At 35.8% G+C, this 132,627-nt stretch overlaps 2 protein-coding genes and 2 long non-coding RNA genes across 49 annotated transcripts; 1 reads left to right on the forward strand and 3 right to left on the reverse strand.

Annotated features, from left to right (window-relative positions):
- The first annotated feature begins 48,738 nt into the window (after window positions 1-48,738).
- LOC141397335 (uncharacterized) lies at window positions 48,739-54,735 on the forward strand. The gene is made up of 2 exons (XR_012411381.1): window positions 48,739-48,951; window positions 49,008-54,735. It is a non-coding gene; the product is annotated as an uncharacterized lncRNA (long non-coding RNA).
- Window positions 54,736-54,829: 94 nt separating this feature from the next.
- Window positions 54,830-120,223, reverse strand: LOC141394956 (F-BAR domain only protein 2). 46 transcript variants are annotated; one of them, XM_073971970.1, is made up of 16 exons: window positions 120,083-120,223; window positions 62,236-62,395; window positions 61,607-62,173; window positions 61,450-61,548; window positions 61,288-61,384; window positions 59,929-60,231; window positions 59,059-59,280; window positions 57,720-57,825; window positions 57,325-57,659; window positions 57,082-57,251; window positions 56,868-57,010; window positions 56,450-56,812; window positions 56,209-56,382; window positions 55,812-56,147; window positions 55,528-55,757; window positions 54,830-55,469 (listed from the first exon to the last, which is right to left on the reverse strand). In XM_073971970.1, exons 2-16 carry the CDS (start codon window positions 62,263-62,265, stop codon window positions 55,372-55,374), a joined length of 3,273 nt encoding a protein of 1,090 aa, XP_073828071.1. In that variant the 5' UTR covers window positions 62,266-62,395; window positions 120,083-120,223; the 3' UTR covers window positions 54,830-55,371. The 46 variants fall into 46 exon arrangements, with proteins under 46 accessions (XP_073828071.1, XP_073827913.1, XP_073827779.1 ...); XM_073971812.1 differs by having other exon boundaries at window positions 56,868-57,013; XM_073971678.1 differs by having other exon boundaries at window positions 57,082-57,254.
- Window positions 104,387-120,246, reverse strand: Kdm3 (Lysine demethylase 3). Its single transcript, XM_073973403.1, has 2 exons — window positions 120,083-120,246; window positions 104,387-107,627 (listed from the first exon to the last, which is right to left on the reverse strand). The coding sequence occupies exon 2, from the start codon at window positions 107,609-107,611 to the stop codon at window positions 104,540-104,542; it is 3,072 nt and encodes a 1,023-aa protein (XP_073829504.1). The 5' UTR covers window positions 107,612-107,627; window positions 120,083-120,246; the 3' UTR covers window positions 104,387-104,539.
- Window positions 120,247-129,182: 8,936 nt separating this feature from the next.
- LOC141390284 (uncharacterized) lies at window positions 129,183-130,847 on the reverse strand. Its single transcript, XR_012409315.1, has 2 exons — window positions 130,146-130,847; window positions 129,183-130,068 (listed from the first exon to the last, which is right to left on the reverse strand). It is a non-coding gene; the product is annotated as an uncharacterized lncRNA (long non-coding RNA).
- Between the last annotated feature and the right edge of the window lie 1,780 nt (window positions 130,848-132,627).

Consider the following 132,627-nt stretch of genomic DNA (forward strand, 5'->3'; position numbering starts at 1 on the left):
GACGACTTTTATAAAAAATTTTTTAAAAAAATTTTATTTTCCAATTTTTTAAAAATTTTTTTGTGCAATGTTGTTAGTTTTTTTAATAGAAATGTTTTTCATTTAATGTGTTTTTGGTCTATCTTTTCTCGTTAAGAAGATATGACGACTTTTATAAAAACCATTTTTTATAAAAAATTTTATTTTTCACTTTTTTTAAAATTTTTTTTGGGGGATGGTTAGATCCTTTCTAAAGAAAACTGGTTTATTTTCTATTCAATTTCTTTGTATTTTTGCTCTATCTCTTCGCGTTTAGGAGATATGATGACTTTTATAAAAAATTTTTTTTAAAAAAATTTATTTTCCAATTTTTTAAATTTTTTTTTGTGCAATGTTGTTAGTTTTTTTATTAGAAATGTTTTTCATTTAATGTGTTTTTGGTCTATCTCTTCTCGTTAAGAAGATATGACGACTTTTATAAAAACCATTTTTTATAAAAAATTTTATTTTTCACTTTTTTTAAAATTTTTTTTGGGGGATGGTTAGATCCTTTCTAAAGAAAACTGGTTTATTTTCTATTCAATTTCTTTGTATTTTTGCTCTATCTCTTCTCGTTTAGGAGATATGACGATTTTTATAAAAAAATTTTTTTAAAAAAATGTTTATTTTGCAATTCTTTAAAATATTTTTTGCAAAGCTGTTTGCTTTTTTTATTATAATTGTTTTACATTATTTGCGGTTTTGATCTATCTCTTCTCGTTTAGGAGATATGACGACTTTTATAAAATTTTTGTAAAAACTTTGTTATAAATGCAACATCCAAAAACTGAAGGTAGTGTTGATGAACAGATCGATTTGTAGTTGGATGTAAGGTTGTTTTGTCTTAGTTCTTGGGTTATTGTTCGTCGCAGGCGTTTCTTGGTCGACCTCTATTTCTTGATCCTTGGGGATTCCATTCAAGCGCCATCCTGGTTATGCTATGAAGATTTTTTTTTAAGGTGTGACCAATCTCACCTCCATTTAATAGGTCTAATCTGGTTTGGTGTGGCTACCTGGTTTGTTACGTTCCATAGTTGTAAGTTACATATGAATGCATATGATCCTGCTGCATTTCATTATGAATACCTGTAGCTTTTGGGTGATGGTGTTGGAAGCCTGGTTTTACTGGATATATGTGTGCTTCTCCATACAACTTGCAGTCGTCCAAATGCTGCTCTCGCTTTATTTAGCCTATTGATTACGTCCGTTTCTGTAGCAGCATTCATTGTTGCAGTGCTTCCTAGATATCAGAAGCGATCGACGATTCAATTGCTTGGCCTTGTAGCATGATGTTTTCTGTACACTGGTGTTGTTAATTGTCATGGCCTTTGTGTTTTCCTGACGTCAATTTCATGTCCAACATTGCGAGCAAGTCCCTCCAGGTCTTGTAGTTTTGATTGGATGTCGGATATCTTGTGAGTGAGGAGACAGATATCATCCGCATAGTCTAAGTCTTCGAGTTGTCGTGAGAGACCCCATATCATGCCTCTGAGAGCAGACTTGATTCATTATTTGATCCAGTACTATTGTGAACAGAGGGTATCCTTGCTTCTATTTGGTCTGATGATGCCAGCTTGTTCATCTCTCAGAATGTTTTCTACTTGGCTTTGAATTGTTTCTTGTATTATGACTGCTAGTGTCTTTGTATATGGTGTTGAGAGTAGGGGTTATTGTGAGGCCTCTTCTAAGTAACTCAGCCGCTGTTATGGCGTCGATCTGTAGAGCTTCTGCCGGTAAACCATCATCTCCTGGTGATTTGTTACTCTTTAGTAGTTCTATTGCCTATTTTATTTCGTTCAAGTGTTACAGGGTATATTGAAAGTACTTTCTGCTGTTGTACATTTCGTTATTCTCAATGGCGTTATTACTCCTTCGAATGTTCTCTCCATCTTTGGTATTTGTTCATCATTGTTCGTTAGTAGTCTACCATTACCATATTTTACTGCTTGGTTCCTGGTACACTTTCGATTTGTGATACTATATATTGTATTTTGTAGCATTCTCGTTTGGTTCTGGCTTGCTGCTTCCTCTACTGCCTTTGCCAGGTGTTGTAGGATGTTTCTTTTGTCTCTTCTAGCAGCTTTCTTCACTTGTTTTGGTAGTTGTTGATACTGCTCTCTTGTGATATTGTTGTTTTTCAGCTGCATCTTATGTTCAAATCTTTGAGAAATTAGGTACATTTTTCTCTGTTTTTGGACTATTCCCAGTGTATGTTGATGTAATTTCCTCTCAGGTGTGGTGTTGGTTTGTTGGTATCTTTTCGCGTATTGCCGTGGCTAGGGTGTTTGACACAGTTCTATCAGACGTTTTCAACTCCACATCCATGCTTTCCCATTGCTGATTGGGCGTTGGTGTTTTCGCTCCCTATTTTGCTTTGAATCGCTCTTGAATCGGTCCATTATCTTTAGTTTTTCTTTGAAATTTGATTCCAACTGCGCTTTCTGTGGTAACTCTTCATCGCGCTTATATTCCAGTAGCCTACGATTTTACTGCTTGATTCCTGTTGCTGCTGGCTGGTACACCTTCGATTTGTGGGACTATCTTCTATTATGGTCGGTGGTCGGCTTGTCTGGTGTAGCTTTCTCATGTTGTTCTGGCTTGCTCCTGCTGTTTTCCTCTGCTGTTCGTTGTCGTCTTTGCCGATATCTTCGCTTTTATTCCTGTAGTCTACAATTTTACTCCGTGGTTTTTGCTGGGTACACCTTCGATTTGTGGGACAATCTTCTCCTATTGTCGTCTGTCTGGTGTAACCTTCTATTGTTTGACTATCTTTCTATTGTCGTCTGTCTGGTGTAGCTTTCTCATGTTGTCCTGGCTTGCTGCTTTCCTCTGCTCTGGTGTTGTCGTCGTACATGGTTTTCCGCTTTCTGTGCTAGTTACCTCATCACTTTTATTCCTGTAGTCTACGATTTTACTTCCTGGGTTACCACCACCAGCAGGAACCATCTTCGCTTTTTTTATTGTAGTCTACGATCTTGGTTCCTGCTGGTACATCTTCTATTTGTTGGCCTATCTTCTTCTATTGTCGCTTGCTACTTTCCTCTGCTCTGTCTGGTGTTGTCTGTCTAATTCCTTTGCGCAATGCGCGTCCACTTCTTGGTTACCAGCAGGAACCATCTTCGCTTTTATTCCTGTAGTCTACGATCTTGGTTCCTGCTGGTACACCACCTTCTATTTGTTGGCCTATCTTCTTCTATTGCAGTCTTCTATTGTACCAGCAGGAACCATGTTCGCTTTTATTCCAGTTGGTTCCTGCTGGTACACCTTCTATTTGTTGGTCCGTCTTCTTCTATTGTCGTCTTCTATTGTCGCTTGCTACTTTCCTCTACTCTGGTGTTGTCCGTCTAATTCTATTTCCTGTGCCTGATATGTCTAATTCTATTTCCTGTGCCTGATGTCTAATTCTATTTCCTGTGCCTGATATGTCTAATTCAATTTCCTGTGCCTGATGTCTAATTCTATTTCCTGTGCCTGATGTCTAATTCTATTTCCTGAAATTTCAGTTATTGCTAATTTTGTGTTGCCATTTTTCCACTGTGGAGGCGCTATTTCCTACCATGCATATTATGATGTATGCAATTTCTAATAATTATTCGAAAACTACTTTGAAAGACTTTTCCTCCACCAGGATTCGAACCTGGCATCCTTCGACTGGCAGTCTGGCACACTATCTACTGATCTACGCTGCCCCCCAAAGAACGAGCAACTATTCGTCGATATAAAGGTAGCAGTGAATGAAAAGTGTTTTTTGGTATCTAGAGAGATCAATAAATCGAAAAATGATTACCCAGATGGATTTGTAAATCGAAAAATGACCAATTGTTGGTTTCGTTGCTTATACTTCGCATTCGCTTTTTCTAAAAAACTTTGATATAAATGCAACATCCAACAAACAGTTCACAAGGTAGTTCACATCAATAGATCAGTTTTCCTGTAATAAATCAGGTTCACATCAAGAGATTAGTTTGACTGTAATAAATCACGTGAATTTTTTTCAACTTTTCTATTTTTCACTTTTTTTAAAATTTTTTTTGGGGGATGGTTAGATCTTTTTTAGATAAGATTGGTTTATTTTCTATTCAATTTCTTTGTATTTTTGCTCTATCTCTTCGCGTTTAGGAGATATGACGACTTTTATAAAAAATTTTTTAAAAAAATTTTATTTTCCAATTTTTTAAAAATTTTTTTGTGCAATGTTGTTAGTTTTTTTAATAGAAATGTTTTTCATTTAATGTGTTTTTGGTCTATCTTTTCTCGTTAAGAAGATATGACGACTTTTATAAAAACCATTTTTTATAAAAAATTTTATTTTTCACTTTTTTTAAAATTTTTTTTGGGGGATGGTTAGATCCTTTCTAAAGAAAACTGGTTTATTTTCTATTCAATTTCTTTGTATTTTTGCTCTATCTCTTCGCGTTTAGGAGATATGATGACTTTTATAAAAAATTTTTTTTAAAAAAATTTATTTTCCAATTTTTTAAATTTTTTTTTGTGCAATGTTGTTAGTTTTTTTATTAGAAATGTTTTTCATTTAATGTGTTTTTGGTCTATCTCTTCTCGTTAAGAAGATATGACGACTTTTATAAAAACCATTTTTTATAAAAAATTTTATTTTTCACTTTTTTTAAAATTTTTTTTGGGGGATGGTTAGATCCTTTCTAAAGAAAACTGGTTTATTTTCTATTCAATTTCTTTGTATTTTTGCTCTATCTCTTCTCGTTTAGGAGATATGACGATTTTTATAAAAAAATTTTTTTAAAAAAATGTTTATTTTGCAATTCTTTAAAATATTTTTTGCAAAGCTGTTTGCTTTTTTTATTATAATTGTTTTACATTATTTGCGGTTTTGATCTATCTCTTCTCGTTTAGGAGATATGACGACTTTTATAAAATTTTTGTAAAAACTTTGTTATAAATGCAACATCCAAAAACTGAAGGTAGTGTTGATGAACAGATCGATTTGTAGTTGGATGTAAGGTTGTTTTGTCTTAGTTCTTGGGTTATTGTTCGTCGCAGGCGTTTCTTGGTCGACCTCTATTTCTTGATCCTTGGGGATTCCATTCAAGCGCCATCCTGGTTATGCTATGAAGATTTTTTTTTAAGGTGTGACCAATCTCACCTCCATTTAATAGGTCTAATCTGGTTTGGTGTGGCTACCTGGTTTGTTACGTTCCATAGTTGTAAGTTACATATGAATGCATATGATCCTGCTGCATTTCATTATGAATACCTGTAGCTTTTGGGTGATGGTGTTGGAAGCCTGGTTTTACTGGATATATGTGTGCTTCTCCATACAACTTGCAGTCGTCCAAATGCTGCTCTCGCTTTATTTAGCCTATTGATTACGTCCGTTTCTGTAGCAGCATTCATTGTTGCAGTGCTTCCTAGATATCAGAAGCGATCGACGATTCAATTGCTTGGCCTTGTAGCATGATGTTTTCTGTACACTGGTGTTGTTAATTGTCATGGCCTTTGTGTTTTCCTGACGTCAATTTCATGTCCAACATTGCGAGCAAGTCCCTCCAGGTCTTGTAGTTTTGATTGGATGTCGGATATCTTGTGAGTGAGGAGACAGATATCATCCGCATAGTCTAAGTCTTCGAGTTGTCGTGAGAGACCCCATATCATGCCTCTGAGAGCAGACTTGATTCATTATTTGATCCAGTACTATTGTGAACAGAGGGTATCCTTGCTTCTATTTGGTCTGATGATGCCAGCTTGTTCATCTCTCAGAATGTTTTCTACTTGGCTTTGAATTGTTTCTTGTATTATGACTGCTAGTGTCTTTGTATATGGTGTTGAGAGTAGGGGTTATTGTGAGGCCTCTTCTAAGTAACTCAGCCGCTGTTATGGCGTCGATCTGTAGAGCTTCTGCCGGTAAACCATCATCTCCTGGTGATTTGTTACTCTTTAGTAGTTCTATTGCCTATTTTATTTCGTTCAAGTGTTACAGGGTATATTGAAAGTACTTTCTGCTGTTGTACATTTCGTTATTCTCAATGGCGTTATTACTCCTTCGAATGTTCTCTCCATCTTTGGTATTTGTTCATCATTGTTCGTTAGTAGTCTACCATTACCATATTTTACTGCTTGGTTCCTGGTACACTTTCGATTTGTGATACTATATATTGTATTTTGTAGCATTCTCGTTTGGTTCTGGCTTGCTGCTTCCTCTACTGCCTTTGCCAGGTGTTGTAGGATGTTTCTTTTGTCTCTTCTAGCAGCTTTCTTCACTTGTTTTGGTAGTTGTTGATACTGCTCTCTTGTGATATTGTTGTTTTTCAGCTGCATCTTATGTTCAAATCTTTGAGAAATTAGGTACATTTTTCTCTGTTTTTGGACTATTCCCAGTGTATGTTGATGTAATTTCCTCTCAGGTGTGGTGTTGGTTTGTTGGTATCTTTTCGCGTATTGCCGTGGCTAGGGTGTTTGACACAGTTCTATCAGACGTTTTCAACTCCACATCCATGCTTTCCCATTGCTGATTGGGCGTTGGTGTTTTCGCTCCCTATTTTGCTTTGAATCGCTCTTGAATCGGTCCATTATCTTTAGTTTTTCTTTGAAATTTGATTCCAACTGCGCTTTCTGTGGTAACTCTTCATCGCGCTTATATTCCAGTAGCCTACGATTTTACTGCTTGATTCCTGTTGCTGCTGGCTGGTACACCTTCGATTTGTGGGACTATCTTCTATTATGGTCGGTGGTCGGCTTGTCTGGTGTAGCTTTCTCATGTTGTTCTGGCTTGCTCCTGCTGTTTTCCTCTGCTGTTCGTTGTCGTCTTTGCCGATATCTTCGCTTTTATTCCTGTAGTCTACAATTTTACTCCGTGGTTTTTGCTGGGTACACCTTCGATTTGTGGGACAATCTTCTCCTATTGTCGTCTGTCTGGTGTAACCTTCTATTGTTTGACTATCTTTCTATTGTCGTCTGTCTGGTGTAGCTTTCTCATGTTGTCCTGGCTTGCTGCTTTCCTCTGCTCTGGTGTTGTCGTCGTACATGGTTTTCCGCTTTCTGTGCTAGTTACCTCATCACTTTTATTCCTGTAGTCTACGATTTTACTTCCTGGGTTACCACCACCAGCAGGAACCATCTTCGCTTTTTTTATTGTAGTCTACGATCTTGGTTCCTGCTGGTACATCTTCTATTTGTTGGCCTATCTTCTTCTATTGTCGCTTGCTACTTTCCTCTGCTCTGTCTGGTGTTGTCTGTCTAATTCCTTTGCGCAATGCGCGTCCACTTCTTGGTTACCAGCAGGAACCATCTTCGCTTTTATTCCTGTAGTCTACGATCTTGGTTCCTGCTGGTACACCACCTTCTATTTGTTGGCCTATCTTCTTCTATTGCAGTCTTCTATTGTACCAGCAGGAACCATGTTCGCTTTTATTCCAGTTGGTTCCTGCTGGTACACCTTCTATTTGTTGGTCCGTCTTCTTCTATTGTCGTCTTCTATTGTCGCTTGCTACTTTCCTCTACTCTGGTGTTGTCCGTCTAATTCTATTTCCTGTGCCTGATATGTCTAATTCTATTTCCTGTGCCTGATGTCTAATTCTATTTCCTGTGCCTGATATGTCTAATTCAATTTCCTGTGCCTGATGTCTAATTCTATTTCCTGTGCCTGATGTCTAATTCTATTTCCTGAAATTTCAGTTATTGCTAATTTTGTGTTGCCATTTTTCCACTGTGGAGGCGCTATTTCCTACCATGCATATTATGATGTATGCAATTTCTAATAATTATTCGAAAACTACTTTGAAAGACTTTTCCTCCACCAGGATTCGAACCTGGCATCCTTCGACTGGCAGTCTGGCACACTATCTACTGATCTACGCTGCCCCCCAAAGAACGAGCAACTATTCGTCGATATAAAGGTAGCAGTGAATGAAAAGTGTTTTTTGGTATCTAGAGAGATCAATAAATCGAAAAATGATTACCCAGATGGATTTGTAAATCGAAAAATGACCAATTGTTGGTTTCGTTGCTTATACTTCGCATTCGCTTTTTCTAAAAAACTTTGATATAAATGCAACATCCAACAAACAGTTCACAAGGTAGTTCACATCAATAGATCAGTTTTCCTGTAATAAATCAGGTTCACATCAAGAGATTAGTTTGACTGTAATAAATCACGTGAATTTTTTTCAACTTTTCTATTTTTCACTTTTTTTAAAATTTTTTTTGGGGGATGGTTAGATCTTTTTTAGATAAGATTGGTTTATTTTCTATTCAATTTCTTTGTATTTTTGCTCTATCTCTTCGCGTTTAGGAGATATGACGACTTTTATAAAAAATTTTTTAAAAAAATTTTATTTTCCAATTTTTTAAAAATTTTTTTGTGCAATGTTGTTAGTTTTTTTAATAGAAATGTTTTTCATTTAATGTGTTTTTGGTCTATCTTTTCTCGTTAAGAAGATATGACGACTTTTATAAAAACCATTTTTTATAAAAAATTTTATTTTTCACTTTTTTTTAAATTTTTTTTGGGGGATGGTTAGATCCTTTCTAAAGAAAACTGGTTTATTTTCTATTCAATTTCTTTGTATTTTTGCTCTATCTCTTCGCGTTTAGGAGATATGATGACTTTTATAAAAAATTTTTTTTAAAAAAATTTATTTTCCAATTTTTTAAATTTTTTTTTGTGCAATGTTGTTAGTTTTTTTATTAGAAATGTTTTTCATTTAATGTGTTTTTGGTCTATCTCTTCTCGTTAAGAAGATATGACGACTTTTATAAAAACCATTTTTTATAAAAAATTTTATTTTTCACTTTTTTTAAAATTTTTTTTGGGGGATGGTTAGATCCTTTCTAAAGAAAACTGGTTTATTTTCTATTCAATTTCTTTGTATTTTTGCTCTATCTCTTCTCGTTTAGGAGATATGACGATTTTTATAAAAAAATTTTTTTAAAAAAATGTTTATTTTGCAATTCTTTAAAATATTTTTTGCAAAGCTGTTTGCTTTTTTTATTATAATTGTTTTACATTATTTGCGGTTTTGATCTATCTCTTCTCGTTTAGGAGATATGACGACTTTTATAAAATTTTTGTAAAAACTTTGTTATAAATGCAACATCCAAAAACTGAAGGTAGTGTTGATGAACAGATCGATTTGTAGTTGGATGTAAGGTTGTTTTGTCTTAGTTCTTGGGTTATTGTTCGTCGCAGGCGTTTCTTGGTCGACCTCTATTTCTTGATCCTTGGGGATTCCATTCAAGCGCCATCCTGGTTATGCTATGAAGATTTTTTTTTAAGGTGTGACCAATCTCACCTCCATTTAATAGGTCTAATCTGGTTTGGTGTGGCTACCTGGTTTGTTACGTTCCATAGTTGTAAGTTACATATGAATGCATATGATCCTGCTGCATTTCATTATGAATACCTGTAGCTTTTGGGTGATGGTGTTGGAAGCCTGGTTTTACTGGATATATGTGTGCTTCTCCATACAACTTGCAGTCGTCCAAATGCTGCTCTCGCTTTATTTAGCCTATTGATTACGTCCGTTTCTGTAGCAGCATTCATTGTTGCAGTGCTTCCTAGATATCAGAAGCGATCGACGATTCAATTGCTTGGCCTTGTAGCATGATGTTTTCTGTACACTGGTGTTGTTAATTGTCATGGCCTTTGTGTTTTCCTGACGTCAATTTCATGTCCAACATTGCGAGCAAGTCCCTCCAGGTCTTGTAGTTTTGATTGGATGTCGGATATCTTGTGAGTGAGGAGACAGATATCATCCGCATAGTCTAAGTCTTCGAGTTGTCGTGAGAGACCCCATATCATGCCTCTGAGAGCAGACTTGATTCATTATTTGATCCAGTACTATTGTGAACAGAGGGTATCCTTGCTTCTATTTGGTCTGATGATGCCAGCTTGTTCATCTCTCAGAATGTTTTCTACTTGGCTTTGAATTGTTTCTTGTATTATGACTGCTAGTGTCTTTGTATATGGTGTTGAGAGTAGGGGTTATTGTGAGGCCTCTTCTAAGTAACTCAGCCGCTGTTATGGCGTCGATCTGTAGAGCTTCTGCCGGTAAACCATCATCTCCTGGTGATTTGTTACTCTTTAGTAGTTCTATTGCCTATTTTATTTCGTTCAAGTGTTACAGGGTATATTGAAAGTACTTTCTGCTGTTGTACATTTCGTTATTCTCAATGGCGTTATTACTCCTTCGAATGTTCTCTCCATCTTTGGTATTTGTTCATCATTGTTCGTTAGTAGTCTACCATTACCATATTTTACTGCTTGGTTCCTGGTACACTTTCGATTTGTGATACTATATATTGTATTTTGTAGCATTCTCGTTTGGTTCTGGCTTGCTGCTTCCTCTACTGCCTTTGCCAGGTGTTGTAGGATGTTTCTTTTGTCTCTTCTAGCAGCTTTCTTCACTTGTTTTGGTAGTTGTTGATACTGCTCTCTTGTGATATTGTTGTTTTTCAGCTGCATCTTATGTTCAAATCTTTGAGAAATTAGGTACATTTTTCTCTGTTTTTGGACTATTCCCAGTGTATGTTGATGTAATTTCCTCTCAGGTGTGGTGTTGGTTTGTTGGTATCTTTTCGCGTATTGCCGTGGCTAGGGTGTTTGACACAGTTCTATCAGACGTTTTCAACTCCACATCCATGCTTTCCCATTGCTGATTGGGCGTTGGTGTTTTCGCTCCCTATTTTGCTTTGAATCGCTCTTGAATCGGTCCATTATCTTTAGTTTTTCTTTGAAATTTGATTCCAACTGCGCTTTCTGTGGTAACTCTTCATCGCGCTTATATTCCAGTAGCCTACGATTTTACTGCTTGATTCCTGTTGCTGCTGGCTGGTACACCTTCGATTTGTGGGACTATCTTCTATTATGGTCGGTGGTCGGCTTGTCTGGTGTAGCTTTCTCATGTTGTTCTGGCTTGCTCCTGCTGTTTTCCTCTGCTGTTCGTTGTCGTCTTTGCCGATATCTTCGCTTTTATTCCTGTAGTCTACAATTTTACTCCGTGGTTTTTGCTGGGTACACCTTCGATTTGTGGGACAATCTTCTCCTATTGTCGTCTGTCTGGTGTAACCTTCTATTGTTTGACTATCTTTCTATTGTCGTCTGTCTGGTGTAGCTTTCTCATGTTGTCCTGGCTTGCTGCTTTCCTCTGCTCTGGTGTTGTCGTCGTACATGGTTTTCCGCTTTCTGTGCTAGTTACCTCATCACTTTTATTCCTGTAGTCTACGATTTTACTTCCTGGGTTACCACCACCAGCAGGAACCATCTTCGCTTTTTTTATTGTAGTCTACGATCTTGGTTCCTGCTGGTACATCTTCTATTTGTTGGCCTATCTTCTTCTATTGTCGCTTGCTACTTTCCTCTGCTCTGTCTGGTGTTGTCTGTCTAATTCCTTTGCGCAATGCGCGTCCACTTCTTGGTTACCAGCAGGAACCATCTTCGCTTTTATTCCTGTAGTCTACGATCTTGGTTCCTGCTGGTACACCACCTTCTATTTGTTGGCCTATCTTCTTCTATTGCAGTCTTCTATTGTACCAGCAGGAACCATGTTCGCTTTTATTCCAGTTGGTTCCTGCTGGTACACCTTCTATTTGTTGGTCCGTCTTCTTCTATTGTCGTCTTCTATTGTCGCTTGCTACTTTCCTCTACTCTGGTGTTGTCCGTCTAATTCTATTTCCTGTGCCTGATATGTCTAATTCTATTTCCTGTGCCTGATGTCTAATTCTATTTCCTGTGCCTGATATGTCTAATTCAATTTCCTGTGCCTGATGTCTAATTCTATTTCCTGTGCCTGATGTCTAATTCTATTTCCTGAAATTTCAGTTATTGCTAATTTTGTGTTGCCATTTTTCCACTGTGGAGGCGCTATTTCCTACCATGCATATTATGATGTATGCAATTTCTAATAATTATTCGAAAACTACTTTGAAAGACTTTTCCTCCACCAGGATTCGAACCTGGCATCCTTCGACTGGCAGTCTGGCACACTATCTACTGATCTACGCTGCCCCCCAAAGAACGAGCAACTATTCGTCGATATAAAGGTAGCAGTGAATGAAAAGTGTTTTTTGGTATCTAGAGAGATCAATAAATCGAAAAATGATTACCCAGATGGATTTGTAAATCGAAAAATGACCAATTGTTGGTTTCGTTGCTTATACTTCGCATTCGCTTTTTCTAAAAAACTTTGATATAAATGCAACATCCAACAAACAGTTCACAAGGTAGTTCACATCAATAGATCAGTTTTCCTGTAATAAATCAGGTTCACATCAAGAGATTAGTTTGACTGTAATAAATCACGTGAATTTTTTTCAACTTTTCTATTTTTCACTTTTTTTAAAATTTTTTTTGGGGGATGGTTAGATCTTTTTTAGATAAGATTGGTTTATTTTCTATTCAATTTCTTTGTATTTTTGCTCTATCTCTTCGCGTTTAGGAGATATGACGACTTTTATAAAAAATTTTTTAAAAAAATTTTATTTTCCAATTTTTTAAAAATTTTTTTGTGCAATGTTGTTAGTTTTTTTAATAGAAATGTTTTTCATTTAATGTGTTTTTGGTCTATCTTTTCTCGTTAAGAAGATATGACGACTTTTATAAAAACCATTTTTTATAAAAAATTTTATTTTTCACTTTTTTTAAAATTTTTTTTGGGGGATGGTTAGATCCTTTCTAAAGAAAACTGGTTTATTTTCTATTCAATTTCTTTGTATTTTTGCTCTATCTCTTCGCGTTTAGGAGATATGATGACTTTTATAAAAAATTTTTTTTAAAAAAATTTATTTTCCAATTTTTTAAATTTTTTTTTGTGCAATGTTGTTAGTTTTTTTATTAGAAATGTTTTTCATTTAATGTGTTTTTGGTCTATCTCTTCTCGTTAAGAAGATATGACGACTTTTATAAAAACCATTTTTTATAAAAAATTTTATTTTTCACTTTTTTTAAAATTTTTTTTGGGGGATGGTTAGATCCTTTCTAAAGAAAACTGGTTTATTTTCTATTCAATTTCTTTGTATTTTTGCTCTATCTCTTCTCGTTTAGGAGATATGACGATTTTTATAAAAAAATTTTTTTAAAAAAATGTTTATTTTGCAATTCTTTAAAATATTTTTTGCAAAGCTGTTTGCTTTTTTTATTATAATTGTTTTACATTATTTGCGGTTTTGATCTATCTCTTCTCGTTTAGGAGATATGACGACTTTTATAAAATTTTTGTAAAAACTTTGTTATAAATGCAACATCCAAAAACTGAAGGTAGTGTTGATGAACAGATCGATTTGTAGTTGGATGTAAGGTTGTTTTGTCTTAGTTCTTGGGTTATTGTTCGTCGCAGGCGTTTCTTGGTCGACCTCTATTTCTTGATCCTTGGGGATTCCATTCAAGCGCCATCCTGGTTATGCTATGAAGATTTTTTTTTAAGGTGTGACCAATCTCACCTCCATTTAATAGGTCTAATCTGGTTTGGTGTGGCTACCTGGTTTGTTACGTTCCATAGTTGTAAGTTACATATGAATGCATATGATCCTGCTGCATTTCATTATGAATACCTGTAGCTTTTGGGTGATGGTGTTGGAAGCCTGGTTTTACTGGATATATGTGTGCTTCTCCATACAACTTGCAGTCGTCCAAATGCTGCTCTCGCTTTATTTAGCCTATTGATTACGTCCGTTTCTGTAGCAGCATTCATTGTTGCAGTGCTTCCTAGATATCAGAAGCGATCGACGATTCAATTGCTTGGCCTTGTAGCATGATGTTTTCTGTACACTGGTGTTGTTAATTGTCATGGCCTTTGTGTTTTCCTGACGTCAATTTCATGTCCAACATTGCGAGCAAGTCCCTCCAGGTCTTGTAGTTTTGATTGGATGTCGGATATCTTGTGAGTGAGGAGACAGATATCATCCGCATAGTCTAAGTCTTCGAGTTGTCGTGAGAGACCCCATATCATGCCTCTGAGAGCAGACTTGATTCATTATTTGATCCAGTACTATTGTGAACAGAGGGTATCCTTGCTTCTATTTGGTCTGATGATGCCAGCTTGTTCATCTCTCAGAATGTTTTCTACTTGGCTTTGAATTGTTTCTTGTATTATGACTGCTAGTGTCTTTGTATATGGTGTTGAGAGTAGGGGTTATTGTGAGGCCTCTTCTAAGTAACTCAGCCGCTGTTATGGCGTCGATCTGTAGAGCTTCTGCCGGTAAACCATCATCTCCTGGTGATTTGTTACTCTTTAGTAGTTCTATTGCCTATTTTATTTCGTTCAAGTGTTACAGGGTATATTGAAAGTACTTTCTGCTGTTGTACATTTCGTTATTCTCAATGGCGTTATTACTCCTTCGAATGTTCTCTCCATCTTTGGTATTTGTTCATCATTGTTCGTTAGTAGTCTACCATTACCATATTTTACTGCTTGGTTCCTGGTACACTTTCGATTTGTGATACTATATATTGTATTTTGTAGCATTCTCGTTTGGTTCTGGCTTGCTGCTTCCTCTACTGCCTTTGCCAGGTGTTGTAGGATGTTTCTTTTGTCTCTTCTAGCAGCTTTCTTCACTTGTTTTGGTAGTTGTTGATACTGCTCTCTTGTGATATTGTTGTTTTTCAGCTGCATCTTATGTTCAAATCTTTGAGAAATTAGGTACATTTTTCTCTGTTTTTGGACTATTCCCAGTGTATGTTGATGTAATTTCCTCTCAGGTGTGGTGTTGGTTTGTTGGTATCTTTTCGCGTATTGCCGTGGCTAGGGTGTTTGACACAGTTCTATCAGACGTTTTCAACTCCACATCCATGCTTTCCCATTGCTGATTGGGCGTTGGTGTTTTCGCTCCCTATTTTGCTTTGAATCGCTCTTGAATCGGTCCATTATCTTTAGTTTTTCTTTGAAATTTGATTCCAACTGCGCTTTCTGTGGTAACTCTTCATCGCGCTTATATTCCAGTAGCCTACGATTTTACTGCTTGATTCCTGTTGCTGCTGGCTGGTACACCTTCGATTTGTGGGACTATCTTCTATTATGGTCGGTGGTCGGCTTGTCTGGTGTAGCTTTCTCATGTTGTTCTGGCTTGCTCCTGCTGTTTTCCTCTGCTGTTCGTTGTCGTCTTTGCCGATATCTTCGCTTTTATTCCTGTAGTCTACAATTTTACTCCGTGGTTTTTGCTGGGTACACCTTCGATTTGTGGGACAATCTTCTCCTATTGTCGTCTGTCTGGTGTAACCTTCTATTGTTTGACTATCTTTCTATTGTCGTCTGTCTGGTGTAGCTTTCTCATGTTGTCCTGGCTTGCTGCTTTCCTCTGCTCTGGTGTTGTCGTCGTACATGGTTTTCCGCTTTCTGTGCTAGTTACCTCATCACTTTTATTCCTGTAGTCTACGATTTTACTTCCTGGGTTACCACCACCAGCAGGAACCATCTTCGCTTTTTTTATTGTAGTCTACGATCTTGGTTCCTGCTGGTACATCTTCTATTTGTTGGCCTATCTTCTTCTATTGTCGCTTGCTACTTTCCTCTGCTCTGTCTGGTGTTGTCTGTCTAATTCCTTTGCGCAATGCGCGTCCACTTCTTGGTTACCAGCAGGAACCATCTTCGCTTTTATTCCTGTAGTCTACGATCTTGGTTCCTGCTGGTACACCACCTTCTATTTGTTGGCCTATCTTCTTCTATTGCAGTCTTCTATTGTACCAGCAGGAACCATGTTCGCTTTTATTCCAGTTGGTTCCTGCTGGTACACCTTCTATTTGTTGGTCCGTCTTCTTCTATTGTCGTCTTCTATTGTCGCTTGCTACTTTCCTCTACTCTGGTGTTGTCCGTCTAATTCTATTTCCTGTGCCTGATATGTCTAATTCTATTTCCTGTGCCTGATGTCTAATTCTATTTCCTGTGCCTGATATGTCTAATTCTATTTCCTGTGCCTGATGTCTAATTCTATTTCCTGTGCCTGATGTCTAATTCTATTTCCTGAAATTTCAGTTATTGCTAATTTTGTGTTGCCATTTTTCCACTGTGGAGGCGCTATTTCCTACCATGCATATTATGATGTATGCAATTTCTAATAATTATTCGAAAACTACTTTGAAAGACTTTTCCTCCACCAGGATTCGAACCTGGCATCCTTCGACTGGCAGTCTGGCACACTATCTACTGATCTACGCTGCCCCCCAAAGAACGAGCAACTATTCGTCGATATAAAGGTAGCAGTGAATGAAAAGTGTTTTTTGGTATCTAGAGAGATCAATAAATCGAAAAATGATTACCCAGATGGATTTGTAAATCGAAAAATGACCAATTGTTGGTTTCGTTGCTTATACTTCGCATTCGCTTTTTCTAAAAAACTTTGATATAAATGCAACATCCAACAAACAGTTCACAAGGTAGTTCACATCAATAGATCAGTTTTCCTGTAATAAATCAGGTTCACATCAAGAGATTAGTTTGACTGTAATAAATCACGTGAATTTTTTTCAACTTTTCTATTTTTCACTTTTTTTAAAATTTTTTTTGGGGGATGGTTAGATCTTTTTTAGATAAGATTGGTTTATTTTCTATTCAATTTCTTTGTATTTTTGCTCTATCTCTTCGCGTTTAGGAGATATGACGACTTTTATAAAAAATTTTTTAAAAAAATTTTATTTTCCAATTTTTTAAAAATTTTTTTGTGCAATGTTGTTAGTTTTTTTAATAGAAATGTTTTTCATTTAATGTGTTTTTGGTCTATCTTTTCTCGTTAAGAAGATATGACGACTTTTATAAAAACCATTTTTTATAAAAAATTTTATTTTTCACTTTTTTTAAAATTTTTTTTGGGGGATGGTTAGATCCTTTCTAAAGAAAACTGGTTTATTTTCTATTCAATTTCTTTGTATTTTTGCTCTATCTCTTCGCGTTTAGGAGATATGATGACTTTTATAAAAAATTTTTTTTAAAAAAATTTATTTTCCAATTTTTTAAATTTTTTTTTGTGCAATGTTGTTAGTTTTTTTATTAGAAATGTTTTTCATTTAATGTGTTTTTGGTCTATCTCTTCTCGTTAAGAAGATATGACGACTTTTATAAAAACCATTTTTTATAAAAAATTTTATTTTTCACTTTTTTTAAAATTTTTTTTGGGGGATGGTTAGATCCTTTCTAAAGAAAACTGGTTTATTTTCTATTCAATTTCTTTGTATTTTTGCTCTATCTCTTCTCGTTTAGGAGATATGACGATTTTTATAAAAAAATTTTTTTAAAAAAATGTTTATTTTGCAATTCTTTAAAATATTTTTTGCAAAGCTGTTTGCTTTTTTTATTATAATTGTTTTACATTATTTGCGGTTTTGATCTATCTCTTCTCGTTTAGGAGATATGACGACTTTTATAAAATTTTTGTAAAAACTTTGTTATAAATGCAACATCCAAAAACTGAAGGTAGTGTTGATGAACAGATCGATTTGTAGTTGGATGTAAGGTTGTTTTGTCTTAGTTCTTGGGTTATTGTTCGTCGCAGGCGTTTCTTGGTCGACCTCTATTTCTTGATCCTTGGGGATTCCATTCAAGCGCCATCCTGGTTATGCTATGAAGATTTTTTTTTAAGGTGTGACCAATCTCACCTCCATTTAATAGGTCTAATCTGGTTTGGTGTGGCTACCTGGTTTGTTACGTTCCATAGTTGTAAGTTACATATGAATGCATATGATCCTGCTGCATTTCATTATGAATACCTGTAGCTTTTGGGTGATGGTGTTGGAAGCCTGGTTTTACTGGATATATGTGTGCTTCTCCATACAACTTGCAGTCGTCCAAATGCTGCTCTCGCTTTATTTAGCCTATTGATTACGTCCGTTTCTGTAGCAGCATTCATTGTTGCAGTGCTTCCTAGATATCAGAAGCGATCGACGATTCAATTGCTTGGCCTTGTAGCATGATGTTTTCTGTACACTGGTGTTGTTAATTGTCATGGCCTTTGTGTTTTCCTGACGTCAATTTCATGTCCAACATTGCGAGCAAGTCCCTCCAGGTCTTGTAGTTTTGATTGGATGTCGGATATCTTGTGAGTGAGGAGACAGATATCATCCGCATAGTCTAAGTCTTCGAGTTGTCGTGAGAGACCCCATATCATGCCTCTGAGAGCAGACTTGATTCATTATTTGATCCAGTACTATTGTGAACAGAGGGTATCCTTGCTTCTATTTGGTCTGATGATGCCAGCTTGTTCATCTCTCAGAATGTTTTCTACTTGGCTTTGAATTGTTTCTTGTATTATGACTGCTAGTGTCTTTGTATATGGTGTTGAGAGTAGGGGTTATTGTGAGGCCTCTTCTAAGTAACTCAGCCGCTGTTATGGCGTCGATCTGTAGAGCTTCTGCCGGTAAACCATCATCTCCTGGTGATTTGTTACTCTTTAGTAGTTCTATTGCCTATTTTATTTCGTTCAAGTGTTACAGGGTATATTGAAAGTACTTTCTGCTGTTGTACATTTCGTTATTCTCAATGGCGTTATTACTCCTTCGAATGTTCTCTCCATCTTTGGTATTTGTTCATCATTGTTCGTTAGTAGTCTACCATTACCATATTTTACTGCTTGGTTCCTGGTACACTTTCGATTTGTGATACTATATATTGTATTTTGTAGCATTCTCGTTTGGTTCTGGCTTGCTGCTTCCTCTACTGCCTTTGCCAGGTGTTGTAGGATGTTTCTTTTGTCTCTTCTAGCAGCTTTCTTCACTTGTTTTGGTAGTTGTTGATACTGCTCTCTTGTGATATTGTTGTTTTTCAGCTGCATCTTATGTTCAAATCTTTGAGAAATTAGGTACATTTTTCTCTGTTTTTGGACTATTCCCAGTGTATGTTGATGTAATTTCCTCTCAGGTGTGGTGTTGGTTTGTTGGTATCTTTTCGCGTATTGCCGTGGCTAGGGTGTTTGACACAGTTCTATCAGACGTTTTCAACTCCACATCCATGCTTTCCCATTGCTGATTGGGCGTTGGTGTTTTCGCTCCCTATTTTGCTTTGAATCGCTCTTGAATCGGTCCATTATCTTTAGTTTTTCTTTGAAATTTGATTCCAACTGCGCTTTCTGTGGTAACTCTTCATCGCGCTTATATTCCAGTAGCCTACGATTTTACTGCTTGATTCCTGTTGCTGCTGGCTGGTACACCTTCGATTTGTGGGACTATCTTCTATTATGGTCGGTGGTCGGCTTGTCTGGTGTAGCTTTCTCATGTTGTTCTGGCTTGCTCCTGCTGTTTTCCTCTGCTGTTCGTTGTCGTCTTTGCCGATATCTTCGCTTTTATTCCTGTAGTCTACAATTTTACTCCGTGGTTTTTGCTGGGTACACCTTCGATTTGTGGGACAATCTTCTCCTATTGTCGTCTGTCTGGTGTAACCTTCTATTGTTTGACTATCTTTCTATTGTCGTCTGTCTGGTGTAGCTTTCTCATGTTGTCCTGGCTTGCTGCTTTCCTCTGCTCTGGTGTTGTCGTCGTACATGGTTTTCCGCTTTCTGTGCTAGTTACCTCATCACTTTTATTCCTGTAGTCTACGATTTTACTTCCTGGGTTACCACCACCAGCAGGAACCATCTTCGCTTTTTTTATTGTAGTCTACGATCTTGGTTCCTGCTGGTACATCTTCTATTTGTTGGCCTATCTTCTTCTATTGTCGCTTGCTACTTTCCTCTGCTCTGTCTGGTGTTGTCTGTCTAATTCCTTTGCGCAATGCGCGTCCACTTCTTGGTTACCAGCAGGAACCATCTTCGCTTTTATTCCTGTAGTCTACGATCTTGGTTCCTGCTGGTACACCACCTTCTATTTGTTGGCCTATCTTCTTCTATTGCAGTCTTCTATTGTACCAGCAGGAACCATGTTCGCTTTTATTCCAGTTGGTTCCTGCTGGTACACCTTCTATTTGTTGGTCCGTCTTCTTCTATTGTCGTCTTCTATTGTCGCTTGCTACTTTCCTCTACTCTGGTGTTGTCCGTCTAATTCTATTTCCTGTGCCTGATATGTCTAATTCTATTTCCTGTGCCTGATGTCTAATTCTATTTCCTGTGCCTGATATGTCTAATTCTATTTCCTGTGCCTGATGTCTAATTCTATTTCCTGTGCCTGATGTCTAATTCTATTTCCTGAAATTTCAGTTATTGCTAATTTTGTGTTGCCATTTTTCCACTGTGGAGGCGCTATTTCCTACCATGCATATTATGATGTATGCAATTTCTAATAATTATTCGAAAACTACTTTGAAAGACTTTTCCTCCACCAGGATTCGAACCTGGCATCCTTCGACTGGCAGTCTGGCACACTATCTACTGATCTACGCTGCCCCCCAAAGAACGAGCAACTATTCGTCGATATAAAGGTAGCAGTGAATGAAAAGTGTTTTTTGGTATCTAGAGAGATCAATAAATCGAAAAATGATTACCCAGATGGATTTGTAAATCGAAAAATGACCAATTGTTGGTTTCGTTGCTTATACTTCGCATTCGCTTTTTCTAAAAAACTTTGATATAAATGCAACATCCAACAAACAGTTCACAAGGTAGTTCACATCAATAGATCAGTTTTCCTGTAATAAATCAGGTTCACATCAAGAGATTAGTTTGACTGTAATAAATCACGTGAATTTTTTTCAACTTTTCTATTTTTCACTTTTTTTAAAATTTTTTTTGGGGGATGGTTAGATCTTTTTTAGATAAGATTGGTTTATTTTCTATTCAATTTCTTTGTATTTTTGCTCTATCTCTTCGCGTTTAGGAGATATGACGACTTTTATAAAAAATTTTTTAAAAAAATTTTATTTTCCAATTTTTTAAAAATTTTTTTGTGCAATGTTGTTAGTTTTTTTAATAGAAATGTTTTTCATTTAATGTGTTTTTGGTCTATCTTTTCTCGTTAAGAAGATATGACGACTTTTATAAAAACCATTTTTTATAAAAAATTTTATTTTTCACTTTTTTTAAAATTTTTTTTGGGGGATGGTTAGATCCTTTCTAAAGAAAACTGGTTTATTTTCTATTCAATTTCTTTGTATTTTTGCTCTATCTCTTCGCGTTTAGGAGATATGATGACTTTTATAAAAAATTTTTTTTAAAAAAATTTATTTTCCAATTTTTTAAATTTTTTTTTGTGCAATGTTGTTAGTTTTTTTATTAGAAATGTTTTTCATTTAATGTGTTTTTGGTCTATCTCTTCTCGTTAAGAAGATATGACGACTTTTATAAAAACCATTTTTTATAAAAAATTTTATTTTTCACTTTTTTTAAAATTTTTTTTGGGGGATGGTTAGATCCTTTCTAAAGAAAACTGGTTTATTTTCTATTCAATTTCTTTGTATTTTTGCTCTATCTCTTCTCGTTTAGGAGATATGACGATTTTTATAAAAAAATTTTTTTAAAAAAATGTTTATTTTGCAATTCTTTAAAATATTTTTTGCAAAGCTGTTTGCTTTTTTTATTATAATTGTTTTACATTATTTGCGGTTTTGATCTATCTCTTCTCGTTTAGGAGATATGACGACTTTTATAAAATTTTTGTAAAAACTTTGTTATAAATGCAACATCCAAAAACTGAAGGTAGTGTTGATGAACAGATCGATTTGTAGTTGGATGTAAGGTTGTTTTGTCTTAGTTCTTGGGTTATTGTTCGTCGCAGGCGTTTCTTGGTCGACCTCTATTTCTTGATCCTTGGGGATTCCATTCAAGCGCCATCCTGGTTATGCTATGAAGATTTTTTTTTAAGGTGTGACCAATCTCACCTCCATTTAATAGGTCTAATCTGGTTTGGTGTGGCTACCTGGTTTGTTACGTTCCATAGTTGTAAGTTACATATGAATGCATATGATCCTGCTGCATTTCATTATGAATACCTGTAGCTTTTGGGTGATGGTGTTGGAAGCCTGGTTTTACTGGATATATGTGTGCTTCTCCATACAACTTGCAGTCGTCCAAATGCTGCTCTCGCTTTATTTAGCCTATTGATTACGTCCGTTTCTGTAGCAGCATTCATTGTTGCAGTGCTTCCTAGATATCAGAAGCGATCGACGATTCAATTGCTTGGCCTTGTAGCATGATGTTTTCTGTACACTGGTGTTGTTAATTGTCATGGCCTTTGTGTTTTCCTGACGTCAATTTCATGTCCAACATTGCGAGCAAGTCCCTCCAGGTCTTGTAGTTTTGATTGGATGTCGGATATCTTGTGAGTGAGGAGACAGATATCATCCGCATAGTCTAAGTCTTCGAGTTGTCGTGAGAGACCCCATATCATGCCTCTGAGAGCAGACTTGATTCATTATTTGATCCAGTACTATTGTGAACAGAGGGTATCCTTGCTTCTATTTGGTCTGATGATGCCAGCTTGTTCATCTCTCAGAATGTTTTCTACTTGGCTTTGAATTGTTTCTTGTATTATGACTGCTAGTGTCTTTGTATATGGTGTTGAGAGTAGGGGTTATTGTGAGGCCTCTTCTAAGTAACTCAGCCGCTGTTATGGCGTCGATCTGTAGAGCTTCTGCCGGTAAACCATCATCTCCTGGTGATTTGTTACTCTTTAGTAGTTCTATTGCCTATTTTATTTCGTTCAAGTGTTACAGGGTATATTGAAAGTACTTTCTGCTGTTGTACATTTCGTTATTCTCAATGGCGTTATTACTCCTTCGAATGTTCTCTCCATCTTTGGTATTTGTTCATCATTGTTCGTTAGTAGTCTACCATTACCATATTTTACTGCTTGGTTCCTGGTACACTTTCGATTTGTGATACTATATATTGTATTTTGTAGCATTCTCGTTTGGTTCTGGCTTGCTGCTTCCTCTACTGCCTTTGCCAGGTGTTGTAGGATGTTTCTTTTGTCTCTTCTAGCAGCTTTCTTCACTTGTTTTGGTAGTTGTTGATACTGCTCTCTTGTGATATTGTTGTTTTTCAGCTGCATCTTATGTTCAAATCTTTGAGAAATTAGGTACATTTTTCTCTGTTTTTGGACTATTCCCAGTGTATGTTGATGTAATTTCCTCTCAGGTGTGGTGTTGGTTTGTTGGTATCTTTTCGCGTATTGCCGTGGCTAGGGTGTTTGACACAGTTCTATCAGACGTTTTCAACTCCACATCCATGCTTTCCCATTGCTGATTGGGCGTTGGTGTTTTCGCTCCCTATTTTGCTTTGAATCGCTCTTGAATCGGTCCATTATCTTTAGTTTTTCTTTGAAATTTGATTCCAACTGCGCTTTCTGTGGTAACTCTTCATCGCGCTTATATTCCAGTAGCCTACGATTTTACTGCTTGATTCCTGTTGCTGCTGGCTGGTACACCTTCGATTTGTGGGACTATCTTCTATTATGGTCGGTGGTCGGCTTGTCTGGTGTAGCTTTCTCATGTTGTTCTGGCTTGCTCCTGCTGTTTTCCTCTGCTGTTCGTTGTCGTCTTTGCCGATATCTTCGCTTTTATTCCTGTAGTCTACAATTTTACTCCGTGGTTTTTGCTGGGTACACCTTCGATTTGTGGGACAATCTTCTCCTATTGTCGTCTGTCTGGTGTAACCTTCTATTGTTTGACTATCTTTCTATTGTCGTCTGTCTGGTGTAGCTTTCTCATGTTGTCCTGGCTTGCTGCTTTCCTCTGCTCTGGTGTTGTCGTCGTACATGGTTTTCCGCTTTCTGTGCTAGTTACCTCATCACTTTTATTCCTGTAGTCTACGATTTTACTTCCTGGGTTACCACCACCAGCAGGAACCATCTTCGCTTTTTTTATTGTAGTCTACGATCTTGGTTCCTGCTGGTACATCTTCTATTTGTTGGCCTATCTTCTTCTATTGTCGCTTGCTACTTTCCTCTGCTCTGTCTGGTGTTGTCTGTCTAATTCCTTTGCGCAATGCGCGTCCACTTCTTGGTTACCAGCAGGAACCATCTTCGCTTTTATTCCTGTAGTCTACGATCTTGGTTCCTGCTGGTACACCACCTTCTATTTGTTGGCCTATCTTCTTCTATTGCAGTCTTCTATTGTACCAGCAGGAACCATGTTCGCTTTTATTCCAGTTGGTTCCTGCTGGTACACCTTCTATTTGTTGGTCCGTCTTCTTCTATTGTCGTCTTCTATTGTCGCTTGCTACTTTCCTCTACTCTGGTGTTGTCCGTCTAATTCTATTTCCTGTGCCTGATATGTCTAATTCTATTTCCTGTGCCTGATGTCTAATTCTATTTCCTGTGCCTGATATGTCTAATTCTATTTCCTGTGCCTGATGTCTAATTCTATTTCCTGTGCCTGATGTCTAATTCTATTTCCTGAAATTTCAGTTATTGCTAATTTTGTGTTGCCATTTTTCCACTGTGGAGGCGCTATTTCCTACCATGCATATTATGATGTATGCAATTTCTAATAATTATTCGAAAACTACTTTGAAAGACTTTTCCTCCACCAGGATTCGAACCTGGCATCCTTCGACTGGCAGTCTGGCACACTATCTACTGATCTACGCTGCCCCCCAAAGAACGAGCAACTATTCGTCGATATAAAGGTAGCAGTGAATGAAAAGTGTTTTTTGGTATCTAGAGAGATCAATAAATCGAAAAATGATTACCCAGATGGATTTGTAAATCGAAAAATGACCAATTGTTGGTTTCGTTGCTTATACTTCGCATTCGCTTTTTCTAAAAAACTTTGATATAAATGCAACATCCAACAAACAGTTCACAAGGTAGTTCACATCAATAGATCAGTTTTCCTGTAATAAATCAGGTTCACATCAAGAGATTAGTTTGACTGTAATAAATCACGTGAATTTTTTTCAACTTTTCTATTTTTCACTTTTTTTAAAATTTTTTTTGGGGGATGGTTAGATCTTTTTTAGATAAGATTGGTTTATTTTCTATTCAATTTCTTTGTATTTTTGCTCTATCTCTTCGCGTTTAGGAGATATGACGACTTTTATAAAAAATTTTTTAAAAAAATTTTATTTTCCAATTTTTTAAAAATTTTTTTGTGCAATGTTGTTAGTTTTTTTAATAGAAATGTTTTTCATTTAATGTGTTTTTGGTCTATCTTTTCTCGTTAAGAAGATATGACGACTTTTATAAAAACCATTTTTTATAAAAAATTTTATTTTTCACTTTTTTTAAAATTTTTTTTGGGGGATGGTTAGATCCTTTCTAAAGAAAACTGGTTTATTTTCTATTCAATTTCTTTGTATTTTTGCTCTATCTCTTCGCGTTTAGGAGATATGATGACTTTTATAAAAAATTTTTTTTAAAAAAATTTATTTTCCAATTTTTTAAATTTTTTTTTGTGCAATGTTGTTAGTTTTTTTATTAGAAATGTTTTTCATTTAATGTGTTTTTGGTCTATCTCTTCTCGTTAAGAAGATATGACGACTTTTATAAAAACCATTTTTTATAAAAAATTTTATTTTTCACTTTTTTTAAAATTTTTTTTGGGGGATGGTTAGATCCTTTCTAAAGAAAACTGGTTTATTTTCTATTCAATTTCTTTGTATTTTTGCTCTATCTCTTCTCGTTTAGGAGATATGACGATTTTTATAAAAAAATTTTTTTAAAAAAATGTTTATTTTGCAATTCTTTAAAATATTTTTTGCAAAGCTGTTTGCTTTTTTTATTATAATTGTTTTACATTATTTGCGGTTTTGATCTATCTCTTCTCGTTTAGGAGATATGACGACTTTTATAAAATTTTTGTAAAAACTTTGTTATAAATGCAACATCCAAAAACTGAAGGTAGTGTTGATGAACAGATCGATTTGTAGTTGGATGTAAGGTTGTTTTGTCTTAGTTCTTGGGTTATTGTTCGTCGCAGGCGTTTCTTGGTCGACCTCTATTTCTTGATCCTTGGGGATTCCATTCAAGCGCCATCCTGGTTATGCTATGAAGATTTTTTTTTAAGGTGTGACCAATCTCACCTCCATTTAATAGGTCTAATCTGGTTTGGTGTGGCTACCTGGTTTGTTACGTTCCATAGTTGTAAGTTACATATGAATGCATATGATCCTGCTGCATTTCATTATGAATACCTGTAGCTTTTGGGTGATGGTGTTGGAAGCCTGGTTTTACTGGATATATGTGTGCTTCTCCATACAACTTGCAGTCGTCCAAATGCTGCTCTCGCTTTATTTAGCCTATTGATTACGTCCGTTTCTGTAGCAGCATTCATTGTTGCAGTGCTTCCTAGATATCAGAAGCGATCGACGATTCAATTGCTTGGCCTTGTAGCATGATGTTTTCTGTACACTGGTGTTGTTAATTGTCATGGCCTTTGTGTTTTCCTGACGTCAATTTCATGTCCAACATTGCGAGCAAGTCCCTCCAGGTCTTGTAGTTTTGATTGGATGTCGGATATCTTGTGAGTGAGGAGACAGATATCATCCGCATAGTCTAAGTCTTCGAGTTGTCGTGAGAGACCCCATATCATGCCTCTGAGAGCAGACTTGATTCATTATTTGATCCAGTACTATTGTGAACAGAGGGTATCCTTGCTTCTATTTGGTCTGATGATGCCAGCTTGTTCATCTCTCAGAATGTTTTCTACTTGGCTTTGAATTGTTTCTTGTATTATGACTGCTAGTGTCTTTGTATATGGTGTTGAGAGTAGGGGTTATTGTGAGGCCTCTTCTAAGTAACTCAGCCGCTGTTATGGCGTCGATCTGTAGAGCTTCTGCCGGTAAACCATCATCTCCTGGTGATTTGTTACTCTTTAGTAGTTCTATTGCCTATTTTATTTCGTTCAAGTGTTACAGGGTATATTGAAAGTACTTTCTGCTGTTGTACATTTCGTTATTCTCAATGGCGTTATTACTCCTTCGAATGTTCTCTCCATCTTTGGTATTTGTTCATCATTGTTCGTTAGTAGTCTACCATTACCATATTTTACTGCTTGGTTCCTGGTACACTTTCGATTTGTGATACTATATATTGTATTTTGTAGCATTCTCGTTTGGTTCTGGCTTGCTGCTTCCTCTACTGCCTTTGCCAGGTGTTGTAGGATGTTTCTTTTGTCTCTTCTAGCAGCTTTCTTCACTTGTTTTGGTAGTTGTTGATACTGCTCTCTTGTGATATTGTTGTTTTTCAGCTGCATCTTATGTTCAAATCTTTGAGAAATTAGGTACATTTTTCTCTGTTTTTGGACTATTCCCAGTGTATGTTGATGTAATTTCCTCTCAGGTGTGGTGTTGGTTTGTTGGTATCTTTTCGCGTATTGCCGTGGCTAGGGTGTTTGACACAGTTCTATCAGACGTTTTCAACTCCACATCCATGCTTTCCCATTGCTGATTGGGCGTTGGTGTTTTCGCTCCCTATTTTGCTTTGAATCGCTCTTGAATCGGTCCATTATCTTTAGTTTTTCTTTGAAATTTGATTCCAACTGCGCTTTCTGTGGTAACTCTTCATCGCGCTTATATTCCAGTAGCCTACGATTTTACTGCTTGATTCCTGTTGCTGCTGGCTGGTACACCTTCGATTTGTGGGACTATCTTCTATTATGGTCGGTGGTCGGCTTGTCTGGTGTAGCTTTCTCATGTTGTTCTGGCTTGCTCCTGCTGTTTTCCTCTGCTGTTCGTTGTCGTCTTTGCCGATATCTTCGCTTTTATTCCTGTAGTCTACAATTTTACTCCGTGGTTTTTGCTGGGTACACCTTCGATTTGTGGGACAATCTTCTCCTATTGTCGTCTGTCTGGTGTAACCTTCTATTGTTTGACTATCTTTCTATTGTCGTCTGTCTGGTGTAGCTTTCTCATGTTGTCCTGGCTTGCTGCTTTCCTCTGCTCTGGTGTTGTCGTCGTACATGGTTTTCCGCTTTCTGTGCTAGTTACCTCATCACTTTTATTCCTGTAGTCTACGATTTTACTTCCTGGGTTACCACCACCAGCAGGAACCATCTTCGCTTTTTTTATTGTAGTCTACGATCTTGGTTCCTGCTGGTACATCTTCTATTTGTTGGCCTATCTTCTTCTATTGTCGCTTGCTACTTTCCTCTGCTCTGTCTGGTGTTGTCTGTCTAATTCCTTTGCGCAATGCGCGTCCACTTCTTGGTTACCAGCAGGAACCATCTTCGCTTTTATTCCTGTAGTCTACGATCTTGGTTCCTGCTGGTACACCACCTTCTATTTGTTGGCCTATCTTCTTCTATTGCAGTCTTCTATTGTACCAGCAGGAACCATGTTCGCTTTTATTCCAGTTGGTTCCTGCTGGTACACCTTCTATTTGTTGGTCCGTCTTCTTCTATTGTCGTCTTCTATTGTCGCTTGCTACTTTCCTCTACTCTGGTGTTGTCCGTCTAATTCTATTTCCTGTGCCTGATGTCTAATTCTATTTCCTGTGCCTGATATGTCTAATTCTATTTCCTGTGCCTGATGTCTAATTCTATTTCCTGTGCCTGATGTCTAATTCTATTTCCTGAAATTTCAGTTATTGCTAATTTTGTGTTGCCATTTTTCCACTGTGGAGGCGCTATTTCCTACCATGCATATTATGATGTATGCAATTTCTAATAATTATTCGAAAACTACTTTGAAAGACTTTTCCTCCACCAGGATTCGAACCTGGCATCCTTCGACTGGCAGTCTGGCACACTATCTACTGATCTACGCTGCCCCCCAAAGAACGAGCAACTATTCGTCGATATAAAGGTAGCAGTGAATGAAAAGTGTTTTTTGGTATCTAGAGAGATCAATAAATCGAAAAATGATTACCCAGATGGATTTGTAAATCGAAAAATGACCAATTGTTGGTTTCGTTGCTTATACTTCGCATTCGCTTTTTCTAAAAAACTTTGATATAAATGCAACATCCAACAAACAGTTCACAAGGTAGTTCACATCAATAGATCAGTTTTCCTGTAATAAATCAGGTTCACATCAAGAGATTAGTTTGACTGTAATAAATCACGTGAATTTTTTTCAACTTTTCTATTTTTCACTTTTTTTAAAATTTTTTTTGGGGGATGGTTAGATCTTTTTTAGATAAGATTGGTTTATTTTCTATTCAATTTCTTTGTATTTTTGCTCTATCTCTTCGCGTTTAGGAGATATGACGACTTTTATAAAAAATTTTTTAAAAAAATTTTATTTTCCAATTTTTTAAAAATTTTTTTGTGCAATGTTGTTAGTTTTTTTAATAGAAATGTTTTTCATTTAATGTGTTTTTGGTCTATCTTTTCTCGTTAAGAAGATATGACGACTTTTATAAAAACCATTTTTTATAAAAAATTTTATTTTTCACTTTTTTTAAAATTTTTTTTGGGGGATGGTTAGATCCTTTCTAAAGAAAACTGGTTTATTTTCTATTCAATTTCTTTGTATTTTTGCTCTATCTCTTCGCGTTTAGGAGATATGATGACTTTTATAAAAAATTTTTTTTAAAAAAATTTATTTTCCAATTTTTTAAATTTTTTTTTGTGCAATGTTGTTAGTTTTTTTATTAGAAATGTTTTTCATTTAATGTGTTTTTGGTCTATCTCTTCTCGTTAAGAAGATATGACGACTTTTATAAAAACCATTTTTTATAAAAAATTTTATTTTTCACTTTTTTTAAAATTTTTTTTGGGGGATGGTTAGATCCTTTCTAAAGAAAACTGGTTTATTTTCTATTCAATTTCTTTGTATTTTTGCTCTATCTCTTCTCGTTTAGGAGATATGACGATTTTTATAAAAAAATTTTTTTAAAAAAATGTTTATTTTGCAATTCTTTAAAATATTTTTTGCAAAGCTGTTTGCTTTTTTTATTATAATTGTTTTACATTATTTGCGGTTTTGATCTATCTCTTCTCGTTTAGGAGATATGACGACTTTTATAAAATTTTTGTAAAAACTTTGTTATAAATGCAACATCCAAAAACTGAAGGTAGTGTTGATGAACAGATCGATTTGTAGTTGGATGTAAGGTTGTTTTGTCTTAGTTCTTGGGTTATTGTTCGTCGCAGGCGTTTCTTGGTCGACCTCTATTTCTTGATCCTTGGGGATTCCATTCAAGCGCCATCCTGGTTATGCTATGAAGATTTTTTTTTAAGGTGTGACCAATCTCACCTCCATTTAATAGGTCTAATCTGGTTTGGTGTGGCTACCTGGTTTGTTACGTTCCATAGTTGTAAGTTACATATGAATGCATATGATCCTGCTGCATTTCATTATGAATACCTGTAGCTTTTGGGTGATGGTGTTGGAAGCCTGGTTTTACTGGATATATGTGTGCTTCTCCATACAACTTGCAGTCGTCCAAATGCTGCTCTCGCTTTATTTAGCCTATTGATTACGTCCGTTTCTGTAGCAGCATTCATTGTTGCAGTGCTTCCTAGATATCAGAAGCGATCGACGATTCAATTGCTTGGCCTTGTAGCATGATGTTTTCTGTACACTGGTGTTGTTAATTGTCATGGCCTTTGTGTTTTCCTGACGTCAATTTCATGTCCAACATTGCGAGCAAGTCCCTCCAGGTCTTGTAGTTTTGATTGGATGTCGGATATCTTGTGAGTGAGGAGACAGATATCATCCGCATAGTCTAAGTCTTCGAGTTGTCGTGAGAGACCCCATATCATGCCTCTGAGAGCAGACTTGATTCATTATTTGATCCAGTACTATTGTGAACAGAGGGTATCCTTGCTTCTATTTGGTCTGATGATGCCAGCTTGTTCATCTCTCAGAATGTTTTCTACTTGGCTTTGAATTGTTTCTTGTATTATGACTGCTAGTGTCTTTGTATATGGTGTTGAGAGTAGGGGTTATTGTGAGGCCTCTTCTAAGTAACTCAGCCGCTGTTATGGCGTCGATCTGTAGAGCTTCTGCCGGTAAACCATCATCTCCTGGTGATTTGTTACTCTTTAGTAGTTCTATTGCCTATTTTATTTCGTTCAAGTGTTACAGGGTATATTGAAAGTACTTTCTGCTGTTGTACATTTCGTTATTCTCAATGGCGTTATTACTCCTTCGAATGTTCTCTCCATCTTTGGTATTTGTTCATCATTGTTCGTTAGTAGTCTACCATTACCATATTTTACTGCTTGGTTCCTGGTACACTTTCGATTTGTGATACTATATATTGTATTTTGTAGCATTCTCGTTTGGTTCTGGCTTGCTGCTTCCTCTACTGCCTTTGCCAGGTGTTGTAGGATGTTTCTTTTGTCTCTTCTAGCAGCTTTCTTCACTTGTTTTGGTAGTTGTTGATACTGCTCTCTTGTGATATTGTTGTTTTTCAGCTGCATCTTATGTTCAAATCTTTGAGAAATTAGGTACATTTTTCTCTGTTTTTGGACTATTCCCAGTGTATGTTGATGTAATTTCCTCTCAGGTGTGGTGTTGGTTTGTTGGTATCTTTTCGCGTATTGCCGTGGCTAGGGTGTTTGACACAGTTCTATCAGACGTTTTCAACTCCACATCCATGCTTTCCCATTGCTGATTGGGCGTTGGTGTTTTCGCTCCCTATTTTGCTTTGAATCGCTCTTGAATCGGTCCATTATCTTTAGTTTTTCTTTGAAATTTGATTCCAACTGCGCTTTCTGTGGTAACTCTTCATCGCGCTTATATTCCAGTAGCCTACGATTTTACTGCTTGATTCCTGTTGCTGCTGGCTGGTACACCTTCGATTTGTGGGACTATCTTCTATTATGGTCGGTGGTCGGCTTGTCTGGTGTAGCTTTCTCATGTTGTTCTGGCTTGCTCCTGCTGTTTTCCTCTGCTGTTCGTTGTCGTCTTTGCCGATATCTTCGCTTTTATTCCTGTAGTCTACAATTTTACTCCGTGGTTTTTGCTGGGTACACCTTCGATTTGTGGGACAATCTTCTCCTATTGTCGTCTGTCTGGTGTAACCTTCTATTGTTTGACTATCTTTCTATTGTCGTCTGTCTGGTGTAGCTTTCTCATGTTGTCCTGGCTTGCTGCTTTCCTCTGCTCTGGTGTTGTCGTCGTACATGGTTTTCCGCTTTCTGTGCTAGTTACCTCATCACTTTTATTCCTGTAGTCTACGATTTTACTTCCTGGGTTACCACCACCAGCAGGAACCATCTTCGCTTTTTTTATTGTAGTCTACGATCTTGGTTCCTGCTGGTACATCTTCTATTTGTTGGCCTATCTTCTTCTATTGTCGCTTGCTACTTTCCTCTGCTCTGTCTGGTGTTGTCTGTCTAATTCCTTTGCGCAATGCGCGTCCACTTCTTGGTTACCAGCAGGAACCATCTTCGCTTTTATTCCTGTAGTCTACGATCTTGGTTCCTGCTGGTACACCACCTTCTATTTGTTGGCCTATCTTCTTCTATTGCAGTCTTCTATTGTACCAGCAGGAACCATGTTCGCTTTTATTCCAGTTGGTTCCTGCTGGTACACCTTCTATTTGTTGGTCCGTCTTCTTCTATTGTCGTCTTCTATTGTCGCTTGCTACTTTCCTCTACTCTGGTGTTGTCCGTCTAATTCTATTTCCTGTGCCTGATATGTCTAATTCTATTTCCTGTGCCTGATGTCTAATTCTATTTCCTGTGCCTGATATGTCTAATTCTATTTCCTGTGCCTGATGTCTAATTCTATTTCCTGTGCCTGATGTCTAATTCTATTTCCTGAAATTTCAGTTATTGCTAATTTTGTGTTGCCATTTTTCCACTGTGGAGGCGCTATTTCCTACCATGCATATTATGATGTATGCAATTTCTAATAATTATTCGAAAACTACTTTGAAAGACTTTTCCTCCACCAGGATTCGAACCTGGCATCCTTCGACTGGCAGTCTGGCACACTATCTACTGATCTACGCTGCCCCCCAAAGAACGAGCAACTATTCGTCGATATAAAGGTAGCAGTGAATGAAAAGTGTTTTTTGGTATCTAGAGAGATCAATAAATCGAAAAATGATTACCCAGATGGATTTGTAAATCGAAAAATGACCAATTGTTGGTTTCGTTGCTTATACTTCGCATTCGCTTTTTCTAAAAAACTTTGATATAAATGCAACATCCAACAAACAGTTCACAAGGTAGTTCACATCAATAGATCAGTTTTCCTGTAATAAATCAGGTTCACATCAAGAGATTAGTTTGACTGTAATAAATCACGTGAATTTTTTTCAACTTTTCTATTTTTCACTTTTTTTAAAATTTTTTTTGGGGGATGGTTAGATCTTTTTTAGATAAGATTGGTTTATTTTCTATTCAATTTCTTTGTATTTTTGCTCTATCTCTTCGCGTTTAGGAGATATGACGACTTTTATAAAAAATTTTTTAAAAAAATTTTATTTTCCAATTTTTTAAAAATTTTTTTGTGCAATGTTGTTAGTTTTTTTAATAGAAATGTTTTTCATTTAATGTGTTTTTGGTCTATCTTTTCTCGTTAAGAAGATATGACGACTTTTATAAAAACCATTTTTTATAAAAAATTTTATTTTTCACTTTTTTTAAAATTTTTTTTGGGGGATGGTTAGATCCTTTCTAAAGAAAACTGGTTTATTTTCTATTCAATTTCTTTGTATTTTTGCTCTATCTCTTCGCGTTTAGGAGATATGATGACTTTTATAAAAAATTTTTTTTAAAAAAATTTATTTTCCAATTTTTTAAATTTTTTTTTGTGCAATGTTGTTAGTTTTTTTATTAGAAATGTTTTTCATTTAATGTGTTTTTGGTCTATCTCTTCTCGTTAAGAAGATATGACGACTTTTATAAAAACCATTTTTTATAAAAAATTTTATTTTTCACTTTTTTTAAAATTTTTTTTGGGGGATGGTTAGATCCTTTCTAAAGAAAACTGGTTTATTTTCTATTCAATTTCTTTGTATTTTTGCTCTATCTCTTCTCGTTTAGGAGATATGACGATTTTTATAAAAAAATTTTTTTAAAAAAATGTTTATTTTGCAATTCTTTAAAATATTTTTTGCAAAGCTGTTTGCTTTTTTTATTATAATTGTTTTACATTATTTGCGGTTTTGATCTATCTCTTCTCGTTTAGGAGATATGACGACTTTTATAAAATTTTTGTAAAAACTTTGTTATAAATGCAACATCCAAAAACTGAAGGTAGTGTTGATGAACAGATCGATTTGTAGTTGGATGTAAGGTTGTTTTGTCTTAGTTCTTGGGTTATTGTTCGTCGCAGGCGTTTCTTGGTCGACCTCTATTTCTTGATCCTTGGGGATTCCATTCAAGCGCCATCCTGGTTATGCTATGAAGATTTTTTTTTAAGGTGTGACCAATCTCACCTCCATTTAATAGGTCTAATCTGGTTTGGTGTGGCTACCTGGTTTGTTACGTTCCATAGTTGTAAGTTACATATGAATGCATATGATCCTGCTGCATTTCATTATGAATACCTGTAGCTTTTGGGTGATGGTGTTGGAAGCCTGGTTTTACTGGATATATGTGTGCTTCTCCATACAACTTGCAGTCGTCCAAATGCTGCTCTCGCTTTATTTAGCCTATTGATTACGTCCGTTTCTGTAGCAGCATTCATTGTTGCAGTGCTTCCTAGATATCAGAAGCGATCGACGATTCAATTGCTTGGCCTTGTAGCATGATGTTTTCTGTACACTGGTGTTGTTAATTGTCATGGCCTTTGTGTTTTCCTGACGTCAATTTCATGTCCAACATTGCGAGCAAGTCCCTCCAGGTCTTGTAGTTTTGATTGGATGTCGGATATCTTGTGAGTGAGGAGACAGATATCATCCGCATAGTCTAAGTCTTCGAGTTGTCGTGAGAGACCCCATATCATGCCTCTGAGAGCAGACTTGATTCATTATTTGATCCAGTACTATTGTGAACAGAGGGTATCCTTGCTTCTATTTGGTCTGATGATGCCAGCTTGTTCATCTCTCAGAATGTTTTCTACTTGGCTTTGAATTGTTTCTTGTATTATGACTGCTAGTGTCTTTGTATATGGTGTTGAGAGTAGGGGTTATTGTGAGGCCTCTTCTAAGTAACTCAGCCGCTGTTATGGCGTCGATCTGTAGAGCTTCTGCCGGTAAACCATCATCTCCTGGTGATTTGTTACTCTTTAGTAGTTCTATTGCCTATTTTATTTCGTTCAAGTGTTACAGGGTATATTGAAAGTACTTTCTGCTGTTGTACATTTCGTTATTCTCAATGGCGTTATTACTCCTTCGAATGTTCTCTCCATCTTTGGTATTTGTTCATCATTGTTCGTTAGTAGTCTACCATTACCATATTTTACTGCTTGGTTCCTGGTACACTTTCGATTTGTGATACTATATATTGTATTTTGTAGCATTCTCGTTTGGTTCTGGCTTGCTGCTTCCTCTACTGCCTTTGCCAGGTGTTGTAGGATGTTTCTTTTGTCTCTTCTAGCAGCTTTCTTCACTTGTTTTGGTAGTTGTTGATACTGCTCTCTTGTGATATTGTTGTTTTTCAGCTGCATCTTATGTTCAAATCTTTGAGAAATTAGGTACATTTTTCTCTGTTTTTGGACTATTCCCAGTGTATGTTGATGTAATTTCCTCTCAGGTGTGGTGTTGGTTTGTTGGTATCTTTTCGCGTATTGCCGTGGCTAGGGTGTTTGACACAGTTCTATCAGACGTTTTCAACTCCACATCCATGCTTTCCCATTGCTGATTGGGCGTTGGTGTTTTCGCTCCCTATTTTGCTTTGAATCGCTCTTGAATCGGTCCATTATCTTTAGTTTTTCTTTGAAATTTGATTCCAACTGCGCTTTCTGTGGTAACTCTTCATCGCGCTTATATTCCAGTAGCCTACGATTTTACTGCTTGATTCCTGTTGCTGCTGGCTGGTACACCTTCGATTTGTGGGACTATCTTCTATTATGGTCGGTGGTCGGCTTGTCTGGTGTAGCTTTCTCATGTTGTTCTGGCTTGCTCCTGCTGTTTTCCTCTGCTGTTCGTTGTCGTCTTTGCCGATATCTTCGCTTTTATTCCTGTAGTCTACAATTTTACTCCGTGGTTTTTGCTGGGTACACCTTCGATTTGTGGGACAATCTTCTCCTATTGTCGTCTGTCTGGTGTAACCTTCTATTGTTTGACTATCTTTCTATTGTCGTCTGTCTGGTGTAGCTTTCTCATGTTGTCCTGGCTTGCTGCTTTCCTCTGCTCTGGTGTTGTCGTCGTACATGGTTTTCCGCTTTCTGTGCTAGTTACCTCATCACTTTTATTCCTGTAGTCTACGATTTTACTTCCTGGGTTACCACCACCAGCAGGAACCATCTTCGCTTTTTTTATTGTAGTCTACGATCTTGGTTCCTGCTGGTACATCTTCTATTTGTTGGCCTATCTTCTTCTATTGTCGCTTGCTACTTTCCTCTGCTCTGTCTGGTGTTGTCTGTCTAATTCCTTTGCGCAATGCGCGTCCACTTCTTGGTTACCAGCAGGAACCATCTTCGCTTTTATTCCTGTAGTCTACGATCTTGGTTCCTGCTGGTACACCACCTTCTATTTGTTGGCCTATCTTCTTCTATTGCAGTCTTCTATTGTACCAGCAGGAACCATGTTCGCTTTTATTCCAGTTGGTTCCTGCTGGTACACCTTCTATTTGTTGGTCCGTCTTCTTCTATTGTCGTCTTCTATTGTCGCTTGCTACTTTCCTCTACTCTGGTGTTGTCCGTCTAATTCTATTTCCTGTGCCTGATATGTCTAATTCTATTTCCTGTGCCTGATGTCTAATTCTATTTCCTGTGCCTGATATGTCTAATTCAATTTCCTGTGCCTGATGTCTAATTCTATTTCCTGTGCCTGATGTCTAATTCTATTTCCTGAAATTTCAGTTATTGCTAATTTTGTGTTGCCATTTTTCCACTGTGGAGGCGCTATTTCCTACCATGCATATTATGATGTATGCAATTTCTAATAATTATTCGAAAACTACTTTGAAAGACTTTTCCTCCACCAGGATTCGAACCTGGCATCCTTCGACTGGCAGTCTGGCACACTATCTACTGATCTACGCTGCCCCCCAAAGAACGAGCAACTATTCGTCGATATAAAGGTAGCAGTGAATGAAAAGTGTTTTTTGGTATCTAGAGAGATCAATAAATCGAAAAATGATTACCCAGATGGATTTGTAAATCGAAAAATGACCAATTGTTGGTTTCGTTGCTTATACTTCGCATTCGCTTTTTCTAAAAAACTTTGATATAAATGCAACATCCAACAAACAGTTCACAAGGTAGTTCACATCAATAGATCAGTTTTCCTGTAATAAATCAGGTTCACATCAAGAGATTAGTTTGACTGTAATAAATCACGTGAATTTTTTTCAACTTTTCTATTTTTCACTTTTTTTAAAATTTTTTTTGGGGGATGGTTAGATCTTTTTTAGATAAGATTGGTTTATTTTCTATTCAATTTCTTTGTATTTTTGCTCTATCTCTTCGCGTTTAGGAGATATGACGACTTTTATAAAAAATTTTTTAAAAAAATTTTATTTTCCAATTTTTTAAAAATTTTTTTGTGCAATGTTGTTAGTTTTTTTAATAGAAATGTTTTTCATTTAATGTGTTTTTGGTCTATCTTTTCTCGTTAAGAAGATATGACGACTTTTATAAAAACCATTTTTTATAAAAAATTTTATTTTTCACTTTTTTTAAAATTTTTTTTGGGGGATGGTTAGATCCTTTCTAAAGAAAACTGGTTTATTTTCTATTCAATTTCTTTGTATTTTTGCTCTATCTCTTCGCGTTTAGGAGATATGATGACTTTTATAAAAAATTTTTTTTAAAAAAATTTATTTTCCAATTTTTTAAATTTTTTTTTGTGCAATGTTGTTAGTTTTTTTATTAGAAATGTTTTTCATTTAATGTGTTTTTGGTCTATCTCTTCTCGTTAAGAAGATATGACGACTTTTATAAAAACCATTTTTTATAAAAAATTTTATTTTTCACTTTTTTTAAAATTTTTTTTGGGGGATGGTTAGATCCTTTCTAAAGAAAACTGGTTTATTTTCTATTCAATTTCTTTGTATTTTTGCTCTATCTCTTCTCGTTTAGGAGATATGACGATTTTTATAAAAAAATTTTTTTAAAAAAATGTTTATTTTGCAATTCTTTAAAATATTTTTTGCAAAGCTGTTTGCTTTTTTTATTATAATTGTTTTACATTATTTGCGGTTTTGATCTATCTCTTCTCGTTTAGGAGATATGACGACTTTTATAAAATTTTTGTAAAAACTTTGTTATAAATGCAACATCCAAAAACTGAAGGTAGTGTTGATGAACAGATCGATTTGTAGTTGGATGTAAGGTTGTTTTGTCTTAGTTCTTGGGTTATTGTTCGTCGCAGGCGTTTCTTGGTCGACCTCTATTTCTTGATCCTTGGGGATTCCATTCAAGCGCCATCCTGGTTATGCTATGAAGATTTTTTTTTAAGGTGTGACCAATCTCACCTCCATTTAATAGGTCTAATCTGGTTTGGTGTGGCTACCTGGTTTGTTACGTTCCATAGTTGTAAGTTACATATGAATGCATATGATCCTGCTGCATTTCATTATGAATACCTGTAGCTTTTGGGTGATGGTGTTGGAAGCCTGGTTTTACTGGATATATGTGTGCTTCTCCATACAACTTGCAGTCGTCCAAATGCTGCTCTCGCTTTATTTAGCCTATTGATTACGTCCGTTTCTGTAGCAGCATTCATTGTTGCAGTGCTTCCTAGATATCAGAAGCGATCGACGATTCAATTGCTTGGCCTTGTAGCATGATGTTTTCTGTACACTGGTGTTGTTAATTGTCATGGCCTTTGTGTTTTCCTGACGTCAATTTCATGTCCAACATTGCGAGCAAGTCCCTCCAGGTCTTGTAGTTTTGATTGGATGTCGGATATCTTGTGAGTGAGGAGACAGATATCATCCGCATAGTCTAAGTCTTCGAGTTGTCGTGAGAGACCCCATATCATGCCTCTGAGAGCAGACTTGATTCATTATTTGATCCAGTACTATTGTGAACAGAGGGTATCCTTGCTTCTATTTGGTCTGATGATGCCAGCTTGTTCATCTCTCAGAATGTTTTCTACTTGGCTTTGAATTGTTTCTTGTATTATGACTGCTAGTGTCTTTGTATATGGTGTTGAGAGTAGGGGTTATTGTGAGGCCTCTTCTAAGTAACTCAGCCGCTGTTATGGCGTCGATCTGTAGAGCTTCTGCCGGTAAACCATCATCTCCTGGTGATTTGTTACTCTTTAGTAGTTCTATTGCCTATTTTATTTCGTTCAAGTGTTACAGGGTATATTGAAAGTACTTTCTGCTGTTGTACATTTCGTTATTCTCAATGGCGTTATTACTCCTTCGAATGTTCTCTCCATCTTTGGTATTTGTTCATCATTGTTCGTTAGTAGTCTACCATTACCATATTTTACTGCTTGGTTCCTGGTACACTTTCGATTTGTGATACTATATATTGTATTTTGTAGCATTCTCGTTTGGTTCTGGCTTGCTGCTTCCTCTACTGCCTTTGCCAGGTGTTGTAGGATGTTTCTTTTGTCTCTTCTAGCAGCTTTCTTCACTTGTTTTGGTAGTTGTTGATACTGCTCTCTTGTGATATTGTTGTTTTTCAGCTGCATCTTATGTTCAAATCTTTGAGAAATTAGGTACATTTTTCTCTGTTTTTGGACTATTCCCAGTGTATGTTGATGTAATTTCCTCTCAGGTGTGGTGTTGGTTTGTTGGTATCTTTTCGCGTATTGCCGTGGCTAGGGTGTTTGACACAGTTCTATCAGACGTTTTCAACTCCACATCCATGCTTTCCCATTGCTGATTGGGCGTTGGTGTTTTCGCTCCCTATTTTGCTTTGAATCGCTCTTGAATCGGTCCATTATCTTTAGTTTTTCTTTGAAATTTGATTCCAACTGCGCTTTCTGTGGTAACTCTTCATCGCGCTTATATTCCAGTAGCCTACGATTTTACTGCTTGATTCCTGTTGCTGCTGGCTGGTACACCTTCGATTTGTGGGACTATCTTCTATTATGGTCGGTGGTCGGCTTGTCTGGTGTAGCTTTCTCATGTTGTTCTGGCTTGCTCCTGCTGTTTTCCTCTGCTGTTCGTTGTCGTCTTTGCCGATATCTTCGCTTTTATTCCTGTAGTCTACAATTTTACTCCGTGGTTTTTGCTGGGTACACCTTCGATTTGTGGGACAATCTTCTCCTATTGTCGTCTGTCTGGTGTAACCTTCTATTGTTTGACTATCTTTCTATTGTCGTCTGTCTGGTGTAGCTTTCTCATGTTGTCCTGGCTTGCTGCTTTCCTCTGCTCTGGTGTTGTCGTCGTACATGGTTTTCCGCTTTCTGTGCTAGTTACCTCATCACTTTTATTCCTGTAGTCTACGATTTTACTTCCTGGGTTACCACCACCAGCAGGAACCATCTTCGCTTTTTTTATTGTAGTCTACGATCTTGGTTCCTGCTGGTACATCTTCTATTTGTTGGCCTATCTTCTTCTATTGTCGCTTGCTACTTTCCTCTGCTCTGTCTGGTGTTGTCTGTCTAATTCCTTTGCGCAATGCGCGTCCACTTCTTGGTTACCAGCAGGAACCATCTTCGCTTTTATTCCTGTAGTCTACGATCTTGGTTCCTGCTGGTACACCACCTTCTATTTGTTGGCCTATCTTCTTCTATTGCAGTCTTCTATTGTACCAGCAGGAACCATGTTCGCTTTTATTCCAGTTGGTTCCTGCTGGTACACCTTCTATTTGTTGGTCCGTCTTCTTCTATTGTCGTCTTCTATTGTCGCTTGCTACTTTCCTCTACTCTGGTGTTGTCCGTCTAATTCTATTTCCTGTGCCTGATATGTCTAATTCTATTTCCTGTGCCTGATGTCTAATTCTATTTCCTGTGCCTGATATGTCTAATTCAATTTCCTGTGCCTGATGTCTAATTCTATTTCCTGTGCCTGATGTCTAATTCTATTTCCTGAAATTTCAGTTATTGCTAATTTTGTGTTGCCATTTTTCCACTGTGGAGGCGCTATTTCCTACCATGCATATTATGATGTATGCAATTTCTAATAATTATTCGAAAACTACTTTGAAAGACTTTTCCTCCACCAGGATTCGAACCTGGCATCCTTCGACTGGCAGTCTGGCACACTATCTACTGATCTACGCTGCCCCCCAAAGAACGAGCAACTATTCGTCGATATAAAGGTAGCAGTGAATGAAAAGTGTTTTTTGGTATCTAGAGAGATCAATAAATCGAAAAATGATTACCCAGATGGATTTGTAAATCGAAAAATGACCAATTGTTGGTTTCGTTGCTTATACTTCGCATTCGCTTTTTCTAAAAAACTTTGATATAAATGCAACATCCAACAAACAGTTCACAAGGTAGTTCACATCAATAGATCAGTTTTCCTGTAATAAATCAGGTTCACATCAAGAGATTAGTTTGACTGTAATAAATCACGTGAATTTTTTTCAACTTTTCTATTTTTCACTTTTTTTAAAATTTTTTTTGGGGGATGGTTAGATCTTTTTTAGATAAGATTGGTTTATTTTCTATTCAATTTCTTTGTATTTTTGCTCTATCTCTTCGCGTTTAGGAGATATGACGACTTTTATAAAAAATTTTTTAAAAAAATTTTATTTTCCAATTTTTTAAAAATTTTTTTGTGCAATGTTGTTAGTTTTTTTAATAGAAATGTTTTTCATTTAATGTGTTTTTGGTCTATCTTTTCTCGTTAAGAAGATATGACGACTTTTATAAAAACCATTTTTTATAAAAAATTTTATTTTTCACTTTTTTTAAAATTTTTTTTGGGGGATGGTTAGATCCTTTCTAAAGAAAACTGGTTTATTTTCTATTCAATTTCTTTGTATTTTTGCTCTATCTCTTCGCGTTTAGGAGATATGATGACTTTTATAAAAAATTTTTTTTAAAAAAATTTATTTTCCAATTTTTTAAATTTTTTTTTGTGCAATGTTGTTAGTTTTTTTATTAGAAATGTTTTTCATTTAATGTGTTTTTGGTCTATCTCTTCTCGTTAAGAAGATATGACGACTTTTATAAAAACCATTTTTTATAAAAAATTTTATTTTTCACTTTTTTTAAAATTTTTTTTGGGGGATGGTTAGATCCTTTCTAAAGAAAACTGGTTTATTTTCTATTCAATTTCTTTGTATTTTTGCTCTATCTCTTCTCGTTTAGGAGATATGACGATTTTTATAAAAAAATTTTTTTAAAAAAATGTTTATTTTGCAATTCTTTAAAATATTTTTTGCAAAGCTGTTTGCTTTTTTTATTATAATTGTTTTACATTATTTGCGGTTTTGATCTATCTCTTCTCGTTTAGGAGATATGACGACTTTTATAAAATTTTTGTAAAAACTTTGTTATAAATGCAACATCCAAAAACTGAAGGTAGTGTTGATGAACAGATCGATTTGTAGTTGGATGTAAGGTTGTTTTGTCTTAGTTCTTGGGTTATTGTTCGTCGCAGGCGTTTCTTGGTCGACCTCTATTTCTTGATCCTTGGGGATTCCATTCAAGCGCCATCCTGGTTATGCTATGAAGATTTTTTTTTAAGGTGTGACCAATCTCACCTCCATTTAATAGGTCTAATCTGGTTTGGTGTGGCTACCTGGTTTGTTACGTTCCATAGTTGTAAGTTACATATGAATGCATATGATCCTGCTGCATTTCATTATGAATACCTGTAGCTTTTGGGTGATGGTGTTGGAAGCCTGGTTTTACTGGATATATGTGTGCTTCTCCATACAACTTGCAGTCGTCCAAATGCTGCTCTCGCTTTATTTAGCCTATTGATTACGTCCGTTTCTGTAGCAGCATTCATTGTTGCAGTGCTTCCTAGATATCAGAAGCGATCGACGATTCAATTGCTTGGCCTTGTAGCATGATGTTTTCTGTACACTGGTGTTGTTAATTGTCATGGCCTTTGTGTTTTCCTGACGTCAATTTCATGTCCAACATTGCGAGCAAGTCCCTCCAGGTCTTGTAGTTTTGATTGGATGTCGGATATCTTGTGAGTGAGGAGACAGATATCATCCGCATAGTCTAAGTCTTCGAGTTGTCGTGAGAGACCCCATATCATGCCTCTGAGAGCAGACTTGATTCATTATTTGATCCAGTACTATTGTGAACAGAGGGTATCCTTGCTTCTATTTGGTCTGATGATGCCAGCTTGTTCATCTCTCAGAATGTTTTCTACTTGGCTTTGAATTGTTTCTTGTATTATGACTGCTAGTGTCTTTGTATATGGTGTTGAGAGTAGGGGTTATTGTGAGGCCTCTTCTAAGTAACTCAGCCGCTGTTATGGCGTCGATCTGTAGAGCTTCTGCCGGTAAACCATCATCTCCTGGTGATTTGTTACTCTTTAGTAGTTCTATTGCCTATTTTATTTCGTTCAAGTGTTACAGGGTATATTGAAAGTACTTTCTGCTGTTGTACATTTCGTTATTCTCAATGGCGTTATTACTCCTTCGAATGTTCTCTCCATCTTTGGTATTTGTTCATCATTGTTCGTTAGTAGTCTACCATTACCATATTTTACTGCTTGGTTCCTGGTACACTTTCGATTTGTGATACTATATATTGTATTTTGTAGCATTCTCGTTTGGTTCTGGCTTGCTGCTTCCTCTACTGCCTTTGCCAGGTGTTGTAGGATGTTTCTTTTGTCTCTTCTAGCAGCTTTCTTCACTTGTTTTGGTAGTTGTTGATACTGCTCTCTTGTGATATTGTTGTTTTTCAGCTGCATCTTATGTTCAAATCTTTGAGAAATTAGGTACATTTTTCTCTGTTTTTGGACTATTCCCAGTGTATGTTGATGTAATTTCCTCTCAGGTGTGGTGTTGGTTTGTTGGTATCTTTTCGCGTATTGCCGTGGCTAGGGTGTTTGACACAGTTCTATCAGACGTTTTCAACTCCACATCCATGCTTTCCCATTGCTGATTGGGCGTTGGTGTTTTCGCTCCCTATTTTGCTTTGAATCGCTCTTGAATCGGTCCATTATCTTTAGTTTTTCTTTGAAATTTGATTCCAACTGCGCTTTCTGTGGTAACTCTTCATCGCGCTTATATTCCAGTAGCCTACGATTTTACTGCTTGATTCCTGTTGCTGCTGGCTGGTACACCTTCGATTTGTGGGACTATCTTCTATTATGGTCGGTGGTCGGCTTGTCTGGTGTAGCTTTCTCATGTTGTTCTGGCTTGCTCCTGCTGTTTTCCTCTGCTGTTCGTTGTCGTCTTTGCCGATATCTTCGCTTTTATTCCTGTAGTCTACAATTTTACTCCGTGGTTTTTGCTGGGTACACCTTCGATTTGTGGGACAATCTTCTCCTATTGTCGTCTGTCTGGTGTAACCTTCTATTGTTTGACTATCTTTCTATTGTCGTCTGTCTGGTGTAGCTTTCTCATGTTGTCCTGGCTTGCTGCTTTCCTCTGCTCTGGTGTTGTCGTCGTACATGGTTTTCCGCTTTCTGTGCTAGTTACCTCATCACTTTTATTCCTGTAGTCTACGATTTTACTTCCTGGGTTACCACCACCAGCAGGAACCATCTTCGCTTTTTTTATTGTAGTCTACGATCTTGGTTCCTGCTGGTACATCTTCTATTTGTTGGCCTATCTTCTTCTATTGTCGCTTGCTACTTTCCTCTGCTCTGTCTGGTGTTGTCTGTCTAATTCCTTTGCGCAATGCGCGTCCACTTCTTGGTTACCAGCAGGAACCATCTTCGCTTTTATTCCTGTAGTCTACGATCTTGGTTCCTGCTGGTACACCACCTTCTATTTGTTGGCCTATCTTCTTCTATTGCAGTCTTCTATTGTACCAGCAGGAACCATGTTCGCTTTTATTCCAGTTGGTTCCTGCTGGTACACCTTCTATTTGTTGGTCCGTCTTCTTCTATTGTCGTCTTCTATTGTCGCTTGCTACTTTCCTCTACTCTGGTGTTGTCCGTCTAATTCTATTTCCTGTGCCTGATATGTCTAATTCTATTTCCTGTGCCTGATGTCTAATTCTATTTCCTGTGCCTGATATGTCTAATTCTATTTCCTGTGCCTGATGTCTAATTCTATTTCCTGTGCCTGATGTCTAATTCTATTTCCTGAAATTTCAGTTATTGCTAATTTTGTGTTGCCATTTTTCCACTGTGGAGGCGCTATTTCCTACCATGCATATTATGATGTATGCAATTTCTAATAATTATTCGAAAACTACTTTGAAAGACTTTTCCTCCACCAGGATTCGAACCTGGCATCCTTCGACTGGCAGTCTGGCACACTATCTACTGATCTACGCTGCCCCCCAAAGAACGAGCAACTATTCGTCGATATAAAGGTAGCAGTGAATGAAAAGTGTTTTTTGGTATCTAGAGAGATCAATAAATCGAAAAATGATTACCCAGATGGATTTGTAAATCGAAAAATGACCAATTGTTGGTTTCGTTGCTTATACTTCGCATTCGCTTTTTCTAAAAAACTTTGATATAAATGCAACATCCAACAAACAGTTCACAAGGTAGTTCACATCAATAGATCAGTTTTCCTGTAATAAATCAGGTTCACATCAAGAGATTAGTTTGACTGTAATAAATCACGTGAATTTTTTTCAACTTTTCTATTTTTCACTTTTTTTAAAATTTTTTTTGGGGGATGGTTAGATCTTTTTTAGATAAGATTGGTTTATTTTCTATTCAATTTCTTTGTATTTTTGCTCTATCTCTTCGCGTTTAGGAGATATGACGACTTTTATAAAAAATTTTTTAAAAAAATTTTATTTTCCAATTTTTTAAAAATTTTTTTGTGCAATGTTGTTAGTTTTTTTAATAGAAATGTTTTTCATTTAATGTGTTTTTGGTCTATCTTTTCTCGTTAAGAAGATATGACGACTTTTATAAAAACCATTTTTTATAAAAAATTTTATTTTTCACTTTTTTTAAAATTTTTTTTGGGGGATGGTTAGATCCTTTCTAAAGAAAACTGGTTTATTTTCTATTCAATTTCTTTGTATTTTTGCTCTATCTCTTCGCGTTTAGGAGATATGATGACTTTTATAAAAAATTTTTTTTAAAAAAATTTATTTTCCAATTTTTTAAATTTTTTTTTGTGCAATGTTGTTAGTTTTTTTATTAGAAATGTTTTTCATTTAATGTGTTTTTGGTCTATCTCTTCTCGTTAAGAAGATATGACGACTTTTATAAAAACCATTTTTTATAAAAAATTTTATTTTTCACTTTTTTTAAAATTTTTTTTGGGGGATGGTTAGATCCTTTCTAAAGAAAACTGGTTTATTTTCTATTCAATTTCTTTGTATTTTTGCTCTATCTCTTCTCGTTTAGGAGATATGACGATTTTTATAAAAAAATTTTTTTAAAAAAATGTTTATTTTGCAATTCTTTAAAATATTTTTTGCAAAGCTGTTTGCTTTTTTTATTATAATTGTTTTACATTATTTGCGGTTTTGATCTATCTCTTCTCGTTTAGGAGATATGACGACTTTTATAAAATTTTTGTAAAAACTTTGTTATAAATGCAACATCCAAAAACTGAAGGTAGTGTTGATGAACAGATCGATTTGTAGTTGGATGTAAGGTTGTTTTGTCTTAGTTCTTGGGTTATTGTTCGTCGCAGGCGTTTCTTGGTCGACCTCTATTTCTTGATCCTTGGGGATTCCATTCAAGCGCCATCCTGGTTATGCTATGAAGATTTTTTTTTAAGGTGTGACCAATCTCACCTCCATTTAATAGGTCTAATCTGGTTTGGTGTGGCTACCTGGTTTGTTACGTTCCATAGTTGTAAGTTACATATGAATGCATATGATCCTGCTGCATTTCATTATGAATACCTGTAGCTTTTGGGTGATGGTGTTGGAAGCCTGGTTTTACTGGATATATGTGTGCTTCTCCATACAACTTGCAGTCGTCCAAATGCTGCTCTCGCTTTATTTAGCCTATTGATTACGTCCGTTTCTGTAGCAGCATTCATTGTTGCAGTGCTTCCTAGATATCAGAAGCGATCGACGATTCAATTGCTTGGCCTTGTAGCATGATGTTTTCTGTACACTGGTGTTGTTAATTGTCATGGCCTTTGTGTTTTCCTGACGTCAATTTCATGTCCAACATTGCGAGCAAGTCCCTCCAGGTCTTGTAGTTTTGATTGGATGTCGGATATCTTGTGAGTGAGGAGACAGATATCATCCGCATAGTCTAAGTCTTCGAGTTGTCGTGAGAGACCCCATATCATGCCTCTGAGAGCAGACTTGATTCATTATTTGATCCAGTACTATTGTGAACAGAGGGTATCCTTGCTTCTATTTGGTCTGATGATGCCAGCTTGTTCATCTCTCAGAATGTTTTCTACTTGGCTTTGAATTGTTTCTTGTATTATGACTGCTAGTGTCTTTGTATATGGTGTTGAGAGTAGGGGTTATTGTGAGGCCTCTTCTAAGTAACTCAGCCGCTGTTATGGCGTCGATCTGTAGAGCTTCTGCCGGTAAACCATCATCTCCTGGTGATTTGTTACTCTTTAGTAGTTCTATTGCCTATTTTATTTCGTTCAAGTGTTACAGGGTATATTGAAAGTACTTTCTGCTGTTGTACATTTCGTTATTCTCAATGGCGTTATTACTCCTTCGAATGTTCTCTCCATCTTTGGTATTTGTTCATCATTGTTCGTTAGTAGTCTACCATTACCATATTTTACTGCTTGGTTCCTGGTACACTTTCGATTTGTGATACTATATATTGTATTTTGTAGCATTCTCGTTTGGTTCTGGCTTGCTGCTTCCTCTACTGCCTTTTGCCAGGTGTTGTAGGATGTTTCTTTTGTCTCTTCTAGCAGCTTTCTTCACTTGTTTTGGTAGTTGTTGATACTGCTCTCTTGTGATATTGTTGTTTTTCAGCTGCATCTTATGTTCAAATCTTTGAGAAATTAGGTACATTTTTCTCTGTTTTTGGACTATTCCCAGTGTATGTTGATGTAATTTCCTCTCAGGTGTGGTGTTGGTTTGTTGGTATCTTTTCGCGTATTGCCGTGGCTAGGGTGTTTGACACAGTTCTATCAGACGTTTTCAACTCCACATCCATGCTTTCCCATTGCTGATTGGGCGTTGGTGTTTTCGCTCCCTATTTTGCTTTGAATCGCTCTTGAATCGGTCCATTATCTTTAGTTTTTCTTTGAAATTTGATTCCAATTGCGCTTTCTGTGGTAACTCTTCATCGCGCTTTTATTCCAGTAGCCTACGATTTTACTGATTGATTCCTGCTGCTGCTGCAACTTTTTTGGTGTACGGGAACGCATTTCGAGTAAAAATGTGCAAAATGTGTTAAATGTGTAAAAACTTTTTAGTTCTGGAACGAAGCTAGTGTGTCAATTGCATTGAATTGAAGTCAAATTTTGACATCTTATGTGCCAACAATTGCCGATGCGGCTACCTTTGTATTTGTACCATGCTGTAACTGCTAAACCTAAATAACGACGGGACGTACACAAATATTTCACCAACCTACCAAAACAACGCTCTCTGAGCGTCCGTATTACCCAAATACGTTGAGTCCCAAATCACATTTAAAACACACAAAATCCGCGACCGTAACTTACTTAAATGTTTTCATTCGTAAAACAAATAATTTTCCTTCCCAATGAATTGTACCTATTTCATGTTTTGTTGGGCTTTTGTTTTTAAAATACAAAACATACACACATACAAACAATAACGTTCTGTCATAGTTGGATTTGTTCAACTTACAAAAAGTATACGCTCGACGTATTTCGGTAGTTCTCATAAAAATACATGTGTTCTACTTTTTTCACCACACACGCCCTGGGTATACGTCCGTATATAGGTATGGGCCTTAAAGCAGTGTTATTTTCTTCAGTCATCAAAAAAGTGTCACTGTCAAAAATGCACCGCCGTTAATTTCTATCGCCGTCAAATGTAGAATGGAAATAACAACATTGCACATTGCGAAAATAAAAACAAAACAACGTGTGTACGATTACTTTCGGTTGTGGCAGTTTGAAAGTAAAGGGATTAAGTAAATAATGTATGTTCGTATTGGATGTGAATTTCCGCCCATCATCTAGCTACCTGAATTATGTGTAACAGAAGTCATGCTTGTATTCGAAGAAGTACAGGTATTTGTGCAAACGAGGGTATAGTTTTAGTTTCTAATGTACATGTATTTTACTAGGAATTACCCGTGAGAAAAACTCGGCAACAACTGGATTGTAAAGCAAAACTCAAGATGTCTTCTGTAATGGGAATTGCTATCTTAACCGTATTTTTACTTAATGAATCCACCCCAATTGTAATCAAGAATTCACAGTCATGAGTCTGTTCATATGGCTTTGTTTCTTTGCAAAGAAGACACCTTGCAACAGCTGCATTCTCATCCCTACACATGTAAGGGATGGATGTTTACAACTGTGTTCTATTTTTACCTTCAACGACAAGTAGCAGCTGAGAAATGTAGGTTTCTTTTCGGCAGGACGAAGGAATTCGAGACAACTGTAGCAATATACAAAATTCGAGTTGGTATTTTCCATGCGTTAAATTGTAAAATGTTAAGAAACACACATACAAAGAAAGATGTTAAGTGGAATGTCCTTACATTCAACACTTTCAACGAGTGTCCTCCTCAAACGTGGTTTATAGACTCAGAGATAAATATAAATTAAGAATGCAGAAAATGTTTTTTTTTTTTTGAGACAAATTAGTCTTTATTCTAGCATAATGTTTTAATATAACCTTTTATTAAAATGACGCATCAAAGTTCAGTTCAACAAGGCAACGTTTATTTACGCATCATTTTGAAATATCTGCCTCCGTTCTCACTCTCTCTCTCTCTTGTATTTGCTCGTATTTTCACACTCAGATTTTTTCTCCTTGGCATGGCATGGCTGCCAGATTTGACGATTTTTTGGTCAAAAATTGATAAATGACGATTTTTAGTTATTTTGCTAATTAAGTCATAATTAATTTTGTAAAACACGATTTTCTAAAAACGGCTCAATATTCTTGCCCCCATTATTATAAGTATTCTTTTGTTATAGATTGGATTTACCGAACAGATTTATAGCGTGGTTAACTTAAAGTTAAAAGTGATGATTGAATTTCAAGGAGGAGCATCTTGGAATTAACTTATATATTATAATATTTGAATGTTTAGATCTAGGCTATAATATAAACACGGCCTTACATCAAATAATATTTATATATGGTGTTTTTATACCCTCAGCCTTTAGGCTATGAAGGGTATATCAGAAAAAATGTATAAAATTGTCTTTTCCATTTCAAAAAAATCAAAAAAAATTTTGATACTACATCAATGATTTTTGGTACACAGATTAAGAAAAAAATCTGCATTCCAAATCTGTTTTCGTTACTAACTTTGATCGTTGCGCGCTAAAGATATGACCGTTTTAATTATGATAATTAGAAAAAATTCTAAAAAAATCGAGGCTTAATATATTTAGCTGTTATATCCTATTATCGTTAACTGAATTCGTAACCTTTGCAATGATGCAAAAAATAATTGCAAAGTCTCAATGGATTCGCGAAAAATCAAATTTGTTAAATAATTTCACGTATTTACAAACATATTTTTGAAACAATAGCGCTCAAACTTACGAAAAGTATATAAAAAAATTATAACAGCATCCAGAGGAATAAAATGAAACCTAAGTTGTGAAGGTTGGAGCTATAGTATTCATGTTATTTGCAAAAATACGAAGAAAATATTAGGAAAAAATTAAAATCATATTATTCTAATTTAATTTTTTGTGGTTTTATAGGAAAAGTTGGAGAAAAAATGTTTGAGTTCTTTGGCATTTTCGTCAAAATTTCACGCAATAATGATGATATTCCATTGTAACAAATTTTTCGCTTATAGTTTTCCTATTGGATAATATTATTAGAACCTTATATTAAATCACAAGGAATTCCAATTGTGGCATAACGTTAAAATAATGTTATATTGAATATTATAACATTTGAGACGCATATAAACCGCGTAATTATGAAAATGACATGATGCGCATCCGATTTTCCAACACAGCGAATCAATCCCTCTTATTTGATGTACAGTTTGTCAAATTCTATTTGGCGGCCACGATGTAGCATCTGCGGCATATTAGGGTGCAAAATATTGTAAAATGGTCATAATTTCCGCGAAGTTCATTTACATTTTATGCGCATCCGATTTCAAAAATCACCATTAAAAAATACATCATTATATGCCGTTTCAATGCGATCCTTCAAGTACCGTGGATGTAGCATCGCACTCAATTTTTAGAAAAAATCTATTATATCTCTGGATTTACGAGAGTTTTTAAATATCTGTTTTCGCACAGTTTAAACACGCGTATCGATCTATTTATTTAAGTAGAACTGACACATCTAAAACGCGTTTTAATATGCGATATTTTCAAAATAATTTTTTGCAAATTTTCAAAATTTGAGGGGTATCATATCCGCCGATCTAGTGGGTGGATTTTTACGCGTCGTGGCTTGTTAGATTCAGAACGTAAAAAAACTAAATTTACGCGGGTTTCCACGGAAATCGAATGACGTTTGTAAATTTTAAACCAAAAAAAATAGGTTTTTGAGAAAAATTTACGCACAAAAATTTCGTGTTTGGGCGCAGATTACTGTGATCCTGTGAGAGCTACACCCTCATGTTATACATTACAAATGCGAAATCGCGAGTACTACAATCAAATAATAAGCTTTTAGGGAAATCCAGCTGCGCGTCCCGATTAGAGCAAAAATTCAAAAAACCCCATTTTTCAGGTTTCAAAATGTCAGCATCCGTTTGAGGTAGATACAGTGGATATATTAAAAAATCATACATTAGAAACTTCAACTCTGAAGCGTACTCTTTAACTTCTCCTTTAAGCATTAAGCTCTACATTGTGTTGTAAAACCACTAATTGGAAAATAGCATAATGAAACTCGGTTAATTCAAAGATTTTTTCCATTTTTTTTACATTAGTACGACAGCCTCCGCTCAAATTATTATTTTAAGAAACCCCTCGGTGAATCGGGCTAAAACAGTTTATTTTACCGAAATGCGGTCAAAAGTTATGGTTTAGTCAAACTGATCCCGAGTTACAATACCCCATACCTCAGTTTCAACATAAGTTAATTTTCTACAAAAAGCTTGATATACACTTTCATACGGGCAGAATGTGCCTCATCGAAATAATGGTTTTAGACCCCAAGTATGTTTGGACTAAATGTGTTTCAGACAATTTGGAGTCGATTGAGCAGAGTCCGTCCGTCTGTCTGTCTGGCTGGAGCGCACGATAACTCTCGAAGGGATGAACCGATTCGGTTCAAATTTTGGCTTTCGTAATATTTTGTCCAAACTTAGTTTAAGTTCGAAGATGAGCTATATCGGTCCACTCCTTCCGGTACCTCCCCCACAAAAGTTCGAAAATGTTCGGAAAATTTGTACGCACGATAACTCTTGAAGGGTGTAACCGATTTGGTCTATATTTTGCCCATCGTGGAGCGTGTACCAGACTTAGATCAGGTTTTAATATGGACTCAATCGGTCCACTCCGTCGGGTACCTCCCACAAAAAATTTTGGAAAAGTTCAGTTTAGGAACATCTCTCGAATCGCTTTGATTTTTGCTTTAGCAACTTGTATTCACTGCCCTCCATACGACGGTATAAGTTTCATCAGGGGCAAGTCCATACTTCCTGAGAAAATAGCCTGAAAGTTGCAAAAACCCCTATGACACCGTGTGAGGAGGTTGGAGGGCAAAATAACTCTCGAACAGGTCTGCCGATTCGGTCCAAAGTTTGGCCTTAGTAATATTTTGTCCAAACATAGTTTAAGTTCGAAGATAAGCCATATCGGTCCACTCCTTCAGGTACCTCCCCCACAAAAGTTCAAAAATTTTCGGAAAAATTGTGCGTACGATAACTCTTGAAGAGAGTGGCCGAATTGGTCCATACTTTACACATCCTAATATATCTACCAGATATAGATCAGGTTCAAATATGGACTATATTTGTCCACTCCATCCGGTACCTCCCACTCAAAATTTCGGATACATGTTCACTTTAAGACCTGCTTTCGAATCACTTTGATTTTTGTTGAAGCAACTTGCATTGCTGCCTCAATTGCGATGGTAAAAGTTGTTTCAGGGGCAAGTTCATACTTCTTGAGCAAACATCCCTGAAGTTGTAAAAAACCCCTATGGTACCATATGTAGTGGCTGGAGATCCATTCTTTTTAGTATCTCCTCCGCAAAACTTTTGATAGTAAATCCTAATCAACATTTTGTCATTTCAAACGCCCAAAATTTTTAAAACTCCCTAAATACATGCGTTTTTTGGAAAAAAAATTGTTTCAATATACACAGGCTGAGGGTATATCTCTGTCGGCAAAGCCGACTGATACTTTTTTACTTGTTATTTTAAACTTTACTCTTTACAAATACTTTATTACACCTTATAATTCACTTGTTGTTTTAATATTTTTTATAAATTATTGCAATTCGTTATTTTATGCATCGTTTCGAAGTTGACAGAGGAGAAAAAAATGCAAAATAAAAACCATTTTTATTCAAAAACGAAATTCCCTGGTGTAGTTGGCTATATAGATGGAGGATGTTCGTCATTTGTACTTAATCTGAACCTACTGTGTATTTGTCACCAAATTCATTTGCAAAAGATTTGCTGTTGTCCGCTCCAAAGGCGATAAATTCACTTATTGTGATGGACCACCACCAGTGTCGTTGAAGTTTATTTTATTTTGAGGCATTTTCTTTTTCAACTTTGCTTTAAAGTGAATCCAGATTCTGTCACTCTTCAGGTGTTCGTGTTGGAGGTTCATGGCTGTTTAAACTGTCCGAAATGGACCTCCACGCTTCATCCGCTGTGGCTTTGGTTTCACCAAAACTCCCGAACTCCTCGGGCTAAGTTTGGATTTTCAATCAGTTTATCAATTAATATTTCGAACTGCTGCTTTGTCGTTATTTTCACCATATTGATACACAAAATTAATTAATGATGCAAAGAATCAATAATTGTTAACAAAATGTTTATTTTCCTTCTTGTTTCTTCGAAAATGTTCACTGCAACTGAAAATTTGTGGTTGCTGAAAAACAGCCGCTTCGTCAATTGAGATTCGCAACTTCAGTTGTAAGTTGCCATACGTGCATCAATTTTGACAACTGGCAACGCCACTCAACGATAATTGTTATCGATGATCGACCCCTACGTCTCTTTAATAATTTTGTTTTCACACAACAGGTGTCGCACAAAAGATTTTCTTTTCTTTCTTTATTCCACTTTCGATCGGAATTCGGTTCTGTGACATGCCTGATATACGGGTATGTTCTGAGACACACTTCACCTCTCATTTCACCCCTCAAGCATTTTGTTCTCCCCATTTGAGCTTATTTTTCGAGTATTTAATGGACGGACTAGGATGTACTCTTCGTTTTAAATACGCTGATGAATCTTAGCACAAAGAAATTCGCAAAAAATAGGAGTAAATGGGGTGAACAAAATGCTTAAGGCGTGAAGTGAGAGGTGAAGTGGGTCTCAGAACATACCCGATAATTAGGCCCCAGGCCTAATGTTTTTTACACGCACACACATGGCCTTTACATTATAACTAATATGCCTAATAGTTTTTCTTTTCAAGTGCATACAGCATGTATTTCTCCCGGAATGGTTTTTGTTTTGATTGAAATCTTTGTTCCCACGCACTCAGATAGAGCTGCTGTTGTAGTAGAAAAAGTTTGCTCGAAAATTATAGTTCGTCTTAGTGTAAAAGCAGTTCATGTTATATTCGTTTTTTTATGCTACCAAATATACAATCTATATCAATTCACTTGAAAGGTTATGTTTTTGTGTAATAAATTGGAATAAATCAATATATAAAACTTTTAAAAATGAATTCATGTCTGTGATTTTTTTATTTGAACGAAAGCCCGTTTTTCAGGGTTTTATTTTCTTAATTTGTTCTTTTTCGTAAGAAATATATGTACGGATGTGGTTAATCTCACAAAACATGTTTATTTATAATCGATGAATTATCCTTGTCTGAACAACATACATATCTGTACACAAAATAAATATACATATACGATTAACTTAAAAATTCAATGTTATATTTTCCGTTGTGAAGAAAATCACATAAATATTTCAACGCAAGCAAATGTTCTAAAAAGGTGGTGATGGGTATGCCATTGTCGTTTCGCAAAAAGATAAATATTTTGCAACTTATTATCAACACTTAAAAATCTACAAAATAATAAGAATAATAATAATGTTTAACAATAATACAAACATTTTAATGTGTTTCTGTTTTCTAAACATATGAAGCATATCCAAAGAATAAATGTGACTTCTATACAAAATTGCTGTTATTTCGTAACAGATTTTCTTTAGGCCGTAGATAAAAGACTCCTGGTGTTCCTTTATCTTAAAGATGTTCATATACCAGCATATACATATATATTGTATAAAAATTTATATCAAATGAGGCATCCATTTGTGAAACAAGTGATGTTTCTCATAACAATAGATTAGATTAGTTAGATTTTGCAGAAAATGGACTACAAGAACCGACAGAAGGTGGTGTTGGCGTTGCCGTACTGCGTATACCATCTCCTTCGCAAACATATTTACCTACAAATAAGGTTTAGTAAATAATGGTATACGTCAATTATGTTTAAACCAATTTTACCGGAAACAAATCTTTTCTTCACCAAAGATACTCTATAACCAGGTCCTTGCAGTTCGAATTCAATGCCAGAGAGTGTTGTACCCTCACAATTGAACTGTGTACTTAATAATGCAGGGACCGATGGACCATCATTTAATTCTAAACGAGCCCGTAATGTACCAACGCCACCATCTGGAGAATTTTGTGATATATCAGTAAAGTTCCATACAAGCCGGTTTGATTCCCCCAACCTGTCGCAATTAAATGGTAGTCAACAAAATTCCAAGCAAATGTATATAACTTACCATGCCGAATGTGGTTTGGACTGCACATTTCGAACTGCACCATTCACAGGGACAGAAAGTGTTACGTTCAGTAAAGGGCAAGCAGCTGCCATTGCATGATTATTATATTTGTAATCAATTTTCAAAGCAGTAAATGTCGGCTCACACTTCCAATAGGAAACAATCTGGAAAGGGCATGAACCGGCTCCCGGTTTAGTTCTTGCCTGATACTTAAGGATATCCACATTGAAGTAAGAAGCTGTAGGATTGTGTTCGGCTTGGCGCCTCAACAGCGCTGTCAATGCGGGCATATTAAACTCGAGCATTGTACTAAATGAATTCGACTGAATCTTGTCGCTAAACATACAAAAAGTAAACATAAGTCTGTCTGCAATGTTTCAATACTCATATTACTTACACATGCACTAATTTACTGTTTGGTACAAAATTTTCTAAATTATGGACATTTTTAATACGAAATCCCAGTTTTGCTGGATTGGGATTGTTTGCCAATAGTCCAGCAATACCCGCTGGGAACGACAACATCATATCACCCGATATTTTCACTTGACAGCGAGATTCGTCACTTCCTCTGTGTTCAAAAATATTCATAAAATAAAATAGAAGACAAGAAAAGACAGACAAGAAGTAAATCATACCTGAAGTAGGCATGGATAATCTCATGAAAAGCCACTGCTAATGGCACTGTATCGGAAATGCCTATAGTTAGGGGAGAAGGACCTCTTGAGGATCCGATCCCCCCAATAGCTGTTCTAAATTCAAGCGAGCCTATGCTATCTGCTCGATTCATTGCGTTAATAGGTGCTGGACTAATACGGCCCCGGACACCGACAGCCATTTCGGATCGTCGGGAAGGTGGTCGAGGTATGGCAATGCTGCTATTAGTAACCGATGTTGGAGTAGGGATTTGACGACCGTGCCCCTTGGCAAAATTTGCCGAGGCTGGTGCCGAATTGCTAACGTCGCCTATTTCCGAGAATATGTCTCCCAAGTCGGCATACCTGCAATAATTTCTATTATTATTTTACTAATATAATATAGCAATATTCATGACACCTTGAGTTTGTAGTCATAGATAAAGTTGGACTCTGCAACGGTGCGTACGGATGCACCGCAGCCGTAGGGGTTGATGCATTCGAAATCTCGGGAGATTGTTGCCGAGAGGGCAGTCTGGATTGCTGTTGCAACTGCTGACTGTGCTGCTTAATATGTTAAGAAAAACACAGTTGTTAAAAATGCATATTTATGTACATAAGAAGTAAACACTTACAGTAAAAATTCCTGTAGGAGATAACGAGATATTCTCTACAGTAGCTCTCAATTCATCAACACTTGCCGACATGGGCGCTTGACCATTATTAAGCGGTTTGATCTTAACATGTATTCGCTTCTCGGGTCTATCATTGTCTGAATCGGAATCGGAGTCAGAATAGAAACTACCTGCTAATGATTTGTAACATTGGAATACATCAATGTAGAAATAGTAAAATAATAACTGTATCTGTATTTTTACCATTCTCATTATGTTCATCCCATGCAACTTCTTTGGGGGGTTGAATGCTATACCCGTCTTCATCTACATCGTTGCCATCGATTGCTTGACCCACTAACTGGCCCACGTTGTTGTTATTTTTTACATGACCCATATCTCCAATTTCACTAGCATTTGACAGCCCAGTCGTTGTAGAAGGGATTGTAGTCGATCCTTGATTACCTGCTCCTGCTGATTCCACACTTCCACATCCAGAGTTAGATGAAATAGCAAGACCACCAGCGCTGCTTCCACTTGAGTTTGGATTTTTCATTTTGCTATCTTCATATTCAACAAAGTTATTGCTTTGCTCCAGACTAAGATATAGAAAATGTTTGCCACATGAATTTTCAATTTTATAACCAATTATAATTCACCTTGGAGTTCTCTCCTCCTGAATATTGTCTGCAATGTCATTGTCCTTCTTTTTCTTTGACTTCTTAGTTTTTGTTTTGTCGCGACGACTTCGTAGTAGTTCAGACACTGTGTCAGAGTGAATAGATTTTTTAGTACATCATTAAAAAATGTCTTTAAAACTTTTCAAAATTAATTAATCGTTTGATCTTAAATATAATACATAACACGAGACGAGGGTAGGAACATACATTTTACCAATAGAAACAAAATAGATATTTCGGACAAACGTATAATTCAGATGTTGTTATAGGACAAACATATTCATATATTCGTTATTATTGACAGCATGGCTTATAGGCGCAAATGGAGAATGAGTACAAGAAAAGTACAAAAAGTAGTTGCAACATCATATATCATTAAGGCGTTTTTTAAAAAGTATTTCTTTCTTTGGCAAAATTATGTTGTAAATATTGTTTATGTTTAGATTTAAGACATTTTTATTTAAAGCAAACGAAACAAATTAGTTTATTGCGTATTACTCCCGACGTTTCGTCGCTTTTTGTTGACAATTTCTGGCTAAGTTAGTTTGGGCTTTGGAGCTTCAATAAGGTGAAACCGCCTGTAATATTAATTTTCAAGTCGTGTAGTTTATTGTATTAGTTCAATGTAAACTCATCTTAAAAATAATATTACGAAGTCACCAGAAAAACTCTACAAAAAGGCGACGAAACGCCGGGTGTAATATGTTTTAAAATTGTGATTAAATTGTTATTAGTTTATAGAATTTCCGTAACTGTTCGATGTTTTTATATTCATATCATTTAATAATATTGTGATCAATCGGTTAATGTGAACCATATTGTACTCATCTGAATACAGAAGCATTTCATATGTTCTAAAGAAGCAAGCGAATAAGTCGACCTTCTGTCTCCGTTTGAAATGTCAACAGTGTGATTTCCGCCTCAAAATGTTGGATATTGGCGAAATTCCCATTACCAATGTTCAAAAATTTCTGCTACGTTAATCTCTACATATAAACTAAAAGTATTGAAAATCAAAAATATACCACTGATCCAAAGGCACTCTACAAACTAGGCAAATTCTTATTGATTTGAGGTAAAATGTATGCACATACATAGCAATCACTGTTGAATATTAGTCAGAGAAAGATACTGATAAAGTGCACTTGAACTCAAACACCAACTCTATATACAGTTAAATTCCATAGGAAAGTGTACCTCCGAAATATACCAATAATAAATATAGGCAAATTGAAAAAGAAAGCAAAAAGCATATAGAATTCCTTTGGATAGGTCTTTTTTTTTTTTTTTTTTTTGAGTAAAACTTTGCTTATCGTACCCTGGGAATTCGAGGAGAAAATATTCAGTAAGGATGTTGTTCGTCTTTGATTTGTTGTACCCAACACTGTTGAAGATGTGGAAGTAGTGTTCGTGGTCATCGAAGAAGAAGTCTTATTTGTTATACTTTGCTGTGACGGTGAGCACGGCTGAGTTTTAGTCAGTAAACTCTCCGCAATTCTGGCATTGGCAGGATCTGTCATTAAAGCATCTCGTTGTTCCACTAGGCATTTATATATGAGAGGGGTATATTATTATAATTAGGGACATGACATGGTTAGCAATATGTATTTATATAAAATCGTTTCTAAATATTCTATGTTGAATACATATCATTAAAGTAAGAGTATTAGTGAATGTGTGTATGTATGTTCTGCTGTTTAAAATAATGTTCCATTTAGTGGATTTCAAAGGAATAAAGTTGGTGTTTTGAGCAATATTATAATGAAATACAGACAGGGAAAAGGTACGCGTGATATGAAGAATGCGCAAATTAGTGTCAGTGGCAAATCAAATCTTGAATTGTGAGTGACAGAAAAAAGAAAAACAAAATGAGTAGAAGTAATGTGTGAGTATTAAGTGTCGTATCTATCACATGTGAAAAATGAACCTTGATTATTATTTTCCTGCTGTAACGGAAGCTCTGATTTGAGGGAATTTTTGTTGATGGTTGTGGTACTAGTAGTTGTGCCAGTAGTGGTGGTGGTACAAGTAGTATTGTCTGTGGTTAAATTGGTTGATAGTGAACTTGTGATGCAATTACTATCCGTACCGAAATTTCCACTACCACTAGTGACAGATGTAGGCATTCCAACATTTTGTTGCTGATGTTTGTTCGTGTTATTAGAAGAAAACCAGTTTCGGAAATTACTTTTCACGCCGCTTGCAGCAGTTGAAGACGCACATTCTGGAGATGTGGGTCGAGAGAGTGGTTTTATGTTTTTCGGTTCGTTTGTTGATTCATCGGCATTCACTAGTCCACTACTGCCGCTAGCTATACTGCCAATTGATACACCCTCTGTACCACGTTGTTCCAATGTAGCATTGCCCCCACGGTTAATGCTCGATACAGAATTGGAGTTTGAAGTGATCGATGGCTGATTAAGACGAATATTTGAAGAAGCTAGTGCTTGCTGATTTATAGATAATGGAATGAATTCAAGTTCTGGCATTTCTATTAAAGAAAAATGAAAGACATGTGTTATATGAATGTAAAAACCGACATAATCACCTTTAGTACGGTTGGCGTTAAATACGACAAAATAAGATATTGGTGTATTTTACGGCAAATTGGTATTATGAATGTATTTGTACTAAAAATAATTGTTTGGCGTAGACGTTTGTGTAATCATTGGCGTAGTCGTAGTGTTATTTTTCGGTACAACGCAAAATTTACGACAACGATAATTTGGCTGACTTGTAAAATGTACCAACACATTGCAATTTTAAGATTTCGTCAAAATGTTTCAGCTACACACTAATGCATTGTTACTCGAAAATGCAACTTCGAATGCGTCTGAAATAGAAATGATGCATGTTTGCTTTTTTACTGCGTAAAAAATGAGCAGCAGTGACGTTTTGTAATACATAGCTTTGCAGTAGTTAAATATAACAGCCTTATGAAACACAACACTTAAGATACACTTAAATAAAATTGAATTGAATTGATGTTTGGAAAGCAACTGGAGTTTCAGAATTTAGCCCTTTTTCACATATACAAAATTAACAATATATATATTTGGAATTGTAAACAATTCGTTTGAAAAATTGAACTGCATGAATCGCATGTGGACTTTATTTCTATAGAAAGTATGTCATCTGATGATCTTACAAAAAGGAACAAAATTTGTATTTATTATAGTTATTTTCGAATGTATTATAATTTTAATAATAAGTGCCAAAAAATATTTACAAGTTGATTTATTTTTATATGCTGTCGTTAACCAAATCGGTCCCTACTGTTTCAACGCCACGCATAAACCGATTTGTCGTATCAAAAAATAAATGCTATTTTTTACTCGAAAAATCCGTCCTAGGAATGATGAATGTGTTTCTTTCGATGTTTTGTAGATCTATGACGATATGAAATACAATAACTATCATAGTATAACATTTTTCATCATATAGAAAATATAAATTACGACAACGCCTATACAACGAATACGGCACTTGGACGCCTACGACTACGCCAACCGTAATAAGGGTGAATGTATGTTTAAAGTTTACCAACCAGGTTTTTCCAAGCCGGTGTATTTATTTAAAACAAATTGTTCCAGCAATTTGTCGACGGTCATGTCTAGAAACTGGCGCTTAAAATCAGAGTGTACCTTAACATGTTGAATATAGAAATGGATAAGTGTGATTTTGTTAAGGAACCTTATTCATAACTTACTTGACCAACCATATCGTGATTGTTTTGAAGCAATTCCAGATAAGTTGATAGGAATTCTTTCATTTGTCGCAAGTGCACTTCCTCGATTTCTTGAAAACGCTGAAATAGAAAAATCTATCTTGTCGACACGAATTAATTAGTAAGTAAATTTACTCACTTTACAGGTCTGCGTCATGCGTCGTTCGAATTCTATTTTTATTGGATTATGTTTGTCTAATAATACTTTGTACTCCTCTTGGAGCTTTCGTAATTTGGTTTCCAGTTTGTCAATATCTTTTTGTGAAGCATTGTCCTTGCGCAATTTCTCTAATTCCTGTACCTTACTACTATAAATGTCCTTCGCTTTTTGAACCTCAGATGTGGATAACTGAATTGCCTTTACACATTCCAAAGTTTGCGCCTCCTCCTCTTTGACGGTCTTTTGCTTTTTATGTAGCTCATCTGCATATTTTGCCACATCTTTCACCAGCTCACTCAGCTTCTGAACCATTTGCATGTGCAATGTAGATAGTTTTTCGGCTGATGTTCGTAGTATTGTCCATATCGGCGCAAACGTACTATTCAAAGTTCCTGTACTGGCTTTGTGCGCTAGTTTTGACATCAATTTTGAGTTCTGTTCTTCTATATTCGATTTTTCACGGAAAAACTCAGAAAGTTCTTTACTGGCTTGAAGGCCGAATTTCATGTTATGGTACAGAACATCGAATCCATTATTTTTCTCCCCCTGAAAATATAGAGACACAATCTTTAAATTCACATTTCGATTTATAATATTTGAAAACTTACCCAAAAGTAATCATTAAAGTCGACTGTCATTTTGATGATTACTGCCTTTGATTTATTTGGATGAACGAACTGTCTGACATCACTTTAAAATTCAGGAAATACTGCTGTTGCGGTTGCAGTTAAATGCATTTATTCTTCACATTTGTCATTTAGATTCCTGCTGCAAAAACATAAGTATGATAATAAGTTCCCACTCGTAAAGTCTACTGACTATCCTTATTTATTAATAACTATTCAGAAGACTGAAATGTGCTGAATGATATGGACCACACTTTTCAAAATAGTTCTCATTACCATTTTATAAACTTAAAACTACAGAATGACAAAGACTGATACATTATAAAATAAAAGGTTAAGGCACACACCTATGGCTGACCTTCATAAATGCAGTATTTACATTGCAAAAAATTACATCATAAAAAGACGAAGTAAATATGTGGGGCAACACTGACATTGTCAAAAAGGAGACATGTTATTTTGCTACATTTATCAACGCACACATTGCTTTACTTTGTTTACTTTTTGTAAAATTCGTCTTTTTAATAAATTTATTCTTTTAAATAATTACCACAAATCCCACGTTGCGCCTTAACTAGCTTTAAATGGGAGGTGATTGCACCTGGGAAGTTTTTGCGGATTATGAAACTACAATGTTCATAGATGAGAAAAATCAAAAAACAAAAAAATCGCCATAGGGATTTTCAAATAAATCGCGGTCAAAGATTACATTTTTAAGGTTTTGTCCAGGTTTTCACGATTTCGCTTGGAACCTATCGTAATGGGACTAAAAAATGTTGTAGCAGTGAAAATCCTCTACATGATTGACATTTATGACTTTTTCCTAGGTTTTACCATTTTTGAGATATAGAAGTTCAAATTGGGACAATTCATTGACTATATAGCCTCCTTATAAAACTAACTAACCTTAACTAACTTTAAATGAAAACCGCTTACTATAGATGTTTTATTGGGCTTTTTGGTCATGTTAATTGAATGAAAATAAACGAATTTATTTCATGTTTTGCTCGACGCTTCGTTGGTGGGTTTCCACTTTTTCAAGAGCTTCTTTTATTTAATTCTGGTAACAAATGAGAATTTTAATTATATTTAGGTTGTGTGAAATATTTTTTACTTAACTTAACTTACTTTATAAGCTTTGCATTATTTTTTATTTCTTATTATTATTAAAAAACGGGACTCCACAAGTTTAATAATAAATTAATAATCAAAAAATATAAATCATAGTTAAACTTAAGCTAAATCACAGGACCGTTTCTAAATAATCGCAATAGAATACTGAAGTTTAGTATTCTCCTTGTCTTCATTGGCTTACACCTGGGAGGTTTTTGCGGATTCTGAAACAGTAATGTTCATAGATGAGAAAAATCCAAAGAGGAATTTAAAAAAATCGCGGTCAAAGTTCACATTTTTAGGTTTTCAGGATTTTGCTTGGAAGCGGTAAGCCTTATCGAAATGGGATTAAAGATAATGTTGTAGCAGTAATGTTCATAGATGAGAAAAATCCAAAGAGGAATTTAAAAAAATCGCGGTCAAAGTTCACATTTTTAGGTTTTCAGGATTTTGCTTGGAAGCGGTAAGCCTTATCGAAATGGGATTAAAGATAATGTTGTAGCAGTGAAAATCCTCTACAATATTTTCCTTAGTCCCATTCCGATAGGACCTGCCGTTTCCAAGCAAAATCCGAAAGGCAAAAAAAACCCTAAAAATGTGAATTTTGGCCGCGATTTATTTGAAAATCCCTACGGCGATTTTTTTATGTTTTTGGTTTTTTCTCATCTATGAGCACTATTGTTTTAGAATTCGCAAAAAATTCCCAGGTGTAAGAGGTTTTCATTTAATGTTAGTAAGGTGCACCATCCATGACATTGTTTTATAAGGAGACGATACAGTCGTTGCATTATCCCAATTTGAACTCCTATATCTCAAAAATCATAAAACCTTTTATGTTCTTACGGAGGTGGTCGATTGAATGAAAGACGACATAAAAATCAATTCATTTATAGAATAAAACTTATAGTACGTTTATATATAAAAGGATTTCAAATGTCAATTCCATTGCTTATATTTCAAATAAATCCTCATAAAGAAGGTTAACCCTGCAAAGGCTATGATATAAACATGACCTAATAGTTGTTTTATGAGTTGGAATAAAGTGTTAGTTATGACCCACAGCAAAATAAATTGGAAGTAGTGCAATGTAGACTAGTTCTTTCACGGCATGTTTTTATGCAGTTCAAACGGAGTCGTGGAAAAGGCACTCCATTCCTCACATTTTAACCGTATTTGGATGCAATCCAAAGAATCACATCCATTTGTCACATTTTAACAACATCCGGAGGCAGTTCAACGGAGTCGTGAAAAAGGCACTCCAATTCCTCACAATTTAACAGCATCCGGATGCAGTGCAAACGGAGTCGTGAAAAAGGCACTCCGTTCACTACATTTTATTAGCAGTTGCTAGAGATCCCTACATGTACATAAATCAGTGTGAACATCTCTACAGGCAGCGGAATACATTTCTAAAAAGAGATAATCGTGTTAACATTTCCAAAAATTTGTTAATACAAACTAAATAATATTTAATTTGTGAACATTTTTCCGGTAAATCACGAGAAGAAAATTTCCCAATGGAGTGCTGTTGGAGTACATGTCGAAATCTTAACTGGTGATGGGAAGACAATATCAAACCCATTTAGCAGATGAAGCAAAAGCACTTAAGCTTGGATTAAATGAAGAGCGGAGGAAACACACATGTTTGCGATTGAATTCAATAGAGAATTTTCATAATTTGTGTTAATTTAATAAAGTTATTAATATTTTTGTTTTACACAAATAATAAATGCATTTTATTTTGTTATTCAAAACACGTGCTCTGGACTGCCTCCTATTCTACCCCAAAGGGTCAGTTAAAATGCAATGCCAAAGGGTCAGTTAAAATGCAGTGCCAAAGGTTCAGTTAAAATGCAATGCCAAAGGGTCAGTTAAAATGCGGTGCAATGGAGTGCCTCTTTCCGGGGTCACTCCCTTGTAAAAATCATGAGTGAAAATGCATAATTTGATGCACTTCCAAATCACTTGTACATATCATTTAACTGCCTCTTTGGAGGCAAACTTTTCGCTGGGGATGAACAAAGGAATATGACGAGATATGTACAGATGAGGTGTGTATCAATTGGTGGTTACAAAATGACTATTGACTGTGTGCGACAATGTGTAGAAGAAATGTAATAACTTAAAACTACTGATTCATGCTACACTGCTATGATGCTGCCAGATTGTTGCATTTTATGTGGTAATACTAGGGTTACGCTAATACCTATAAAAAAATATCATAAAGGTCAATATTGTATAGAAAGTTCTCTGCTACAATATTTTCTTTAGCCCCTTTTCGATAGCACTTGCGATTTCCAAGCAAAATCGTGAAAACCTAAAAACCCTAAAAATGTGAACATTGACCGCGTTTTATTTGAAAATCCCTCCGGCGATTTTTTCTTGTTTTTTGAATTTTTCTCATCTATGTACATGTGTCGCGCGACATATATGAGGTCGCGACGATGTCAACAAAAAGACATGATGCATTTATGAAGTCGCGACAATGTCGTTTGACGCATCATACTGGATTTAAGAAGTCAGCCTATACTTTTAAAGAGTTGAGTGATGCCTTTGAATAATTGTCAGAGTCTCTGAATAATTTTTATAATAGGGAGCATTCAAACAAAATACAAGGGATCTGATGAGATTCTAGAGCGAGAATCGAAATTATAGTCTTCCCTGCTTTACCCCTTGGGGAACAATGCCAATTTTTTGTTGTTATAAATTAAAAAAATGCAATAGCTACCGCAATAAAAAAAACGACCCCAACGTTCCAAACTTGCGATATTATGTAACCCCCATTACATTTCGAAAACATTTTTCTTATCTTTAATGTAATTATTGATTTTTTACAGTGTTTTTTTTTTAACTTGCTTTGTTGTTTGTTTAGTTCAAATGTAGTAACTAATTTTTAACACATTTGTAGTAGACCAATCGTACTAAAACTTTGGTATAGACCCATTTAACCGTCCTACCAGATTTCAGACATTTTAAAGTTTTTATCTACATTTTTGGCCTAAATTGGATGTAATTTGGTTATGGGGTTCTCAGTGGTTAATAACAAATAATTAAAAAAATAAATTTCAGTACTTTATTTATAAATGAACTTAAAACTAGAAAATTTACCATTGCATGTACGCTGATGATGTTTACATTTTATGTCTTCAAAAAGACAACAACCAGACCAATGAAACATTTTCCAAAATAATTCGTGAGTTATTAAACTGGTGCAAAACATCTGGCTCAAAAAAATCCTCATCGAAATCCTTAATACTTCACATATGCAGAAAGCAGAGATGTGAACCCAACGAATTTTCAGTTGAGGACATTACTTTTCCATATGTCAATGATTAAAAAATTCTGGGCATAACATTTACAAGGAATTACAGATGGAAACCCCATATTTTAAAATTAAAAAAGGAGTAAATTCCCAGAGCAAACATCATCAAATATTTGTCGAGCAAATGCTACGCACATATCAACACACTTACGTATCTAGTGAAAACACTAAGTAAAATTGATTATGGATTTTACATGTATGGTAACAGCCCAAATGTATCCACAACACAACCGTGGTGCAATGGTAAGCACGCCCGCCTTGCACGTAGAAGGTCGGTGGTTCGATTCCCCGGCCAGGCAACATCAAACATTTTTCAACGGTGGCAAAATACCCCTCAGTAATGTTGGCGACATTTCCTGAGTATTTCAGCCTTGTAAAACTTCTCCACAAGTGGTGTCTTAAGACACGCCGTTCGGACTCGGCGATAAACAGTAGGTCCCATATCATTGAGCTAAATATGAATCGGGGTGCACTCATTGATATGAGAGAAGTCTCCCTTGTCCCGTACGGGATGTTGTGGAAAAATGTTTGTTTTTTGTTCATCCACAACAATATCATTGATTTTAAAAATGAGGTGACGAGTTACTTTTCAAAATGTCCGTTTTGGATGTTCCCCAAAAATACATGTGATGTATCTTTACCATTTTTCAAAAAGGATAACACACTCAACGAGATGTACGAGTCACATTTCCAGCAAATAATGGCACTGCAGGCCGATTGGTCAAAACTTTTTACTGATGCTTCAAAGAATGATTTTACAACCGCTTATGCAGTTGTAAATAAAGCTGGCAACATACTTGCTTCTAAAATTACATCCAACTACTGCTCTATTTTTACCGCTGAAGTAGCAGGAATTCTACAAGCTATCACTATAGCAAAACAATCCAAAGGAAAAACAATAATTCTTACAGTCTATCTGCTATAAAAACATTATTGAACATATCAAACACCAAATGGGCTGGCATTAACAAAATAAGGGACCTACTTACATCACACAGCAATAAAATAAAGATAGCGTGGATTCCCGGACATGTTGGTTTATCTGGTAATGTGCATGCTGACGCGGCTGCAAAGTTAGCTTGCAACTCTCCGTTGCTCTTTGATAATATTATCGAAAGTCTTGTAATTTGGTTATGGGGTTCTTTCAGTACTTTATTTGGGGTTAAGTTTCAGTACTTTATTTATAAATGCACTTAAAACTAGAAAATTTACCATTGCATGTACGCTGATGATGTTTACATTTTATGTCTTCAAAAAGACAACAGCCAGACCAACGAAACATTTTCCAAAATAATTCGTGAGTTATTAAACTGGTGCAAAACATCTGGCTCAAAAATATCATCATCGAAATCCTCAATACTTCACATATGCAGAAAGCAGAGATGTGAACCCAACGAATTTTCAGTTGAGGACATTACTTTTCCATATGTCAATGATTAAAAAATTCTGGGCATAACATTTACAAGGAATTACAGATGGAAAACCCATATTTTAAAAATAAAAAAGGAGTAAATTCCCAGAGCAAACATCATCAAATATTTGTCGAGCAGATGCTACGCACATTTCAACACACTTACGTATCTAGTGAAAACACTAGTACTATGTAAAATTGATTATGGATTTTACATGTATGGTAACAGCCCAAAGTCTTCGCTAAAATTCATCAAATCTGTATACCACGACTGCCTAAGATCAAGTTTATATGCTTACCGTACAACACCAATTAAAATATTACTAACTGAATCTGGGTTGCCATCACTAGAGGAAAGATTTATTGAGAGTAAAAACAGACTATTGCCCAAAAATATGTCTATAAACTCATCGATATTATTATTATGAAGACGTCAATACAAATTTCATCAAAACGTGTACCTAAAATGCCATCTATGTATCCACAACAATATCATTGATTTTAAAAATAAGGTGACGAGTTACTTTTCAAAATGTCCGTTTTGGATGTTCCCCAAAAATACATGTGATGTATCTTTACCATTTTTCAAAAAGGATAACACACCCAACGAGATGTACGAAGTCGTGTTCCTTTACGTGCCTGAGGTTACCAGTTTTTACCACTTTTTACCCGCAAAGTGTTCCCTTACTTTCAAAAACATACAATTTATATGATAGCAGTTCACCACTTTTACCATTTCTTGCCACTATTACCATTTTTAAAAGTAAAGGAACAGACCGCGAGTCACATTTCCAGCAAATACTGGCACTGCACGCCGATTGGTCAACACTTTTTACTGATGCTTCAAAGAATGATTTTACAACCGCTTATGCAGTTGTAAATAAAGCTGGCAACATACTTGCTTCTAAAATTACATCCAACTACTGCTCTATTTTTACCGCTGAAGTAGCAGGAATTCCACAAGCTATCACTATAGCAAAACAATCCAAAAGAAAAACAATAATTCTTACAGTCTATCTGCTATAAAAACAATATTGAACATATCAAACACCAAATGGGCTGGCATTAACAAAATAAGGGACCTACTTACATCACACAGCAATAAAATAAAGATAGCGTTGATTCCCGGACATGTTGGTTTATCTGGTAATGTGTATGCTGACGCGGCTGCAAAGTTAGCTTGCAACTCTCCGTTGCTCTTTGATAATATTATCGAAAGTCTTGATCTCAAAGCAAACATCTTAGCCCATCTTCATGAGCAACACGTTGCTAACATGAACAGTTTTAAACATCACCATTATAGTGATGTTAACCCACAAAACCAAGCAGCAGTATATCCTACGTACATTGAGAAAAAGAAAATTAACATATTTGCCCGTTTACGCATGGGACATACAATCCTAACACATCAACACCTAATTAATAAGAATATGGATAATAAATGTCCCAAATGTGGAGCTGTTGTAGACGTCAAACATATACTTCAATCTTGCAGCATCATATCTTAACAACAACGCACTCTTCTGCAAATCAGAGGATTTACTTTAATCAAAATTATTAATAATCAAAACATAAATTCAATATTTATGTACATAAAACAAAACAATATTATTATCTAAAAAAAATCATAATTTAAAAAATAAATTTTGAACAAGCATGAGCTGATGGCCTTTGTAGTTAATGCTCTTGTACTCCTTTCTGTAATTATCCTTATATTAACTATAAGTATAATTCTAAATAAATAAATAACTAGAAAATTTGTCGCTTAGCCTCAATAAGTATATTCTTCCTCATGATGGAATCTTTCAAATAAAACGCTTGCCGTTTAATTTTGCCACCATTTTTAATTTAAATCATATTCATGTATTGTCATCGAAATCTGAAAAGTGTGCAAAGTTTCAGTTCGATTGGTCAACTGCAACTGTGTTAAAAATGAGTTATTAGAACTAAATCGGGTGGTACCGCTATATGGGGGCTACAGGAAAAATTGACCCATATTGGTTTTGGTTTCATATTCATGTATTGTCATCCAAATCTGAAAAGTATGCAACGATTTGAACTAAACATACATCAAAGCAAGTTAAATAAAACACTGTAACAAATTTATTTACTAAAACGTTAAAAATAAAAAATAATTACAAAAATTAAGCTACAGTGTTTTATTTATAAATGCACTAAAAACTACAAAATAATTTTTCGCTTAGGCTCAATAAGTATATTCTTCTTCATGATGGATGGAATCTCTCAAATAAAACACTCGCCGTTTAATTTTGTCACAATTTTGAATTTAAATGCAAGCGTTTTATTTGAGAGATTCCAGTATGAAGAAGAATATACTTATTGAGGTTAAGCGAAAAATTATTTTCTAGTTTTTAGTGCATTTATGTATCTTAATATCTTATATCTTAATATATGACGTTGTTGCCCAGAATTGGAATTAGAAGGTCAAATTGACCAAATGGCAAATTTTAGAAGTAAAAATATATAAATATCCGGATTATCGAGATAAAAAAAATTTGGAAAGTCCAGATTACCGCGTTGTCCGTGGTCCAGATTACCGCGTTGTCCGGATCGAGGCTATACTCTTTCATTAAGAAATAATTTAAGAGCGTACATATTACAATATACAGTATCGGACAAAACATTTGCAACTGACGCATTCAAATATGCTTCATTCCCCGAACAAAACACCTACAATTAGTTTTTGTACCGTATAAAGGTGTTCCACTTAAATAGGGCGTTTAATCAAAACTCCCATATTTTAGCAAGACAAAACAATTGCAACTCACACCGTCGCTATATAAATTCGGCTTAAAATAATGACTTTTTATATAGTTTTTGTGTCATAACCAGGTTTTTATTAGTTAACGATCTCCTCTTAGACTGAATACATCAATTTGTAAAGCTAGAAAAGTGGCATGATTTTAATCTAACTCATATTGGGTACTTGATAAATTTGGAAAAGGCTTAGGAAATAAGGGGAGAAATTAATCTAGGATCATCCTTAAAAATAACTTACAGTTAGACATCGGAGTTTTGCATATTTTTGAAATTTCAACCAATTGTAACTACGTTATTATACAGAATTATATCGTCAATTCGATGTCATATTGGAAAAATCAATAATACGTACAAAGCTCCAGCTTCTATTGTTTAATAAACGAATTATTTGCATTATAGTTTTCAAAAATATGCAAAAATTCGATGTCTACTTATAGTTGTATACAAAGCCATTACAATATAAATTTGAAGAACTTTTCACGTTTTTGGGTGATTTAGTTTGCTGAAGTCAATAAAAATAGGGTCTGTTGTGAACAACGGCCGCATTTATAGGGGTTCCTTAAAACGACAAAAGTAAAAAGTTTCAATTTTTAATTAATTTCTCGTTGCAAATCGAGCTTTATGATCAATAATGCATCTGAAAAAGGAAAGCCGATGACTCAAACCCACCACTATGTGACATGACATGTTTCGCCTTTGGTAATGAAGGCTCCTCAGACATATCGGATGTGGGACGGCTTCGCTATCATCTAACTTTTACTCTTTCAAATGTCTGAGGAGTCTTCATTACCAAAGGCGAAACATGTCATGTCACATAGTGGTGGGTGTGTGGGTTCGAGTCATCGGCTTTCCTTTTTCAGATGCATTATTGATCATAAAGCTCGATTTGCAACGAGAAATTACTTAAAAATTAATACTAAAAATGATCTTCGCCTAAAAAGAAAGGCAAAATTTTCAAATAAAGTAAAAAAGTTTATTTTCGTATGTGAATTAACATTAGAAAAAATATTTCCAGTTCACTTTTAGCTCTCGCCGTAAACAGTCAACATTCCTTTTTGTGCGCACATCGCACAAGTCTACGTGTCAACAAACATTAAAACAGTTTATCATTCTGCTTTCGTTATTATATTATAGACTTTTTTAAGTCGTTTTTGTGTATAAATAATTATTGAATTATACGGCATTAGTGGCTAAACCCCAAAATGACTTCCTCCTCTCCCAAGCGCAAAAAAAAACCAGTGCTACATATAAGTTTGGCAATAACCTTGGCAATGGACTATCCTTCACTTCTCTCCACAAACCCAAGAAAACACCAGTGCCCAAAATGCATAGTGAAGAAGAGCAAATATGCTGACAAACCTCTGAACTCTTTCAAGAGATGGTAATTTGCCGTTTTTAACGAAAAAGCCAATCGCTTCCTGAAACATCATTCAAAAATGGCACAATATCAAAGACGCCAATGCACATTTTGGATTTTAACCTCTACGTCGTTTATTCCAACTTCTACGATTTGTGGAAGATCGTAGAGGTTAAAATCCAAAATGTGCATTGACGTATTTGTTATTGTGCAATTTTGTGCAAAATTAAACAATATGTACCCAAACCCAATGCAACTACCGGTGCAGAACATTCAAAACATATCCAAATGAAAAAAAAAAATAACAAAAGAGTACAAAAAATACAAATATGCCAGAACCCACCAAAGCTCCCCAAAGAATAAAGTAGCGTCAATTCAAACTTCTACAAATACATCCTCAATTAAGGAAATATGTAACTCAAAAATACTCCAATTTAAAAAACAACTCAACAACTGCTTACACACAATAACTCAAATGACAGTAGGAACGAACAAGACATCGACTATCTCAGAACAACATCAGCAAGAATTCGCAGCAGAAGACCTGAAATACATGATATCGACGATGTCGATATGAACAATCCTTTAGATACTCATCAATATGAATAATTTTAAGATTATTGAATGGAATATAAAAGGATTAATTAATAACTATACCCATCTTAAATTATTATTAAAAGATTACAACCCTTTTTTTCTCATCACTACAAGAAAACCCATATTCCATATAATTCGCAACCAATTCCTCCAAATTCATATATCGCTTTTTCCCAAAATATTACTGCGAAAAACGGAATCGCAGTATTCATCAAACAACATATACCACATCAAAGAGTTTTTAACAACTCAAAAATACTCAACATTGCTATTGAAATTACTCTTAGCATAAAATTCACTAAAGTTTCAGCTACATTGAACCAAACGAACATCCTGGACATCTTTTCTAATATACATACACCAATTGTATTCGTCGGCTATGTTAACAGATGGAATATTATCTGGGGATCAAGCAAAACTAATGCTAATGGAACAATAATAGAAAATGCCTTAAATATGCAAAATTTATGTGTTCTTGATCGCCACTAGTGTATGACACAATTATAGAAAAAAATGGATTTGAAAGCTCATATTAAATCCGATCTCCTTGATATTAGAGCTCGCAAATTATCTCTATTCAGACATAACCATTACAACCATGTCAATCCAACATGCATCAAATCAAGCCCATTTACCCTACAAATATGGACAATCCCACGGCAGCGGGTTCTTTCGTACCGGATTGACCCGGAACAACACAAAACCAATGATCCGGCCAGCGGCTGCCACCTCAGTGTGTACATGTTCGTATTTGTTTCGTTTTTCTGTGTTGGGAGCAGCATATCCCGGAATGCCTGCTCCGAATTCTATTGGTCCGAGCCGGGACGGAGGAAAACCCAGGACCAATATATCTGTGCTCAGTTTGTCACTTTCGCATCTTCACCCACATCCAACCTTCGGTGAGATGCAATAGATGTCAGGAGTGGGTGCATCTAAGGGGTTGCTCTGGACTCGTCCACGTGAGGGACTACGACAGGGACTATGTTGCTGCATGCTGTGTGAACACAGTTCCCAGTGAGTCGTCGTCGGATTACGAGACTCCCTCGTCGTCTGATTACGAAACTCCCCCGCAGTCCCCTCGACAACAACCTCACACGCAGCCTTTAACACCAGCCGTTGTTGTCCCAATCCCCGAAAATGCAGCCTTTTTGCAATTGAATTGCAATGGACTCCGAGGTAAGATCGATGAGATAGTAGATTTTATGAGTCGGAAGAACATCAAGGTCGCGGCGGTGCAGGAAACCAAGCTGAACAACAACCACAGCTTAGAGCATTGTGATGGTTACAATGTTTTGAGGAAAGATCGCACCAGAAGTGGAGGTGGGGGATTGGCTTTCCTATTGCACCAGTCTGTCCAATACAGACCTATCTCGCTTGAGCCTGTCTCTAATGACCCATACATGGAATGTATGGGGGTAGCAGTCAGGTGTGGAGCTGCCGAGATAGAGTTGCTGAATGTATACATCCCGCCGAGAAATAGCTGTATCCCTGATTATAGGCCTGACATTAGCCCGCTCTTGCAAGGTCATAATCGTCTGGTCCTGGGGGATTTTAATGCACATCATGAGATGTGGCATTCGGCCCTCGGAAACGACCAGAGAGGTACAGCGCTGGCTGAGCAGATTGATAGCTCTACGTTTTGCACGGTCAATGTGGACGCCCGTACCAGAATTAGAGGAGAGTGTCACAGTTCGCCTGACGTGTCACCTGGTCTGACAAATGACGTTACCTGGCAGCCCGTCATTTCCCTTGGATCAGACCATCTCCCCATAATTGTCTCCATTAGCATACCACCCGATTTCATCACCTCTGAACGCCGCACGTTCGTCAATCATAAAAAAGCTGATTGGACGTTCCGGGACATCATCACTGCTGCAGCCGCTCGCCATATCCCTGCTGGTCGAATACCCGAAGTAAGACCAAATTTCCCAGCAGAGGCGACGGGATTAGCAAACGAGCGTGATGAGCTTCGTCGTATCAACCCCAATGACCCCAGAGTCAGGGAGCTGACACTGGAAGTTAACAGGCTGGTCGGCGAGCATAAGCGGAACAAATGGTTAAATCATCTGAAGAGCTGCAACATTGGAGCCGGTATAGGTGAATTGTGGGCAACGGTTAAGTCACTCTCGAACCCTGGAAGAAGGGAAGATAGGACCTCAGTCACGTTTGGCGACGTTACGTTGACTGACCCGAAGAGGTGCGCAAGTAATTTCAATCGACAGTTTGTCGAGCATCCCGAGAGTGACAGGGCGAAGAGAAGAGTATTACGTCGTATCAGATCTCTTCCTGCCGAGGAAGCACCACCACAATTTACAATGGATGATGTTGCCAATGCCATCAGGAACGCTAAATCATCCAAAGCGTTGGACCCTGATGGAATCTCCATGGTAATGTTGAAGCAGCTGGATGAGCCGGGTGTCGAGTATCTCACCAAAGTCTTCAACTTGTCGCTAGCCACCCTCGTTGTTCCCGAAGTCTGGAAAATGGGCAGGGTGGTGCCACTACGGAAGCCAGGCAAGGATGCCAGCAAAAGTGAATCGTACAGACCGATTTCGCTTTTGTCGCCCGTAGCAAAGACACTCGAGGCCTTGATCCTCCCCAGTATCAGAAACAGCTATCAAGTTGCCGATCATCAACATGGATTCCGTAAACAGCACAGCACGACAACAGCGCTGCACGCCATTACCACATATATCTGTAAAGGACTCAACCAGAGACGGCCGTGCGATAGAACAGTGATTGGGCTCTTGACTTATCAAAAGCCTTTGATACAGTCAGGCACTCCACGCTGTTTGAGCACATTGAGCAGACAACCCTCCGGCCAAGCTTGAAACGTTGGATAGTCAACTATATGTGTGGACGCCAGTCGTACGTGGAATTCAGGAATAAGAAGTCCAAAGTTCACATTTTTAGGTTTTCAGGATTTTGCTTGGAAGCGGTAAGCCTTATCGAAATGGGATTAAAGATAATGTTGTAGCAGTGAAAATCCTCTACAATATTTTCCTAAATCCCATTCCGATAGGACCTGCCGTTTCCAAGCAAAATCCGAAAGGCCAAAAAAAACCCTAAAAATGTGAATTTTGGCCGCGATTTATTTGAAAATCCCTACGGCGATTTTTTTATGTTTTTGGTTTTTTCTCATCTATGAGCACTATTGTTTTAGAATTCGCAAAAAATTCCCAGGTGTAAGAGGTTTTCATTTAATGTTAGTAAGGTGCACCATCCATGACATTGTTTTATAAGGAGACGATACAGTCATTGCATTATCCCAATTTGAACTCCTATATCTCAAAATCATAAAACCTTTTATGTTCTTACGGAGGTGGTCGATTGAATGAAAGACGACATAAAAATCAATTCATTTATAGAATAAAACTTATAGTACGTTTATATGTAAAAGGATTTAACAAACCCACTGGGTTTCAAATGTCAATTCCATTGCTTATATTTCAAATAAATCCTCATAACGAAGGTTAACCCTGCAAAGGCTATGATATAAACATGACCTAATAGTTGTTTTATTAGTTGGAATAAAGTGTTAATTATGACCCACAGCAAAATAAATTGGAAGTAGTGCAATGTAGACTAGTTCTTTCACGGCATGTTTTTATGCAGTTCAAACGGAGTCGTGAAAAAGGCACTCCATTCCTCACATTTTAACCGTTTTTGCGGATTCTGAAACAGTAATGTTCATAGATGAGAAAAATCCAAAGAGGAATTTAAAAAAATCGCGGTCAAAGTTCACATTTTTAGGTTTTCAGGATTTTGCTTGGAAGCGGTAAGCCTTATCGAAATGGGATTAAAGATAATGTTGTAGCAGTGAAAATCCTCTACAATATTTTCCTTAGTCCCATTCCGATAGGACCTGCCGTTTCCAAGCAAAATCCGAAAGGCAAAAAAAACCCTAAAAATGTGAATTTTGGCCGCGATTTATTTGAAAATCCCTACGGCGATTTTTTTATGTTTTTGGTTTTTTCTCATCTATGAGCACTATTGTTTTAGAATTCGCAAAAAATTCCCAGGTGTAAGAGGTTTTCATTTAATGTTAGTAAGGTGCACCATCCATGACATTGTTTTATAAGGAGACGATACAGTCATTGCATTATCCCAATTTGAACTCCTATATCTCAAAAATCATAAAACCTTTTATGTTCTTACGGAGGTGGTCGATTGAATGAAAGACGACATAAAAATCAATTCATTTATAGAATAAAACTTATAGTACGTTTATATATAAAAGGATTTCAAATGTCAATTCCATTGCTTATATTTCAAATAAATCCTCATAAAGAAGGTTAACCCTGCAAAGGCTATGATATAAACATGACCTAATAGTTGTTTTATGAGTTGGAATAAAGTGTTAGTTATGACCCACAGCAAAATAAATTGGAAGTAGTGCAATGTAGACTAGTTCTTTCACGGCATGTTTTTATGCAGTTCAAACGGAGTCGTGGAAAAGGCACTCCATTCCTCACATTTTAACCGTATTTGGATGCAATCCAAAGAATCACATCCATTTGTCACATTTTAACAACATCCGGAGGCAGTTCAACGGAGTCGTGAAAAAGGCACTCCAATTCCTCACAATTTAACAGCATCCGGATGCAGTGCAAACGGAGTCGTGAAAAAGGCACTCCGTTCACTACATTTTATTAGCAGTTGCTAGAGATCCCTACATGTACATAAATCAGTGTGAACATCTCTACAGGCAGCGGAATACATTTCTAAAAAGAGATAATCGTGTTAACATTTCCAAAAATTTGTTAATACAAACTAAATAATATTTAATTTGTGAACATTTTTCCGGTAAATCACGAGAAGAAAATTTCCCAATGGAGTGCTGTTGGAGTACATGTCGAAATCTTAACTGGTGATGGGAAGACAATATCAAACCCATTTAGCAGATGAAGCAAAAGCACTTAAGCTTGGATTAAATGAAGAGCGGAGGAAACACACATGTTTGCGATTGAATTCAATAGAGAATTTTCATAATTTGTGTTAATTTAATAAAGTTATTAATATTTTTGTTTTACACAAATAATAAATGCATTTTATTTTGTTATTCAAAACACGTGCTCTGGACTGCCTCCTATTCTACCCCAAAGGGTCAGTTAAAATGCAATGCCAAAGGGTCAGTTAAAATGCAGTGCCAAAGGTTCAGTTAAAATGCAATGCCAAAGGGTCAGTTAAAATGCGGTGCAATGGAGTGCCTCTTTCCGGGGTCACTCCCTTGTAAAAATCATGAGTGAAAATGCATAATTTGATGCACTTCCAAATCACTTGTACATATCATTTAACTGCCTCTTTGGAGGCAAACTTTTCGCTGGGGATGAACAAAGGAATATGACGAGATATGTACAGATGAGGTGTGTATCAATTGGTGGTTACAAAATGACTATTGACTGTGTGCGACAATGTGTAGAAGAAATGTAATAACTTAAAACTACTGATTCATGCTACACTGCTATGATGCTGCCAGATTGTTGCATTTTATGTGGTAATACTAGGGTTACGCTAATACCTATAAAAAAATATCATAAAGGTCAATATTGTATAGAAAGTTCTCTGCTACAATATTTTCTTTAGCCCCTTTTCGATAGCACTTGCGATTTCCAAGCAAAATCGTGAAAACCTAAAAACCCTAAAAATGTGAACATTGACCGCGTTTTATTTGAAAATCCCTCCGGCGATTTTTTCTTGTTTTTTGAATTTTTCTCATCTATGTACATGTGTCGCGCGACATATATGAGGTCGCGACGATGTCAACAAAAAGACATGATGCATTTATGAAGTCGCGACAATGTCGTTTGACGCATCATACTGGATTTAAGAAGTCAGCCTATACTTTTAAAGAGTTGAGTGATGCCTTTGAATAATTGTCAGAGTCTCTGAATAATTTTTATAATAGGGAGCATTCAAACAAAATACAAGGGATCTGATGAGATTCTAGAGCGAGAATCGAAATTATAGTCTTCCCTGCTTTACCCCTTGGGGAACAATGCCAATTTTTTGTTGTTATAAATTAAAAAAATGCAATAGCTACCGCAATAAAAAAAACGACCCCAACGTTCCAAACTTGCGATATTATGTAACCCCCATTACATTTCGAAAACATTTTTCTTATCTTTAATGTAATTATTGATTTTTTACAGTGTTTTTTTTAACTTGCTTTGTTGTTTGTTTAGTTCAAATGTAGTAACTAATTTTTAACACATTTGTAGTAGACCAATCGTACTAAAACTTTGGTATAGACCCATTTAACCGTCCTACCAGATTTCAGACATTTTAAAGTTTTTATCTACATTTTTGGCCTAAATTGGATGTAATTTGGTTATGGGGTTCTCAGTGGTTAATAACAAATAATTAAAAAAATAAATTTCAGTACTTTATTTATAAATGAACTTAAAACTAGAAAATTTACCATTGCATGTACGCTGATGATGTTTACATTTTATGTCTTCAAAAAGACAACAACCAGACCAATGAAACATTTTCCAAAATAATTCGTGAGTTATTAAACTGGTGCAAAACATCTGGCTCAAAAAAATCCTCATCGAAATCCTTAATACTTCACATATGCAGAAAGCAGAGATGTGAACCCAACGAATTTTCAGTTGAGGACATTACTTTTCCATATGTCAATGATTAAAAAATTCTGGGCATAACATTTACAAGGAATTACAGATGGAAACCCCATATTTTAAAATTAAAAAAGGAGTAAATTCCCAGAGCAAACATCATCAAATATTTGTCGAGCAAATGCTACGCACATATCAACACACTTACGTATCTAGTGAATACACTAAGTAAAATTGATTATGGATTTTACATGTATGGTAACAGCCCAAATGTATCCACAACACAACCGTGGTGCAATGGTAAGCACGCCCGCCTTGCACGTAGAAGGTCGGTGGTTCGATTCCACGGCCAGGCAACATCAAACATTTTTCAACGGTGGCAAAATACCCCTCAGTAATGTTGGCGACATTTCCTGAGTATTTCAGCCTTGTAAAACTTCTCCACAAGTGGTGTCTTAAGACACGCCGTTCGGACTCGGCGATAAACAGTAGGTCCCATATCATTGAGCTAAATATGAATCGGGGTGCACTCATTGATATGAGAGAAGTCTCCCTTGTCCCGTACGGGATGTTGTGGAAAAATGTTTGTTTTTTGTTCATCCACAACAATATCATTGATTTTAAAAATGAGGTGACGAGTTACTTTTCAAAATGTCCGTTTTGGATGTTCCCCAAAAATACATGTGATGTATCTTTACCATTTTTCAAAAAGGATAACACACTCAACGAGATGTACGAGTCACATTTCCAGCAAATAATGGCACTGCAGGCCGATTGGTCAAAACTTTTTACTGATGCTTCAAAGAATGATTTTACAACCGCTTATGCAGTTGTAAATAAAGCTGGCAACATACTTGCTTCTAAAATTACATCCAACTACTGCTCTATTTTTACCGCTGAAGTAGCAGGAATTCTACAAGCTATCACTATAGCAAAACAATCCAAAGGAAAAACAATAATTCTTACAGTCTATCTGCTATAAAAACATTATTGAACATATCAAACACCAAATGGGCTGGCATTAACAAAATAAGGGACCTACTTACATCACACAGCAATAAAATAAAGATAGCGTGGATTCCCGGACATGTTGGTTTATCTGGTAATGTGCATGCTGACGCGGCTGCAAAGTTAGCTTGCAACTCTCCGTTGCTCTTTGATAATATTATCGAAAGTCTTGTAATTTGGTTATGGGGTTCTTTCAGTACTTTATTTGGGGTTAAGTTTCAGTACTTTATTTATAAATGCACTTAAAACTAGAAAATTTACCATTGCATGTACGCTGATGATGTTTACATTTTATGTCTTCAAAAAGACAACAGCCAGACCAACGAAACATTTTCCAAAATAATTCGTGAGTTATTAAACTGGTGCAAAACATCTGGCTCAAAAATATCATCATCGAAATCCTCAATACTTCACATATGCAGAAAGCAGAGATGTGAACCCAACGAATTTTCAGTTGAGGACATTACTTTTCCATATGTCAATGATTAAAAAATTCTGGGCATAACATTTACAAGGAATTACAGATGGAAAACCCATATTTTAAAAATAAAAAAGGAGTAAATTCCCAGAGCAAACATCATCAAATATTTGTCGAGCAGATGCTACGCACATATCAACACACTTACGTATCTAGTGAAAACACTAGTACTATGTAAAATTGATTATGGATTTTACATGTATGGTAACAGCCCAAAGTCTTCGCTAAAATTCATCAAATCTGTATACCACGACTGCCTAAGATCAAGTTTATATGCTTACCGTACAACACCAATTAAAATATTACTAACTGAATCTGGGTTGCCATCACTAGAGGAAAGATTTATTGAGAGTAAAAACAGACTATTGCCCAAAAATATGTCTATAAACTCATCGATATTATTATTATGAAGACGTCAATAATGCAATTTCATCAAAACGTGTACCTAAAATGCCATCTATGTATCCACAACAATATCATTGATTTTAAAAATAAGGTGACGAGTTACTTTTCAAAATGTCCGTTTTGGATGTTCCCCAAAAATACATGTGATGTATCTTTACCATTTTTCAAAAAGGATAACACACCCAACGAGATGTACGAAGTCGTGTTCCTTTACGTGCCTGAGGTTACCAGTTTTTACCACTTTTTACCCGCAAAGTGTTCCCTTACTTTCAAAAACATACAATTTATATGATAGCAGTTCACCACTTTTACCATTTCTTGCCACTATTACCATTTTTAAAAGTAAAGGAACAGACCGCGAGTCACATTTCCAGCAAATACTGGCACTGCACGCCGATTGGTCAACACTTTTTACTGATGCTTCAAAGAATGATTTTACAACCGCTTATGCAGTTGTAAATAAAGCTGGCAACATACTTGCTTCTAAAATTACATCCAACTACTGCTCTATTTTTACCGCTGAAGTAGCAGGAATTCCACAAGCTATCACTATAGCAAAACAATCCAAAAGAAAAACAATAATTCTTACAGTCTATCTGCTATAAAAACAATATTGAACATATCAAACACCAAATGGGCTGGCATTAACAAAATAAGGGACCTACTTACATCACACAGCAATAAAATAAAGATAGCGTTGATTCCCGGACATGTTGGTTTATCTGGTAATGTGTATGCTGACGCGGCTGCAAAGTTAGCTTGCAACTCTCCGTTGCTCTTTGATAATATTATCGAAAGTCTTGATCTCAAAGCAAACATCTTAGCCCATCTTCATGAGCAACACGTTGCTAACATGAACAGTTTTAAACATCACCATTATAGTGATGTTAACCCACAAAACCAAGCAGCAGTATATCCTACGTACATTGAGAAAAAGAAAATTAACATATTTGCCCGTTTACGCATGGGACATACAATCCTAACACATCAACACCTAATTAATAAGAATATGGATAATAAATGTCCCAAATGTGGAGCTGTTGTAGACGTCAAACATATACTTCAATCTTGCAGCATCATATCTTAACAACAACGCACTCTTCTGCAAATCAGAGGATTTACTTTAATCAAAATTATTAATAATCAAAACATAAATTCAATATTTATGTACATAAAACAAAACAATATTATTATCTAAAAAAAATCATAATTTAAAAAATAAATTTTGAACAAGCATGAGCTGATGGCCTTTGTAGTTAATGCTCTTGTACTCCTTTCTGTAATTATCCTTATATTAACTACTAGCAAATGCCCGCTACTTCGTAAGCGGAAAGGAAACGAAATATATATAAACAATATTTAATACGGGAATGGTGAATACTGGATATACTGTTGTACTACGACCTATTTTTATTACCAATATTTTTTCGATTGTAGTCAGTCAAGTAAGAAAAGTCTATAGTCGGACGGAGCCGACCATGGGATACCCTATACCACTATCCCTGGACAATCGCTCTCCACGGAACTTCTTTTCAATAATTGTGAAAATTAAATTATCAAATATCAGAGATGTAATGTATAATACTTATGGCCAAAACCAAAAAGTTATCTAGCATGACAAAGACATTTTTGTAGCAGGAAAGGAAAATTAAGTTAATTAATGAAACCCACTTATGTATTACTACTACTACTTCCGTTGTTCAACCGCTACGTTATTGAATTTTTTACCAATTTCACACAAAATTTCAGTCCATTTAACCCGCTAAGTATTATCTGATCTTCACGTTGGTTTATACGTTTCTTCTTTATCATAAATTCTAACTTTGTTTAACATTTTGCGGGTTATTATTTTGACCTACAGATCCGCTACAAAATTGGTTAAAATTTTGTTTTTGTTCCGTTTCATCCCCTGAACATTTCACGATCATCTCCAAAAACTAATCATTTCTAATATGGCCCGAACCCAACCTCCTTAAAAAATGTGTTACAATCGGTCCGTAATTGTGGCCTTAAGCTTGCTTACAATTTTTAATGGACGGACACACATCGCTAAATCGCTTTATCTCGTCGAGATATGAATTTGGGCATACCAAATAAGGGGTCTAGGACGAATATTTCGTGGTGTTACATAAACTTTTGGAGAGACAATATGTAGCATGGGATAAAAATGTGTTTCTCTACACAGAACCCATTATATATTAGGCAGTAGGCCCGTTATCTAGCAAACACTTTATTGCAATTTACATCAGAGGAAAGGTCAGTAGTTTTTTTCCATATGTAGGCTACTTTGCGAAATATATATGTCCTCAAGGAATTAAAATATCGACCAAAAATAAAATTTTTATATTTTTCATACAAAAGTAATGGCCCATTTCACCCGCTAAAGAATATCAGATCATCATTCAAAATTGTAGGCATCTTTTTCGACCTATACTCTTACCCGGTGCAAAATTTCGTGACTATTGATGTATAATTGCGACTTCCACCGAGTTTATAATTACACTACAAACAAATAACGGGATATATTAGGCTGTAACTCTGTTATCTGATCATGCACACCAACATAATTGGCATCAATTGAAAGGTCAAGCGTTCCACTTTCAAGTATATCTCACTTGTCCGGAATGTCTTTTCCAGGAATTAAGATATAAGCTGTATATTAAAAATTTTCACAATTTTCACACAAAAGTTTTGGTCCATTTAACCCTCTAAATATTATCCGATCGCCATCTCAAATTGCAAGCTTCTCCTTTGTGATATACTCTCACCTTATTTAAAACTACGCGTTGATCGGACTATTATTGAGACCTACACAGCTGCTAGAAAATTGGATAAATATTATGTTTTTGGTCCATTTCACGCGCTAAATATTTCACGATCATCACCAATAAGAATAGGGATCTATTCTGATCTGAACCCGACCTCCATACAAAATTTCGTGACGATCGGTCCATAATTGCGGCCTGGAGCGTGTTTACAATTTATAATGGACAGACGGAGGGACGGACGGACGGACTGACGGACGGACACACATCTCAAAATCGCTTTATCTCGTCGAGATATGAAGAATGGTATACCACATGGGGGGTCTCCGACGAATATTTCGCGGTGTTACATGAATTTTTACCAAAACAAACTTATAATACCCTTTTCCACATTGTGGTATAGGGTATAAAAATGCCGTATCGCATCCCTACACAGCTACCATATTTTTTATTTCGAATTTTCAAAACTACGTATCATATTGCAAATTTCAGATTTGACTCCTGGTTTTACCCCTTCACTAACACAGCATTCTCTTCCAGTACGAATTTCCAAACATTAAACTTTATCTCACTCCTTCACAACAAAAATCACGCACATACACAATTCAAGGTTCTAGCTTTAGCGGTTTCGCCCAGAACACGAATAGGTCCGTTAAATTTTCGTATATCCCCATATAACGGTACCTCTCGACTTAGTGTATTTTTAAAGAAGAACAAATGTATATTGTCCAATTTTCTTTAAATTTGGACCTTGAATACTCAGAAGATATAGAAGTTTAATTTAAAAAATCTCCACTTCAATCCTCGTTTATTAGAAGAGATATTTTGAAGATTTAGAGTATTTTGAAGATCTTCTGCACATTCCCCAACCGAAATTCGGAATTTGTGGAATGAAAGGTTAGAAAACTTCTTTACAAAAAATTGTACTTAATGTGCACAGGTATGTTAAAAGTATATAACGGAAAATTTTTTGAAGGCATTTCAATTTAGGGTGTTTTAATATCATGGGTAAATACCTTCTAGTTAACAAAATTGTCGCATTAGACCACGTTTTCAAATTTACATACCAAAGCGGTCGGAACAAAAAACATTTTTTGAAAAGATGTTTCACGTTTGACTACTTATTTCAGTACATTATTTAGAAACTCCTTGGCGTTAACATCAAATCAATGGGGCAATATTCAGTACAATTTTTCAAACTCAGAACTTTGTCTCAAACTTTAGAGCGATCTTCATAACAAATATTTTTCAATTTCGTATTTTTTGTACAAATAGCGTATTTTTAAATTATATAATCCCAGCGTTGTTCTTACACCCAACACCAAATAAAGTACCTTAACTATTTAAAATGGTTTTGGTATCAACATGTTACCCAACTTTTCCTACACATAGGTAAACGTTTTAAAAATTACTTCCTTATATTCAACATATATGCTAACCCCAATTCACTTTTCCAGTTTTACCAGTTCCCCTGAAACCCATTTGGGGACTATTTAGTAGTTTTTGTATAAATAAGTACGAATTTTCAAAACCTCCTCCCTACCTCCATTCTAAACACCAATTGCTAATCTAATACCGAATTTCAAAATTCCAGTTCTACCCTTTACAAAATCACAAATTGTACAAAATTCTATACCATATAGCAAATAGCAAAAGGTACCAAATTTTGTACCATTTAGCACTTTTCGTACACGATTTTCCAAAATGTACTTTCGTATCTCAGCTCTATCCGTTCACCTAAACCCAAATTATAGCCAATGTAGTTCCATTTAGCACTTTTCCATAAGTACGAATTTCCAAAACTATCTCAATCCTACACTCCAACAATAATCTCTTCACGCAAATACAAATTATAGCGAATTTCGTACCATTTAGTACTACTTCGTGCACATTAGTACGATTTTCCAAAGCTACCTCCATATCTCAATTCTATATTCCAACAGTAATCTTAATTCCAAATTTCAGGATTCCAGCTCTTCAAATCCAAATCATACTAAACTCACTACCATTTAAGACTTTTCGAACTTTGGTACATCTTTCTTACTCGTCATCAGTGACCCCATTCCAAATTTCAGGATTCCGGCCCTATTCGTTAACCCATACCCAAATTGTACTATATTTAGTACCATTTAGTATTTTTCGTATAATTTTAATTCGAATTTCCAAAAACCTTTCTTTTTTACTCTCCATTAGTGACCTTCATTCCAAATTTCAAGATTCCAGCTCTATCCGTTCACCCAAACCCAAATTGTACTAAATTTACTACCATTTATTACTTTTCGTACACTTATAGTTCGAATTCCAAAAACCTTTCATTTTTACTCTTCATCAGTGATCCTCATTCCAAATTTCAGGATTCCAGCTCTATCCGTTCACCCAAATCCAAATTGTACTAAATTTAGTACCATTTAGTACTTTTCGTGCACTTTTAGTTCTAATTTCTAAAAACCTTTCTTTGTTACTCTCCATCAGTGACCCTCATTACAAATTTCAGGATTCCAGCTCAATCCGTTCACCCAAATCCAAATTGTACTAAATTTAGTACCATTTAGAACTTTTCGTGCACTTATAATTCGAATTTCCAAAAACCTTTCTTTCTTACTCTCCACCAGTGACCCTAATTTAAAATTTCAGGATTCTAGCTCCATCCGTTCACCCAAATCCAAATTGTACTAAATTTAGTACCATTTAGTACTTTTCGTACCCTTATAGTTTGAATTTCCAAAAACCTTTCATTGTTACTCTTCATCAGTGACCCTCATTCCAAATGTCTGTATTCCAGCTCAATCCGTTCACCCAAATCAAAATTGCACTAAATTTAGTACCATTTAGTACTTTTCGTACCCTTGTAATTCGAATTTCCAAAAACCTTTCTCTTTTACTCTTCATCAGTGACCTTCATTCCAAATTTCAGGATTCCAGCTCTATTTGTTCACCCAAACCCAAATTGTACTAAATTTAGTACCATTTACTACTTTTCGTATACTTATAGTTCGAATTCCAAAAACCTTTCATTTTTACTCTTCATCAGTGATCCTCATTCCAAATTTCAGGATTCCAGCTCTATCCGTTCACCCAAATCCGAATTGTACTGAATTTAGTACCATTTAATACTTTGCGTGCACTTATGGTTCAAATTTCCAGAAACCTTTCTTTTTTACTTTCCATCAGTGACCTTCATTCCAAATTTCAGGATTCCAGCTCTATTTGTTCACCCAAACCCAAATTGTACTAAATGTAGTACCATTTAGTACTTTTCGTACCTTTATAGTTCGAATTTACAAAAACCTTTCATTGTTACTCTTCATCAGTGACCCTCATTCCAAATGTCTGCATTCCAGCTCAATCCGTTCACCCAAATCAAAATTGTACTTAATTTAGTACCATTTAGTACTTTTCGTACCCTTACAGTTCGAATTTCCAAAAACCTTTCATTATTACTCTTCATCAGTGACCCTTATTCCAAATGCCTGTATTCCCGATCTATCCTATCCGTTCACCCAAATCCAAATTGTACTAAATTTAGTACCATTTAGTACTATTCGTGCACTTATAGTTCGAATTTCCAAAAACCTTTCTTTGTTACTCTCCACAAGTTACCCTAATTTCAAATTTCAGGATTCCAGCTCTATCCGTTCACACAAATCCAAATTGTACTAAATTTAGTACCATTTAGTACTTTTCGTACCCTTGTAGTTCGAATTTCCAAAAACCCGTTCGTACATCTTTCTAGCTCTCCATCAGTTAACCTCATTCCAAATTTCAGAATTCTAGCTCTTACCGTTTGTCTTATACAAAGGGTACCATATTTAGTACCTTTTAGTACTTTTCGTACACTTCTAGGTCGAATTTCCAAAAACGCAGCCTTATCTCACCCCTACACACTAACAGCAACCTACACCCAAAATTTCAACTTTCTAGCTTCAGCGGTTTCGTCTGGGCGCTGATGAATCAGTCAGTCAATCAGTCAGTCAGTCAGTCAGTCACTCACCTCACTACTCTTTTATATATATAGATAAGTATAATTCTAAATAAATAAATAACTAGAAAATTTGTCGCTTAGCCTCAATAAGTATATTCTTCCTCATGATGGAATCTTTCAAATAAAACGCTTGCCGTTTAATTTTGCCACCATTTTTAATTTAAATCATATTCATGTATTGTCATCGAAATCTGAAAAGTGTGCAAAGTTTCAGTTCGATTGGTCAACTGCAACTGTGTTAAAAATGAGTTATTAGAACTAAATCGGGTGGTACCGCTATATGGGGGCTACAGGAAAAATTGACCCATATTGGTTTTGGTTTCATATTCATGTATTGTCATCCAAATCTGAAAAGTATGCAACGATTTGAACTAAACATACATCAAAGCAAGTTAAATAAAACACTGTAACAAATTTATTTACTAAAACGTTAAAAATAAAAAATAATTACAAAAATTAAGCTACAGTGTTTTATTTATAAATGCACTAAAAACTACAAAATAATTTTTCGCTTAGGCTCAATAAGTATATTCTTCTTCATGATGGATGGAATCTCTCAAATAAAACACTCGCCGTTTAATTTTGTCACAATTTTGAATTTAAATGCAAGCGTTTTATTTGAGAGATTCCAGTATGAAGAAGAATATACTTATTGAGGTTAAGCGAAAAATTATTTTCTAGTTTTTAGTGCATTTATGTATCTTAATATCTTATATCTTAATATATGACGTTGTTGCCCAGAATTGGAATTAGAAGGTCAAATTGACCAAATGGCAAATTTTAGAAGTAAAAATATATAAATATCCGGATTATCGAGATAAAAAAAATTTGGAAAGTCCAGATTACCGCGTTGTCCGTGGTCCAGATTACCGCGTTGTCCGGATCGAGGCTATACTCTTTCATTAAGAAATAATTTAAGAGCGTACATATTACAATATACAGTATCGGACAAAACATTTGCAACTGACGCATTCAAATATGCTTCATTCCCCGAACAAAACACCTACAATTAGTTTTTGTACCGTATAAAGGTGTTCCACTTAAATAGGGCGTTTAATCAAAACTCCCATATTTTAGCAAGACAAAACAATTGCAACTCACACCGTCGCTATATAAATTCGGCTTAAAATTATGACTTTTTATATAGTTTTTGTGTCATAACCAGGTTTTTATTAGTTAACGATCTCCTCTTAGACTGAATACATCAATTTGTAAAGCTAGAAAAGTGGCATGATTTTAATCTAACTCATATTGGGTACTTGATAAATTTGGAAAAGGCTTAGGAAATAAGGGGAGAAATTAATCTAGGATCATCCTTAAAAATAACTTACAGTTAGACATCGGAGTTTTGCATATTTTTGAAATTTCAACCAATTGTAACTACGTTATTATACAGAATTATATCGTCAATTCGATGTCATATTGGAAAAATCAATAATACGTACAAAGCTCCAGCTTCTATTGTTTAATAAACGAATTATTTGCATTATAGTTTTCAAAAATATGCAAAAATTCGATGTCTACTTATAGTTGTATACAAAGCCATTACAATATAAATTTGAAGAACTTTTCACGTTTTTGGGTGATTTAGTTTGCTGAAGTCAATAAAAATAGGGTCTGTTGTGAACAACGGCCGCATTTATAGGGGTTCCTTAAAACGACAAAAGTAAAAAGTTTCAATTTTTAATTAATTTCTCGTTGCAAATCGAGCTTTATGATCAATAATGCATCTGAAAAAGGAAAGCCGATGACTCAAACCCACCACTATGTGACATGACATGTTTCGCCTTTGGTAATGAAGGCTCCTCAGACATATCGGATGTGGGACGGCTTCGCTATCATCTAACTTTTACTCTTTCAAATGCAATGAAAGCCATACAATGACTGAAAAAAACATTCAGCATTGTTAAAAAAAAAAAAACAAATTGCATTTGAAAAGAAAAAGTTAGATGATAGCGAAACCGTCCCACATCCGATATGTCTGAGGAGTCTTCATTACCAAAGGCGAAACATGTCATGTCACATAGTGGTGGGTGTGTGGGTTCGAGTCATCGGCTTTCCTTTTTCAGATGCATTATTGATCATAAAGCTCGATTTGCAACGAGAAATTACTTAAAAATTAATACTAAAAATGATCTTCGCCTAAAAAGAAAGGCAAAATTTTCAAATAAAGTAAAAAAGTTTATTTTCGTATGTGAATTAACATTAGAAAAAATATTTCCAGTTCACTTTTAGCTCTCGCCGTAAACAGTCAACATTCCTTTTTGTGCGCACATCGCACAAGTCTACGTGTCAACAAACATTAAAACAGTTTATCATTCTGCTTTCGTTATTATATTATAGACTTTTTTAAGTCGTTTTTGTGTATAAATAATTATTGAATTATACGGCATTAGTGGCTAAACCCCAAAATGACTTCCTCCTCTCCCAAGCGCAAAAAAAACCAGTGCTACATATAAGTTTGGCAATAACCTTGGCAATGGACTATCCTTCACTTCTCTCCACAAACCCAAGAAAACACCAGTGCCCAAAATGCATAGTGAAGAAGAGCAAATATGCTGACAAACCTCTGAACTCTTTCAAGAGATGGTAATTTGCCGTTTTTAACGAAAAAGCCAATCGCTTCCTGAAACATCATTCAAAAATGGCACAATATCAAAGACGCCAATGCACATTTTGGATTTTAACCTCTACGTCGTTTATTCCAACTTCTACGATTTGTGGAAGATCGTAGAGGTTAAAATCCAAAATGTGCATTGACGTATTTGTTATTGTGCAATTTTGTGCAAAATTAAACAATATGTACCCAAACCCAATGCAACTACCGGTGCAGAACATTCAAAACATATCCAAATGAAAAAAAAAAAAATAACAAAAGAGTACAAAAAATACAAATATGCCAGAACCCACCAAAGCTCCCCAAAGAATAAAGTAGCGTCAATTCAAACTTCTACAAATACATCCTCAATTAAGGAAATATGTAACTCAAAAATACTCCAATTTAAAAAACAACTCAACAACTGCTTACACACAATAACTCAAATGACAGTAGGAACGAACAAGACATCGACTATCTCAGAACAACATCAGCAAGAATTCGCAGCAGAAGACCTGAAATACATGATATCGACGATGTCGATATGAACAATCCTTTAGATACTCATCAATATGAATAATTTTAAGATTATTGAATGGAATATAAAAGGATTAATTAATAACTATACCCATCTTAAATTATTATTAAAAGATTACAACCCTTTTTTTCTCATCACTACAAGAAAACCCATATTCCATATAATTCGCAACCAATTCCTCCAAATTCATATATCGCTTTTTCCCAAAATATTACTGCGAAAAACGGAATCGCAGTATTCATCAAACAACATATACCACATCAAAGAGTTTTTAACAACTCAAAAATACTCAACATTGCTATTGAAATTACTCTTAGCATAAAATTCACTAAAGTTTCAGCTACATTGAACCAAACGAACATCCTGGACATCTTTTCTAATATACATACACCAATTGTATTCGTCGGCTATGTTAACAGATGGAATATTATCTGGGGATCAAGCAAAACTAATGCTAATGGAACAATAATAGAAAATGCCTTAAATATGCAAAATTTATGTGTTCTTGATCGCCACTAGTGTATGACACAATTATAGAAAAAAATGGATTTGAAAGCTCATATTAAATCCGATCTCCTTGATATTAGAGCTCGCAAATTATCTCTATTCAGACATAACCATTACAACCATGTCAATCCAACATGCATCAAATCAAGCCCATTTACCCTACAAATATGGACAATCCCACGGCAGCGGGTTCTTTCGTACCGGATTGACCCGGAACAACACAAAACCAATGATCCGGCCAGCGGCTGCCACCTCAGTGTGTACATGTTCGTATTTGTTTCGTTTTTCTGTGTTGGGAGCAGCATATCCCGGAATGCCTGCTCCGAATTCTATTGGTCCGAGCCGGGACGGAGGAAAACCCAGGACCAATATATCTGTGCTCAGTTTGTCACTTTCGCATCTTCACCCACATCCAACCTTCGGTGAGATGCAATAGATGTCAGGAGTGGGTGCATCTAAGGGGTTGCTCTGGACTCGTCCACGTGAGGGACTACGACAGGGACTATGTTGCTGCATGCTGTGTGAACACAGTTCCCAGTGAGTCGTCGTCGGATTACGAGACTCCCTCGTCGTCTGATTACGAAACTCCCCCGCAGTCCCCTCGACAACAACCTCACACGCAGCCTTTAACACCAGCCGTTGTTGTCCCAATCCCCGAAAATGCAGCCTTTTTGCAATTGAATTGCAATGGACTCCGAGGTAAGATCGATGAGATAGTAGATTTTATGAGTCGGAAGAACATCAAGGTCGCGGCGGTGCAGGAAACCAAGCTGAACAACAACCACAGCTTAGAGCATTGTGATGGTTACAATGTTTTGAGGAAAGATCGCACCAGAAGTGGAGGTGGGGGATTGGCTTTCCTATTGCACCAGTCTGTCCAATACAGACCTATCTCGCTTGAGCCTGTCTCTAATGACCCATACATGGAATGTATGGGGGTAGCAGTCAGGTGTGGAGCTGCCGGGATAGAGTTGCTGAATGTATACATCCCGCCGAGAAATAGCTGTATCCCTGATTATAGGCCTGACATTAGCCCGCTCTTGCAAGGTCATAATCGTCTGGTCCTGGGGGATTTTAATGCACATCATGAGATGTGGCATTCGGCCCTCGGAAACGACCAGAGAGGTACAGCGCTGGCTGAGCAGATTGATAGCTCTACGTTTTGCACGGTCAATGTGGACGCCCGTACCAGAATTAGAGGAGAGTGTCACAGTTCGCCTGACATAACCATCGTGTCACCTGGTCTGACAAATGACGTTACCTGGCAGCCCGTCATTTCCCTTGGATCAGACCATCTCCCCATAATTGTCTCCATTAGCATACCACCCGATTTCATCACCTCTGAACGCCGCACGTTCGTCAATCATAAAAAAGCTGATTGGACGTTCCGGGACATCATCACTGCTGCAGCCGCTCGCCATATCCCTGCTGGTCGAATACCCGAAGTAAGACCAAATTTCCCAGCAGAGGCGACGGGATTAGCAAACGAGCGTGATGAGCTTCGTCGTATCAACCCCAATGACCCCAGAGTCAGGGAGCTGACACTGGAAGTTAACAGGCTGGTCGGCGAGCATAAGCGGAACAAATGGTTAAATCATCTGAAGAGCTGCAACATTGGAGCCGGTATAGGTGAATTGTGGGCAACGGTTAAGTCACTCTCGAACCCTGGAAGAAGGGAAGATAGGACCTCAGTCACGTTTGGCGACGTTACGTTGACTGACCCGAAGAGGTGCGCAAGTAATTTCAATCGACAGTTTGTCGAGCATCCCGAGAGTGACAGGGCGAAGAGAAGAGTATTACGTCGTATCAGATCTCTTCCTGCCGAGGAAGCACCACCACAATTTACAATGGATGATGTTGCCAATGCCATCAGGAACGCTAAATCATCCAAAGCGTTGGGCCCTGATGGAATCTCCATGGTAATGTTGAGCCGGGTGTCGAGTATCTCACCAAAGTCTTCAACTTGTCGCTAGCCACCCTCGTTGTTCCCGAAGTCTGGAAAATGGGCAGGGTGGTGCCACTACGGAAGCCAGGCAAGGATGCCAGCAAAAGTGAATCGTACAGACCGATTTCGCTTTTGTCGCCCGTAGCAAAGACACTCGAGGCCTTGATCCTCCCCAGTATCAGAAACAGCTATCAAGTTGCCGATCATCAACATGGATTCCGTAAACAGCACAGCACGACAACAGCGCTGCACGCCATTACCACATATATCTGTAAAGGACTCAACCAGAGACGGCCGTGCGATAGAACAGTGATTGGGCTCTTGACTTATCAAAAGCCTTTGATACAGTCAGGCACTCCACGCTGTTTGAGCACATTGAGCAGACAACCCTCCGGCCAAGCTTGAAACGTTGGATAGTCAACTATATGTGTGGACGCCAGTCGTACGTGGAATTCAGGAATAAGAAGTCCAAACCCCGTAGAGTGAAACAGGGAGTTCCCCAAGGTGGGGTGTTATCTCCGGAACTGTTTAACCTCTACCTCTCCTGTATTCCACCCCCTCCAGACGGCATTGAGATCGTGACGTATGCGGATGATTGCACGATCTTGGCGTCGGGTACCTATCCTGATGACATCTGTGAGAGACTGAACAACTATTTAACTGATCTTACCACCTTTTTCCATTCGAGGAATATGCAGATTTCCCCCACAAAATCTACAGCCACTCTGTTCACCACATGGACAGCGCAGTTTGGGCGTAAGTTGAATGTCGTGGTCGACGGTAGCAGAATTCCGACCACAAACTGCCCTAAAATTTTAGGGTTCACATTCGACGCTACATTCACGTCGTGCGCACACGCCACAGCTATCTGCGACAAGTTGAAAAGTAGGAACAAGGTCCTCAAGTCCCTGGCCAGCAGCACTTGGGGTGCAGATAAAGAAACCTTGTTGACCACATATAACGCGATATGTCGGTCTGTGGTAAGCTATGCGGCTCCAGTCTGGTCCCGGAGATTGTGTGATTCGAACTGGAAAAAGATTCAAACTTGCCAGAATGCCGCCCTGAGAACAGCGACAGGGTGCCTCCTCAAATCTTCAGTGGACCATCTACATGAGGAGGCAAAAATTCTTCCTGTAAAGCAACACAATGAGATGCTTTCGTTGCAGTACCTGCTTGGATGTTATCGTGTGAGCCATCCCAATCACCATCTTGTGGGTAGGCCCGCCCCATTCAGGGAGATCAGGAAGGATATCCATGCTCTAGAGGGAGAGGTCCAACGATACAGGAGAGAACCCCTAGATCAACAAGCATATCAAGCAGGATTGAATAGCATTCACACGGACGCAGTTGCCAAGGCCTTAAGCAATTATAGTGTGAATAAAGTACTCGGAGTACATCCTCCATCTATCGCAGCTGAGGGGCGTCAGCTGCCACGACAAACTAGAGTAGTTTTGGCTCAACTACGCTCGGGATATTGCAGTCGCCTAAATTCTTATTGGGCGGAAATCGATCGCGCCGTGCTAAACATCTGCCCTGTATGCGGCATGGGCCCGCACGACACACAACAGCCATTTTTCTGGAACTGGAGATAGACCCAGAGCCAGATTGAACAGAGGAACGAACAAATAAACATAACAAAAACACTGTTACAACAACAACAAATATGGACAAAAAGAAAATACGATTATTTTCAAGGCTCCGTATGGGACATACTATCTCCACGCACCAACATCTCATTAACAGAGACGTCAACAATGCATGCCCCAAGTGCGGAAATATCTGTTCAGTAGAGCACATTTTACAATATAGCAACCGAATTTCGCATTTTCACCGCATCCGTCTTAACAACCTGAAATCACCGACATCTGCCAACATTGATGCAATTTATATTTATATATCAAAATCCAACATTATAATTTAAACTAAATATATTGTAACTTCCAACTATTACAAGTTCTAGCTGATGGCCACAGCTCCTATATTACAAATGTTTATAATAAGTTAGATAGCAGAAATATCAATGGAAATCCAAATAAAGTTAACGCAATCATCACTAAAGTCATCCGTAAAGCGTACAAAAAACGTATTCCTGTGTCTAAACATGTGTCTAAAACCTCAGTACCCTGGTGGAACAAGGATTTGGATAATCTACGTAGAAACAAGGTTATAACATATCGCAAATTTAGAAAATCACCCTCTTCGGAGAATCTGAAATTATACAAAAAGTCCAAAGCCAAATTTAGATATGAATCTAAACGGGCAAAAGTCATATGTTTCTACAACTTAACCAGAACAATAAGTCGTGATGTACCCCTCAGTCTTGTAAATAGAATGACAAGAAAAAATACAAAACATGCATTTACAACAATGGAACAAAACGGATAACTATAAACAATCCATTAGAAATAGCCAACCATTTTGTGCACCAACAGAATCATCCGACGACTATTCTCCGGAAGTAATTTTACTTCAAGAACTTCTATTGGCAATGAAAAAAGTTAAGGGAACAACTCCAGGCCGAGATAACATATCATATCCCATGTTACAGAAAATGTCTAATAAGAGTAAAAACAAACTAGTCTCGCTTTATAACACAGTGCTTGATACCGGTGTTATTCCGCACACTGTTCCATTACCAATCATTGTTCCATTACCAAAACCTAATAAAAACAAAATCAGCTTTTCAGCATATCGACCGATTTCCCTACTGTCATGCCTTTCCAAATTATTAGAGAATTATTTCTAATCGGTTATCACGGTTTCTTACTGCTCGAAATCTGATTGCAATCAATCAAGTAGCATATAAAGCAAATCAGGGTTGCACGGATGCCCTCCTCCACATAGAGTTTTATGCCTCTAAAGCTATATCTACTAGAAGTCACACATCAATATTATCGATTGACTTCGAAAAAGCATTCGATCGCATTGATGTGCGTGTCATTTTAAACTCTTTACTATCATGGGGTGTAGGATGTAAGATTCTGAACTACATAAAATCATTTTTAATTGAATGCACTTTCAGAGTCAAAGTTAATAACTTTAACTCTGATCTATTCACAATGGAAAATGGCATCCCGCAGGGTTCTCCCTATCAGTAATGCTATTCCAAATTACTTTCAACCACATCAGCAAAATCATCATCAAACAACCAAAAATCGATCATTATCTTAATTTTTACATCTGGTGCCAAAATATCTTCCACAAAATCATCAATACGACATATATGCAGGAAACACAACTGCAGTCCCCACAGATATTGTTGTAAACTATTTAAACATGTCCTACGTAAATAAATTGAAATCCCTAGGAATCATTTTTGAAAAAAAAAAAATAAAGATGGAAAGAGTACATATTTAAGCCTTAAAAGGACCTTATTGATCGATGTAATGTTATCAAGTACCTTTCTTCTAAAACATTCGTCCAATTCAATACACTTACATATTTAGTCAAAACGCTAGTATTGAGTAAAATAGACTGTTTAAGTTAGAATTGATGCTACAACTTTAAATTGGACATATGAATTGCATAGGTGTATTCGATGATATTTATTAAAACTATCGTGTTTTATTTTCTATTTCGTTTCTTTTTATAATGACGGCCAAACGTACGCATTGGGCGTACTGGCTCTATTGGAAGAGCCTTCATACACTTGTTTCCCCCAAGTCCCTATAGTGCGGACTAAACATAGACTATGGACTATATTTATTTGGTGATAGTCCTAAATCAATCCTCAATCTTGTAAAAAAAAAAACATCAGCCGTATATAGGTCAATAATGAATAATTATTCATTATTATGTTAACATAATCAATTTTAAAGATAAACTGTTCAGTCATAAAGCCAGACTTCCGTCATGGATATTTTCCAGCGAGGTATGCAACATGTGTCTAAGATACCTAGTACAGAGCAAACCCCAAAAGGAATTATATGTTCAACATTTCAATCTTTTCAATCGTGACCTTTTAACTAGAATTAGGTCAATAATGAATAATTATTCATTATTATGTTAACACAATCAATTTTAAAGATAAACTGTTCAGTCATAAAGCCAGACTTCCGTCATGGATATTTTCCAGCGAGGTATGCAACATGTGTCTAAGATACCTAGTACAGAGCAAACCCCAAAAGGAATTATATGTTCAACATTTCAATCTTTTCAATCGTGACCTTTTAACTAGAATTAACTGATGGGAATTACAGGAAGCGTACATGCCGGTAATGCTGCAAAATTTGCATGTACAGCACCGTTAGAATGTGATAAACTCATTGAAATATTGGATTTGAAAACATGCATTAATATTAAATTAGCTTTAAAAACCAAGTGAAACAATACGGAGTTCTGTCATTTCCATTACAACAACATAAATCCTTAATGTATTATATTCTGTAAGTCTATAGTATTATATGTATTAGCTGATGGCCATTGTAGCCAATTAACATTGTATTTATTACATGTAAATTAAATAAAACATATTTCAGTTATATGTCAATGCATTTGGCTGTATACAAACCCTCATACCATTACCAACTTAATTATTTGTTACAATGTGCTGCTCCGTAGAACCCTAATCGTCAATAAGCTTGAGTATATGGTAAGTACCGGTCCACAATAGAGTGGTTTCGTTGAAATAATGTCATAATATTACGCGTTCTTATATCGAGTTTCCCACTACAGCTACTTCAAAACATTACTTTAGAATTTAACTCAATCTAAGAACACATAATTTCATGATATTATTTCAATGAAACCACTCTAGTGTGGGCCGGGACAAGGAGGAGCGACCGTATATAGTACATGTCTTAATATACAATCGTTATATTTTTCTACGGTTAATTGCGATACGAAATGACCATTTTTATTTGCTTTCGTTATAAGGATGCAGATAAATGGGCCCGGTGTTAAACCGTTATTGACAGAAGATCCCCTTTTTATTGACTACAGCCGAATTATGTTGTATGGGCTTGCATTTAACTTTAAGTTACTTTTAAGGGTGATAGTAGATTAAATGCTCCACTTATTCATCATGTCACTTTTCTAGTTTTTTTTTTAATTTATTTATTCAGGCTAAAAGGAGACCGTTATCTAATAAAAACCAGGTTATGACACAAAAATTATATAAAAAGGCATAATCTGAGTCCGAATTTATATAGCGGCGGAGTGAGTTGCAATTGTTTTGTCTTTCTAAAATATGGGAGTTTTGTTTAACCCAAATATGCCTATTGCTTGGTCTTGATGATTCCAAAAGTATTTTTACATTTATTGTCCAATTGATGAAAACAGTTTACCAGTTCTTTGTAGTGGCTAAACAAGTAATCCTACAAAAAATTTTAAAATCGGGTCAGATTTTAATATTAGCTATATAAAGGGCCCATGGAAACTTTTAACATATTCCGATTGAGCTCAAACGTTGGCAATCTTAATTTTTAAGAGAACTAAACATTTTAGGAGGGTAACGCATAAAAAAATCCGACATCGATTTTTTCCCTTTGAGTTAAAACCAGTCTAGTGATCCTATGCCACATTTTCGGCATATATTAAAGGTTTTTTATGACAGGCTCCTTTGAAATTTTCCTGAAAATTACCCATTCCGGAGAAATTTGCCCAATCGATCATAACGCAATTCACTATTCAGACTAAGCGATGGCTGACACCTTTGGTGTATGGGAACAAATTTTGTTTTAAAAAGTTGAGTATTAGCGACACTTCTTCTAAAAGACAGCTGATCTATAGTTCCCCCATTATGCTCCTGAATCTGCCAAGCATTATGTACCCCAATAACCACACAGTGTGCTACGATTGGGGAAATACAATTTTTGCTCTTATAGTTCTGATCAGAACGATCCACTGTCCATTTCGAGCATTCCCAAGCAATGAACCCAATCAAACAAAACGATTCCCGTACCAATCACACAAAGTCACAAACTTTTCAGGTTCTCTGAATCATTTCGCTCCCAAACAAAACAAAACCACAAACTTTTCAGTGCAAAAATACGACAACCGTACGATTACTGTAATGTACTTTTTTGCAAACATTTGCTGTGCGAAATTATCAGTGCCACACTCAGACACACATACATTTGATTGCTTAACAACCCTGCACAAACCAAATGTCGGATGTCCGACACATCTGAACAATTTCGGAAGCAAGATCGTTTAGATTTCGGATCCGACGTAGCGTCCGAATTTTGTTCCGAATCCTTACGATGTCGGTACGATTGGTTTGCTGGGAACCTTATCAGCTAACATCATTAGTGAGTGCAGAGAGAAGCTCTCTTTGCATGCTCGCGAGATGCGGAATGTGGTTTTTTCAACCACCAAATGAATCATTCATGTGATTTGAACTTTTTCGTTTTCTATCTGTTGTTGTGGAATTTAGAACTTTCCGCTATTCTTTTTGTTCGCACTCACGAATGTAAACAAAACGAAGCAAAACAACGAGTTCGGTCAACGTGGGTTATGTTTCGTTTTGTATTGTTCCTATGGAAAATACGAAACGAAACCATTGGAAATGTGTCATAAAGTATTTTTACGTACGCTGTTCCCAAGACGCATATTATATGCCCAATGTCCTATATATAGGTCACCAAACTTTAAGGTCTGTAACACTCAAGCAATTCTTTATAAATAAAAATCCAAAGAAGATATAGTATTTATTCACTTGTAAATCTGTCAAAATTTACGTACCGAGTAAACGTGGCCCTATATTTACTCATTTTGAAAATATCTCTAATTAATTATTTTATAACTCAACAATAGTAGCAAACAATAAAGCGATCAGTAAATCTCCCACGAGGTATTGATGAGTACTGAGTATGTCAACATACAAAAACGGTACTTCTATAACAGTAAAGTATCATGCCAACAAGAATTTTGTGTGTACTATATATAGGTCACTGGGCATATCTGGGTTAAATACGCTATTTAAACTGGAACACCGTTATAAGGAAAAAATATTTCTGATGACTCCGAGATTTCTTCGCATTCAATAACTTAAAGAGTATGTAGTGAAATAAATAGATATAGGTTTGCCTGCGCAATGTTCGGGTAAAAGTGGCAAAGGACAGCTAAAACAAGATTATACATTTCGTGTCCTCAGGAACTGTACCTAAAATCTTCTGGGCGACATTTTTGCAGAAGAAGCTAAAAAGTCACTTTGTGGTACTTTTACTGCGGATCTTGAAATAAAGGACGAAAGGACATGGAAGGAAGTGAGTTTGATTTGATTTGACGGAGGACATGTCATCTGAAAAACAACCTAAAACAACAGCAAAAAAAGATATTACACTAATTGCTGATGGCTTATAGGGTCTCCAGCAAAAAAAACCTCACGCCATAACTTTTCGACTCACCGCGGATCTGCCTTTGGGATACTGTATAAACTCATCAAGGGCCTTATTTATTTATTTATCAACTTTACAACAATTCTAAGCCATCGGGCCAATTTAAATGAATTACATTATATTACATATGTGTATGTTATCACTACTCAGAGTGCATATAAAACTAGGTATATGATATAATCCTATAATTACAAATACTCCAAGCCATAAGGCTAAAACAAAATACAAATATTTATATTCCCACTACTCAAATGTAAGAAAAGATTAAAAAAATGTAAAAAAATAAACTATAGATAATAATAAGGTTATAACCCTTCATATTTGAACTGACAGTTAAAAACAGTGAGATCACTAAAATAATAAAAAAAAACAATTTGGCGTTCATCAAACGATGGAAAGAGAAAGTATCTGAGCGTCAGAGTAGGTGTTGCAGAAGATGTCTTGAGAAAGAAGCTGGTGATATATTAAATACTTTTAAATTGTTGGGCAAAATATTATATAGCCGCGCTACTCTTACTTGGAATGATCTATCCATTAAAAAAATAGCACTAGAAATATTCAATTGGCTCCTTCTTGTAAAAGTGGAGAAGTTGAACAAAGACAATAAAAAAGTAGGACATTGGTTACGAACCAACTTATAGAAAAACATCAGTAATCGAAGTTTTATAAAATTTGGAAAAGAGGTCCCTAGAAATTTAATGGTATATGGCGTAATGTGATCACGCCTATTAACGCCGTAAACACAGCGAACTACTCTATTAATTGCGAGCGTAATCAAGTCAATAATTCCCTGACCTGCACCAGTGTAAACCTCCAAGCAGTACAAAACAGTAGGCAGAACTAGACTATGAGCCAGACGATATCTAACACTCATGGGCAAATATAGATCTGTGGCATAAAGACATCTTAAAGAAAAATGTATTCTTGAGACTACCATATCAACATGACGGTTAAAGCTAAGTTTATCATCCAACAAGATGCCTAGAAAGCTCACTTCATGTACAAACTCAATAATTGTGTTGCTATATTTCAATGTCAGATCATGAACCGGAACAGTGGAGAAACACAGGGCTTTAGTCTTTGACGGATTGATGTTCAAATTGTTATCTGACATCCAAGAGTACAAAACTGACATAACCAGATCAATTTTTGATTGAAGAACTGGTAAAAATCTGACCTCACCAACAAAAAGCAAGCATATGCAAACGGCATGCATTAACTCTGCAGCTTGGGAAATAGGTCATTAATGAACAGTATAAACAAAAGTGGACCCAACACCGATCCTTGGGGTACTCCACTTTTAACCGGAAGAATGCCACTATACCTCCCACCAGCACATACAACCTGCTTTCTGTTCGTTAGATAAGACATAAGGAGCTTACAAGCATTATTAGAAAATCCATACAAAACACTGAGCTTGGTTAGCAATAATGCATGATCGACACGATCAAAAGCTTTTTCTAGGTCAAGAGAAACTAGGACAGAGATTTTAGAACCACCAAAATTAGACCTTACACGGTCAGTTAAACCAAGTAGGAGAGAAGCCGAACTTCTATTCCTACGAAAGCCACATTGTGCCTCCAAAAGGAATAAAAATAGGTAAAATCACGTTGAAGCTAACTAGTTTTTTACTTTGTTATTCGATTGCTGGTTAAACCATTCACATGACGGGCATCTGCACAATGTAAAGTTAGAAGAATACAAACTGATGATTACGCTTCTAATGTATTACTTTTCAAAATCTCCACTGCATCCACCTTTTATGGATGCTGACATTTTGAAGTCGGATTTTAGGGGTTTTGATCTGGCTGCGACGCGTCCGGCTATTTCTAAAAACCAATCATAGGGTTAAAGTTCTCGCGATTACGGATAATTTGATATGAAATATCGCGGATTTATTCGAGTTTTTTGTGGATCGTTTCCTTTTCAGTTAAGAAACCGACACATCACTCGCGTTTTTGCGAAGACAGAGGTTTAAAAAGTAGAGTTGTGTAATCTAGTTCCTAGTTTACTGTACCAGTTCCAAAACGTATGAGTAATGTCATAAAATTTTACGTATACGCAGTTTGTTCATACAAATGTGAGCCATTGGAACTGCGTAGAGAACTAGACAGTTCCATATAGTTCATTTGGCACAAATCTATTAAAAAGTTTAGTGGTATGGAAGCTGTATCCGATTTATCTCAAAAATTGATTCCTGATGGATAATAATGGAAATAGGTTTAGATCGATGTATTTTTTCATAGTTGATAGTGAAATCGGATGCGCATAAAAAGTGTATGTAGTTTGTGCAGATTATAAGCGTTATACAGTTTTTGCACACTAAACTATAGACAATCCTACATCGCAGCCGCCCAAGTAAATCTTGGTAAATTTATACAAATGAAAAGAAATCAATTCTTTGTATCGAGAAACCACATGGGCACACATGGGCATCATGTGATTTTGATGACTTAGCTATTTACACGTACAGTTGAACCTCGATTATCCGTGAATCGATTATCCGGGAACCTCCATTACCCGTGATAGAACAGAAATGTTGGACTTTTTCCATTTCTTCTGTTTTTCGTTATAAACTTCATTGCCCGGGAGTAAAAACACACTTTCCAATTAATCTGATTAAGCAAACAGAAGGTAAACAAACGAAAACTGCAAATTCTCCCGTATTATACCCCGTTTACATGTAATCGGATTAACCCAGTGGGTTTGGGTTTCAGCTGTCATTTCCATTGCTTATACTTCAACTAAATCCTCATAAAGAAGGTTAACCCTGCAAAAATCTATAATATAAACGCCGTGTAACACAATTTGTGTATTTATGGTATCACAAAAACCATGGGACAAAGACCATTTAGATGAATCTGATGATGATGATATTATGTATCCTTCTAAAATTTGGTGGATTACCGTAACGAATTTAATAAAAATAGTAGATTTTCATATTATTGTACAATATTATGTCATTTTTACTTAAAAATTATGTTCAAAAAACTGCGTAAAAGCATTGCCTCCATTATCCGGGAAAATCGATTATCCGCAATGCCTCCGGTCCCGACCATCACGGATAATCGAGGTCCGACTGTATTTCAAAATTTGTATTACCCGATACAGTTTTACTTCAAAATTATTCCCCATTTAAAGAACCCAACATTTATTAGAACGTTTTTTTTTCCAAGATGTTAGTGTGTATTCAGGAAGTATTACAACAATAAATGTGCGTTTTTGTGAAAATAGATGAAAAACTCCGACCTATTTTTTCCTTCATTTTCTTCAACTATGACATTGATGGCTCGCGTGCAACTGAAACATTTTGACAAAATCTTAAAATGGCAATGTGTTGGTATGTTTCAGAAGTCATCCAGATTTTGCAAGACCCTATCAGATAAATAAGAAAAGAAAAAACAACAAAATATGTGTATTTGCATGAGCATTTTATTGAAATGCTTTTACACAAATGAAATTAAAATACAAAATGTAATTATCGGATGAATAAAATACTTTATCAAAATATTTTGTTTCAGATGCAAAACTGAATGCAGTAGTTGCCACTATGAACTATTGTACTAATCTTCTCGAATGAATGCTCCACTACCGTCGGACATTTTCTGAATTGTTCTCTTCATTTCTTCCGCACGGGATATTTCTTGGTCAAGACGTCGTTCCAGAGCTCTTGTTAGAATTGTACAGCAATCTTTAATAGCGTGATATATTATATTTTTAATTTGTAGCTTATCTTCATGGTTTGTATGAGAGTGTGAAAGTCGCCTGAATTCATGTGTTAAATGATAGCAATGTGTAATATTTTCAGGAGATACAAAATCTTCTGCTACTTTTATACAGTTATGTAGATTTTGAACTTGATGAGGCGCACCAGCTGGAATAAATACGGCATCTCCTAAGCACTGAACTATTGGATATCCCTCGACACCATATTCTTTAAACAACCTAGCACGCAGTTTGTCATCTAAGTACCAATTCTGGTCGTGGATAGGATCATGGTCAGGTTCAAGGCGATATCCTTTCTCTAATGTAACTCTGTTCAGAAGATCTCTAATCTTGTCGGCATCTCTAGCCGGAAATATATGCCACAAGGCCCCGGCGACCACTTTATCGTTTTGAACTCTAGCTCTAGTTAAAAACTCACACCCACCCATAGCTATTGCTTTATGGGAGGCGGAAATTTGAGATTTAGAATCGGAATCCTCTGGAATACCAACATACACCATTATATTGACTGCGTCTGATATGTCCAAGTGTAAATTCGTTGTTCCTTTATCCGGATGAAACGCCGAACCGTAAGCATTGTACATTTTCGGCCCTAGATCTGGCGGTACAAACATTTTGGGCAAACAACTTGCTATATTAAGGTGCCCTGTGCGCAACGTATATTCCGGCATTGGCAATCCCTTCATAAGATCTTTATAACGCGTCGGAAGTATTTCGGCAAAGTCATCTCCAGGAGGCCAATCTTTCAGTTTTAATAGCATTGGTTTACCATTTGCATCTAATAAACGTTTCTTCATGCATTGAAAGCCTTCCCAAAAGTGTCGCATAGGTTGGTTTGGAACCAGATTTCCATTCAGACAATTTATTAAATCGTTAGGCTTGTCACCGAAATCCTTTAAAAATGCTTCAGGTCGCCATAAATCTAGGTTTAAAGATTTAGCCACTTCCGATATCATAACCGGTTGTCCACATTTCCATACTTCTTGAAAAAGTATCCGATTATCAGGATGGTTGGCATTTGTGAGACGTAGCAACTTTCCATCACATAGCCATTCGTGAGGTACACCAGGGGCTATCAAACTTGAATGAGTTAAAGTCATAGCTCGGGGTGGTAAGAACCTCCTTAAACCAGCCAAACCTCTCCGCAAAAAGTTAATGTGTTTAAATTTGTCAAAAGCGCTCGTAATTGGATCTTTGCCAAGAGTTTGCTTGTTATGAGTACGCCCGGGCACATAATCGATTCCATTAGTTCGAGCAAATTCAAGGGCTTTCGAGTGTATTTGTTCCAAACGTAATTGTTTTCTTAGAGTTTCTTCAGTGGCTAAAGACGAATCACTGGTCTGCTGCTTCAACTGAGACTCCTTAATCATATCCTGTATTAGAACCTTTAGCTCACCATTTGGCAATTGTTGTTTACTCAATAAGCACCCGCAAAGCATGGGAATTTGCCACAGAGTTCTTACTTCGTGTAGAAGTCTGCCCAAAACATTTAAAGCATCGCCAGCTATAATTTGGGTCAGCATTAAATCTTCTATGTTATGAGTAACACCACCGGAACACAGTAACCAATAATATTCATCTCTTCCTTTTTGTGGTTTATCGCCAGGTCGACTTTTTCTAACAGTTCTGTTTTCTTTCCGGTCTTTAAAGCAGTCTATGCAGACACCGAATCCACATTTGTCACAAGTCCAATGGAAATTGAAGAGAGTAGTATCGCACACATCGCATATTTCTCTGATCCCCTGCACAACTTTCTTCCAAGCAATTGTTTTATTAGTATTTTCATGTAGCTTCAATGCTTCTGCTTCTTGACGCCAAAGATAGCAGAACTGATCCCCGACATGCAACAATATATAACGACATACTTGTATGTCCATATTGCCAGCAGTTGGTTCCGTATTTTCATCTGGCTTCCATATATTTATTTCTTCCTGAGTGGGGTCAATATAAGGATTTGGAAAGCCTGCAACCACAAGTTGTCCTTCTTCTGTGTATCGAAGGCATCTAAATTCATAAAACCGACAGTATACATCATTGGAACCTTGCTGTGGTGTTCTCCGGCGACATTCTCGACATTTGTAAATTTTTGCAATTGCATCACCACTATTATTCGAAATATCGCCTTCCAAATTAGAAGGGACAGCAACGGTTTTTGTTTGTAGCTTGAAACACGGAAGATGCTGTAAGAAAGCCTTGCATGTTTTACGATATAATTCATCTTTTATTTCTTCTTCTCTTGTTAATTTATCCAACTGTTCAAAGTTTTCATTTTCGTTTTGGGAATTATTGCTCGTTTCATCGTGATTGAATACGCTATTATTATTTCGCTGCTTATTACAGATGGAGTTATCAACGACAATTGGTTCAATTTCTTTCATGTCTTGTTTACTTGCAAATACATTTTCGAAACTTTCTTTTGTTTCCTCTTGAATCTTATGCATTTCTCTAGCAATTTTCTCGGTCACTTCTTTTTGAGGATTTGTAACGTTGGGTTCAGTTTGTTTTGTATCACCGTATTTAATTGTTTGTTCATTCGTAACCTCCTCTTTACAAGTTTTTTGTTGAACCCCTTGCATCATTTGAAATGGCGGAACTTCCATTTCCTTAACAATTGCCTGCTTCAAATTCGCAGTCTCCGAATCAATACGAACTTCAATAATAGATGTTCGCTCGGACATATTATTTTCAAATTTATATTGTTTGGTTGTTGGCCCAAGCAAACGGCCCTCTTCTGTTGGATCGTTGTCCCTTTTCCGTTGTATGCGGAAATTTTTTAATTCATTTAATGATGTTTTCTCCTTATTGCCGTCTTCCTTGGTTTCAATGGCATCTTCTGTTTTAATATCACGGTCGATTTGAGGCATTTTAGATAGCAATACAACTGCTTCAATGGGAGTTCCTGATGACATGTTGGTGTTTAATGTTCTAACATATCCAGATGCGAAAAAGAAAGAAAAGAAAATAGCTTTTTTCAATTTAGAACATTCTGAATGATTGTGACATCAATATTCAGGACAACGTGGCGGCAGTGAGTACACTTCTTCTGTATATATAGTCGTAACAAAAAACACATTTCATCAACACCTTCTCACTAAGTTATATATAGATTTCAAAAAAGATAATGTGGATGGCAGCTTTTGTTAAATTTGAATCATTGCTTGCTGCTCGTTTCAAGTGTTTCAACCAAAGTTAACTACTCACTACCACCACATTACCTGTATTAATTTTATGGAGAATATCATATAGTAAACATGTTATAAAGATATATGTATGTATAAACAGCGCATATGTCCAATTTAAACGGACCATCCTGATTTTTTTTTAATTTTCACAACAAGTAGACTATGTTGACTATTCAGATGATTCAAATACTTAAAACATTGATATTTCAGGAGATATTGGTATTGGCGGTATTTCGACGGTAACTAATTATGCAACATTTGTAGCATATAGACTCCAGTTAATCAGAACAGCCTACTTAAATTATTGTTAACATTAGCTTATTTTTACAAAAAATATGGAAGAATTTGATTACTCTCCCAGCTAACGAAAAAAATCTGAAATTTTGTAGAACAAGTATACCTTTTTGTCCTGATTACTGTAATATAAAGTTCTTTAGGCGGAAGTCCATACTCCCCGAGTCCATACTTCTAAAAATTCTCTTGTTTATAACTTCCCCATTTTGTAACGGATAATGATAATATGGGTACCATTGTAAAGCTCAAAGAATACGCTATTCATTTCATTTATTTCACATCTAATTTGAGGCGATGGGGCCCATAAATAAAAAATTACAATATATGTATGTACGCATTAAGCTAAACCTTAAACAGGAAAAACTACTCCATTTTTTATAAGTAAACATTAAAAATTCCTAAAAAAAATTCTTAAAATATTATTGTATTAAATAAAAATATGATTAAACTATAAAAAATAATTTTCCTCCCTCATGGAAAAATGCGCATAAGCAAGATAGCTAATACTACACCACATTAGGCACAACCACAAAAACATTTTTTATGACTACTCAAAGGCATTAAAAAAAATTAATGTATATGAGGAAAAGTCAAAATTTTTTAATATTCCATTTGAAAAAAAGATTTTTTTTGAAGCTACATGAACGATTTTTGATACATGGATAGATAAAAAATTCCCCTGCTCAAATCGGTTCGATATACTAATTTTGGGTATTGCGCGAAAAATTTATGGCGGTTTCAATTCTGATTACAAGAAAAACTCTTATAAAAACACTATTCATTACGTTGAAAAACAGTGTTATTTTATGGCTTCCTACATACTATATGTTTACTGAGGTCCCATAACTTTAGTGAAAAAGTTGTAAATTTTCGCGGGAATTAAGAAAGAATTCAAAAAAATTACTGGCTTGCAACTTGTTTTAATAAAATTTAAGCTGTTTAGACATCGGAAAAAAATTTTAAAAATATGTACGTAATCTAAACATCGCGAAGATTCAAATGAAACCAAAAAGCGGTTTGCATATTATAGCAAAAACAAAAAAATATATTGAGGGCATTTATAAAATTTTTGTAAGAGAAAATATTTTTTCAAATTTATTTTGTGAGTTAGTTGAAGAAAATGTAGGGAAATTAGGTCGGAGTTATTCTTCTATTTCAGTTAAATTTCACGCAAAAAATCAAATTTTGTATTCTAATCACTTCTCGAGTACACGCTAACAGCTAGCGGAAGATAAGGGTAACGTTCAAATAAATTTTGGGTTCATTTTAATGGGGTATAATCTTCAAATAAAACTGTATTGGGTAATGTTCATTTTGACATGAGTATACATCGCGAATACTCATAATCAATTGATGCGCATGCGGTTTATGAATACGGCGAATTGTTCTCTTTTAATTTGTACACATTTGTCAGGATTTACATTGGCGGCTACGATGTAGCATCGCCTGCAGTGTAGTGTGCACAAAACGGTATAACGCTTATAATTTGCAGAAAGTGCAAATACTTTTTATGCGCATCCGATTTCATCCGATCCATGAAAAAATACATCGATCTAAACATATTACGATAAAATCCATCAAGAACCGTGTAGCATCACAGACTATTTTTGGGATAAATCGGATAAAGCTCCCATGCCACTAAATTTTTTAAACCACTGTTTTCTCAAAAACGCGAGTGATGTGTCAGTTTCTTCATTTACAAGGAAACGATCCGCAGGAAAACGCGATTAAATCCGCGATATTTTCAAAAACATTTTTCGGTTTTTGCAGTTGCTGTTTTCGCCGTTCTAGTGGATGGATTTTCACTATCTATGATTTATATGATCCGGGCCGTCAAAAAAATTAAAATACCTTGGGGTCCCAACACAATCAAAAGGATATTGTAAATACTGTAACCAAAAATAGGGGGTTTCGAAAAAATATCGCACTAAATTTTGGCATTTGGCAGTGGATTACTGTGATGCTGTGTGGGCTACGTAGTCAATATACATATCAAACTATGCGTAATCGCGAGTACTTTAATCCTATTAATCGTTCCTAGAAAAAGCCGAATTCGCGTCACTGTTAAATTAAAAATACAAAAAACACCTAAAATCTGGCTTTAACATGTCAGCATCCATAAAAGGTTGATGCAGTGGAAATTTTAAAAAGTGATACATTATAAGTTTAATCTTTATTTTGTATTCTTCTAATTTTACTTTGGGCAGATATCCTTACTTTAGACGGTTTGACTGGCAATCAAATAAAAACGTAAAAAATTCGTGTGCTTGAACGTGTTTTTACCTATTTTTATTCATTTACGCGGCCATTGGTTCCGGATAAATTAACTTATTTAGGCACATTTTTGAGCTTTGATCAAAAACACTTAATTTGGTCCAACTATGGCCATATTATGTGGCACACTTGAGTAGTTCACGTATTATAATAGCACAAACCTTGGCTTCATCAATGTTAAATTTTTTTGACTTTCCCTCATACAACATACTAGAAAAATCTGTTTCAATAACACTATTGGAAATACAGAAGAAGTTTGCTGGAGGCAAAGAACTATTAAGGCGAGCCACTCTAATTAGAAATGACGTATCCATGAAATGAACAACTAGGGAAAATTGCAACTGAATGTTTCTTGATGAATGAGAAAACATAAAGGCCCTTACCAGAAACTTCGGACATTGAGAAACAATTAGCCTGAAAAACATGAGCAACAACCGATAGTTCAAAAAGGAGGAAAACGAACAGCCCAGGGCTGAACGGCTATTTAAACCATAAATGTACCGCACAGCTCGGTTCAAAGACAGCTGTACCAAGTGCAAATAACATTGTGCCGTACCCGAATAAATTTCAAAACAATACAGTATAGTTGGATGAACAAGAGCCTTAACTAAACGCTCTTTGACAAAAGATGGCAAAGACAAATCAGTGCTGTAAAGAGATCTTAGGGCCCAATTTACTCTCGACACCACACTAGTTATATGCTGCGTAAAGGAAAGCTTACCCTGCGGGGAAATAAATTAGCTTAAAAGTAATTTGTAACTAGTTTAAAAATAACCACAACTGGTTATTTTCTGACTATTTTCCTTTATGCCAACTAACTATTTTAACATGGGGATGAGATAGGTAGTGGACAATTGTCCATCTCTGCATTACTTTTAACTAGTTACTAACCAACTATTTTTGACTAATTTATATCTAACTATTTTTTGACTTATTAGATTGCAACACAGAGAAAATCTCGAATCTCCTTTAAACATTGAAGCTTCCCTTATGTATGTTGTATGTTGTATTATAATGCTGTTGTTTTCATAAAGATCGCTTTGTTCGCGGAAAATGCTTTTATTGATATACAGTATCGGCCAAAACTAAAGCACCCCCTCAGTAAATTTTTTTGAAATGATAATTTTTTATGAAAACTAAATTATAAATTTAATTTTATTTTTCTTTTTGTTTATTTATATCTTAATAATTGAAAAATACAAAAATAAGGAGATCAGAATTTAATAAACAAAAGTTAAAATTCAAAAAACATTTTAGGTCGCAAATATAAGCGGACAAAACTAAAGCACCCCCACCATTTAAGGTACAGCAAAAACTATTGAAATCAATATTTCCTTGCTTATCCTCTATTCTGGATGACACAATCACATCTTTTAGGCATAAATGATACTAAATAATTAATTATTGCAGGCGAAATAATCGGTTTTCGGAAAATTTAGCTTAAATCCTCAAAATACTGAAAATCGGAAGTTACCGTTATATGGGGGCTACACCCAAACGTGAACCCAGGTCCACGATTTTTGGCGAATATGTTTTGTGACCACTAGGAACCCTAAGTACCAAATTACAGCTAATTTAGTAGGAAAATGTGGCTTAAATATCCGAAATACCGAAGATCGGAAGGTACCGCTATAAGGGGGCCAAACCAAAACATTAGCCGATATTGTTCATATTCATCCAAAAATGATGCTACAGCATTCTCTGGTCAAATACTAAATCCCTTAGGTTTAAAAATTAGCAAAAGAACGAATTGCAAAAGAACCGTAGACGCCGGCTTATTCAGTCGACGACCAGCAAAAAACATTCCGCCTCCATGTTTTACAGCGTCTTTGCAATATTCAAGATTTAAAAGGTCCAAGCCTTTTACCATCTGAATACTTTAAATTAAATATAGATTCATTGGAAAACAGTTCAAATGGGTCATGGCGAATGCCAGTCTGGCTCCTTCATTTTTAGTCGATATGAACGGTTTTTTTTTTTTGCTGGTCGTCGACTGAATAAGCCGGCGTCTATCGTTCTTCTGCAATTCGTTCTTTTGCTAATTTTTAAACGTTAGCGTATTGTATTTGACTAGTGGATGCTGTAGCATCATTTCTGGATGTATATGAACAATATCAGCTAATGTTTTGGTATAGCCCCCTTATAGCGGTACCTTCCGATCTTCGGTATTTCGGATATTTAAGCCACATTTTCCTACTAAATTAGCTGTAATTTGGTACTTAGGGTTCTTAGTGGTCACAAAACATATCCACCAAAAATCGTGGGCCTGGGTCAACGTTCGGGTATAGCCTCCATATAACGGTACCTTCCGATTTTCAGTATTTTGAGGATTTAAGCAACATTTTCCGAAAATCAATTATTTCGCCTGCAGTAATTAATAATTTAGTATCTTCTATACCAAAAAGATGTGATTGTGTCATTCAGAATAGAGGATACGCAACGAAATATTGATTTCAATAGTTTTTGTTGTACCTCAAATTGGGGGGTGCTTTAGTTTTGTCCGCTTATATTTGCGACCTAAAATATTTTTTGAATTTTAATTTTTGTTTATTAAATTCTGAATTCCTTATTTTTGTATTTTCCAATTATAAAGATATAAATAAATAAAAAGAAAAATAAAATATAAATTTATAATTTAGTTTTCATAAAAAAATTATCATTTCAAAAAAATTTACTGAGGGGGTGCTTTAGTTTTGGCCGATACTGTACATTAGAGTGATCAAAAAATCTTTCTTTTTGATCCAAAAACCTTATATATGGACTTTTATGGCGATCGGTTAACATTAACCTGTTCCAACCTAGCGATCTTTGTTTCAATAGTAATTTGGAAAAAAAATTAGGGGGTAGGATTGGGTCACACTAATATACATATATTCTGCATTCCGTCTGTGTTTATCACTTTAGCTTTCGAACGAATTGAGATACGACGCTGAAATTTCAGCACATTGCAGCTTTTGGTCGCAGCAGGTTAATTTTGATGATATATAGGCCTACGTTTTGGTATAGCCCCCTACAACGTTACCTCGTCGCGTTTTAATTTAATTTGTTTTTTCTCAGGTTGGTAACAAAGCCCATAAAGCTGCCTACGTTAATAAGTAAACTTAACTTAAATTTTCCAATTGTATTAGCTGCAGCTTTAATTTTAAGGGTTAGCTACGTTTTCTGATCAAAATAGCTCATTAACAGAAATGTTACAATTGGTTTTAAATTATTTACTGTTTACATCAACATTATAAATCGTCTTCGAAATTTTTGTTCGAACAATATACAGTACAAGGAGATATTAATCCTCAACTCAGACAAGGGAGGAAAAACAGTTGCAATGTTGAAAAGACTTAAAAATGCAGCAACTACTCATGGATATGTGTACTTACAGGCGTGTAAGAAAGGATCCCACAACGGCACTACAAGAAAAGTGCAACAAAACAATCATGCAACTCTTTGATATGAATGTCATCAATGAAAATGACATAAACAAACTTATAAGCAAAACTTCGGTAGTACAAAAAATCTATGGACTACCAAAAATCTACGGCCTATATGTTCTTTCATAAACTCACCTACATATGAGTTATCAAAATATATGGCCAACATTTTGAAGTCTTTGACAAAAGACTCAAAATATAATATAAAGGACGCATGCGAATTTAAGTCCTGAGTCAACGAGCAATTTATTTATCAAAATATATTTTTGGAGATTTTCCTATTATCTATATCCACCGTTGTACTGGATGGATTCGAACGCGGAAGGGCTCATTAGAATCGTCGCGTAAAAAAACTAAATTCACGCGGAATTCAAAGCAATTAACAACTACGAAGCTACGTGTTTCAAAACATCAAACATACGCATTTTTAACGCAGGTAAAAAGCAAACATGTATCATTTTCATTTCTGATACATTTAGTTGCATTTTCGAGGAACAATGTATGAGCGTTTAACTGAAATATTTCGACGAATCTTCAACAACACAACACAACAACACAGAAACATTTAATGGAAGTGGTTCTATGATATGCCATGATTTCACTGAATCTTTTCATTGGTTCAAATGAAATCGGGAAAGATCCAATTTTTCATCAGCATTTGAACCCATTCAAAGGAAGTCGTGAAAGATCCGATCTTTTTATCAGAATTTGAACCCATTCCATCGATCCAATAGGTTTGTTTTTTATTCATACACATGTATATCTTCTTTTATTTATCTAAATACGTTTAAAGCTATATATAATTTATTATGCTAGGAAGTCCCAATCATTGAGCTAAAAATAGAGTCGGACTGCAGTCCTGTTTTAGAGAACCCTGCTCTACAGAACCTTAAGGACAAAACCTATAACTTTGCGTGAGCGTTTAAAAAAAAACAAAATACTTGTATTTCAATTTGAAATACATGTATTTTGTTTTTGTATTTTTGAACGCACACGCAACACGCAAAGTTATAGTTTTTGCCCTAAAAGTAAGTCGATTTGTAGATCCCTACAGAACAAAAGAGTATAGTAACCCTGTAGGAAATGTCAATAGGGAATCTATACTGACATTGTCAAAAGTACTACTGACAAACTGTAGACAACTGATGTAATTTCCTATAGACATTTTGTATGAACGTGTCATTCGAAAATCAGATTTGACATTGGAACTAGTGTGTCAGTAGTAAGTTAGTAGTTGCTGAGGGACCATGTGTTGACATTGGAGGTTGCGATTCAGTAGAGACGTTGGAGGTAGTGAGCCAATAGTTTATAAAGCGTCGTATGGAGTCATTGGTACCAGATTTTCACTACTAAGCATGGCACAATTACCCAGGTAGTGGTATAACACCAGCTGATCGAATGTGAAAAGTCAAATCCCTTTATAAAAAATAAAAAATTGTAATTTCCCCAACAACATAAAGAAAGTTTTGACATAACATATTCAAAATTTTACGATGCCATTACCTGGGTAATTGCCATGCTACTAAGTTTTTTGGCCTATTCGGAACTTTTTGCTATATAATATGTATAATAAGACATTGAACCTACACTTTTGTTTAAATAGTATATTTTATTAATGAAAAACATATAATATTGCAAATGCTAAAAAATGCAAATTGCGTACTACAGTCTTTTTATCTTTAAAAAGGGCTAACCCAAGATTCCACATAAGCACAAAATTAGTAAATAAAGCCAATGTTTTCACGGCTGGCTAAATATTTTAATATTTAAATAATAACAAACTCGTCTTCATTGTCAGAAATATCATAGCCTTTTTTATTTTCATGGCAATAAGACTTGGTCCAACATGTCTGCTTAAAATATTTGTTCCTCTGCTGCACTTTATGCTTCATCAAGCTATACCCTGAATGTTGATATAACATCTAGGAATTGAACAGAATAAACATGTATAAATAAACATAACTAAACAAAATTTCCTTTAATTTGCTTACATTTTACAGCTTTACAAACATTGGAAAGACCTCGCAATCGAATTTTGCCAAATATCAGATGTAAGTTGCGATCAGCATTTCCATCGAGACGGGACAATATATTCGTCAGGCTCCACAATCTTCTCTGAAGGAATGTCTAATTGTCGAAGTTTCACACAAATGTTGTCAACCGCCTCAGAATTTTCTTTTTGCTCATACTTGTTGTTATTAAAATTATATACCTGAAGTTTAATCGCTCGTTAAATTTACGATATTCTATTGATTTTTCACAAAAACACTTTTTTCACGAACCTACAAATTATATTACAACAATTTGAAGAAAATGCTTCGTTGGGCTATCAGTAGTGAGATTCTTTAACGCATGTTTTGGCTACCGACAAATAGTTTCTTTATTGCGTTAAATATAAATGTTGTTAATTTATGGCCTCCTTAAGGGGCATTTGAGAGTAGTACTCTTTTCCAGAAGCAACTATTAATGTACATACATCGTTATTAGGTTGTTTTTAATATTTTTACTTTAGTTTCAGGGTTACTTTAGCTTTTATTTTATTAATAGAATAGATACTTTAAGCTGGAGAATATTGTATTAGATTATTGACCTATAGGCTTTTTAATACAAAATAAATTTCAAATCAAAAATTGAAACGCAAAATTATGTATGAATAAAAGTTGGCAACACTGTTGCTATCGGTAGGACTTATCAACAACTTCATTTTGGTTGCTAACTTACCGAAAAATTTCAATAATTACCGAAATTATAAGCATTGCAATTTCACCGATTTTTGTCGGTAACCAAAAAAAATGCGTTAGAGAATCCCACTACAGCTGTCAATATAAACAATGCTTGTTCTTATTAAGGTAAAAGTATCAAATGATGACAACATGGTGACAAATGCTCTGTTCCAGAACCTGAAAGAAGATACTAATTTTTACTACGATAACATTTTTTCCTTAATGTTATGGTTGAAAATGGTAAAAATTAGTAGATTCTTGTAGTTCTGGAACAGACCAAAAGTGTTGACTTTGTCACCATAATAGTAGACAAAGTGGTGACATGTCCTACAGGGTAATTTACAGTTGGAGTCCATGTCGAAATCTGCACAGGTGAATGGAAGTAAAAATCTTTTTGTAAGACGAATCAAAATCAGTTGCGGAGGGAGTAAACTCTGTTGCGAAGTGCGGCGATGCTTAAACTGCAACACTAAAGTTCTCAACCTGTCGTTAGCCAGCCAAATCCTTCCCGAAGTCTGGAAAATAGCCCAGCTACTGAAGTCTGGCAAGGATGCCAGCAAAGGTGAATCGTACAGACCGATTTCGCTTTTGTCGCCCGTAGCAAAGACCCTTGGAGCTTTAGTCCTCACAGCATCCGAAATAACTGTCCAGTTGCCGATCAATAGCATGGGATCCGTAGGCATCACAACAACTGCTCTGCACGCCATCTCCACACATATTAGTCGAGGACTCAATCAGAGCAAGCCAATTTGATAATTAAATTTGGGCAATCTCGTTCAATTGAACGGTCCTGATCACCATCTCGTTCAATGGACACCGGTAATTTCTTTGACAAACGGCGTATACTCAATATCACACGTTGGTTTTTATGATGTTACTCATTCGTCTTTGAACGAGGACAGTGATCCGGATCGTTCAATTGAACGAGATTGCCCAATTCTATTGATAATAAATGATGTGTGGACGCCAGTCGTACTTAGAATTTAGGATCAAGAAGTTCAAGTCCCGTAGAGTGAAACAGGAGTTGTCCAAGGTGGGGTGATATTGCCGGAGCTGTCTAACCTATACATCTTCTGAATTCCAACCGCTGCAGACGGCATTGAGACCGTAACGTATGCGGATTAATGTACGATTTTAGCGTAAGGTGCCTTCCCCGATGACATTTGTAAAAGGCTGAACTCCTTTTTGTCTGATCTTACTACCTTTTTCCACTCGAGGAATATACAAATATCAGCCAATAAATCTACGGCCACTCTGTTCACAACCTGGGCGGCAGAGTTGAGAACATTAGAGTTGAATGTCATGGTCGATGGTAGCAGAATTCAGACCAAAGACCCAGGCAGGCCAGGGGGTATTCATGATCTAGAAAGAGACGTACAACGTTACAAGAGATAACCCCTAGATCAACAAGCCTATCAAGCAAGTTTAAGTAGCATTCACATGAATGGAGTCGCAGATGCAAAAAACAACTATCGTGTGAATGCGGTCCTCGGAGAACATCCACCATCTATCGCAGCTGAGGAGCGTCAGATGTCAGGACAAAGCAGAGTAGTTTTGGCTCAATACGCTCGGGATGGTGCGGCCGTCTAAATTCCTATAGGGCAGGGATTGATGACACCGTGCAAAGCATCTGCCCAGCATGCGGCACAGGCCCGCACGAAACACTGCATCTTTCAACTGCCCTACAAAACCTACTAAGAAACTTAGGTATGTAGCTTTGTGGTTACAAACCATTGAAATAGCCACATTCTTACAACTGATAGACCCAGAGTCAGATTAAGAAAAAATGAACATATAAACTACTGTTACAACAACAACAAACTGCAATTATGGATGTAACCTTTTTGATGATAATTAAATTAGAATTATTTCATAAATTCCTTTGAATTAATAAAAAATCCTGAAAATCATATTTCAATACAGCATTTTCCATTTTCCGAACAAGACGTGAAAATTTCATTCCTAAGGGTTGGGGAAATGACATGTTAAAGCATTGGTGGAAATGCCATGTCAAAGCATTGCTGAAAATGACATGTCACAGCGTTGGTCAATATGACATGCTTTGGATACAAAAATTAATATGTAGTATCTTTTGGGATCTACGCTCATATAAAACTCATTGATGAAGATGCTAAAAAGATGACATACCAGATCACTTGCACCCATGATTGAATAGCATTATTGGCATCGAACATTTCGCTGGGTATTTAATGGACGTGATTACAAGTGGCTCATTTGTACTGGTTCAAAAATCCAATATTTGAACCAACAGCTGAGTAGCATGTTCTTACCGTATATATTAATTTACTTTATTATAGTATTAAATTCTATTTTGCAATTTTACTTGGAACTAGTCTCTGTTCGCCGGTGAGAGAGCGATGCCATCTGAAAGTTGCCCATTATATTCATTTTCTCTTCAACAATCTGATCAAGTACTATTTTCTTCGTTTTCACTAAAGGATAAGTGAAAATAGCATGGTTAAGATCTAAAAAAAGGTTGAATTTTTAGGGGTCACCCATGATAGAATAACATAGTTGGCATTGCTGTTTGTGTAAACACAACAGGTGAAAAAGAATGCCGTATTTACTAGTAATTGACACTGAAGAGGAGTAAAATACGCCATAAAAACGCGTAAATTTCTGTGAAGGCTAGTAAAAAATTTGTAATATGTCTCTTTTTAGAATAGCTTCCAATTGACATCGCAATTCATAACACACTCATGTTCTGGTAGAGAGCAAAAGCAAGTAAAGTGTTATAATTGAAATCAATTAATGGTCCGGTACAGGAATAGGGGTAGGGCAGGGTTGACTGACGTTTGATTAGGCTAATTACAATCACCCAAGAATAATATGTATGAAACTATTCTGCAAACAAAAACATTATCTTATGGTTTTAAATTTGAACCAAACACGGAAAATCTGTCCAAACAATGACGTAATAGAAAAAAACAAAGTTTAATTCCTTTTCTGTGATTACAATAATTCGCTATGATTTAGCCACCATAACGACAAACATACATACATACACATTGAATACATATATAATTAGTGGCGTCTCTACTAAGGGGTAGTTTACACTATATGTAAATGTCATATGACATGAAATTTTCCATCCTTATATATTCGCTAATATGAGTAATATTGGAGATTTTCCTTACGCCATTTACTCTGTGCGTCCACACCAGCAAAAATGTAAAAAAACTACGCTTCCACATTGCCTCCGTGGGTAAATATGGAATGTTTTTATTTCGTGTCATATGACATTGATAGATAGTGTAAACTACCTGTAATCTACAAATATCAAATATCCCACATATTAAAATGCACAAATATTCTATCAAAAATTACAATACAATTTTTGGGGCGTATGCCAACGATAATTTCTTAACAAATGCTAGATATAGGTACATTTTTGTTTTCTCTGCCATAAACACAGTCATTTTCTATTTAGTCAAGTTTTTTGTTTCTAGTTATGTACTTACATGATACAATTTTTCCTCACAATAGCTTTGCTTTATATGTTGGAAACGATATTTCTTAATGTGATAAATAACTGCGATTACATCGCAGCACAATTAATTAATTTTGTTGTAAATACTTCTCAATATTTCTTTCTAATATTTCTGATTTCTGGACACACAAACTTAATGAAAAAGGGAACGAGAGAGAGAGGGATCCAAAGGTCGACTTTTATCGATAAAAAATCGAAAAAGCAACTTCGCTAAAATCATTGTATGAATTCACACGTTCAAAGTTAATAGGGATGAAATTTGACTGTATGGTAGAGAGAGTTGTATAGTTCATGAACGAACTAGTTCAATTGAACGATTCATCGAAAAGAGCGTATGAACTAGATCAGTCAATATAGTTCAATAGTTCACTAAGCGCCAACCGAAAGATCCACGAAGACCGATCAACGAACGAACGATTCACAATCTAGTTCAACACGTCGTTTACAAATGCATAAATTGTCTATTCGCTTAAAAGATTGCAGCATGTCACTCCTTTTGTTATTGATTTTTTAGGTTGCAAATTTCGTGATTTTATTAATTTACGAATATGCCTTCTCTTCTACAAATGCTTTAAGATGCAGACGCCACTTTACTTTGTACATTTATTCAGTTTTACAAGATCATATCGGAACCCCCAAATTTGCATTCCTTTGATCACACCTCCATTAGAGAGGTCGTTTCTTGTTCGAGTAGCTAGAGTATATAATGTATTGCCACTGCCCTTAAGAGGAGTTTTTGGTCTTTCACTAGTTGTATTCCGCAGAAAAATGTTGGAGTATATTGTTTCACGTTACTCCCAATTGTGATTTATATAAATTTTCATATTATCCGCTTATAGCTCAAATGCTTTAAATATTTTTTTTCCTATGCTGCATACATGTGAATTTGAATGTAGTCACTGTGTCGTATTTTGCTTGAAATATTTAGGCACATCACTGAGTGGTTCATTTCATATTCAGATGTAAATGTAGTTTTTATTGGAGTAGTTCAAATTCTTACTTTGCATTTAATGATCTGAAGTTTCATAAAAAATAATGAATTTTCATAAAATATTTCTTTTTGAAATTCTCATTAATCAAAAAAATAAAAAATTTAATATTATTTATGCATATTTATATTGCTCTTATTATAAATGCTGTATTTCTTTTGGAGTAGTTTATTATCCTTTCCATTCTTGGAGTATCAAAATTCAATTAATCAAAATGTTTTTTATTTAAATTTTTTTTATTTTATAATTACTGCCCCCTTTTTTTATACATAGTAATTATTTAGTTCTAACATCCCTCCCTTGTTATATTTAAGCTATTTTATATAATATTAAATTGAACATTATACTGTAGTACACAGCCTTAAGGTCGAAAGACTGGGCATATGAAAATTGAAATAAATAAAAATAAAAAAAGTGACGCCGTCGTCAGTGTTATGTGATGCCCTCGTAATGTGATGTGTTTGTTTATTTTTGGATCAAGGTAGTGGATCCGAATGATTGAACTGGATATTGAACTATAAACTAGGTTACTGAACTAGTTCAGTTAAAAGAGCTGAACTATTTAACTAGATCTTTTAAATGAACTTCTTCTTCTTTATTTGCCTATTCGATTTTCGAATGTTGGCGACCAAAATGCAAATATAAGTATAATATTACAATAGTTTGAATTATTAAATATTGTTTATAATATCGGCAAAAGTCTCTCTGTTTCTAGCTTCGCTTAGCAGGTTTATGACGTCACGTATGCCGGTCCATTCTTGGATGTTGTTGATCCACAGAAGTTGTTTCCTCCCTCTTGTCGGCCTTCCTTCAAAGTTTACACGGATAATACTTTGCAGCAGTTTGTATTTTTGATTTCTCATAACGTGTCCCAAGTATGATGTTTTTCGTCTCTTTATGTTATTCAACAGCTCTTTTTCTCTGTGTACTCTTCTGAGAACTTCATTATTTGATATGAAGTGTGTCCACGATATTTTTAGGATTCGTCGATATGTCCACATCTCAAAGGCTTCGAGTTTTTTCATATCTACGGATTTTAAGGTCCATGTTTCCACGCCATATAATAGGACAGACCATACATATGTTTTAATATATCTTATTTTAGTTTTTAAGTTTACATTATGGCTTGTAAAGACTTTTTTATATTTAAAGAATGTGTCTCTAGCCATTTCAATCCTGCAGGCTATTTCTTTAGAAATGTTCCATTCGTTGTTGATTATAACTCCCAGATATTTAAAGCTTTGGACTCTTTCCACATTTATTTCACTAATTTTTAATGGGGCCGCATTAGTATATGTATGGCGTTTACTGATGACCATGTATTTCGTTTTGTTGATATTAATTTTAAGACCGTATTTTTCGCTGCAAGTGGTCAGCCTGTTGACGAGTTCTTGAAGTCCTGACATATTATCAGCTATAAAGGCCTGCGTACATAAGCTGCTTTGCCTGATTGCCTTGCTTACCTGCTTCATTTCTGACGTAATAAAAATAATAGAATAAAGACGAAATTTCGAACTGGGTTGCCATCAGTTGGAAATTGGGTCGGCCTTCTTTGTTCTTTTATTTTTTTATTGAAGCAGCAAAGCAAGGCAATCAGGCAAAGCAGCTTATGTACGCAGGCCTTTAGAGTGGTGTCATCGGCATACCTTATGTTGTTAATGAACGTTCCATTTACATATATTCCTTTCCGGATATCATTTATTGATTCTTTGAATATTCGTTCAGCGTATATATTGAAAAGTAGAGGGGACAGGACACAACCTTGTCTAACACCTCTAGAAATATTAATATTTTCAGTCAGTTCGCCATTGACGTTGACTTGCGCTGTTTGGTGCCAGTACAAACTTTTTATGCATTCAAGCTCCTTGCCTTCTACTCCAATGGACAATAAAATCTCTATCATTTTGTCATGTTGGACCGTGTCAAATGCTTTTTCATAATCAATAAAGCATATGAACACGTCCTTCTGCGAATTTCGGCATTTTTGAACTAACGCTTGTAAGGCGAATAAAGCTTCGCGGGTTCCCATCCCATCTTTAAAACCAAACTGGGTGGTCCCCATTGCATTTTCACATTTCCGGTAAATTCTGGAGTGAATGATCTTTAGAAATATTTTGAGTGCGTGGCTCATTAGACTAATAAATCGATAGTCATTACAAAATTTTGGACGAGTTTTCTTAGGAATGGTTATAAAAATGGATGTGAGCCAATCTTTGGGATATTTACTAGTTTCGTAAACATAATTAAAAAGTTTCGTCAGAAGGTTAATGTTTTCACCATCAATTAACTTCAACAATTCGGAAGGAATCTCGTCTGGTCCACATGCTTTTTTATCTTTTAGCGCCTTTACTGCTGTTTCAACCTCCGATCTTGTGATAGATGTCCCAGATAATTGTTGATCTACCGGCCTTTCGTAGATGGACCGATTTTCGTCAGTAAAAAGGATTTTTATATACTTGCTCCATATGTTTTTCATGTCTATAGTATCCAAAACAGGTTCATTATGTTCATTGTATAGTACTTTAGGTATTCCTCTGTTGTATATTCCAGCAGCTTCCTTAATTTTTTTATGAAGATTGAAGTCGTCATGTAATTGTTGCAATCTCTCTATTTCTCTGCATTGATCATTAAGATATTCATTTTTGGCATGGCGTATATTAATCTGTATTTCTCTATTTATTTCGTAGTACAGTTCGTAATTCGTATTCTTATATTTTCGCCGTTCTTCCATTAAGTCCAGTATTTGTTTTGTCATCCAATCTTTTCTTTGTGGCTTTTCTGTATAGGACAGATTATTGTCAGCAATAGTTTTAATGGCGCATTTTATGGATTCCCAAATATTTTCTACATTTTCATTGTTGACTGAGGTTAGTTCGTGGCTTAAAAGTTGTTTCACATTGGCTCGAACTGTTTGATCCTGTAGTTTCTGTATATCAATCTTTTTCTTTTGTTTGGTCCGCTTAGCATATGCAGAAATTTTAATTCGCAATTTAGACATTAATAGGTTATGATCCGATGGCACGTCCGCCCCCGGGTATGTCGACGTCTTTTTTATGCTTGAGCTAAAGCGCTTGTTTATAAGAATATAATCGATCTGATTTCTAATAACATTGTCATTTCTGTCAAGTGGCGATTTCCATGTATAAAGACGTCTTGCAGGCAAGCTAAACAAGGTGTTAGTTATAATCATTTTGTATTCTTGACAGAATTGTACAAGTCTGTCACCTCTTTCGTTTCTTGATCCTAAACCGTATTGACCCGTAATTCCAGGAACCATGTGTTTTCCCACTTTCGCATTAAAATCACCTTGGATAATGGTAATTTCGTGAGATTTTGTTAATCTTAGTAAGTCGTTGATTTCTTCATAAAAGTTTTCTATTTCTTCTTTGCTTTTGTCAGCAGTGGAAGCATATACTTGAATTATATTTATTTTTACTGGTTTTGTGTCAAGTTGTATAAACATAGTTCGGTCCGATTTCGGTATGTAATCTGTTACGAATCTTGCTATACTTTCCTTCATGATTATTCCTACTCCATTCCTATGGTTTCTATCCAGATTTCCAGAATAAAAGATTTTCATGTTTTGCGAAGTGAAATCTCCACTATCAGGCCACCAAGTTTCGCACACTCCTAGTATATCTATATTCAGTTTTTTCATTTCAGATATTGTGTTTGCTAATTTGCCAGATTCATATAGACTTCGTATATTCCATGTTCCGATATTTAAAGTATTTATTGTTTTACCTCCGGGGATTCTTAGCACCATCTCGTTTCCGGAGAATGAGGGCCGTATATTGTTGTTCATATTCATAGATGCATGGTTTACAAGGGATCTTACTTCAGTGGTTTCCCGTTGCCTTCTGAAGGGTTTAAAGTTTTCCGTCTACAAATTCAGCCGCTCCAATGGAGTACAGACGCTGTTTGCTGCCGCCAATTTTTGGTCAAACGCTGCCATTTTCCCTTTGTTTTTTGGTTCGCCCCGCATATTTTATTTTTGCGGTACCCATCATATCTGATGAGCGTTCCCCTATCCACCACCTGGGGAGGCGTCCGATGGGAGAAAAAAGTGGAAAAAAAACTCCGCACGGATTAAATGAACTAGATTGTACAAATCTATGGCAGATCTGGCAAAAAATCGATGGCACTATCGATAATATCGATTATTATTTTTTAATTCAATATCGATAGATAGTTTTGCCTATCGATATTATCGGAATAAAACCCCCTAACCAAAAATTCATTGAAATAAATACAATTTTCTGTGCTTTTCGGTTTTGTGTGTGTGAAAGTAAATCCGCAGTTACACGTACACATTTTTCGGAAAAGTAAAATGCATTTTTATATAAAATAAAAACAATTGTTTATTCTCCTTTACATTACCAGAAAAGTAAAGGAACGGAAAATGGTAGATCTGGCAGCAATGTCAAAAAGAAACATAAAAAATCAATTTTCATCTTTTATTTCACAGTTTTTAATTTAGTTTTGTCAGCGTTCGACTTTTTCTTCCGTTTTTCGTCCATTGTCTTTTTCATTGTGAAATAATCGTCAAACAAAAGTCGAAAAATCAGTTCTGCCATCTTTTACCTGCAGAAATTTTGCTGGTAGCCTGTGGTAGAAGAGAAAGCCATTTTCGTTCTCTCTCCTCTCTCACTCTCTTAAAAATTGCTTCCACTTTTCCCACTTTTCGGGGTTAAGGAACGCTTTGCAGGTTAAAAATGTTAAAAATGGTAACCTCAGGTAAATAAAGGAAAACAGCTTTTGTAGTTGCTGGACGGTTTGACAGTTATCGATAATTGCGAAATATCGACATTCAAAGCTGACAATATGTGTGTTCGTTTACTCAAAATTTGTACAAATTGTTACTGAATGTTGTTCGTTTACTCTACAGTACAATATGAAATACCTTAGCCGATTACAAAAAGTTACTGAACTTGTACAAATTTGTCCAAATTGTTGAGTAAACGAAAACACCTAATGTGTACCCAGCTTTACTAGGCGTTTACACACGGACAGTATTGGCAAGACAATAGCAAAGTTACAAACCATTTTCACCTATACATTCACACTTTTCTCTACACGTATTTAACAATTTGTAAATGTATGTGTGAAATAGGTTTGTATTTTTGCTATTGTCTTGCCAATACTGGCATTTGTAAACGCAGGGTTACTCTAATGCCATGTTCTAGAGCTGGCAAACCATCGATATTCCCAACATTAGATATTTTCGATATAATATTTTAAAATATCGATTACTATCGATATTATCGTTAAGCTTTCAGCACCATTAATTTGGAGATGAAAATGGTGGAAATGTCAATGCTTTTCTTGACGTGTGACTACGGACTTACTTTCTCACACATACAAAACCAAAAAGCAGCGAAATTTCTATTTATTTCAATGAATTTTAGGTTGGGGGTATTTGTTCCGATAATATCGATTGGCAAAACTATCTATCAATATTTAATTTTTAAAAAACAATCGATTTTATCGATAGTGCCATCAATTTTTTGCCAGCTCTACCATGTTCATACCAGCATTTTAATCACGTTGTTCGCTCTCATACCCAGCAAAAAGTTTGCATCCGCAGATGTAGTTAAATCACTAGAACAATTGCCGCTGGATTCACCTATGAATTCACCTATGAATTTTACAAGAGAGCGCGCAGCTAGAATGCACTCCATTTTGCTTCCACGGCACACAGCTAGGATGCACTCCCTTTTCGATCCAAATCACAGCCTTTGATGTCGTGTTTTGGATTGAATTTAAATGCAGTCTAAAGATGCTATAAAATCAAGATCTATTTAACAAGTCACGTAAGTAGCACAACAACAACTCTATTTTGGCCGAAAATTCTTCAATATGTCAAAATGTTTGTTTACGTTTTCATACAATTTATTCACAATAACAAAATATTTGACATATTGAAACCAATCAGCTGGCCGTTTTACGCCACCTTAAAATTTCATCATGTATAAAATGCAAGCCATTGTAAATATCCCTAAGTCCCGGTCCACACTAGCGTGAATTTCATTACAAAATTTCATGAAATTAGGCGTTCTTAAATCGAATTCCGCACTACAGCAATTTTTTGATTTTACTCTACTATGGAAGTCGATCTAGAGACACATAATTTCATGTAATTTTTTCAATGAAATCACTCTAGTGTGGACCGGGACTAAATAAATAAAATACATTGCTTATTTGTGTAAACAAGAATATTAACTTTATTACACTAATACAAATTATAAAAACTCTCCATTAAATTTGATCATGACTGAGTTTACTTCATGATACAATGATACAAGGTAACCTCACGCTCATAGCTCACAGAGTTGTATTCGCTTTCCGTCCCTTCATTGACAAAATGATTTTGACAGACTTTGTCTGTATGTATATGTTAAAATATACATGTCAGGTTTATTTACATTTTAAATTCCAAACCAATTTAATTTCAAATTTTTACATTTAACATTTCAGACAACTGGTAGTCGATTTAGCCTTGTACGTCCGTCTGGCTGGGGGATAACTTTTGAACGGATCAGCCGATTATGTCCAAACATTGATCAATTCCGAGAATGGGCCATATCATCATCCACTTCTTCCGGTACCACCCCTACAAAAGCTCAAACATTTTCGCTAAAATGGTGCGCACGATAACTCTCGAACAAATCAACTGATATGGTTCAAAAATTTTTGCTCATAACATTTCTTCCTAGATCAGATATGTGCTATATGTTTCTAATCCTTCGAGTACTTCCACACAAAATTGATGCTTAAGTGCAGTTTAAGTGCAGGATAGTATTAAAATGTATATCAAACTTATTTCTTGTGACCCTGCTTACGGCGATATGTGTTTCGTGGTCAAGCCCATGCTACAGACATATTGGTCGATATGGCTGGTAATATTTCGTAATATTTCTTTCAATCATGGGCAAGTCCTTGCTTCTTGAGATAATGATCAAAAAGTAAAAAAAATCCTACGGTGACCAAATAAAATTGGTACAATGTTTATCAAAAGAAATGATTCCAAGATGGACAATGGAGTTTCGAAAATTTAATAGCGCGTAGTCATTAAACAGCACTTCCCATTCATTTTTTAAATTAGGGATCTGTTTTTAGCACATTTAGGTCAACCTCTCCTTTTATTTGTTCATCCACAGAAGAACTAGATGACCTCTTAGGGAAGAGGTTTTAATAACAAGTAATAAAGTCAAATTGTGTGCCCTTTTTTGAACATTTAAACTTACCGACGAAAATGTGGATTAGGTTTAAAACAAAAGTATTGCGGAGGAGGTACTAGAAGCAATGAATCGACATAGTCCATCGCGCCTACCAGTCGTTTCAGTTGGTAACCGTATAAATTATAGCTTTTGGAAAACTATGTCAGAAAGCATGGGCATAAACACGAAAAACATAATGTCGTTGTAAACAGGACTACAAGGATTAGGATCGGTATAAATATCCAAAGGATCTTCAAACAGATCATGAACTGCACTTCAACAAAAAAGTAGAACTTTTGTGGGGTAGTTACCCTAAGGAGAAGACCCATATGGGCCATTTTAGAAGCTAACTCAATTTAAACAGAATATTATCCATAATTTAGACCAAATTGTTTGCTCCGTTTTTTTTTTGGACCAAACCGGTTGATTAGTTCGAGAGTTAGCGTACGCTACAGACAGACGGACATTGCTAAATCGACTCCAAATTGTCTGAAACGAATTTCGTCCAAACATACTTGGGGTCTATGTATATACCCTGGTCTAATGGCTGAGGGTATAAAACAGCGGAAGTCTATGGATGACTTCCGATACATCAGTTGCTTTGTAAATCTCTTAAGCATCCAGGTCCACACTAGAGTGATTTCATGAAATTATGCGTCGCTAGATCGAGTTTCATAGTAGAGTAAAATCATGAAATTGCTGTAGTGAGGAACTCGAACTAGGGACGCATAATTTCATTTTGACCGGGACATAACGTCCATGTTGTGCATTTGAAACGCATAATGGATAGATTTTGCAACGTCAATAAAGTGTAACGTGAACCTCATGTTTAGTACCACCATAAAATGTGCATATATGTAAATAAGTTTGAAGTTTTAGATGTTTTATTTTTGTAAAAAAAATACATACTTATATATTGGTTTACTAGATAATATCGTCACAATAAATGCCCGCAGAACCTTAATTTTACAGGGGAAGCAAAAAACTTTATAAAATTAAAAACTGTTTTACGGAATATTAATCTTATGAAGGCGAGTATATGGGATGTTGTCGATCATATACGAAGTGGAATAAATAGTGAATCCAAAACCGCTGAATTGCTTAGTTTTGAGATCCTCCATTACAACAAAATCTGCAATATTATCCCATTTTCCGGAATGCCATTTCTTGAATAGGATCGTTGATTTTGAACGTAGAAGCTTGAAATTTTGCCAGAGCATCGATTTTAGCTTTATGTATCTGTTTACGTTCATGTCGGTTACGTCTTCGGGCATTTATGGTGACGATATATGTATGTATGTTGTAAAGAGATGCACAACAATATTTTAAATATATATTATAAAAATGTTCAACATCTTGTAGCTTTAAAAGAATACAATATTCTCACAAAGTTATGAATCATTAAGATCTCTCCTGATGTTCATGGAGTCATTAGGCTCTGATCGGGATCAAATTTTTTTTCACATGTAACATTTATTGCGGAAGTCCATACTTCCCGAGATATGGGCCTCTGAAGTTCCGAAAATTCCTTTGTATGTAACTTCGCATTTTTGAACGGGTAATGGATACTATTGAAAAGCTTAAGGAATATACATTTTATTATTCTGCCGGGGATTTCATACTTTTTCTATGGACAGGTGCAAATCTAGGGAACGGGAACAAAAGTTTCTTTAAAATCACAAATTTTTCTCCATATAGGCGGCCTTCGGCCTGGGATTTAAGGCTTTTACCCATGGACAGCTGCAAATCTAGGGAACGGGAACAAAATTTCATTTAAAATCATACATTTCTGTCTATATATATTTATCAGGGTGACGAGACCTACCTGTGAAAAAAATTGGTTCCGATCCGAGCTGAATGAAAACGTTCAACTTAGCCCTTTATTCCAACTTTTACCCATTGTTTTGGTGTGGCTAGTGGTCGGAATCAGCACACCATGTTCACTGGGACTTCATTTCAACGTGGCCGTGGATTTAGCGGTGGATATTTTCATATTCCTCAAATGATTATGTGTATGTTTTCGCACCAATTGTACAATATTGTTGGATATCGATGTCGGGGCGAATAGGAATCTTGAACACTGGTGGAAAGTGAATTATCTTTCTTTGATTTGTACATTGTTCTTCTTCTTGCGTTGGCTGGACTCAGTAACAATATAACATTCCTTATATGGTATATTTCACGATTTCCTTTGGTGTCGTAGGGACGAATTTTCACATGTCAATTTACATATTTTAACCAAAATTACAAAAATATGTTACTCTCCAGCCGCTGAAACGTCCTCCATGAACCAAAAGACCACCAAAAACGAAAACTTTCACATATTCTCCCGAAATATAAAAAATATTTAATATTTGTTCCAAAAAATATACGTAAATGAAACGTAAACAAACAATATTTTGTTATTGTTGTCATCATGGTACAATAATACAGGTAGCATTATCATGCCAGCTGATGGTAACATAATGTGTCAACTGCATTGAATTAATGTCAAATTTTGACACCTTATGTTACCAACAATTGCCGATGCGGCTACCTGTGTATTTGTACCATGGTTGTCATTGATATACAATAACAACAACTTTCATATTGTTTAGAATGCATGGTTGTATTTGGCAGCTCAAGGACGGTTTTTTTCAAATGAGATTACCTTCTTATTCTGCCATGAGTTTACTTCCTCTGCTCTGCTTTTTGTGACACCGCAACTGATATTGCTTCATCATCCAAATGGTTTTTCATTTTTCCTCCAACTCCAGTTCAGATTTCCAATAAAACTCTAAAGGTAAGGTCACATTAGGCAAATATTTGCTCCAGCGAACGGCATTGTGCGCTTACTGAGAGCAAGTTGGCATAAATTCAATGTATTACTAACACCCACTTGATCTCAGTAAGCGCACAATGCCGGTCGCTGGAGCAAATATTTGCCTAATGTAACTCTACCTTAACTCCACTTCAAAAATAATTTGCGTCTCGTGAATTACAGCAATGTTCGTATCTTTAGTTTATATTTCTTTATTTTTTTTAACAAATTCTTATAGCCCGTTTCCACGGTACGTCGTTCGTTCTCTATTCGTTGTTCGACCCTCAAATACGAATAAATTACTTATTTCCCCACACAAAATTCTATGAACGAACGACGATTTTTCTACATTGTTCAAGTAGAAATACTCTCCGAACAACGATAAAATATGTCCCATCTCTAACAAATGAGAGCATTTATCGAAATAAATTAATTATGACATGTCTAAATTCAAATTTGAAAAATTTTCAAAACACAAACATTTTTAGAAAAAGGGAAAAAGATGAATTAAAATGTATTAACTAAACATTTTATATAGATGCAGAGGGAAGATGGTTGTGTTTCCTTCTTAATTCCACACAAATTTCTCGTCCATTAGTTCAAAATCTCGTAAAAAATCAGAAACAAAAAGGAAACAAATAACTAAAAGTCTGTATACACAAACATTGTTTTGACATGTCTCTCTCTCTTTAATTTTGAAAACAGAAAAATATAAAAATATATTGAAAATACAAAATTATTCTGAATTTATGGAAAAAATGAATGAATTGTGTGTAGTTAAATATAGAAAATACATTTGAAGGAAAGTCTATTGCTTTTCCTATTCATTTAATGTATCTTTTATGTGTTTTCGGTTCAAATTTTCGTGAAAACAAGGAAACAAAAATGAAGGAAATTTTGTTTATATTTCTGTTAATTACGATTAGTGTCGTGGAAACGGGTTAATTCGTGTACGTCGTTCGACAGGCGAACACCGTAATTGAAACGCTCGTGTGAACATGACATTATAATTTTAGACACTCTTTCTTGTGTTCAGAAAAAAAGACTGCGACTGTAGGGATCAAAAAATTGGCTTGCATGACTAGGGATCTATAAGCGAGTGCTTCTAAAATGTATCGAGCGGAGTGCATTTTTCATAACTCCGTGCATCGAAAGATGTATTGAAATCATAACTCTGCATTGCACTACTTCCAAACTTTTTTTCTGGGTAATTACGTACACGAATTAACCCGTTCATACGACATGGTTCCATGGTATAAAAAGAAAAGTTATAACAGAGCTCTCAATCTGACTCAATTGTGCGGTCAACAGATTTAGGAGGATACAGAAAATTTCTCGTTCTGTTTAATTTTCTGGTCACTCTTATTGACCTGTTTATCGATACAGAGTCAGCGGTTAAGAGAACTGATGAGGAAGTTTGGCTGCTTCCGAAACTATAGTCTTCTCTGCCTTGTAATAGTCATTCGTGCAGATGAGGTACTAGATGGTCTGGCTGCGGCTTAGCTCG

This window comes from Musca autumnalis, unplaced genomic scaffold, assembly GCF_047663935.1.
Source record: "Musca autumnalis isolate F117 unplaced genomic scaffold, ASM4766393v1 scaffold_1, whole genome shotgun sequence".
Taxonomy (NCBI): Eukaryota; Metazoa; Arthropoda; class Insecta; order Diptera; family Muscidae; genus Musca; species Musca autumnalis.

Bases quoted from the DNA above. Each gene is read 5' to 3' on its own strand.
- LOC141394956 (XM_073970194.1), bottom strand. From the start codon at position 62,265: ATGACAGTCGACTTTAATGATTACTTTTGG. The intron at 62,174-62,235 runs GTAAGTTTTCAA...CTATATTTTCAG, and splicing joins ACTTTAATGATTACTTTTGG to GGGGAGAAAAATAATGGATT. The intron at 55,758-55,811 runs GTAAGTTATATA...TAATTGCGACAG, and splicing joins TCCAAACCACATTCGGCATG to GTTGGGGGAATCAAACCGGC.
- Kdm3 (XM_073973403.1), bottom strand. From the start codon at position 107,611: ATGTCATCAGGAACTCCCATTGAAGCAGTTGTATTGCTATCTAAAATG.